We start from the raw sequence: 142,876 nt of genomic DNA on the forward strand, positions 1-142,876 counted from the left end.
AGACAGCCTGGGCAGACTCTCCCTGAATTTCCCATTTGTAAACAGTGCAGCTGGGGAGGGGTAGGGCCCAGTGCCCAGTTTCTGGTGGTGGAAGATGGCAGCAGTCCAGCAGCTAAGCAGAGGGGCGGGTGGGGATGAGCTATGGCTGTGGCTGTCAGCTGCAGACACAAGGGAAGCAGGCTGGAGCCTGTGGCTATTTCTCCTCCCTCCAGGACATGTGACCTCCTGCTGTCCTCCTTGGCCAGCTCACAGCATTACCCAGAGCTTGAGCTTGAGCACCATGCCCAGCCCAGGAGCCAGTCAGCTCTGAGAGTCAGCGGACATTTTCCAACAGCCCCACTAGCCTTTCTCCTCTCCACCTTCCAGCCCCTTACCTGCCATACACAGAGCCCAGGGGGAGTTTCAAAATCCCTTTTTTAAAAAAGCCACAGCTGTGGTGATAAAGTAAGAAGGGACCCTGCCTGAATTCAGCCAAACCTGGAGTCGAATCTTGTTTTGGTCACTTACTAGTTAAGGGACCTCAAGGTGGCCACTTCGCCTCTCTGGAACCTCAGAGTTTTTTCATCTGTAAAGTGGGGCTAATCCCAACGACCCTCATGTTGCCATAAAGGCTACATGGGCGGAGTAAGAGCATGCCATAGGGAGCCAGAAAATGTGTCATGAAAGAAAGAACACTCTGAAGTAAGCACATAACAGGCCCTCTGTAAATATTTACTGATTAAATAGCAGGTGGAATCAAAGAGAAATAAATTATCCTGTCATCTGTGTCTTTTGTCTTTCTCTCCAGAAGCCTAAGGGAATTAGCGGCATTGACTAGGGGTGAGAGAAGAACAGGGTGAGACAGGGCATAATTCTTGGGGACGGAAGGCTGAGAACATTCTTAATGATGTCAGCTCCCGTGTGCAGAATACATTACACTCTCTCAAGTGATGCTGATTCTCTCTGACATTAAGGCTCTTCTGGAAGGGAGATTCAGACACCACGCCCATGAAGACAGATTTTAGGTTCTCATCTGATCTCTGCCTCTTACTGTTCAGCAGGCTTAGACCAGATTAATGTCTCCTCTGAGCCTCTGTTTTCTTATCAATAAAGTATGCATCCTAATACCAACTCTCAGGGCTACTGTGAGGATTAAATGAGTCAGGGGACTTATGCAATGTATGCCAAGTGCTTAGTGCTGGGCCTGGTGTAAAACAGGCCTTCAGCAAATGGTAGCTGTCATTATGATTACCTATCCTATCAGTTAGCTATTGTTGTATAATAAACTACCCCCAAATTTAGGGCCCGAAACAACCACCATTTGTTTAGCTCATGATTCTGTGTGTTAGCCATTTAGGTTGGGCTCAGCTAGGTGGTTCATCTGGTCTTCTCTTGCGTCTGAAGTTGGCTGCAGGTAGGGTGGTGGTTCTGCTTCTGGGGGTAAGTTGGCCGTCATCTGGGATGATGGAGTACTGACCCGGTTGCCTCTCATGCTCCAGCAGGCTAACTTGGGCTTCTTCATGAGGCAGTGGCAGGGTTTTGAGAGAGTGAGGCAGAGAGACAGAGGAAGTGGGGACAAGTGTGCAAAACTCCTTGAGACTTAGAATTGACACACTGTGTTTTCCCCCACATTCCATTAGCCAAAGGAAGTCACACGACCAGCCATCGGAGAGGTGCTAGCTGCATAGTCATGTTGCAGAGAGCACAGATACAGGAAGGGGAGTAAGTGTGACTATTTTTGCAAACAATGACCACATGCAACTAATTAGGGAACATCTGAGACAGAACCAAGTCCCCTCAACTCCCAGTGCCATGACTTCCACCCTAGTTGCTCACTCTGCCCTGTGACACTGGCAGGAAAGCCAGTTGCTCTCCCACAAGGCTTCCCCACTACATTCTCTATTCCCCAGTCTGAGCCAGGCTGCCACCGTCATATTCCTTTTCCAAAGGAGATGGAAACCAGACTCCATATGGGACCAGGCACAGGCATCCCACACATGAAGTCATGGGGGTCTGATGACCTGTGTCCCCCATAGACTGACGCAGGATGGAGTCCCTGCCCTGCTCAGTCCTCAGAGGAAGGAAATACACACAGCCCACCTGGACAACCCCTCCGCCCAGCTGTCTGCTAAATAAACTCATTAAGCAATTCCTGACGAGGCATTTTAGATCATCACAAGCTACAGATAGTTTCCGTTGACCTCTTGGAAAAGGTTTTCCTGACCACATAGACAGGAGGCCCAGATTAGTTCCCCTTGGGGGTAGGGCGTGCCTGGTTCTCATTTGTATTCACACTGTGATTGGTTCCCATGTATCCCCTTGAACTCTGGGCCATGGGACTGGATTCATTCCTCCATGTCCTGGTGGAGTGGCAACCTCCACAATGCCCCGGGCAATGAGGACATCAAGGGATAACCATCAGCCTGGGGACCAGCTTGTCTTACCTTGTGCACTTCCTGGCAGGTAGAGACAGAGCCTTGATCACCTTTGCTGCCCTCTGTCCCTGACATGGGGCGCTTTTTCTGCTGTTTGTGTTTTTTCCCTGTGCCTCCCCTACAACTGGACTGTCAGCTCCACAAGCTTGTTTACCTTGGTGACCCCTGATTCCTTCCACAATGCCTGGCATAGAGTGGGTGCCTGATAAATTCTTATTGGATAGATTGATGGAAGAAAAGTTGGGTTTAACGGACTTGCACCTCCTTAGAAAAGGCCCACTCCTCTTCTCTTTTTATGAACCAGGGGTCTTCATTCCCACTGGCCTTGAGAACTATTGGAAAGGATACAGAGTCACAGGCCCCAGGGGCCAACCCCAGTTTCTTCAGTCACTGTGACTCTGGATCTGAAGGTAGATTTGTGAATCCAATGTGAATGACTCCTGGATTGTGTAGTGGGTCAGGGCTATGGCAAACAGCTTAGCTTTTCCAAGTTATGGTTTCCACACTCTAAAAGCATGGGGGGAGCAAGTGTGGCTACACTGTTGGGGTGACAGGGTTAAAGCTTAACACTAAATCCATGGTGGCTGCTGTGACGATGATGATGATTTGGAAGGAGATAGGGTCCCATGGCTGCTGGAGTCCACCATGCCCTCTGCAGTGGCTGCCTGCACTCTCCTCTTGCTGCCCTGCTGCCTCTGCCTGCTGCAAGTCCCACCTCACCCCAGAGGGTCAGCCCTGCTCATTTTCCTAGCTCCCCCAGCTGGGGTCCTGCTTATAGCATTGTTCTCACTCCCAATCTCTGTTCCTCCCCTTTGTGGGCTCCCTTGGGTTTAGAGCCTGCCCCTCTGGGGAAGGCCTTGTTATGGTTTGGCTCTGTGTCCCCACCCAAATCTCATTTTGAATTGTACTCCCATAACTCCCACGTGTTGTGGGAGGGACCCAGTGGGAGACAAGTGAATCATAGGGCGGTTTCTCCCACACTGTTCTCGTGGTAGTGAATAAGTCTCAGGAGATCTGACAGTTTTATGAGGGGTAACCCCTTTTGCTTGGCTCTCCTTCTGTCTTCTCTCGTCTACCACCATGTGAGATGTGCCTTCCGCCTTCCTCCATGATTATGAGGCCTCTCCAGCTACGTGGAACTCCATTAAAACTCTTTCTTTTATAAATTGCCCAGTCTTGGGTATGTCTTTATCAGCAGCATGAAAATGGACTAATACAGGCCTCTCTCCTTCCATTTAAGCACACCCCCACCTCACCTACCCACTAAGTGGGTTCCTCGACAGCTTTCCCATGGAAAGAACTCAGACACCACCCCAAGCACCTGAGTCCTCTATGAACCAGGACCAAGAGGATTGGGTGCTGGGATCACAGGGCCCCTGTCACCTTGGAAGCCCCAAGCTGGGCTCACCCAGGTGTGTCATGCAAGGCAGGGCAGAGGATGGACCCCTCCACTCCTATCAGCTGCCATCAGCATCCCCTCCCACCCACACAGTCCTCCAAGAGGCTGCTGGGGACTCTCCAGCTCTCTCCTGCCACTCCCCAACTCCGCACAGCCCCTCTGTACTCCCAGCTGTTCCTGCTGGCCACCTCTCCGCCCCCAGCATCCTGCAGGAAGCCCACTCCTGTCCCAGGGGCTACTGCTTAAGGCATCTGAGGTCACTTGGGGAGAGGCACTTGGCTCTGGGCCTGACATTCCCCTTGCTCAGAAGGCAGGTGCTGGGGAAATGATGTCAGAGGGGGCAGCTGGGGGCCGGGGTGCTCACAGCTCAAATGTCCCCTAATGGCCCTCCTACCTGCTCACCTTCCCACTAGGCAAGAGGCTGAGTACAGGTTCTTACCTGCCCCAGCCCCAGTCCCTTGGGCCAATCAACCATCCCTGCCCTGGAGGCACCAAGTCCCAAAGTCCTCCTGTGGGCCTCATTCCTGCTTAGGGAAGATATCCCCAGGGGATGGGAAACCTCCCCTTGAAGGTGGCGCCAGTCCTGGAATGGGCGGCTTGGGGAACAAGCTCACTGTGTACGTGATAGCATTTGGCTCCCACAATAGCACTGGGAATGAGGAATGAGAGTCCCCATTTTCCAGATGAGACTAAGAGAAGTGAAGTCGCACAGCCCATCACGTCCAGTGACAGCTGCTCTGATTCTATTTGATTTCAGTTAGGAAGGGGATTGCCAGGGCAATGGCTGATTCCTGTACTGTGGCTGGAGGGGACGGGGCTGAGCGGTGAGCACTTCCTCCCACTTTCCTGTTTGTTCGGTGCACTGTTCACTCTACTTCCTTCCACAGGATGGGGCCTTGGATGGGCCCCAGGGACACCACAGCAACACTTGGCTTAGACTGTGCTGTCAGCAGTCAGCAGTGTGTGCTGGTATGTACCTGTGTACGTGTGGGAGGGTGTACTGTGTGCATGCATGTGCTGTGTGTGCACGTGTGTCCTGGTGCATCAGTTGTATGCAAGAGTCTCTACACTCATCAGAATGCAGGTGCCATGTGGGCAGGGGTTTGTGTGTATTCACTGCTGTGTTCCTAAGATCCTAGAACTGTGCTTCACAAATAGTGTGTGCCATTAAGTATTCATGGGATGAATGAATGAATACATGGATAAACCTTAGCCTACAGCCCTAAAGACCCCAGAGAACAGCCAGACATTTGCCCCGAGGCAGCGTGGCAACTTGGGTCTCTGTCCCTCTGCAGAGGAGAAGGGCAATGGGAGCGCTGGCCCAGGAGATGCCTGGTGGCTAGATGCTCCAGTGTCACCAGTGTGCCCCTACATACGGTTCCTCTTAGCCTGTGGGACCTGCTCACCTGGAAGACCCGGGGCAGAGGCTGGAGGCAGCTCTGCTAGGAGACAGGATGGTGGTCAGTGGCAGAGGGGGCTCTGCAATGTAGGCCCGGGAAGGCCAGGCAGGAAGACACTTGGCTCTCCCTGTTCACTACGGGCCACCCACGTCTTAGTCTCAGGGGAGAAGAGCTGGGGACCGAGCCCTCGGGGGTCTTCAGGGCCTTGAGTGTGTGCGTGTGAGAGACAGAGCGAATGCATGTATGTGCACATGTACCAGGCTGCCATTCAGCAGTACTTACCCAGTCAGCCATGCCAGTTATTATGAATAAAATGGTGAAATATTTCCATGCCAGTTGAAAATCCCCCCGCCAGTCCAACCTCTCAAAGCTCCAGCACCTCCTGCCAATCCACACATAAAGATCCTATTCCAGCTCAGGCCTGGCTTCCATTCCCATTGGTCAGTGGCCATGCCAATCAGTGCTCCCCAAAGTCCAGCTTCCTGGACACATCCTAGGCACTGTCTCTAACACCCTTTGCCCCAGCCATTCTTCCTGCCTGCCCCAGGGAGCTGTGGGTGGGCACTGCCAAGGAGCACCCTTGTACCGTCCTCCACACAGTACCCATGTACCAGTCCTCTGGGCCTGGCAGGGCCCTTGGCAGGACAGACGGCAGCCCACAGAGGGCCCAGGGAGGGCAGCTGGAAGGTGTGGAAGCCCCAGATGGGCGTGGGATGGATTAGCGGCTGCAGGGACTATTCCAGGTGTTAGACATGGGTCTACGTTCCCTCTCTCCCAAAACCTCGCAGGTCAGAGGTAAGTGGGGTGCTAAAACTGGGTGCTCCCCAGGAGGTTGAAAGGAGGAACCCAGCAGGCTCAGAGCTCACAGTGACCAGATTTCACAAAAGCGAGGGTCAGGGCCTCACAACACCATATGTCCTGAGGCTGTTCTGGGACATGAGAGGGCAGGAGCCAGTGGAGCCAGGAGGATGGTCTTTGAAGTCAGATACATGGGGTTCAAATCCTGGCTCCGGCCCCTTCCAGCTGTGAGCTCTGGGCAGGATGGACACGTCAGAGGAAGCTTCGCTAACCTCTGACATTTTCTCAGTCCTCTATTTTGCAAACAGCTTTGAGCCCACCCTCAGCCTGCCAGGCCCTGCGTCGCACAGGAAGATGGAGATGGAGCTGGACTCAAATTCAGGTCCCCTTGCTCCCAGTGAGAAAGCATTTATGAAAAGACACCCAGTAGCTCTCTGCTACCCTTCCTGAGGGTGGAAGCTGTAGGGGGCCAGGGAAGTCAGGCCAGGTGGAACCATCAACATTTCCCTCTCCTCTCCCATCCCAGAGGGAGGCGGCCAAGGCCACAGGTGACCCCACTGCTGACACCTCAGCTGCCACATGCGCTGGGAGGTCAGCACATGGCTTGGGACAGACATTACTCCAGGTCTGAGAATCTTCCGGAATCACCGTGAAGGGGTGCAAATAGGCAGATTCCTTGTCACCATCCCAGATCTGCAGTGCCAGAATCCTTGAGCCTTGGAATCTGCATTTTCACAAGTGCTTCCACTGGAGTGGGATGCCGGCAGGCCCGGGTTTGGTGAGACTGGCAGTAACCACGGAACCTTTGGGCTTTGCCGGGCTCCTAGGCTGAGACTGCAGCGCCGCCTGGTGGTCCCCGCTGAGACACCACTCTAGCCGCTGCCCCGCCCGGCCCCACTGCAGGGAGACAAGAGTTCTGCTGCCCGCCGGCTCCTCCAGAAATGAGAGGAGAAGGCGGGGCAAGTGCCCTCTGGGCTTCATGATGCTGGGCAAAGGGCATGCTGGGGCTCAGTCGTCAGAGCCGTGCACAAGTAAGAATTAGCTTCTTTTTTCTTTCTTCTTTTCTCTCTCTGTCTGTTGTTTCTTTTTCTTCCTTCCTTTCTTTCTTTGACAGATTCTCGCTCTGTTGCCCAGGCTGAAGTGCAGTGGCACAATCTTGGCTCACTGCAACCTCCATCTCCCGCGTTCAAGCAGTTCTCCTTCCTGAGCCTTCTGAGTAGCTGGGATTACAGGCGTGCACCACCATACTCGGTTAATTTCTGTACTTTTTGGAGAGATGCTGTTTCACCATGTTGGCCAGGATTGGACTCGAACTCCTGACCTTAAGTGATCCACCTGCCTCAACCTCCCAAAGTCTCACATTTCATCTTAAAAAGTCCCCTGAATTCTGCACATCTTACTCCAACACATTTCTTTAGTATGAAAATGCTTCCTTCCACAAATCTTTGCAAAAATGATGCTCTAGAAAGTGAGACCAAGTTTATCCTGTGGCCCCTGTCCCCCATCACCAGCCCACTTTTTGTGTACCTTCTGGGGGCATCCATACCCTAGTTTCAGAAGCGGGAATCGACAGATACAATCTATACCTCTCTTAGCACCAAATCAAACTCCAGGCACCCCAGCGTGCAGGCAGGCCCATCAGAGCTAAGATTCCGGCTGCAGAGGCAGATGCCTGCGGGGAGGGTAGAGCCGTGAGGGGCCCAGCAGTCTCCAGCAGACCCAGCCACTCTGCTCACACCCTCTGCCCTGGGTCCTCCCCTGCCCCAGGAAGCAGCATCCCTACCATTCCAGACTAGACTGTTATAAATCTTCTTTAATAATCTTAGAATCTTGAGTGTGTTTTACAGAATGGTGCACACAGAGCCCCCTCCCCTCTCCCCGCTACAAGGCACAGCCTCACCCACCCCACTCCCCAGGGGCCAGAGGACAGCTTGCCAAGAAAGGCCAGCCCACCTTCTCCCAGGAGAAGCCATCCTCCTCCTCCCTGCCCCTGGACAGCTCAGGACCCTGGAAAATACAGGGCCAGCTCTGTGCCATGCCCCCAAGGACTCACCTGTGCCTAAGCAGCTCAGGGCCAAGCCAGATCTCGTTACCCAGGCAGACCCCCTCCGACCCAGCTCCCCTAAGCCCTGTCCCCAGGGCATGGCCCAGGCTAATCTGAGCTGTCTAGATGGACCTGCATCAGGCCTGGGGAAGGGGTGCTACCCCTTAATATCAGGTAAAACCGACCCTCTCCCACTGCCTTCAATATAATTGTGAAAAAACAAAGATATAAATGTCATAGTGGAAATAAGCTGACCCGCCCAGTAGGCAGTCTCCTGACAGCCCAGGGTGCCTTATCTAACGCCCCCCTTCCCAATTTTTAATACAGCTGCCCCCTATACAATATACACATACCCTTGAGGGCAGGTAGAAGTCCAGCCCACCTGCACCAGGGACGCTGCGGGGAGCGTTTTTCTCTGAGTTGCTAAGAGAACCCTGATGGGCGATGAGCAGAGGAACCACAGAACAGCCAGGGCTCAAGGCTGACAGCGGATAGGCCAGGAGAGATCGCCAGGCCCCAGAAAGCCCCCTACTTTCAGTCAGGGCGGGCAAGGGGGTCTTTGCAGTGAGGTGGGAGACGGGCCTGGAGGAGGGAGCCAGGGAGACCCCTGGGAGCCCTGAGGTCAGGGGCTGGGCAGGGAGTGTGGACAGCAGCTGCCTCAGTACTTGGGGACCTTGCTGTAGTCTTCGGAATGGACGTGCCGGCACAAGCAGATGGACAGGACCATCCCCAGGAGCTGTGGGGAGAGGCGGAGAGTCAGAGGGAGGCTGGGCTGTCCTGGCCTCAGATGCCCCAGCCCCGCCATCCAGGTTTAGATGGGGATTAAGTGGATCCTCAACTTGAGCCTCACAACCACCCTGTGATGCAGGCAGTAGAGGGAGGCCCCGAGAGGTGCAGTGCCTTGTCTGAGGTCACACAGCCAGACCAGTGCTCAGGCCAGAGGGCCTCTGGAAGCTGATGGGGTGCTGGCCCCCTTGGCCACCACCTCCCCAAGGAGAAAAGCAGAGCAGAGACAACCCAAGAGGAGCAGGGATGGAGAAGGGCTGGGGGAGGGGCTCAGACCTCAATGACGGCCACGCCCACGCCCACGCCGAGGATGATGCCCAGGTTCTCCTGCAGCCACGCCTGCACCTTCTCCATGCAGCCCTGCAAGGGGAGAACACGGTCACACCCCCACCCTGCACCATCCCGCCCCACCATGCAGAACCACCGAGAGCCCCCCAGTCCCAGCCTGGAAGGGTTCTGCCTGTTCCCTTGAATGAATACATTAACAAAGAAGTAGATGAAGGTACAAATGACAGGTGAATCAAGGGAAGGAACTAAATGGAGGAAGGAAGAGCTGAGCAGTAGCCCAGACGGCCCCCAACACCCTCAGATCCCAGCCCCCAATCCGCAGCCCCCCGCCCACCGCACACCTCCTGGTACACAGGCCAGTCCTCAGGGTTGTTGCCCCTCTGGGTCCTGTTGCCGGCAGTCTCGCAGAAGCCCTTCCTCATGGAAAGGCTGTTGTCCTCTTCCCCTTTTTTTTCGCAGGAACAGGGGTAGGTGACCTCAGGGCGATTCATGAGCTCAGCGTTGTCCGTCCAGTTGTAGAAGCTGGCCCAGCCGCAGCAATTCACCTGGGCGAGGCAGGGGACACACTGCTTATGCTCACTGCCCACCACAGGCAGGCTGCCCTCCTGGCAGAGGCGGGGCCTCCCCAGGACAGAGACTCAGATATGCCACTTCTAGGCCCCTGGTCCCAGCCGAACCATCATAAACTACAAGTACAGCAGAAAAATCAAAACCAGGATCAGCAAAAATACAAAGCAGAGTAGGAAGGAAGTTCAAGTTGAAGGAGCGCAGCTGTGCAGGGCACAAGGAGAATGGATGGCAGACCGTTCACAGCGCAGGGTTTAAAGTCAGGCCACTGGGTTATAATCCCCGCCCTGCCACCTACCAGCTGAGCAACCTCCGTCAAGGAAATAGCCTCAGTTTCCTCATCTGTAAATGGGGATAATTAAAATTCCCAACTCGCAGGGCTATCACAAGGACTAAATGGGATGAGTCAGGCAAAGTGTCCAGCAGAGGTGTGGGGAGCACAATAAGCTTAGGAAAGGCTGTTTGACTTTAGAGCAGGAGTTGAGATTTGCCTCTGAGCTTCCTGGTGAAAAGGAGAAAAAGTGAAAAGTGAAAAAGGATACAGCATCAATTCTGCTTTTTTTTTTTTTCTTTTTTCTGAGGCAGAGTCTTGCTCTGTCACCCAGGCTGGAGTACAGCGGCATGATCTTGGCTCACTGCAACCTCCACCTCCCGGGTTCAAATGGTTCTCCTGCTTCAGCCTCCTGAGTAGCTGGGATTACAGGCACTAGCCATCCCGCCCGGCTGATGTTTGTATTTTTAGTAGAGACGGGGTTTCACCATGTTGTCCAGGCTGGTCTTGAACTCCTGACCTCAAGTGATCCGCCCGCCTTGGCCTCCCAAAGTGCTGGGATTACAGGTGTGAGCCACCTCGCCCGACTGGTCAATTCTGCCACTTTAAAGGAGAAAATGCTCTAGTTCTAGAGAGAAGAAAGCCTTTCTGGGCTCTGTGTGCTAAAGGAGGTCTCTGTGTGCAAATCCCCGCAATGCTGGGGGTTCCTGGGAGGATTCATTGGGATAGCCATGGTCACAGCAGGGGTCAGTTCCTGGACCGCTTCCTTCCTATCTCCAGATGTTGCCCGACCAATAGCCAGTGGACAGCAGGGGGCGTACCAGGCACACCCAGAAATGCTCAGCTCCAGGCCATTTCTAATCCAGCTTTTACAGGCGCTTGTTCCAGCAGGCTGGCTGCCTCCTCTCTCGAACAAAAGGCTGGCACCTCTGAGGTGTGCACAGGTCTGCAAGCTGGGGCCACCCACAGGTCATCCTGCACCAGAGCAAAATAAGGCAGGTCTCCTTGGCCCGTCTATGGCAGAGCCTCCTTCCAAGCAACGCTTTGCCCTGACCCCGGCTGTACCTGTTCCCCAGCAGCACATGCCGTCCCCGCCTGTGTCTCCACGGATGTGCATGGTGACTAAAACAGCACCACCAACTTAGCACATAATAAATGCTGCCTAAGTGCTGGAGGCTTTAACAATGTATCTCACACGGCATGGGTCAGTAGCCCCATTGTATAAATGACGAGGCAGGCTCAGCAAAAGTCTAGCGGCTGTGGCAGTGTTAGCACTCCAGGCCTTGGGAGTCTCACTTACCACCAGCCCAAGCAGCATCTGACAGCATCGGAATCTTCTAGAACCAGCCAATGACTTTCCAGGGTAGGATGCTCACCACCTCCCAAGGGACCCACTTCTCCTCCCAGGTCCCTTGTCAGGTGGCGCTGGTTTATGTCATTGGTGACATCAAGACTTTGCTAAAATTAGCAAAGTCTCAGCAATTGTGGGTCAAACTACATAGGCGACCAAAACCTTTCCCTGTGTGAACCAAGCCTTCCAGCTGCCACGACCCCCACACCTGATCTCCTATGTCAGGGCCAGAGAACATCGCTCTCCCCTTCCTCCGCTCAGAAAATGGCCAAGTCCTCGTCGCCTACATGGAGTGTCCTATCTGCAAACTCTCCTGGTGCCCCAGAGTCAGGTTTTCTCCTGCTGTCCATGCCCCTTATACCCCACAGCCCTCCCCTGAGGCCCTACGTGATCACTGTGTCCTGCGCCCTCACAGGATTGCAGATCAGAGACGGCAGGTTCCAGCCAAGGGCACACACAGCATCCGGGACCACAAGAAAGGAGAGCCAGGTGGTCACTGGATCACTATGGAGACAGGCTGGGAACCTGGTCAGTCTATCTGTTGGTCAGTCGGGCAGTCCATCCATCCGTCCACCCACCCATCCACCCATCTATCCATCTCTCTCACTTTAACGGAGGTATAATACACGTGAACTAATGGGCACACATTCAGCTTGGTGCATTTTTACGTACGTGCACATACTGGTGAAACCAGTATCACGATTTGGCTAGAATACTCCTTTCACCCTAGAAGGTTCCCTCAACACCTCCCCAGCTAGTGCCCCTCCCGGAGGCAGCCTCCACTGGGACTTCTCACTGCTACTTGGCACCTAGTTTCCTAAAACCCAGGGTGGAGCTCCCAACGCTCCCCAGTGTGGCTTGAGATAAGGGGGCCGACAACTGCCCCCGTGCTCTCTGGCCACAAATGGGAGCACAGAGTTATGAAGCTGCCTCTGAGTCTCTGGGCCCCGGAGCAGGGAGCTGTGGTGCTAACTGGGGTGCCCTGTCCCCATAGAAGCACACTCTCCTACAAACTGTCAGGCACACACGAGCACTGTAGATGCCAGTCCCAGACACACGGGTGCACAGAGCCCCAAATTCAGGGCCACCCAGGCCAGAGAGCCTCCCACAGCCGCGCCCCACCTCACCTGAGCCTGCACGTAGTCCCAGGCATCCTGCAGGCTGTCCTCGCGACTGCTGTTGTAGTCTCGAATGAGCTCCATCACGATGCCGCCCATCTCCTGCTTCAGCTGCAGGACAAAGGTCAGGGTCAGATTTCCTGAAACCCGTGCCCACCTGTGGTCACCGCTACTTAAACTGCCTCCCCCCTGTTCCCTTCAGCAACCCTGTGACATGCTCATGGCTCCAACCACTTTCCTGGTGCTCCCAGGGTGCCCGATGCAGGCAGTGCCAACCATTCCTGCCCCACTGTCTCTTCTGCGCTTGGCAGCAGCCTGGCCCTCTAAATATCAATATTCTCATGTCACTGCTGAAAACCCTGTAGGGGCCTCCCACCACCAAGGCAGTTCCCATCATCAGTGTCCTCGTAACAGCCTAGGAGGCCCTACGCCACTTGTCTGTCCTCCCTGGACCTTGTGTCCTCTGTTCTTGCTCCCTCTGCTTCAACTGTGTGGATTTCCACGCTGTCTTTGTGCCAGGCACACTCCTGCCTCAGGGCCTTTGCACCTGCTGTTCCTACCACCTGGAATGCTCTTCCCCCAGACATTAGCATGGCTCACCCTCTGCTTCCTTCAGGGCTCTGCTCCAATGTCACCTCCTCAGAAAGGCCTTACTAGACCATTCTACAAAATATCAGCCCTTCCCCATTCCCTCTCCCCCCACTAATCAGCCCCCCCTCCCCTGGCCTCCCTTATCCCACAAGGGAAAGCATGCTGTATTTTTCTTTAGAGCACTGACGTTACATGCTTGTTAGTTTTCAGGGCGTATCATCTCTCTCCACTAGCACATCAGCTCCATGGGGGCAGGGACCACATCTGGCACACTCACTACAGGGTCCCCCATGGCCAGCGCCAAGCCTGGCACAGAATAGGTGTGCAGGGTACATGAATGCTGAATGCACACCTAACCACCGCGGTCTGCCAGGCACAAAAGCCAGACCCATGCAACTTCTTGGTGAATCCTTATGCCTCCCACAGGGCAGCTGCAGCGGGAGGGACAGGGAGGAGAGCCCAGCTCAGCTTCCTTCTTCCAAGGACCAGAGTGCAGCCTCTCCAAACAGGGTCCCCAAGGGTAGATGCCTGGAGGGGGCCCCAAGACTGGGGGACCTGGAACTTCGGCATCAACTATGTGATCAAAAGATCCTCCCTCTATGCAGGCATGGTGGCGGGTGCCTGTGATCCCAGCTACTCAGGAGGCTGAGGCAGGAGAATTGCTTGAACCCAGGAGGTGGAGGTTGCAGAGTCTAGATCGCACCACCACACTCCAGCCTGGGTGACAGAGTAAGAGTCCATCTCAAAACAAAACAAAACAGAAAAGATCCTTCCTCACCCCTTCCCAAGCCCTAAGCCAGCAGCGCCAGCCAGCCGGAGTGTGAGGTCAGTTGCTTTTCTGGGACGTGGCTGCTTGCCCCAGAGCTCCAAAAAAATCTCTGTTTTTTTTTTGTTTTTTTTTAAAGACAGGGTCTCCCTGTCACCCAGGCTGGAGGGCAGTGGCAGGATCTCAGCTCACTGCAACTTCTACGTCCTGGAGTTAAGCAATCGTCTCACTTCAGCCTCCCAGGTAGCTGGAGCTACAGGCGCGTGTCACCACGCCTGGCTAATTTTTGTATTTTTAGTGGAGACAGGGTCTTCCCACGTTGCCCTGGCTGGCCTCGAACTCCTGACCTCAAGTGATCCACCCACCTCAGCCTCCCAATGTGTTGGGATTACAGGCCTGAGACCCCGCGCCTGGCCCAAATCTACATCTTGCCTATGCTGATCCTCACCCTGCTCAGGAATTGAGGGTCACTCTCCTTGTGGTGGAGAGCAGCACCTGCTCTCGGCTAACCCCACAGAGAAAACCCTGATTTACAAAGCAGGCAGAAGGGGGGTTTTGAAATAAGTCAGTTGTGCAAAGGGAGGCAAACCCAGAGCCAGCTGAGGGCAGGGCCTCCCTCCGCAATAAGCAGACCTGGGTGGGAGGGGGGCCTCCAAGAGCCAGCCCCTGCCTGGCTCCACCTCGCCTCTCAAACGGACCTTGCCCAGAGGCCTTCCAGGGCACATGCATGGATGGGCTGGTCATGGCAGTGGGAAGCCCTAGGGTGAGGGACTCTAGAAGGCAGGGATGCCAAGGAGAAGGCCACACACCTTCCCACCTTGGTTCCTGAGAAGGAAGAATTGGGAGAAACGGGATAGGTACTTCTAAATGGGGTTTTAGAGCCTGACTCCCAGGGAACCCTGTGGGTGGGGCTTACTGCAGCTCCCCACAGGCAGCCCTCGAATGAACATTGTGCTCCGAAAACTCATATCCTGCAGATGGACCTGCAGCCCTGGCTCCTCACTCTTGGTTAAATTAATGCTGGGGCCGGGCATGGTGGCTCATGTCTGTAATCCCAGCACTTTGGGAGGCCGAGGTGGGCGGATCAGGAGGTCAGAAGATCGAGACCATCCTGGCTAACATGGTGAAACCCCATCTCTACTACAAAAAATTACAAAAAATTAGCTGGGCTTGATGGCAAGTGCCTGTAGTCCCAGCTACTTGGGAGGCTGAGACAGAAGAATGGCTTGAACCCGGGAGGTGGAGCTTGCACTGAGCTGAGATTGTACCACTGTACTCCAGCCTGGGTGACAGTGAAACTCCATCTCACAAAAAAAAAAAAAAAAAAAGAATGCTGGGAAACCAGCCTCTGATGATGCTCCCTGCCCTTCTCTCAATAAAGCTCTCAGCATGATACTTAAAAAAATATACAAAAAAAAAAAAAAACCTTATACAGAGTTCTGCAATTTACAAAGCTTTCCTGTCAGTAATTAATCATAACACTAATAGTGGTTAACTTTTATCAAATGTTTGTTATGTACCTGGTGCTGTGGTAAGCACTTTAAATGTATTATCTCAACTGAATCTTCACAGCAGACCTATGGCCTAGGTATTTACCCCATTCCCTCATTATAGAGCTATAGAAAACAAACCCAGAGAGGTTAATTAACTTGCCCAAGGTCACACAGCCAACATGTGGAAGAAGTGACGTTTGTACCCAGGCTTGGTTGATTTCAGAACCCAGGTTTTTATCTATTAAGCTTTATTGGCATTTAAACCACATGGCCATACCCAGTTTTAACCAGGGCCCAGAAAAGCTAAGTGGTTTGCCTGAGTCACATAGCCTGGGCTGTCTGCCAGCCGATCTGACATCTCAGGTCCACCTCTCAACCCCAATGGGTGGGTGATCCCCATGGTGTGGAAAGGATGGGTTCTCCAGAAGCATCTGTGCAGAAAGCTGCCTTGCCCACATCCTCCCCACCCACCCAGCTTCCTCACGACATGTTGCACTGAGGCTCTGTTTAAACACCGGCGTGGCTATCACAGCAGCCTGGACTTCCCTGTTTCTCTCCCAGGCCCCCTGAAATGAGAAGGTGACGGAAGCTGGGTGGTTTCCACCTAGACAGGTGGTTTCCATGGAAACACCACAACATCTTTCAGTCCAGAATGTGGTTGAGGGACACACCTGGGCCACGAGGACCATGGCCACAGGGGCTGGTTCAGCTTGGAGTTGATGCCCTGGGACCCCAACGCTCAGGAGGCCTGTGCTGGGAGTACAGGGAGGTCACCCTGGCAACCAGGTAGCTACTGAGACCAAAAGGACAGGGAGGTAGCAGGAGCAGACATTCATGATCTCCCTCCATCCCCCCAGGGACCGCTCCACTGTTTCTGCCTGCCCTGCAGAAACCCAGTCCTTGGGTGTAACCACCCTTCTATTTCTCCATGGAGCTGGGGAGGCCCCACTCCCTCAATGCCAGAGGCAGGCAAAAGACCTGGGCTGCCACTCAGTGCCATCCACATCGCAGGCACGGTGAGTGGTTCAGAGATGGGCTTGAGATTCACGCTCACACACCCAGCCCTCTTTCCATCCATGTGGTAAGATGAGGACCTGGGCTACCCTCAGGCTCCACGGGGGACAGTCTGCCCGAGAAGGGAGCCAACAGAGGAGGGCAGGGCTGAAGGGTGGAGAGGGACAGCAGCAACCTTTGGGAACCTGGATACAGCTGAGCCTTCTGCTGGCTCTAGCCAGTTTCAGTTGAGTCACTGTCACGTGCCATAAAGAGTCCTGCCCAGGGTCAGCTGCATAATTTACACCTAGTGCAAAGCGAAAATGGAGAGCCCCTTGTTTAAAAATTATTAAGAATTTCAGCCGGCCGTGGTGGCTCACACCTGTAATCCCAACACTTTGGTACGTTGAGATGAGCAGATCACTTGAGGTCAGGAGTTTGAGACCAGCCTGGCCAACATGGTGAAACTGCATCTCTACTAAAAACACAAAAATTAGCTAGGCATGGTGGTACGTGCCTGTAGTCCCAGCTACTCGGGAGGCTGAAGCATGAGGATCACCTGAGCCCAGAAAGTGAAGGTTGCAGTGGGCTGAGAACTCCAGCCTGGGCAACAGAGTGAGACTCTATCTCAAAAAGAAAAAAAAAAAAAAAAGAATTTCAATACAGCAACAGCAGAGCATCCTGTGCGAGGAAGCCAGCCCTGTCTTCCCTGTCTCCCTCCTCCCATTTCTCAGAAGAGAAAAGTGAGGCTCAGAGTTGGAGCAACTTCCCAAGACCACACAGATAGAGAGCAGCAGAGACATGACCAGACCTTGATCTGTGCAGCTCCAGGGCCCCAGGATCTTAGCCTCGGCCAGCTGCCCGCTGCCTCCCCATGATCCTGCTGTCCTCTGCATGGCTCTACTCACGTCCCACCCAAATGCTGCGCTTTGGCTTCCCCTTTTAGTGTGAATTTTCACAGTCAGAATTAGGAGAGACCTTTGAGTCCAGAAAATCATCCAAATGTAAGTCATGCTTTTCTAGGCTCTGCTTAAATGCTCCCTGTGATGGGGAACTCAGTAACTCACACGAGAGCATGTTGCGGAGTTGGGAGGCTCTTGATACAATTTAAGTTCTGCTCAAATGACTTCTACCCACCTGTATTAGTTCACATCCTCCTCCTCTCCCAGCTACCTAAGTCCCAGCTGGGACCACAGGAATAAATCAGATCCCTCTCTTGAAGGACACATCTCATCCAGATACTTGAGACCAGACTACGTCTCCAGGGTAACTTCAGGCTTCTGTGCCCGCCCCTTGGGGTGCTGTGCAGACCTCTCGCCATGCTCTTTAAGGTGTGAAATCACCCCTTATAATGAGGTACCAACGCATGAATTGGACCCACATCTTCCTGTCCTCTCCAGGTTTCCCACAGGAGATGCTGGCAAATGCTTTGCTAGAATACAGATACACCAGCTCAGAGGCTGCATCCCAGGACCCTGATAGGAAATGAGGGCCCTTGGCCGTAAAGGGGGTGGTGGGAGCATTTAGTCTTTGTGACCCTGTATCTTTCCTGCAAGTGCAGCTGCAAGCCCCATGACTAGCTACCCCGGCATTCGGAGCCAGTGACCAGCGTGCGCTCCAGAGATTCTAGCCCAGGTGTCTTTCCATAATCCCTTTCCAGAGAAGCAGCCTGGACTCCTCCATTCCCTTCTCAACAGGGAAGAGAAAGGTCACCTCTCCCTGTCCCCAGCTCCAGCTGCCCTTCCTCCCTCTGCCCCATCACAAGAGAACCCCAAGCCAGAGAATCAGGAAATTCTAATTCAGCAAGCAGACAGCTCACAGAGAACCACACGGTCCCCTAGGAACCTGTCTCGCCACCTGCGTCTCACACATGAGAGTATATGCGCACCAGCAATTTGGGGCTTTCAGGGTGAGAGTGAGGAGGACGAGAAGGAAATCACAGTTCCCCTGACCAACATCTCTGGGGAGCTGTCTGACCAGCCACTGCCACTGTCACAGCCCCCACCTCTGGCTCCCAGCCAGGCCAAGTGAGCCCCTTCCCCTCCAATGTCTTCTGCTTAAGCCTGATAGCTCTCAGAGCCTCAGGGGCCTCCCTGGCACAGGTATGGCCAGCCAAGTGCATCCAGCTCAGCTCCCGCACACCACAGGAAAGGGCAAACTGCATCTGCTTCCTTCTCATCCCTCCCACCCCCACTGTCTAGACAGTACAAGTCAGAATCCCTGACTGCCTGCACTGGGCATGGCCCAAGAACTCGCCTGTGGATCAGAGGGGCTGGGTAACTTTTCCGAAGCCACACAGCAATCAGCGGCAGAGCCCACACTAAAACACAGGGCCCCTGAATCCCAGAGCTGGGCTCTGCTCACCAGAGGCTGGATAAACAAGCAGATGAGGATCTTAGTGCCACGCCCAAATCCTGGTTCCCACAGCCCTTGCTCTGCTGACAACGAGGGCAGCAGGAACAGCTGCCACCTATTGAGCCCTTACCAGGCCCTCATGAAGTGAATAATGGCAGCAATAATAATAAACACTGGCAATGATGCCAGCAACATCGGCCTCCGGCTGGGCGCCAAACGACACCCTTCCCGTATGTTAGGGCTCTTCATCTCTCAAGTGCTGCGAGGCAGCCCCTGGGGGCTCCGGCTCCAGACAGGATCAGGTTTTAGAAAGGGCCTGGGGGGACAGATCACACCCGCCAGTGGGGGCTGGGGTAGCAGCCTGCAATGACTCCCATTTCTATTTCCCCAAGGATGCCCTAATGGGGCAGGCAAAGCCCATACACACCCTTGCTTCTGTTCAGGTTCAATTTTGCCATCAAATGAGTTGCAAATGCTACTTTGGGTTTTCAAAGTGCTTTTCTGGATTTTAGAATTGCAGAGAAGGGACAGTGAGCGGGCCTATATTGTTACTAGTTTGCCAAATGAGGAAACTGAGGCACAGGGAGGCTGAGTAGCATGCCCAGAATGTCAGAGCAGTGGTTCCATAGTCGAGACCCTTGGACACCACTCTGCATGTTCATAGAAGTATCACAGTCTGCGTTCACTCCAGCCTGGGTGCTAGGGCAGGGAGAGGCAGGTTTATTCTCAATTTATAGAAGCAGAACCCAAGGCTCCAGAGGTGACATGCCATGCCGAGGTCCCCCACCTCCCCATCGCTGCCCTGAGAATAGTGGCTGCGGGTGGCAGGGGCAGGAAGGACAGAGGGCAGCCCTGGAGACCACAGCAGGGTCGCTCCCACCCACCTGGACGGGAGCCCTATCTCCTTTCAAAAGGCCTTTCTTCCTTAGGTTCAGACAAGTCCCACCCCCATGCCGAGCCTTGTCTGCCAGAATAAACACCATCAAGAGTATGTTTAGTCTTCCACTGAGATTTACGATGCGTTGAGAAAGAAGAAAGAAATCGTTCATTCCAACTTGGGCAATACAGTGGCATCAGAACTTCTTCAGCAAGGCCAGAAAATGTCCCCCTGCCTTCCAGAAAAGGTGGTGGTGGATGAAGGTGAGGCAGGCTGTGACTAGGGGGTGTGGACTCTGGAGGGGAAGATGAGGGCGGTCGTGCAATGCACAGAGCCTGGCTGGGGTTGGGAAACCCAAATCTCCAAACAAGTCCTGTTCTGGGACTGACAGGACACCTGTGAGTCTAAGCTCATCATCATCAGCCAAGCAGAGTTAACAGCCCACGGGAGGGCAGCACGGTGTACAGGGAGGCATGGGCCTCGGACTCCGAGGGAGCAGGATGGAAATCCCCACTCTGATGCACCAAAGCTGTGTGTGTCAGTGGCCGAAAGTCACTTTGCTTTCCTGAGTCTCAGTTTCTTCAAATGGAAAATGTTTGTAAATTTGAAACGTGTATGTCAGCTCACTTTTCTAGCTCAGCTCCTGGCATGTGGTTGGTGCCAACCCAGTGGGTGCCATCTTAATTACTGAGAGATGGTGAATCACACAGACTGCCCAAGATCCCTGTAGAGGCGACCAGCTTCTGAGTCACAGAAGCTGGCTCACTGGGGCCTGATTCTAATCCACCCTGATTATATCACTAACTGGGTACTAAAGAAGCTCCAGTGCCATAGGGCAAAAATGAAGACCTGACCCCACAACCATTTTTCTGGGAAAGAAATTTCCCTCCCTTAACTTCTGGCTTCTGTCTCATAGCCAAACAAGCTGCTTTTCATCTACAAAATCCACTATTTTCCACTTTTGCCTTGACTGCCAGGAAGCTCAGTGCCCAAGTTAGCCCTTAGTTACCAAGAGTATCTTGTCTTCTTGAAGTTCTATTAAGTTCTAAGTTCTATTAAGTGTTCGTTGCTGATGTTGATGTTGGTATAGTGTTTTCTCAGTTACCTTCCAAGAGGGATCTCAGGCAACTTGACCTTCAAGTGGTGACGTGCAGGAGCCCAACTGGCTGCCGGCTCTGCCACCCTCACTGGTGGACAAGAACTGGTGGCACTGGAAGCAGGGACCCCAAGGGTCTGCTAGGCCACAGGCCACGTGCAGCAGGGTCTGGGGACAAGTGAACTCAGGAATCGGAGTCAGGGAGCCTAGGCTGACCTTACTCCTTCATCTGCAGGATGGAGATTCTCCCATGACCTTGAGAGGGTCTAGTGAGGATCAACGAGAAGAGTGTCACGTGGTCAACACTGTACTTGGTATATACTGTGCATGAACTCAACTGGAGGGATGGTGGGGGTTAGAGCCACTGTTATCAATGTTGTTATTGCTCTTCATCTCAGAGCATCTGCTTCTCCATCTGTCAACATAAAATCCTGCAGAGCCATTGTGAGGACAAGATGATGTATGGAAAGCTTCTAGAAGATGCCACGTACACACAGTAGGTACTTCTTACACAATAACTGCGACTCATAATTAACTGGCTAACCCAACAGCCATTCTTGGCTCCTTTCTCTCTTGTGCCTCTGTCTTTAGAGTCTGAAAGTTTGATACTCACATTCTCAGCCTCCTTTGCAACCAAGGGTGACTTTGTAACCCAGTCTAGGGAAGTCTGTTGGAGGGTTTTGTTTTTGAGACAGGGTCTCACTTTGTTGCCCCAGGCTCTGTTTCATGGCTCACTGTAGCCTCAACCTCCTGGCCTCAAGGATCCTCCTGCCTCAGCCTCCTGAGTAGCTGGGACCGCATGTGCATACCACGATGCCTAGCATTTTAAAAGATTTGTAGAGATGGGGTCTCACCATGTTGCCCAGACTGGTCTCAAAGCAATCCTCCCACCTCTGCCTCCCTAAGTGCTGGGATTACAGTCATGAGCCATTGCGCCCAACCAGGGCTTGCTTTTCTGATAAAAGGGATGGCAATGTCTGGCACTGCCCACTTCCCCATCTTCCAGCCACAGCAGCACAGATGTCGTGCCTGGTGCTGTGGCAGCCATCTTGGAACGACGAGGTAAGTGTCATAATGTAGGAAAGCCATCCCAGCGAGGATGCTGAACAGCCAGAACCACGGCCTCTGAGCTTCGAAACCAGACTTCCAGGCAAGTCAACCACAGATGTCCTTCAAGTTTAAGCCGCCGTAAGTCTGATATTCTGTTTCTGAAAGCTGAACATCTCCCCTCAGACACAAGACTGATGTTTTTATTAACGGTCTCCTTCTAAACCTCATTTGTGGGTGAGTGGCATGGATTGAATAGTTGCTAAAGTATCTTCATAATAACAAGAATGACATTTATTGAGTACTTATGGTGCCATGTGTTATGTGTTTCACTCAGATAATCTCGAATAATCTTTGCAACCACTCAAAGAGTTCAGTTTTCTTACTGTTTCCATTTTACAGATGGTGGAACAGGCACATAAAGGCAAGCAGCTTGCCCAAGGCCACACAGCTAGAAAGCAGTGTGGTCAGGCTGAGATCCAGGCCCAGCAGGGACTGCCCACACCTGCTGCCTTCTCCTCTAACACACCCCCATTTGATCACAAGGAGTAGTGTCCAGAAGGCCGTCCCTGACACCCACTGGGTCTGTCTGTGACAACTAGGGGGCTCCATGTCCATCCCCCACACTCAAGGTCAACCCCCCACATGGCTGGTCCAGCCCAGTGAGGGGGAAGGGAGCGAGGGGCTTACCTTGCCCATGTTGAAGTAGAAGAGGGCCCCGGCCGTCACCTGGGCAATGAGGATCAGGAGCAGGAAGGCAAAGTACTGGGGACACAGAGCAGGCACAAAGTCAGCTGTGGGTCCCCGACCAGGTGCACCCAGCCCGCGTGCCTCGGGAGACACTCTCCACCCGATGTTACCGCCAGCGACGTGCTCAGGCTGCACTCGGCTGGATGAGAGGAAATGGGCATCAGCTGCGGAGGGATCCGTACTCACCAGCCCCAGCAGACAGCGGACCTCATTGACGGCGCCAATGCAGCCCAGGAAGCCCATGAGCATGGTGACTGCCCCCACGCCGATGAAGACGTAGGCCCCCATCCTGAGCGAGCTGGAGGAGGTTTCTAGGGCGAAGAAGAAGCACACTCACTAAGTACAAAATCAGTGGGCCCAGCAGGTATGAACACCTGGCCTAACCACCCAGGTCTGCTGCCCGATCCCCTCTTTGGAGCCAGAGTGTTGGGGTCAGCTGCATTCCCCTGCTGGCTTCTCACTGCCCAACAGGGAACCAGCTCACCCCCATTCCCACCTGTGTCCCTCCCCAGTAAACTTGCAATCCGCACCCTCATCCGGCCTAAGCCCCTTCCTGGCTTTATTTTTTTCTTCGTAACGCTTCTCAGGATTGAACAGACTACATTTCACTGATTCTTCTTGCTCATTGTCTGCTCTCCCCCTCCACCAAGGACCTGAGGTGCATGAGGGCAGAAGCTTCGCTGTATTCCCGGGAAACCCTCAGCTCGAACAGCGCCTCTGGCAGTGAGGTGCTGCGCACAGTGAGGATCTGCGGAATTGACAGACAAGGGGCTGGCTGCTTCTCCAGGGGCCACGGATGTTAAGATTGCAAGCTGATTTTTAACCCGCCTTCCTTCTTGTCCATATAATAACAAACACTAGCCTTTCTTGCCCACTCACTGTGCCTTAGGGGTTTTCTACACGCTGTCTCCAATTCTGACATCACCCTGCCTGGCAGGCACTAGCATGGCCCTTTCACAGATGAGAAAACTGAGGCTCAGAAAGGCGCACAGGCAAGGGCCTGAGCTGGAATTTGAAAATATGCAAATCTCCAAAGCCACACCCTTTCCGCTCATGCACGGGGCACATGTATTGCTACAGGTGTGATGCATGTTCATTCAGCCAACAAATATTTACTGGGTGCCCACTTCATGCCAGGCACCGTGCCAGTGGCTGGGGATGCAGAAGAGTGACTAACAAGGTCTGACATTTGGGGGTGGGGAGTGGAGACAAAAAGTACACAATACAGGTTTTCTGGTTGTGTTGGTCACCATGAAGACACCAAAGCTGACTCACTGCAGAGAACTGCCCGTCAGGGAGAGGGTCAGAATGGGTCGAGGAAGGCCAGCCTGAGCCAGTGACATTTGAGCCAAGACGTGAATGAAGAAGTCAGCCAAGCAAAGATCTGTGGGAAAAGCATTCCAGGAAGGGGGCACAGCAGGTGCAAAGGCCTGAGGAAGGAGGAGCTGGGTGTATTTGAAGATTGGAAAGAAGGCGAGAGAATGGACCAGTGAGAGCAAGAAAGGAGCCCGGGAGGAAATGACGCTTAGGAGGTGCAGGGATGGGCCTGATGGCTAAGACCTTCTTTAGAGTCACCTGTGGACAGGCCCATTCCGGGAGGCAGAGGTCAGGAATCCAGCAGGGGCACTTGGCCAACATTTCCTAAGACACCCATCACAGAGGGTAAATCTCATGTCATCTCTAGCTCACCAGCATGGGTACGCTGTACCCCCAGCAGAGGACACACCTGGAGGGTGAAGATGCTGCAATCTCCAGAAGGCTGGAGAGCAGTGTGGATCAGAGGAGCCTCTTAGGGATGCAGATGCTTGCGTCCGTTACAACCCGACCAAGATGCTCCCAGCAGAAGGCCAAGGACCTGCGTTTTTAACCTGCGCCCCTAAGCACTGAGGCACAGCCGGGACCAACCCCTTGACCATCAGCAGGGAGAATACAGGCCTGGGGCTGGCCATGACTCCCTGGGGACCCTGGAGAGGCCGAGGTCCCCACCTTGGTCCCCAACGGGTGTTACTGCCCTTAAGGAATAACGATCAAGCTGGAGGATGGGAGGGAGTCTGTGGGATTCAGCTCCACTTCCTGATTACAGACAGAATGTTCTGGAGCTCAGGAAGAGCTCTGGCCAACCCACCCTACTCTCAGGCTTCCTCCACCCAGTTCCTCACAGGAGCCCCCCACCTTCCTCAGGGTGAGTGTGGCGACCTCCTGGCACTGAGCCCCAGCCATCAGCGTGGGCAGGGAGAGGCTGTCAATTCCACTTTTCCTAAACTTCCTGGGTTTGGCTTCCAACAATTTCTCCCAGTGACTACTCCCAGAAAAAAGAAACTGGCATTGCCCAGACAGCTGCTTTGTGCCAGCCCCAAACAAGGCCCTTTATCCAAAGCATCCTGCCTAATTTCAGCAACTGCCCTCTGCGACTGTACTCACATGCCGATTTGTCTGCAAGGACCCCGAGGCTCAGAGAGGCCAGCAGGCTGTAAGCTGCCTGGAAGGCAAGGCCCAGGGCCGAGACCCCAACTCAGATCCTTTCCCCGGGAGACCAGACGAACTTCGAGGTCTCCGTATCTCAGAACATTTCATTGATGCCTTTCCCTGTCCCCCCAGGATCCCAGGCCTACCCCACCTCTGAGCAAGCTGACTTAGGAAGTAGGTGACGGTATGTTCCGGGGTAGGCCATCCACAGGGCATGGCAAAAAACAAAACAAAACAAAACACCTGTTAGTCTTCCTGGGCCTAGAAGGGACGAGTAAGGTAGAAAGGAGGTGGCCCAAACAGAAAGGGACGAGGGATCAAGAAAAGTAGATTCTAATCCCAGCTCTGCTGCCAACATGCTCTGACCCTGGGCAAGCCATTTTCTATTTCTTTCTCTGTAAAATGGGTCTAAAGCCTGCTCCTTGAAGATGGCAAAAGGATTAAATTGTATTATAAAATTTAGCTAACCATCACGTATGTCGGGTTTTTCACTGGTGCCTGTCCTAAACTCTTTTCAGATAAAAACGAGAGGCTCATTTAATTTCTCACAATAACCACAGAAAGTGCACTCTACTACGATCCTCATTTTATAGGTGAGGAGGCACAGAGAGGTGAAGCAATGTGCTGAGGGTCACACAGTTAGTGGACAGCACAGCCGCGAATCAAACCCCGCAGTCAGGCTCGAGTCTGCTCTTCACTGCAGAGTGCTTCCTCTTACTAAGGTACTAACCAGTGGCATGTGGCTGCAGAACCATGTGGTCCGGGGGTTCAAGGCACAGGCCCGGAAGCTAGGCTACCTCATCTGCAGCCAGCTCCCCTACCTGCTTGCTGTGTGCAAGTTACGATGCCTCTCTGTGCTTCAGTTTCCTCCTCTGTAAAATGAGGATAGGAACGCCCAGCCCCATGAACTCAGAGCAGGGATTCAACTCAGCAGGGAAAGAGCTAACCCCAGTTCTGCCCCTCAGCTGCTCTGTGACTCTTAGCAAGTCATTCTCCTCACCTCCGGCCTCAGTTTACACAAGTGCCTAGTGACTGGGCTAGAGGATCAGTGTTTCTGAACCCTGGCTGCCTGGAGAATCCACCTGGGGAACTTTTTAGAGAACACCAGCGCTCAGGCTCCCACGCACACCAACCGTCAGGTCCCTCGGGGCGGGTGGGGCTCGGGCTGAAGCATTTGTAAAATGCACCCTCTACTGCAGACAGTAGACCTTTAAGATCTGGCCAGCTTGAGATTGTCAGACCCGAACAGGGAGGAGGCCAGAGCTGCAGCAGGAAGCTCTCCCCACCCAGCGGGCTCACCCCACTGCACCAGCCATGGGGCAGGGCGCAGAGGGCAGAAATGTGGGTGGGCAGGCTGGGCCTCTAGACTTTGCCCTGGGGTGCAGAGCCTGCTGGGTTGGGCCATGACTCAGGAAGTAGAGAGCTGGCCTCATGGGGCCAAGGAGGGTGTGTCACAGGCCGGGAGAGTGTGGGGGGCATGGGTCGCCCACCCACCCTAACCCCAGAATGGAGGGTGAAAGGGGGTGAGACTGATGGTCCTGGGGTGCATCAGATGTGGCTAGAGTGTGGATCATCCTTGCTTTCCATCTCCTGGAGAGGAGGCCTAGCCCCTGGGGCCGGGGGGACAGATGTGGCCTCTCCATCATCACATCCTAGCCAGGTTCCGCTTTATGTAAATCAAGCAGCTGTCACAGGCCACATTCCAAACCAGCTGCCTTGGGCAGCTGCTGGGAGAAGTGAGCCAAGGCCGCACTCAGCGAGAGGAGTGGCACGGCTGTCCCCTGGGGGCTTCTGCTGTGCCTCCCTCCCACCACAGGGAGCCCCTGAGTCGTCAGCGTCAGCGCAGCAGGCCCTGACGGCTTCCTGGAGGAGGCTGAGCAGGCACGGAAGGGCTCTTATCCCTGTAGAAATGCCTTGGGCCTCTTTTCTTCTGCCTCTAAAGAGTGAGAGAAGGGGTTTCCACACTGTGGCTCACCCTGCCCTGTGCTGCATTTAGGACCAAAGCTCTTGGAGTTCGAGTCCCACACCCACCATTTAGAAGCTGTGTGAACTTCAGCAAGGGACTTAACCTCTCTGAGCCTCTGTTTCTTCATTGGTAAGGCGGGAATAGAAAAGTGTCTACCTCACAGGGCTGTGGTGGGATTAAGACAGTTTATCGGTACAAACTGCTTGGCACATGAGGAGCATGATAATTGGTGACTGTGCCTGGAACCTTCCTCATCCGTGCACACACCTGACCCACCGAGCTGCTGCCGGGCTCACAGCGAAGCACCACTCACAGCAGGTGCTTCATCAGCCCCCGACTATCTTTCTTACATCTCTGTGAAATGGGAGGGACTGTTGTCTACATTCTGCTGGATGGGCAAGTGAAGGGACAGAGAATGTAAGAGGCTTTCCTAAGGTCAGGGCCAAGGAAAGGGGCCAGGAAGAGAAAACAAGCCTCCCTCATCTCCAGTGTTCCCCCAGACAACAGCAGCTTTGTTTGGGGAAGAAGAGAAAATTCCTTTTGGAAACCCTTGCAGAGAAGAGCCATGGGCAGTGGTCGGCAGCAGGACCTGGCTACATCCCTGAGGTCAGCGGGAAAAGCGACAGGCATTGAAGCCGAAGCACTTATGGGAACAGCTGTGCCTGCGCCCTGGCCCTCCCCTCTCCAGTGGGCCTGGGTCTGGGGAAGCTGAGGGGTTCTTACGCAGGACAGAGATGAAACTGCTCTTGTCGGCCAGGATCCACACCCCGAAGCCCAGAATCACTGCGCCCAGGATCTGGAAGGAGAATGGAGCCGTTAATGGGGAGCCAAGCCAAGATGGGGTGAGAGCCCTCTCCCGCCAGCTGTCCCTGCAACCCAAGTCAGAGTGGGCAGGGCAGGGGGCCACAAAGGGTACCACCTCCACCCTTCTCCAGCCCAGGGATGTCCAGATGGCCTCAGGTCCCACACCGCAGCAAGCCAGACACCAGGACCCTGGGCAGGGAATCCCTCCTACCTCCCATCTTGGCCCCCTCCACCATGTGTGATTCAGCCGAGCCTCCTGGTGCAGCCTCCTGCCAGGGGCACCCTTCCCACCGCATCTCTTGGCCCTTTTCTCAGCTCATCCCCCCCACTCCACCCAGTTCAGGGCCTAGGAGCTTCCTAAAAAAGAAAAGCTCTGAGGAAGACCCTCCGTGGACTTAAACATCAAAGCCCAACTCATCCCCAGGTCTGAACAACGAGGCCACCTGCCACAGGAGCCTTCTCTGATCCCCTCAGGCAAACTCAGGTGCCCCCATTGTGCAGCAACCAAGGTCCGGCCCTTCTTAGTCGTTCCCACTGGGTCTAACTGCTGTGTTAGTTTATCTGGCCAGACTGTGAGCTCCCTGAGGGCAGGGCTGGTTGGAGACAGCTCTGTATCCTCAGCAGCTCTATAGCACTGGGTGCTAAGCAGCTGGGGGAATGAACGAGCTCATGAACCAAACTGCAAATGCAGGACTAGAAAGGAAAATGAAGGTCAGGCGTGGTGGCTCACGCCTGTAATCCCAACACTTTGTGAGGCCCAGGCAGGAGGATCACTTGAGCCCAGGAGTTTGAGACCAGCCTGGGTAACACAATGAGACCTCGACTCTACAAAAAATTTTAAAAATTAGCCAATGTGGTGCTGCACGCCTGCAGTCCCAGCTACTGGGGAAGCTGAGGAGAGAGGATCACTTGACCCTAGGGAAGTCAAGGCTGCAGTGAACTGTGTTCATGACATGGCACTCCAGCCTGGGTGACAGGGCAAGACCCCCTCCTTCTGCCCCCCCATAAAAGAAAAAATGAATGAGGGGTTACTAAAAAGGATCCCAAGCCCAGGGATTCCCTGCCTCTCTCCCATCTACCAGGGCTGAGCTCTTGTCCCCAGGTGGAGTCCCAGCCAAGATCCACCATCCCACAAAACTGGCGAAGGCTGGGCAAGTGCCTGCCATCTGGGCAAAGGTGCAGGCTCCCTTTGGAGGTGGGGGTGGCCCTGTGTCAGTCCACAAGGCTGGCCATTAGTGGGGGCCTGGACGGGACCCACCTGGTGGATGACCCATCTTGAAACTCCCACCTGTATCACCAGCCCTGGGTTCCCACCTCAGCCATCCTCCCATAATCTCAGGTCTGAGGCCAGCAGCTGCCTTAGAGCCCTGAGCCTGGGACTGGCCTGGGTGCAGGGTCTCTATCAGTCTCATTCTATCATTATGAAAGACCAGAGCCAGGACCGGCCCAAGGCACAAGGCACCTGCCTCAGGTATAACACATGAGGGAGCATCAAAAACTCAGGAATCAAGAGAAATAATATTTTGCAGCAATACTTTATTTATTTATTTATTTATTAAGATGAGTTTCACTCTTTTTGCCCAGGCTGGAGTGCAATGGCGCGATCTCAGCTCACTGCAACCTCCGCCTCCCGGGTTCAAGCGATTCTCCTGCCTCAGCCTCTTGAGTAGCTGGGATTACAGGCATGCGCCACATGCCTGGTTAATTTTTGTATTTTTAGTAGAGACGGGGTTTCTCCATGTTGGTCAGGCTGGTCTTGAACTCCCGACGTCAGGTGATCCACCCGCCTCGGCCTCCCAAAGTGCTGGGATTACAGGCGTAAGCCACCACGCCCGGCCATGCAGCAATACTTTAAAAAGAAAATTAAGGGCCAGGTGCGGTGACTCAACCGTAATCCCAGCACGTTGGGAGGCCGAGGCAGGTGGATCACCTGAGGTCAGGAGTTCAAGACCAACCTGGCCAACATGGTGAAACCCCGTCTCTACTAAAAATAAAACAAATTAGCAGGGTGTGGTGGTGGGCGCCTGTAATCCCAGCTACTCAGGAGGCTGAGGCAGGAGAATCACTTGAACTCAGGAAGCGGAGGTTGCAGTGAGCCGAGGTCACCCCATTGCACTCCAGCCTGGGCAACAAGAGTGAGACTCCATCTCACCAAAAAAAAAAAAAAAAAAAAGGCCAAAAATCCATGATTAATGAACTATTAAACTTTGAAATAAAATGTTGACAGTATGAGTACTATTGATGTTTCCTTTTGCCCCAGGGCCCAGGTGACTCGGTAGGGGTTTGCCTCTCTCCTGTTACCCTTGTACTTGTGGCCTTAAAGACCACTGTGGCTGATGACTACAACCACAAAGGGACAGTGATGACCCCATGTCTGCCCCCCGCTGTCTCCCACCAGAATCATCACTGAGGTATTATATGTCCTCTCCTCTCTCCCAGTGAGACGGGCCTTGTAATTGTCCTCATTTTATACACAGGGAATTTTATATGAGGCCTTGATTTTATCCATCAGGTACTGGAAACCAGATGGTGACAGGTGAGCTGTAGGGATATTTTGGATCCATCCTCGGCCTTCACCCAGAAAGCCGTCTCGGGACCAAAAAGCCCCTGAGACACTGGGGAGGAGAAGGGTCTGCTGGAAGGTGAGTCCACCTTAATTTGCATAGCTGGGGGAAATGGGGGCTTTCCAGGACCTAGGAGTTTGGTTCCCCAAGACTCCTGCAACCCTACTCAGCCCACCACCACCCCACAGCACAGCGAGGCAGGGGCCAGTCCTCAGGCCCACGTCTGCTCCCTCTGCACCTCAGACCCATGTGGGCAGAGCCCCTGCCCTGTTCCCTCCCGCATTCACAGGGTGGGACAGGAGGGAGGACAGCCCCCACTGAAAGGGAATGGGAGGCAGGACAGAAAATCCCCTCTGGGCACACATAATCCCAGGTAGATCAAAACCCCACACTACTCAGCTGCCTCCTCAGCTTGCCAAGAGGAACCCAGAGAGCAAAGTCCCCAGGGCTACCTGTTCAGTCCCTCTGCAGGTCTGATGACCCCAGCCTGATGGGCAGGTGTGGCTGGATCAGCCATGGGGCTGTGGCAGAGCCAGAAAGGACTAGAATGGGCAAGGCACCATGGCACCCGCTTTTTCTCTGTGAACCACGACTGGGGCTGTGGGGCAGGCCCCATGTTAATCACTCCCCAGACCTTCTCCAATCCCCAGATGGGACCTAGCCAGGAGGCAGGACCCTCAGAGCAGAGAGCTTCCTTCCCCAGCATGGCCGCAGCACCAGCGCCTCTGCATTCCTTTGGACCTGAGAAAAGTGGCAATGTGCTGGGGAGTCTGGAGTCCAGAGGAGTATAGGCAAAGACACACAGGTGCACATGCGCGCAGGCACAAGCACACATAGCAGCCATGGGGATTTTTCCAAACCACAAATCCAACCACGTAACCCCTCCCAATGTGCATAAAACAAAGAGGCAGGCTGACCCAGTCTGTGCCTGGGGAGGCGCACTCTGCCTTCACTGGCTGCCCCCGCTGCCAGGATCCACCTCTCCAAAGCCACACCTAGAACCCCAGAAAGCCTTTGCTGACCTCCATGACCAGGCCAAGAGCCTCATCTGCTTTCCAAAGAGCCTATCTGTTCCCAGTACCCCCAACAACTGCAATTTTTCATGCATTTGAGTAGTTATTTGATGGAAGCCCACTGCTCCCTAGAACACAGGCTCCGGAAGTATAGCAATCAGGGCTCTTCCTCCCTGAACATCTGAAGATACTGAGGTGTCAGATACACATTTGTTGAGGAGTAAACAAGCCCGTTGTGCCTCCTCCAGCCTTCCTTTTTCACTCTCACCCTCCTGTTATACAAGCTCCTCCTCTCCCCCTCCAGCCTCCTGATGGATCACCCTGGGCCCCAGTACACAGACAGTTAACACCTGACTCCTGCCAGCCCCCTGGAAGAGCCAAAAGGAGGCCACGCCCTGGCCAGAGAGCAGCTTTTCCAGTCCCTGGTTCCATAGGGCAGCCTGAGAGCAGGACAGAAAGGGACGCCCTGGCTGAAACCACCAACCTCACTCCCTTTCTCTACTAGGGTCTCCCCAACCCCCACTGCATGAAGGAAAGTTTCTCTATCCCTGAAACCCAAGCTCCGTGACCTAGTACTAGGCCAGAGCCCAGACCCATCTCTCTAGTCGCTAAAGTCCCCAGGAACAGAGCGACAGCGCTCCCCCTCTCCCCGACCCTCCAGTCCTGGCCTATTGGCCTTTATGCTGGGTCTCAGCCCAGACACCAAGTGCTGGCCAGGAAAAGCTTGGCTTTGCCTGCATGGGCAGCTGCTTCCCAAAGTCCTAGGGCAGCCAGGAGGGACCTGACCGCCAAGCTGGGGAAGCCCAAGCCTGGCCTGGGGTGGGTTCCAGGCCCGGCTGCCATGAGCAGAGGGCCAGAGCCACAGTGGGGCCTCACAGGGTCCTCCAGGAGGGAGCTGGGGCCAGGGCCAGGGTGGACAAACAGCAAGGCAGGCAGTACCAGGGCTTCCTGTGTGTGTGCATGCATGTGTGCACACTTGTGTGCAGGTGCCAGGAACACACGTGTACATGTCTGTGCATTGGGTTAAGGTCATGCAGAAGAATTTTTAAATTTTTTTTTTTTTTTTTTTTTTTTTTTGTAGAAAAACAGGGTCTTGCTATGTTGCCCAAGCTGATCTAGAACTCCTGGCCTCAAACAATCCTCCTGCCTCGGTCTCCCAAAGCACTGAGATTACAGGCAAGACCTACCATGTCTGGCCTGAAGGGGAATTTAGAATGATTCTTGTTTATTTCCCAAACTTCCCATAAACCATGTAACTTGTAATGTGCCCCTCCCCCTAACAAGCAATTCATATCTACCGTAGAAAACTGGGAAAATACAGAGATGCATAAAGAATAAAATAAAAATTCCCAAGAATTCCAACATTAACATTCAGAGGTATTTTCTTCTCCTCTCAAAAATACTCACTTTTTTATGAATATGTACATTTAAAACTTTAGATCATAAGAAACATCCTATTGTACAACCTGATTTTTTTTTTTTTTAACACTATCAGGTAGACCATCAACACGGAGAAGCCAGCGCCCCCAACGCTACTCCGAGGCTATGAAGTCCTCTCCAGGGCACTGCCCCCTCACGGCACTCTCACACTCACACACACCCCACCATCCCGGCAACTCCAAGGCGAGAAGCAGTCCGTGCCAGGCCAGAGAGGAAAACCGAGGCCCAGGGCAAATCAGTGGTCAGTGTCCACAGAGCTGACCTCTGGATGTCCCACCTGCTGGGGTGGGTCTGGGGAAGGAGGTATGTGCCCTTCGCTAGCCCAAAGCCTGGCGCCCTGTTGGTCACTCTATGAGAGCTCAGGGACATACTTTCCCACGACAGGGATTGGGGTGTGATGGGGCAACTGGGGCCTCCAACTGTAACAGGTCAGTTCTTCACATGGGCAGGGTGGGGTCCAGGGCAGGACTAAAGAGATGCTAAGAGGCTTCTTCTAGCAGCTCCTGCTGTTGAGTTAGGGGAATGCCCAGGGGCTCTCCTCTCCCTCCCCATACCCACCTCCAGCCCTGGCCAGCCCAGGCTTTGGGTGCTCTAGGAGAGGGGAAGGCCAGGTCAGGAATCTAGTGCTTTGTCAAAGGACCAGCTGGGAATGCCGGGGAATCTCCTTGCTACCCACAGCAGGTTCCATTGGAGATAGTTCATCCTCAGTCCCCACCCACCAAATCCCCCCAGTCCGCAGCCCAGTCGGCTCTGGAAGGAGTCAGGCTGGGACGCCCCTGGGAGGAGAATCTTTTCGGAGGTGGTCAGGGCGGCACGGGACATACTTACAAAGAAGATCAAGTTGAAGAGGAAGAGAAAGTATTTGGTGACTTTGATACAGGCTGAGCCCATCCTGCCAGTCCTGGAGCTTCCTGGGGGAAGAGAGAAGGCAGGCAGGCCAGTGAGGGGATCAGCTCGGTCTGCCCTTGCAGCAACCCCAGGAGGTGGGTACTAACTCTGTCCCTGTCTTACAGGATGCAGAGGCCCAGAGAGGTTGGACAACTAGCCCAAAGCCACACAGCTAGGAAATAGGGTCCCATGAGTAGTCTCGTGTGCCAGGCACCTGATGCTTGGCAGTTAGGCTCTGGGTCAGCCACTGCACTGGGGTTGGAGCTGGTGGGAGCAAAATGACAGAAGGAGACCCTCACCCCTCACCTCCATGACCCAGGCTCTGAAACTTGCACAGATGGACTCTGTTGGAAGTCAGGGGGCCAGGAAGTTAGTGATCCATTGACAGATACCCAGAGGTGAGACCTGTGCTTGTTCCACAGACTCTCTCTGGGACTAGGGGCTGGGAGTTGTGGGGTCTGCCAAGGTGAGAAGGGGAATTCTGGCTTCTCAGAAAATGGGTGAGTGTCCCGGCTTCTTATTACAAAGGGAATAAACATGCATTGTAGAACACCCAACAAATACAGAAAAAACAGAAATCAAGCAAAATGTATCTCACCCCAGAGATTAAAAATTGGCATCATTTTAGTAGCTATAATTCGTGTGTGTGTGTGTGTGTGTGTGTGTGTGTGTGTGTATAACAAATGGTTCTAAACAAACTTGGGCTCATTCTGTATAGTGTTTTGTAGCCTGTTTTTTTCATTCTATGATCTTCACTCTCTGTATGTTGATAAAATGCTCTTCATAGTTTCATATGTTGCATAGGCTTCCATCCTATTAGTACTTATTAACATTTGGGGCTTCACAGAGTCCCCCCAAAAATTCATGTGTAGTTAGCATTTTGTGATGCTAATAATTTCGGGGAGTTCATGGACCTCAGGAAACCCATTCAGGAACCCCAGTGGCCCCAGGTTAAAGTCCCAGATGTGGTCATCCCATAAAGCGTTTAACTGATACTCTAAGATCGGACACACAGGTTGTTTCCAAGTTTTCACAGTCTCCCCGATGACACAAGCTGTGCTTCTGAAATGACACAAACCATGTGTTGGCAAGCTGTGCTCCCTCCACTCCAAAAGACCCCAGGCGAGGGGAGGGCCCCGGGAGGAAGAGGGAAGCTGGAAGCTGACTATCCTCACCCTAACTCAGAGGCCAGAAAATCCAGGAGTGCCAACCGCCAGCCTTCAGACCCTGTGGGGCAAAGGGAGCCAACATTGCCGGGCAGCTGGGGCCTGGACAGCTGGCCTGGGACAGCTGCATGGGCAAAGCTGGGTTGGGGGGTGGAGGGAAAGGCACCAGGCCCACTTGTGTTTCCCTGCCTTATGGAGGGGGAAGGGCAGGCCACAGAGCAAAGGGAAAGGAAAGCCAGCGCCTGGGCTTCACTGCTGCTTCTTCCGGCACCGCTTGAAAGTCTTCAATTTCCCCAGCTACACACAGGTTCCCTACTTTTTTCTGGACATGCTAACAATCAACAATCCTCCATCCTCCTTGTCAAGTGGGAGCTCAGCTTCCACTTCACACATCTCCGGTGATGGGGAAGGTGGCTAATGAGGAGGGCTCATGACCTCCCAAAGGGTCCAGTCCAGTTTTCTTTCCTCTAACACCTCTGTTAGAGGAAGGTTTCTTTAAGTGCCTTTCTAAAGGGCAGATTTGGGAGGTATCACGTGAAGCAAAGCTGCCCAAGTTAGGAAAAAGCTGCCTAGGTGGTAGTGAGCTTCCCATCACAAGCGGCATGGAAACAAAGTCTAAAAAATACTCATGGGGGATTTAAGTGCTACGTAGGGAGATTAGACTAAATGGCTCTTCCAGTCTAGGGGGCTCCAAGGCCTGGATCTGAGAATTGCAGAGATGGCAGTGACTCAGGAGCCAGGGCAGCACAGCCTGGGCAACTCCCCAGACCTAGAGAAGAGAAAACATGACTCCCCTGTGCCCAGAAAGCCAGAGATCTTCGATGCCCAAACCCTGTCCTGGTCTAGGAAGGCCTCCTGGGGCTCTGCACTACATCAAGGATAGCTATTGTTTTTCCTCTCTCTCACCTCCCAGCATAGAGCCTGACATACCGCAGGCACTTCACAAACTTCAGGAACAAAACAGCAAGAGAAGACAGATTCTTTCCCAAAGCCAGGCAGCATCTGTTTTTCTTTCCTACCACGGATCTGCTGTGTTTCAGCCTGACCAGGTCTCCTTCTAGTAAACAACATGGGGCATGCCCCAAGAGACCAACCCAGGTTCAGTGCCCAAACAGCAGTAGCTAAGCCACCCCTTCACCACAAGAACATCCACTAACTGCAGTCCAGCAACTAACTATGCGTCTCGGCAACGGGGCCATTGGCATCCTTGTGAAATTGGAGAAGTGTGGAAACTGTTCTTTGGCAACCCTGAGTCAGATCCATGGTGTTGCAGTTTCAGAAAGTCCGGGAAAGGGGTTTCTACACTTTCCAGCTCACACGTCCTCTGCTCAGCCCCGCGGGGGGGCATTCAGCAAAGGGCAGCTTTTAGAAAAAGAGTAAGCATAGGCTGGGCACAGTGGCTCACGCCTGTAATCCCAGCACTTTGGGAGGCCAAGGCTGGCAGAATACCTGAGGTCAGGAGTTCGAGACCAGCCTGACCAACATGGTGAAACCCCATCTCTACTAAAAACACAAAATTAGTCGGGCATTGTGGCGAGTGCCTGTAATCCCAGCTACTTAGGAGGCTGAGGCACAACAATTGCTTGAACCCAGGAGGCGGAGGTTGCAGTGAGCCGAGATTGCGCCACCGTACTCTAGCCTAGGCAACAGAGCGAGACTGTCTCAAAAACAAAAACAAAAACAAACAAAAATAAGAGTAAGTATGACGTCTGTAAGGAGAAGGAGTGGCCGCCAGGGATTAGCAACCACTACAAGTGGCCATTTTCAGACATCATCTCCCATCATCCTCACAACCAGCCCAGGAAGTGAGTATTTCTATCCCTGGCAGACCAGAGGCTCAGACAGGTTCAGTAACTTGTGCAAGTCACACAGCTCGTAAGTGGCAGTGGTTTTCAGAGCCCAAGATCTTTCTTCTGTGAAGTGGTCCCTTCTGGGCAGTAGCTGGGATTATAAAGGGATCTCTAGGGATGGCTGGGTTTCCTTTGTCCAGTTAGGTGTAAGGATGAAAGGGCTGCTCAGAGGAGCTCTGCTCGGAGGGCAAGGAGGAAGCTGGGAAACCTCGTCACCAAGGCTGACATGGCTGGGCCGGTATTCCCATGATATTCCAGACCCTGGGCAAGCTTGGCTGGTCCCTTGGTCACGCACACAAATTGTATCAGGCACTGGGCTAAGCTCTTCAGAACCTCTATGTGCAAACGGAGGCACAGAGGAGAGAAGGAGCCACCCAAGGTCACAAGTAGGAGGACCGGCAAGGACAGGGCCCAGGCCGCCTGGCCCCTTACACCACCCATGGGCTCCATCCCACACAGGAGGCAGCTGGGTGGGTCTGAACGCTGAAATGAGAGCCAGGCAGCCCAGTCAAGTGGGACAGACCCAGAGGTACCTGGACATCACCCGAGGGAAGAGAAGGTGCTGATAACTGGAACCTGGGATGGGCGGCTCCCAGGCACACTGGCCAAGATCCAGAAGACAAAGTCTTCCTGCCCTGCAAGTGCAGATGCTTCTGCCTTCAAAGTGACAGGGAGCAGAGGGTGAAGAACAGTCTCCACACCTAGCAGGAGATGGGCAATCCCACACAGACAAGGGAGTCAGCTCAGCCCGAGGCGGGGACACACCCAGCTCACCCATGATGGGCTGTGGCATCAACTTCAAGGAATCCACAACCACCCCCAAGGTTCAAGGAGCTCCTAAGGTTGAATTCAGAAGGCCAGGGGTTATGCCTGGATCTGCCCTCCCATACTGAGAGCGGAGTCTCAGTCTGCCATCCATGAGACAGAAATAAGGATTGGTGTGGAGCCAGGGTTGGTAAACTACAGCCTGCAGACCAAATCCAGCCCCACTTCCTGTTTTTTTATACAGCTTCTGAGCTAAGAACAGATTTCTCTCTTTTTTTTTTTTTTTTGAGACAGAGTCTCACTCTGTTGCCCAGGCTGGAGTGCAGTGGCACGATCTTGGCTCACTGCAAGCTCTGCCTCCTGGGTTTACGCCATTCTTCTGCCTCAGCCTTCCGAGTAGCTGGGACTACAGGCACCCACCACCACACTCAGCTAATTTTGTTTAGTAGAGATGGGATTTCACTGTGTTAGCCAGGATGGTCTCGATCTCCTGACCTTGTGATCCGCCTGCCTTGGCCTCCCAAAGTGCTGGCATTACAGGAGTGAGCCACTGTGCCTGGCCCAGATTTCACATTTTTGAACAGTTAAAAGAAAAATAAAAAGATTCTTTAATGCATGAAAATTACATAGAATCTAAATTTCTGCACACAGCCATGCCTGCTGGTCTGTCTGGCCCTTTACAGAAAAGGCCTGCCAGCCCCTGGTGCAGGGGATCAAATGGTGCACCCGCAAGTCTCTGTAAGAGGCAGCAAGGATCGCCGGGTGCAGTGGCTCACTCCTGTAATCCCAGCACTTTGGGAGGCTGAGGTGGGTGGATCACAAGGTCAGGAGATCAAGACCATCTTGGCTAACACGGTGAAACCCCGTCTCTACAAAAATACAAAAAAATTAGCCAGGCGTGGTGACGGGCGCCTGTAGTCCTAGCTACTCAGGCGGCTGAGGCAGGAGAATGGTGTAAACCCAGGAGGTGGAGCTTGCAGTGAGCCGAGATTGCACTACTACACTTCAGCCTGGGCGACAGAGTAAAACTCTGTCTCAAAAAAAAAAAAAAAAAAAAAAAAAAAAAAAAAAGAGGCAGCAAGGGTCAGGACCACCCTTGGTATGGGAACTTTGGAGAAAGAAAACAGTTAGCGGGGTGGCAGGAATTGATTGTGACTTAGAGAGAAGACACAGGATCCTTGAACAAGGGTTCAAATCCTGACTCTGCCAATGTGTGGCCACAGAGGAGGGACTTCCTGGGCCTCATTCATCTCCTAGGGGAGTGGAACTCCCAACTGGACTCCCGTCCTGAAGAGGGAGTGAGGTCAGTGCCTGGTACAGTCAGGACTCGGTGACCCAGAGCTGGGGCCGACGTCTGTATCATCATCAGTTGGCTCAGTACTTGCAGGAGAAGCGAAGGATGAGGATTTAATTTACAGATGATCTTAAACCAAAAGAATGTCCTCCAATGTTATGCTTTCTTGTGTATACTTTTGGTAAACACTGGAGAGTCTGCTCAAGCTTTCCTGTGTTAAAAACACCGACAATTCAAAGGAATGAGATGCAAGCACATCTTATGGGAAACTTCCAGAACAGTCACAGAGAACCGTGAGCAGCAGGATGGAGGTACTGATCTTTGTTATGGTGGTGGTGGTTGTTTTGAGGCACTCTCGCTCTTGCTCTGTCACCCAGGCTGGAGTGCAGTGGCACGATCTTGGCTCATGGCAATCTCCGTCTCCTAGGGTCAAGTGATTCTCTTGCTTCAGCCTCCAGAGTAGCTGGGATTACAGGTGTGCGCCATCATACCCGGCTAACTTTTGTGTATTTAGCAGAGACACGGTTTTGCCGTGTTGGCCAGGCTGGTCTTGAACTCTTGACCTCAGGTGATACACCTGCCTAGGCCTCCCAAAGTGCTGGGATTATAGGTGTGAGCCACTGTGCCCGGTGAGGTGCTGATCTTATGTTATACTTGACACCAGGTAAATTGACCATTTCTGAGCAACTACAATTTTAATTGACCAACTATATCATTTTATGCCAAATCAGTTTGTATAATAAAATTATTATATTAATATTTTGCCAATTTCTACTCATCATTTAACACTCCTCTCCGAAATCACCACCTCCAGGAAACTTCCTACTCCAGCCAGCTTTGTCATCACTACCACTGCCAACCCCTGACCCCCAAGACACATGCTGGTTAGACGCACTCCCTCTCTCCTTCCTTCCAGTGGCACTGGAGACCAGAGCAGCTCCATGAACAGGCTCTGGCATCAGGCTGCCTTGAATTTGAATGCAGTTCTAATGCCTCCTAGCTGTGTGACCATGGACAAGTGACTTAACCTCTCTGAGCCTCACTTTACTCATCTGTGAAGTGACAAAGATAAAACCTATTTTGCAGCCTGGGTGTGGTGGCTGAAGTCTGTCACCCCAGCACTTTGGGAGGTCGAGGCAGGCGGATCACAAGGTCAGGAGTTCGAGACCAGCCTGGCCAACATGGTGAAACCCCTGTTTACTAAAAATACGAAAATTAGCTGGGCATGGTGGCGGGTGCCTGCAGTCCCAGCTACTCGGGAGGCTGAGGCAGAGGAATTGCTTGAACCCAGGAGGCGGAGGTTGCAGTGAGCCGAGATCGTACCACTGCACTCCAGCCTGGATGACAGAGCAAGACTCCATCTCAAACAACAACAACAACAACAAAAAACCCAAACCCTACTTTAAGATTTGTCTAGACGTTAGATTAGATCATATGGGCAAAATGCCTGCCACATGGTCGGCTGTGGATAAACGGCAGTTCCCCATAATGAAGTGCTGCACAGTCACTTTCTACTTGCCTGTCCATTTCCCCTGAGGACTGTGACACCTTGAAGGGGAGACTATGTTATTTATGAGAACAAGGCAAACTCCCAACAAATGTTGCCGAATGAAAGACTGGGTGGATGCAGGGATGGATGGGTAGGTAAGTGGACGAATGGATGGACAGACAGATGGAGGGACTGACACAAAGAACACCAGGGCCTTCAAGTTCTCTGCCACCTGAAGGTAGTCTAAGATCCACTGCCCCTGAGTCTGCAGGGACTGTTCTCAGGCCTCTTCTGTCCTTGCCCACAGGGCAGGTTGCGGGTGTGTGAGGTGCTCAACCCCGGGCCAGCTCTGAACGTCAGGACCTGCTGCCGAGCCTCCCCAGGGACCAGCACTCCAGGACTCTAAATGCTGTAGGAGTCAGAGAGGGGGAAGAAATGGTCCCTCCGTCCACCAGGTGGCTCAGACTGAACACCTGAGGGCCACGCTTGGTCTTCACCTTCCTCGCCCCACAGCCCAAGCGTGTCCCCTCCAACCCACCACTCCTCTCGGCCCAGGACTTACCTTCCACAAAACCAGTGCAGCTGGTCACAGGGCCCACGTCTGTCCGTGCCCACGTGTCGTCCACGCAGCAGCAGGGAGGACTCTGAAAAACACGGCCCAGATCTCGTCACTCCTGTCTGTGACTCTCCAAAGGTAATGTGGCTGAAGACATATTCACTATAAATCCAGGCTCCCTGTGTGGCCGGCGGGGCCCCGCCAGAGTTGCCACTCCTCTGTCCTCTTCCCCCTACAGGTTCACGTGGCCTCTTTCCTGTTGTCCTGGTATATCGGGCCCTTATACCCACCTAAGGGCCTTTACAAAAGGGTTTCTCTGCCAGAATTACTCTTTTCCCATATTTCCCCGCAGGCCTTGGCTCAGAAGGCTGACATCCCTCCTCCCAAAGGCCCCCCCTAAACACCCAATCTATTCAGAAGGCCTCAACTCCAGCTGCTCATTACAATCAACACAGGCCATGCCCAGGCCCCCTGCCCCAACCAAGTCATCAGGATCTCTAGGGGTAGGGCTGGGCTCCCCAGAAGATTCAAAGGAGCAGCCCGGGTTGACATCTGGGTTGTTACACGGCACCCTCACTGCAGTAGCCTATTTGTTCACTAGTGTGTCTGCATCCGCCACTAGAATATGGGCTCAAGGGGAGGGGCTGCCCCTGTCCCACTCACCCTGTGTCCCAGAGCCCAGAACAGTGCCTTGTGTATAAGAAGCTCTCAGTGTGTGTTTTTAGGAAGCAGGAGAAAAAAGGGAGGTCTAGAGAGATCAGGAAAGATTTCTTAGACCAGAATTGATCCTGCAGCTGGAGGTTTCTGATCCTTAGAATGATATCGCTGGATTGGGGGAGGTTTCTGATCCTTAGAATGATATCGCTGGATTGGGGTAGAGATGGGTTGCTTCCCCCTAAGATAGGATTTTTTTTTTTTTTTTTGAGACGGAGTCTCGTTCTGTTGCCCAGGCTGGAGTGCAGTGGCGCAATCTCGGCTTACTGCAAGCTCCGCCTCCCGGGTTCACGCCATTCTCCTGCCTCAGCCTCCCAAGTAGCTGGGACTACAGGCGCCTGCCACCACGCCCGGTTAATTTTTTGTATTTTTAGTAGACGGGGTTTCACTGTGTTAGCCAGGATGGTCTCAATCTCTTGACCTCGTGATCCACCTGCCTCGGCCTCCCAAAATGCTGGGATTACAAGCATGAGCCACTGCACCCAGCCAGGATTTTAAAATATATATGTATTTGTTGAGACAGGACCTCACTCTGCTCTGTCGCCAAGGCTGGAATGCAATGGTATAAACACAGCTCACTGCAGCCTAAACCTCCTGGGCTTAAGTGATCCTCCTGCCTCAGCCTCCCATAAAGTTGGGACCACAGGTACACTCCACCATGCCTGGCTGATTATTCTGTAGAAATGGGGTCTCACTTTATTGCCCAGACTTGTCTCAAATGCCTGGGGTCAAGCAAGTATTTTAATCTCCTTTGGGTCAGAAAAGCTGACGGAAGCTGTGAACTCTCCCTAGAAAGATGCACACAGACGGGCAGGCACACACTTCCTTCCAATTTCAGGAGGTCACAGAACCTGGAAAGCCCACCTGGGGCCAAGGTTTTCTCTGCCCCCATCTCCTAAATGCCCTAGAGTGGTGGTCCCCAGCCTTGGCTGCACACAGGAATTACCCCAGGAGTTCTGAAAGTTATTGATGCCTGCCCCCCACTGCCAGAGACCCTGATGAGTTGTTCTGGGCTGCAGCCTGGGCATCAGGGTTTCTTCAGTTCTCCAGGAGGTTCCAGTATATTGGGACCCACTGCCGTGGCTCCATTCCTTACACAGGCCAGCCCCTCTGCTCCTCAGTGGGGTGCAGGCAGGCCTGGGGTTTCTGGTGCAGCAGCGCCTGGCCAGAGAGAATCTGCCTGGCACTCTGGCATCTGAAAAACAGTGTCACATGAAGCTCCCTGCACCATCTTCCAACCTGGGCTGCCTCAAGGCTCCTTCCGCTCCAGTCTGTTACCCCAGAGCAATATTACTGTGCATGAGAAGACCTTTGAGATCATTGCACTTTTCAGAGGAGCCAGAGAGAGCAAGAGATGGCAGGTGGCACAGCAAGCTTGAGCTAAGCATGAAGTAGAGAACTTAAGATTCCCAGTCCAGAGCTCCTTTCTCTACCTGCGGCCCTGTCCCTGCACACTGGGGCTCCCACATGGGAGGGATAAGAAACAATGGACTCAGAATCACAGAGACAGCCCTCAGCTCCACCCCTGGCTCTGCCGGGTGTCTGCCACATGACCTTGGGAAACACTGTAGAGCTGCTCCCTTATCCACAGATGGGGATGCCAACCCAGCCCACCCACCGCAGGCGTGAAGGTGAATCACCATCAGGCTAGTGCATAGTAGGGCGCAATCTATGCTGGTGCCTGGCCCTCTCCTCCCACTCTCCCTGCCTGAAGATGCCACATCTGCCACACCTTGCCAGCTGTGTAGCCTTGGGTGATCACCTTACCACTGTGCCTCAGCTTTCCCACCTGTAAAATGAACTTAATAATGGGTTGTGGTCAGGCTTAAAGAGTTTGTATCTATAAAGTGCCTGGCACCCAGTAAGTATCAGATAAATGTTACCAACTATGGTGATGATGATGATCTGGAAAAGTTGTTGTTTTCCTGACCAACAGTCTGAAGCCCTCTGAGGCCTGATCTAGTCTCTAGCCATGTGCCCACCCTGGAGAGGCTCCGTGCCAGACGATGACCACTGCTGCTCCTGGGTGAGGGGCTGGCGGACAAGCAGGACCAGGCTGGCCCACCTAAGGAAGGAGGAGCCTCTGCCCGTAGCCTCCAGGCTGTGCCACTGGGAACTGCCTGAGACCCAGAGGTCCAGCCAGTTTGGTGAGTTGGGCATCCGATCCCGTGGGAGCTTAGTCTGCCCAGTCGGGCAGAAAGGGGAGTGAGAAAGCCTGGCTGGGCTATTGTGCCCTGGACGCCAGCCCATCCACAGGCACTCCACCTGCAAGCTGGTTCTTGGCCACCAGCTCTCTGGTCCTCTGGACTTTGTCCTGATCGCTCATGGGAAGAGACGGCACAGACGGCTGTGTTTGTTTTCATGTTGGACAGGTGATGTGTTTCCTGAAACCCCCGCTGACACCAGTGCCTGGCTTTTTGACCTCTCACTATCTTATTTTTCAATCTCTGGTCTTACTCTTATTGTTGATATTAACCCCCACCCACCAGAAAAAAAAAAAAATAGCTGCTACTCTGGGCAACAGAAGAGTGAGCATAAGCAGGATGAGGGCCTCAGGTTTCCTTTCAGACCTAGGGTTCAGCCCAGCCACAGTGGCTCATACCTGTAATCCCAGCATTTTGGGAGGCTGAGGTGGGCAGATCACCTAAAGTCAGGAGTTCGAGACCAGCCTGGCCAACATGGTGAAACTCCATCTCTACTAAAAATACAAAAAATTAGCTGGGCATGGTGGCGGGTGCCTGTAATCTCAGCTACTCAGGAGGCTGAGGCAGGAGAACTGTTTGAACCCGGGAGGCAGAGGTTGCAGTGAGCTGAGATCATGCCACTGCACTGCAGCCTAGGCAGCGAGAGCAAAACTCTGTCTCAAAACAGAACAAAACAAAAAAACAAACGAACAAACAAACAAAAAAAAATCCTAGGCTTCAATCCCAGCTCTGCTTCCTCCTAGGTGTGTGAGCTTGAGCAAGCGAGTTATTAAACCCCTCTGAGTCCCAACATTCCCACCTCTAACTCCAAGATGCTAGTGGGATCCCCATCTCATGGGATTGTTGGAGGAGTAGGAAACGACAAGGAAGGAGTTTGCGGTCACTGTCAGCTCCTCACCACACAGTGAGGAGATCCCGCCACTACTACCCCCACCAAGGTTGGAAGAAACACATCCAAATCAGACCTTCCCAGGAACCACAGGATTTCAGAGCCCAAAGAGCCTCCCTGTTTGTCTTAGAAATTAAGGAAGGGACCTTGTCACAGGATCCCATGAACCAGTGAGGCAGGCTCCCTCTCTCCTGAGAGAGCTGGGATTGACAGCTGACATTTGGGGAAAGGAGGCCGGGGTACAAGAGCAACACAGGCCAGTAGGCATCCCTGTATATTATGCCATTACCCACCGCATCCATGTAATCTCCATAACACCCTCACCTGCTGCCCAAATGAACAAGGTAAATGGCGCAGCCCACCGTCCCACCCTTCCATACCTCTGCTGCCTGCTGCCTGATCCCCCAACCCTACCCCAGATCCCTGAGGCCTGACTCTCAGCTTCCTTTCAGGAAGGAAAAGAGCAGCTCCACCAATCCTGACCAGGACATTCCTTCAGTTTGGCTGATGAGGTTGACAGATGTGGCCCTTCTCGGGAGGTTTTGCTTTGAAACCCTAGCAATGAGATTGGAGGGCCTTTAGGTAAACAAGGGGGCCACTCTGACAGGAGAGTGCAGAGTGGGAACCAGCAGATACCCTGAGCCCACCAGCATTCCTGCCTGGACCCCACGCAGCCAAAGAATCAAGCTGAGGCTGAGCCATAGCCTCTGACCTCTTGCTTTCCACAGCCCCCTTGCTTGACTGATGCCCAGAGAAGAAAACGAACCCCTACCCCCAACCCTTCTGGGGAATGCGCATGCTCAGTGTGTATGTTGGGGGATAGGGAGGGGACTGTGTAGGGCAGTCAGTGTGTCCCAGCCTGTTTGGCATCATGATACACGTTGAGAAGTATACCTATTTGTTCAGCTCACTGGGACGGACAGATAGAACTACATCTGGCTTGAGGTTACTAGCCTAGGGCTCTGTTCTCAAGGGCTCCAGAGATAACCATCTCGACAGCTCATTGATCGGAAAGCTCTAACCTAAAGGGATATTTAGGAGCTAAAGAGAGCCTGCAAGAAGCCTCAGATTCCAGAGGACCTGACAACAGGATTCCCAGGTGGGCTCTCAGGGGCCAGCCACCTTTTGAGGCCCTCTCCCCAGTGCCACAACTGGGGGCAGTTAAATAATGGGCCCTGAGAGAGACCTAAATTCCAAATCTCATTTCTCAGTATCCACGTGACCTCTGGCAAGCTGCCTGCCTGCATTGAGCCTCAGCATTCTCATCTGTAAAATAGGCTATCTAGAACCCTCCAAGAGGAAACCAGAATCAGCGTGCCAAACCCAAGGTTGTCAGCATGACAGAGACAGAGGATTCTGGGAAGAGGTCCTGTTAGGTCCCGCAGCAAGGAAGTTGCATAAAGATTGTCCCTTGAGGCATGGGATGGACACAGGGTTCCTGCAGACTGCCCCAGGGAGGTCACCACCACCCAAGAACTTGAAATGAGGTTGGGCAGAGGGAAGACCTAGGGGCAAAAGGAACATTCATGAAAACATCCACAATGGGAGTGTTGCTTCACTGATCTTATCTCATTCAGCCCCCAAACCCCAGGCAGGATCACTGGGATTCAGGAGGGTGGCAGCACTGGCCCTGGTCACACAGGGGACAGTGGCGCAGCTGAGCTCTGCCCTCCAGACTCTCTGACTCTGGAGTTCAATACCCTACTGACTTTGTGACATTGCTTCCCACCACCAAGGCAATCGCAAGGCAGGGAGCGGGGGTCACTGCAGCCAGGTGTTAAAGGGGCAAAGACTTGGTCCCAGGACTGTAAAATCAGAGCATCTGGGGATGAGGCCAGGCACCTGCAGGTTTAGCAAACACACAGCATTTCAGAATTCTCTCCCTCCACCAGCCAGCCATGAAGGAGGTGGACACAGAGGGCCGAGATGAAACAGTAGGACATGAAACCAGGCCTAGCCCTCAGAGGGGATCTCATAGGGCACACTGTCCTCTCAGAATACACAGCTCATGATCCAGAGGGCCTGAGGGGCTGCCCTCCCAGGGGCCTCCCAAGTGGCCCTTCTGTGCTCAGTTTCTCTCCTGAGCCACCATCCACTGCAGTTCACCGAATCCCCACTCCAGGTTGGCCTGGAGCTGGAGTGAAACGGGAAACAGATGACTCCAACTCATCCCTGCCCTCAGGGAGCACCCAGTCCAGACAGGCACAGACATGAACGTGAGCAATTATACAAAGCAGCCTGCTGACTCCATCTCCCTCCGAAGGACAAAAGGGGCTCTCTAGAACACAGACTCAAGTGTTTAACAATGACAAATGCGAACATGTTTGCATGATTACTAGCTAGACATTGTGCCAAGCCCTTCACGTGCTCAGTTTATCCCTGCAATGATCCTATGAGATAAGTACTGTTCATCACCCCTCTATACAGTTGCAGAAACTGAGACTCAGGGTGGTCAAGGGCCTTGCCCAAGGTCACCTTGCTGGTAGGGCAGAGAGTTGAACCCCAACAGTTTGACCCTCCCAGAGCCCCTGAGCTTTGTTGTCACACCATGCTGCCTGCAGAAACAAAGTTGTAAATGACAGGTAATGAAAATTACCCCACCAAGGCCCAGCCTAGATTAATTGAGCTTTATGGCCCAGCTTCCAAACCCAACCAACTGAAGACACTCTGGGGCGACACTAGGCACCAGTGACCAGCTTGCACACTGATCCCAGAGCCTAGCCAGCTAGAGTAGGTGGCTAACAAAAGGGTGTGGGCCCTGAGTAGGGTGATTAGAGAGAGGGATGGGGACTCTAATCAGGGACCCCACATGGCAGCAGGCAAGCCTTTTGTCACATCATACCCTCCCCAGGCACTGAGCTCAGGAAGGTAGAAACAGGGCTGCTGAAATGCTACCTCCTCGAGGCAGCCTTTCCAAAACATTCTCCAGCACAGACTTTCAGGCATCACCATATGGCAGCCCTAATTATCTCAGCATGAGAATTTAGGATAGACGTCAGACAGGCACAGGTTCTGTTTATTTACCCTTTTTATTGAGACAGAGTCTCACTCTATCGTCGAGGCTGGAGTGCAGTGGCATGATCTCGGCTCACTGCAACCTCTGCCTCCTGGGTTCAAGAGATTCTCCTGCCTCAGCCTCCCATGTAGGCAGGATTACAGGCACACACCAACACATCTGGCTAATTTTTGTATTTTTAGTAGAGACGGGTTTCACCACGTAGACCAGGCTGGTCTTGAACTGCTGATCTCAAGCGATCCACCCATCTCAGTCTCCCAAAGTGCTGGGTGGGATTACGGCACGAGCCACTGCGCCTGCCCTGTCTACCCTTTCCCAACGGTCATTTAACTTTTCCGAGCCTCAGTTCCTTCATCTGTCCAATGGGCTGATCCTTCCTGCCTCCCAAGGCTTAGTTCTCAGTACTCTGCAGGCCTTTAGGAGTATTTGATGGGCAGAGAGAAGAGTAAGTGAGACACAGTGAAGGCAAAGTGATGCACATAGGTACGGGGACTCTGTCTCCACAGATGCTTGGGTGAAAGCACAGAGACATGGGCCACGGGTGGAGGGTAGGGGTAGGGGTAACTCCAAGAACTTGGGGGTAGGGGGTCTTCTTGGCTGAGAGCTAGCTGAAGGCAGTACAGCCCAGGTGAGGAGAGGGCAGGGCAGGGCTCTGTGGGGCCTCAGCCTTCTCTGAAGTTCTTCTCCCTCACCTGTCTCTTCCCTTCTGTGGGGGTCCCTATCTCTGTCTGTGGCTCCCTGGAGCCATCCCCTCTTCCTTGTCACTCCCTGTTTCTGCCATCATCTAAGTCTCTCCCTTTAACATCCCGAGAGCCTTGGAATATCCAGAGTGTCCAGGGCAACCTCACCCAGCCCACAGGCCCCAATCTCTAGCCTACTGAGCCCTCCCCATGACAGGAGCCCAGCTCCTGCAAGGGGTGGCCCTGAGAGACCCACTTCCATGGTCTACTGCAGAGATCTGGGCCCGCGGAGGCGGGAATAAAGGGGATGTGCTTCCCACAGAGGGCCCCTGGTTCCCAGGCAGGGAAGCAGCCATTTAAGCAGCCCAGACACTTGGCAGCTCCAGCAGGAACGCTGGTAACAAAAGGAAACCGGCATGGGCCTGTCAGGCCTCCCTCCCCAGGGCCCCCTGGGCCTCTCCTCTGGGTTTGCTGAGGGGCTTGGGCAGAGCAAGGTACAGAGGGGAGAGTGAGAGAGGCAAGGACAGAGAGACTAAAAAGAAAGACACAGACAGACTCGAGGGTGAAGGGAGCCTCTGGTCCCCCGGAGCACCAACCTGCAGACCCTGAGGCCCTGTCAGGTCTCACCAGGAAGTCTAGGGGAGCCTGCGGTGAGGCCGGCCTGGGAGTGCAGGCCCTGCTGACCCAGGAGGACCCCACACCCACCCCTGGAGCCAGGCCAGCTCCCCAGCTCCTGCTCTGGGGCCACCCCAGAGACTGCCCTGCATGTTCCGTCTCCCCCTGTTTTGTAGCCAAGAGTCCTGTTTCCTCTGTGGCCTCCCAAGGAATGGGCCCACCCTTTAGCTTCCCCCACCCTGCCCTCTCCCTACCTCCCATTCACAAAGACCCTTCCCCAGCACGTCTTTCTCAGCCTCGGCCTCCCCGAGATTCTAGGAGCGGCAGCACTGTGCCCTGGGAAAAAACCCAATCCCCCACCAAATGTGATTCCTGAGCAGGCTGCTGGCCAGGCCTTTATGACGAGAAACGGCACTGCAGTGCTCTGAGCCAGCCACTCTGAGCCCCCGAAGGAAGCTGAGGCAGACAGAAGGGACCTGACCTCAGCCCACAGCGGCTAACACAAAATGAACATCCAGGTCCCAAACAGCCCCATCCAATCCCTTCCACTAGAGCAACTCAGGGCCATGGGGAGGAAGAGAGAAGGGGAACGAGCCCAGCCAGCTTTAGGCTGTAATCAATCACTCCCCTTCCCCAAACCTCAGCTTACCTATCTGTGCAGTGGGGATAGTCCCTATGCCAGCTCCTAATGCAGGGTGGAAATCTGGGACCCCATCCCCCCGGCCCAGTCCTGAACCTAGCCCTCTGCCAGCCTCTCCTCTTCCCAGGGCCAACCAACTTTCCATTGCTGATGGACTTAGCCAAGAATTTGGCATCCACTGAGAGCTGGGGCAGGCAGAGAGGGTAGTGAGTCCGGCTGCGGGCCTTGGGCGAGCTCCCCTCTCTGGGTAGTAATGGTTCATTCCTGTCCTAGAGGGAGGCGTGTGGTTTGAGGAGCAAAATGCTCTAGCACAATAAAGGGAAGTGTGGTGATCATTATCACCATGAGAAGGTCCTGGGCCACACGGAGCTAGAAAGGGGGTGTATAGATGTACAGACAGGTGAGAAGGAAAGGTGCTAGGTGCTATAGGAAGTGGTCTGTCCCCAGGGGCCAGGCATGGGACATGTGGCAACACCATCGTGGTCTCAGATAGAACCAGGCAGGGCCTCACACCTGGGCTGGCTCCCTGGCTCTCTTCCCACAGGAAGATAGGGGCTCAGAGAGAGGCTGCCTCCTTCCCTGGGCGACCCAGCAAACCAGGCACTACACCAAGAGCATATGGGCCTGGAGAGCCTCCAGGTGTCCAGAGGAAAAGGGGACTATTTGTTCCCCAGTAGGAAAATTGATATGTAAATAAGCAGCCACTGGCCTGACCCAAGCCTCCTGGGAGGCCACCCTCAGGTCGCCTGGGCCCCATCCCTTGCTCTCCTGTTTGCCGATCATGTGTGATCCTGAGAACACAGGAGACAGAGTATCTCTTTCTACAGATCTGGAAATTGAGGCTCAGGGGGGTTAGTAACGTGCCCAGGGAGGGTCACAACTTGGAACTGGCAGAGTCTGATTAAATCAGCCTGATTCTGTCCCTGTGCCCAGTCCTTGGCCCATTATCCACCGAGGACACCCCCTACCTAGAGCAGATATAGTTCAGGCCTTAGGCCAAGCCCAACCAGGCCTCCCACTAAAGGGGGTCGGGGTGGGTGGCGGCAGAACGTAGCCTGAGCCCACTGCAGGGAAGATGAGGGACTGGCATTTCCTGAGTGCCATGAATCCCCAGGCGCCAGTGCTAGATGTTTTGCACTTTATCTCCCGCAAGTATCAGAAGTTATCAACAAGGAAAGTAGCTTTCTTACTTTCCGACGAAGGAAACCAGGGTTCAGAGAAGGTAAGTGACTTGCTGAGAGTCACAAGTCTGAGAGTTCCAGGTCTGAGGCTAACCTTTCCCTAGCATGCACAGACTCAGCTGCACGCCCTGCCAGACCCTGCAGGGGCTTGGACCTACACCAGCCACAGGCCCTGCTCTCATGCCTCACTGGGGAGTTAACCAACCCGGTCAGCCAGTTCGCCCACTGCACAGAACCCGAGAGAGTTGAGTTGGCTTGGCCAGAGGAGCAAGGCTTCCCCGAGGGAAGAAAGTGGCTGGAGCCAGGTGTGGAAGAATGAGGAAGACTTAGGAGGAAGTGATGGCATTCAGGTGAAACTGCACGGCCCAGGCACCCATGTGTGAGAGACTGGAAAATTCTGCATGACATATTTTAGAAGAAAAGCACAGTTCCCAGGAGAAGCAAGCAGCTGCGCTGGGAGGAAAACCTGGGCTGAACCCCTCCTTCCCCTCAGCACCAAGGACCTCGTGTGCAAGGCCTGGGCAGGAGTCAGAAACAGAGACAGCCTGGACCACTCTGTCTTGCCTCCCCATGGGTTCTTGGCCAACAGCAAAGATTCCAGGCCAGCCCTTTCTGGGATCCTGGGCCCCTTGCACCCAGGACCCACCAGCCCAACTAAGAGCCCTGGGATCCTTCATCCTAAGGCTGAGAAGAGAAAGAGTTCTCCCATCTTCGGGGCTGGGCCCAAGATGGGCCACAAAGACAACCCAGGTTCCAGTCTTAGCTCTTGCACCATCCCTCAACCGCCCGCGGGATTCTGGGCAACTCACTGCTCTGTCATCCTCATCCTCTGTGAACATGGGCTTAGTAATAATGCCCGCCCTATTTCACAGGGTGCTGGAAGGCTTGAGGGACCGGGAATAAGTACATGAGAAAATGTCCACTGCCAAGAGCTATAAAGCATAAGGGATCATTATGAGAAAGGAGGACTCAGATGTCCCAAGCTGGGAAGTAACTTGCCCCCAGGCCACATAGCTAGGCAGTAGCAGAGCAGGATTTGAAAGGGGTCTCCCGTTGACCAGCCAGTGCCCTCTCACTGCACAACCCTGAATCCCAAGAGAGCTTTGACCCTCGGGCTGACCCTCTCTGCGTGGATGGCGGGTGGGGCAGAGGCTGCTTACTCCACATTCTGGCTCCCTCCAGAACAGGACCTGTTGCCGTCCCAGACCAGACCCCAGCCTTGAGTTCGAAATCAAAAGCCCAGCTCTGCCCCTTTCAGTTCTATGACCTTGAGTAAGTTGTTTCACCTCCTGAACCCTCGGTTTTCTCATCTATACAATGGGACCTGGTGTTAACCCCTACCTGGGGTGGCTGACCTGACATCATGGCTGCAAAGTGCCCAGGATAGGGCCTGGCATACATTAGATGCTCAACAACTGAGGCTTCTCTCTTCTCCCTCTGTTGTGCCTGCCGGGTGAAGCCCAGGTTTGACAGGAGAAAGTTCCTGGCTTCCTGGAAAAGCTGCCCAGAACACTAACTGGGAACATAAACTGCTGGAGAACACTAGACCTTGGAAGAAGATCACGTTACTGAAGAGTTAGTCGGGGAATAAGAAGTGGAGCAACATCCCAGTGCAGAGATGGTGTGGAGGAACCTGCCTCCCCAGGCCCCTCACTTGGGGCCAGCACAGCAGTCAGGGAAGGCATCTGTGCTTCCACACCAGACCTGCACTGGAGAAGTTGAGGTGGGGAGCGTGAGAGGGCCAGGGTTCCAGTACTAGCCCTCCTACTTTCAACATCCTCAGACACAGCAGGTCACCTGTCAGAGACTCAATTTTCCTTTCTGTAAAATGGAGATGCGGATAATCCTCTTGTCCTCCTGCACAGAAAGTTCCCAAAGGACACATGGGAGAAGGGGTGGTGAGGTGGGGGCAGGAGGGGAAGGTGAGTTTAGGCCTCACAAGATGAGCCTTTATTAAACAGGACAAGGTTCCTACTGTCAGCAGCACCAGGAGCTGAAACTCACCACAGAACCCCACCCCGCCGCATCCCACTACTTTACTAGTACCCAAAGTATGGTCCAGGGCCCGCAGCTGCAGTGTTCCCTGGGAACGTGTTAGCAATGCACATTCTCAGGTGGTACCCCAGACCCACAGAATCAGAAACCTGGGGGTGGGGCCAAGCAATCTGTGCTTTCACAAGCTGTCCAAGGGACTGATGCATGTCAGAGTTTGAGAACTACCGCAACACCCACCACCTACTCTGGAGAAACTTTCCCCCACTGACTCATCTTCCCACCTCCTCCTTTCCAGGAGACTGTTGGGGAGGAAGGAGTCACTGCGGGGAGAGGTCATTAAATAGTAAAGAGAGTCCATGATTAGTTAATGACACCACAGGCTCCCAGAGAGGAGAGGGTCAAAAGTCAGACTGTAATTGAAGAGAAAACACTCCCCTATATCTATCTGCCTTTCTCCATCTCCTTCTCTTTCACAGATACACATACCCTAAAAGCCTGCTCCTCCTCCTCCTGTGGGTGGGCCAACTAGAACCAGGGACAGAGAGAACGCTCCCCCACCAGTAGGGCTGAAGCGAAATTGGGAGACTGGTTAGGGTGGGAGATTCTGGTCCTCTGGCCTTGAGTTTCAAAACCATCTGACTTGGAAAGCCACTTCTAGGAATTCATTCCGTGGAGCTCATTAGAGTTGAGTACAAAATATACATAGGGACAAGGCGATCATTATAGCGAGGGGAATACTAATGAAAAATTCAAAGGACCTAAATGTGCAACGGCTGGGGAATGCTTAACCAGGTCACAGCAGATTCCTATGGTGCAATACTACAGAGCTGGGAAACTTGCTGGAGAATGCTCAATCACATGGGAAAACCCTCCCTATACAGCGTTCAGTCAAAAGTGGCAGTGCAGGAAGTGGTTTGTGTGGTACAATCCCAATCTTGTATGTGTGCGCTTTTTTTTTTAAGGCCAAAACACCAAACTGTTCACAGCAGTTATCTCTGAGCAATTATTTCCTCCTGCAGGTCTGTTCTTTACCGCCTGAATTTTTCCACAAAAAAAAAAAAAAAAACCCTCTTTCTTCAATAATCAGAAAGTTTGGGGGGTTTCAGAAAGTTTGGGGGGTTTCTTGGGGTAGCCATTTGGTTTAGATAAAGTTTTTAAAAGAAAATATCTCCTTCCTGTGTCAGAATCGCTGGCCTGGCGTCTTCTGGTACAAGATTTGGTTCCACCAGGGAGTTTCCACATTGTGTGTAATTCCAACAAGCAAGATCAGGATCAACATGGGGAAGCCAAGGGTGGGTGGGTTTGCTCAGATTCCATCCCCTATTTTCTAAGAGTCAGCTCTTTCCAGAAATAAAAAATCATGAGCTCTCCAAGACTTGAGGTGTGTGAGCAAACGCTGGATGTGGTCCATGGGATCAGACTGGGCAGGTAGGTTAGGTTGACTGCATGGAGCACAGAGCTGCTCACACCACCAAGATCCTGTGACTCTAGACATAAGCCCTCAATTTTGCCCTCAACTCTATGCCAAGAGCACCCAGGTCAAGGCTGGGCTCAGATAGTCTGGGTACCAAGACTGCAGAGACCTAAGGCCTCCACACACAGACCAGAGCTCCACACAACCCTGGAAAGCTCCTTCACTCCAGACTGGGGACCTCAGCCTTCAGAGAGGAAGACTCCCTGTCATTTCCCCCGAAGTAATGACAGGAACAGCCTTTGTTCATCATCACCACCCTTATCCTCTGGTTTCATTGAGGGTGCACTCTTCCATGGGTCTGCTACGAAGCATTTTACCAGCATTATCTCATTTAATCCTCATAGAAACCAAGGCTCTGAGAGGCCAAGAAACTTGCCCAGAGGTGAGCAGATACTGTGCCCATAGCTAGGTCTGGCTGACACCAATGCCTGAGAAGCTAGAAGAACCCCAAGCTGTAGGCACAGTCCCAGTGGTTCCCTGACTGCAACTTGCAGGGATCGTTAGGGATTCCTATATGCACAAATTTTGAGAACCATAATGCCATGCTATACCATCTCCTGGCAAACAAGGAGACTTGCTCAACCCTGCCAGGAGACGGTGTGGGGCAGAGAAAGCGGATAAGAGGGGCTTTCAGATGGAAAACAAGTGACTAGTTCAGAGTAGAGGACACATCCTCCCTGCCTCAGTTACCCCACTGCTGTGTGTTCAGAAAGGCCGGGGTCAGGGAGGTGGGCTACCTACATGTCCAAAGGTGACTCAAGGCCTAGACACTCACTTGCTCCACGACCTCAGATAAATCAAACCTCCCCTGCTGGTTTCTATTTCCTCTATATACGATGATGTCTCATAGGTCCCATTGCAAAAGCATTCTAATATTCCACTTTTTAAGACAGTGAGTGGGAGATGGTTTTCCAACTGTACTAGTAGAATTTACCAATTGTTATTATTACCAGCAACAACAAACATTTATTGAGTGCTTACTTCATACCAGGTATCATTCAAAACGGTTTATGTGTACACGTGGGAACACAGACTCCCCTCTCCATTTGTTTCCCAATGGAGGGACCTCTGTCAGGGAAACACCTCAGGCCTTGCTCCGCTGCCAGCCCCCCGCCGCCCCCCCGCCGCCCCCCCCACCGCCCTCTGGCTTCAGGCCACGCCCCAGGCGGCTTATGATTGGTTCGTCTTAGAGACACATAGGACAGGCTCAGTAGGGCCCTGCCCCTCGAAGAGCCAAGTTGCCCGCAGGGAGAGTTCTGTCTGGGCTGTTGTCTGCTCCTGCTGCCTGGTCCTGCAGGAGGCTGGTTCCTGTCCAGCACTTCCTGTGGCGGGACGGGTAACTCTGCCAGGTCCAGGACAGGCCAGTCAGCAAGCCCTCTGGGCCCCAGATCTAAAGCCACATTCTTCCGTCAGCTTCCATTTGGAGCTCTGTCTTCAATGTGTGTTTAGCTCATTTAACCCTCACAGTAGCCCATCCCTATTTCACAGATGAGGAAACTGAGACTCAGAATGGTCATTAAGGCACTTGATCTCAACTACTGTTCAAAAGCTTTCTAAACACCACCCAACACTCAGGGTGTGTCCACCGCAGGGGAAGGCAGATTACACTTCTATTCTATTACACTCCTCTAACTCTTGTCTCCCAGCCTGGGTGGTCGAGGGCCACAGACACTACCATAGGCACTCCCTCCAAGTCTTCTGAGGCTTGACAAATTGATATTCACTTCAAACCAACATCCCATCCCTCCTTCGAAAAAATATGATTTATTTACAAAAAGAACTTCAATGTAATCCCAAATTCGTAATATACATTTTTTGTTCAAATATGTATGGTATGTTTTTTATAGCTTCATTGTAGGAATGGGTTCTTTTTTTCTTGAGCATAAAAAAATATGGGCTCACTGTAGATTTGGAAAATAGGGGAAAGTAAAAAGATAATAAAGGTCTATAATCTAATCTACATAATTGTATTTCATAACGGGTACATTACATGTCGTTGTCTACATTTTGGCCTGATTGAGTAGAGTCGTAAGGGAGCAGCTCTGCCATTCAGTCTCTGCAATGGTTTAGGGCAACAGCTGGGACCTGCCCACCTACAGCCTTCCTTCCTTCCTAGGCTGCAGGAGAATAAGCCAGGCCCCCAGGAGTCCTTCCCCTGAATAAAACCCTGCAGCCGTCCACTGTGGCATCACATTGTGCCTCACTTACAAAATCCAAGTGCAGCAAACGCAAGATAATATAGTTTTGTAGCCGAAGAAGGGCTATAACTTACCCAAGGTAACAGAGCAAGTAAAAGATGAGCTGGGAACAGAGCCCAGGTCCCCTGATCTCCAGACTCAAGCTCTTCAAAGACTTACAACCTGCTTCCTATTAATAGCACTACCAAAAACACTGAGCACAGTAGCTCATGCCTGTAATTCCTTTGGGAGGCCGAGGCTGGAGGATCACTTGAGGCTGGGAGTTTGAGACCAGCCTGACTAACATGGTGAAATCCTATCTCTACTAAAAATACAAAAATTAGCCTGGTGTGGTGGTGCATGCCTGTAATTCCAGCTACTCAGGAGGCTGAGACATGAGAATCACTTGAACCCAGGAGGTGGAGGTTGCAGTAAGCCAAGATTGCACCACTGCACTCCAGCCTCAGCAATACAGTGAGACTCTGTCTCAAAAATAAATAAATAAAAATAAACACTACCAAAACCAGCAGGAACGTACATAGCGCTAACTATGTGCCAGGCACTGTTTTAAATGCTTTATGTGCATTAGCTCGTATATCATTCTCAAACAACCCTATGAGATGAGTACTATTATTGTCTCCATTTTATAGATGCTAAAACTGATGCACAGAGGGGTAAGACACAAAGTCACGCCCAGCTGGTAAGTAGCAGAGGCAGGAATCGTCCTTAGGCAGTTTGATTCCAGAGTCTGTGATCTTGCCTAGGCTTTCTTCTCCACTCCCCTGGGCCCAAGCCCAGCTGGGACTCAGGAAGGCTTCTGGAGCACTTGCTGCCTAAAAGGAAGAAAACCAGCCTAGAAGTCACCTGTTTGGCCAAGGTCATGCTGTAGTTCCATGGCAGAGCCAGGATTAGAACCCGGGCTTCCTAATGCCCAGCCCTCAGGGCATTGTTCACTTCTATACATTGACCCTGAGAGCCAAGGCCCAGAACTCTGAACAGCTCCCACACCAGATCACCCGTCCACAAGGCAGGGAAAGTCAAGGGGGAGGCGGAGAAGGGGCAAAAGCCTCCCCTGCGGGGTAGGAGGCCAGAGGGGAGAGTAGGGCTGCCCAGAGCTGCCCATCTAGGGGTCTGCATGGATGATGTCCAGGATGGGCTTCCTGGAGGCCACTGTCCCATTTCTCCAGGCCCCAGCTTGAGTCTCCATAGGATAGCAGCACCTTCCACAAACAACTGTTGACTCCAAGATGCTCTGGATGTTGACTCTGGCTGAGTCAGAGTTCACTAAAGGCCAGAGCGGCCCCTCACTGGGTTGGGGCTGAAGGAAGTCATGCTGTTCCCCTCTCAGGAGGGTAAAGGCCAGGCATCAGAAGAGAAGCAGAAGCTCTGCCAAAAGCAATCCCAGGACAGACAGTGTGTTCCCATCTCCCTGGATCCAGGTTGCAGAAGTGGGGCCCGCAGACCTGAAGCGCCGGGCAGTGGCATCCAGGTCCTGCTTCCTGGCTCTGCCTTTGCCAAGGAGTCACCTGGTATCTGGCACCAAGCTGGGTCCTGCTGATACCCCCGGGCCCACCCAAGAGAACCACTTACCTATCCATTCAGTCATCGATCCCCAAGTGCCTGCCGTATGCCAGGAATCAGAGACACAGACAGGACAGGGCAGTGCCTGTCCAAGAGAGCTCATGGAAACACATCATACATCACAAAGTGACAGTGTAGACAAGCACAGAGGAGAAGGTGAAGGGCGAGGAGAAAGTGAAGGGCAAGGAGGGGCTTGGGAAAGGCGGCCAGCGATGTTCAGACCTACTGCCCCTCAGGAAGCTGAGCGTCACAGTGAGGAGACCCAGCCGCCCCCAAGAAGAGCCAGAGAACCCCACATAGCCAGACATGACCGCCGTCATGGGGCGCACACGTATTGGAGAGGCACAGAGGCCCTGTGCAGAAGGAAGGTGTTCTGGGAATGTCCCTGGGGGCCTGAGAAGGAGCCTGGCACCAGCCTTGAAAGACCAACTAGACACAGCAAACAATGACAGCTCTCCTTTATTGAGCATTTACTATGTGCTGGGGATAACAATTCTAAGCGTTTCATGTGTACTTTTTTTGTCCTCTGCTCATGCCCTATGAAGCCATGACCATCATTATCCCCATTTGCAGGTTCAAAAACTGAGGCTCAGAAAGGGTCGCATAGCTAGAAATTGGCAGGGCCGAGATCTCAACTCTAAAGTCCAGTGCTTTACTGCCATGCCGTACCATCATCTCTCTAATCTGTGAACAGGCAGAAGGTAGATAAAGGTGCTTCAGGTGGGGGAAACAAGGTAAGAACAGGGAGGCAGGATCAAGTGCTCTGTCTGAGGGGAGCTGCCCAGCTCCACTGTGTAGGGGTTGTTTGTGTGTGTGTGTGTGTGTGTGTGCACTTCTGAGTATGGGTGGGTGTTCACAGATACGCCCTATTTTGCAAAGGATAGATGCCTGGTCCTAGAACTCCCTGGGAGCCAAGGAAAGAACGGGGCATCAGCAAGTCAGGGAAGGAATCCCAGAGAGGAGACGGAACTTATCTAAAGTCACACAACACACAAACAGCAGAGCAGGAGCCAACTCCAAGGACCAGAACGTAGGTCTCTTTCCTCTATCAGCTGCCTCTCCTTGTCAGCACAGTGAATCAGCTGCTGACAGGAAAACCACAGTGGAGGGGAAGCCCGGGGGTGAGTCAGGAGCCAGCCAGCCTCCGAGAGACAGCAGCTGGGCCTGTTGCAGAGGCCCCAGGTCTGTGGTTGTCTGCCTCTTCTCAGGGCAGCGTCACGGGCGAGGGGAGCAACACGTCCCACATCACTCGCTCCATGTTTACCTCTGGACTTCCCCTCCCAGCTCCTCAGACCCCAGCTTAGTGGAGGGGAAGTGGGTGGGTAGGGCAGTTCCTGCTAAGATTAAACGGGTCCTGTCCCACGGAGAGGCCCAGGCCAAACAGTCCAGGCTCTTCCCTCCCTTCCCACCTCTCACAGAGCCAGCTTCTGGCCGTTTGATCTTCTTGATTAAGTCATAACCGCCCCCCCGTGAGCTTCCCGTGGGGCGGAGGAAGTGGGTATAACGGTTTGGAGCAGAAGGCCAAGGCCAAACCAGAGGCAGGGGTGCCAGCTGGCCCCAGATGCTCTAAATCCAAAGGAACACTCAGGACTTGGGGCTGCTCAGCTATGGGTTGAGTGGGAACTGTCTGGTCCTTGGGGGAACCCCAGGGTAGAAGGGGATAGGTGATGGGAGATTCCAGGCTGTGACTCTAAAGTGTGAGGCCTCAAGACAGAGGGGGCCACCCCCACATAGCAGAAACTTCAGAGGAGCCCAGGGAAGCCAAAATCCTGCCCCAGTCCCCCTACTGTGGGAAACTTGTACCTTGACTGCTCACCCACTGCCAGAGATAGCACATGGTGACCTCTCACCCCTACCCTCCCTGGGCTGGGATGGGAAGGAGGGACCAGCAGGCACTTCTTCCAACCACCCCGCCCCCCACTCCCAAACTTACTGCTGGCTGGCACAGGCTCCCACTTTTTGGCCCAGATGCCTCCCCTTCATGGGCAAACCCCTCCTTGTAGCATTCATCACCCTCCCAGCGCCCCCGCCACTCACCCAATCCAGCCACCTTCCTGAGCCCCTGGTATGTACCAGACAGGATGGGGAGGAGAAAGAAGTGCAAAGGTGCTGGAACAGTCCCCTTCCACCCCTCCAGTGACGCCTTCGCTATCCCCATGGCTGGTGTCTCTTCCTTCACTCCCAATTGCAGACATTCCCAAAGCCACCCAGACCCCTTCTTCCCTGTCACTGCAGCCATTGGTTCATTATTCCTTGACTGCTGGATCCTCCACCCCAGCACATCTGGCACAGACTGACTTTCCTAAAGTGCTGCTCTGTTGTGTCACTCCTCTCCTCAGAAACCTTCAGAGGCTCCCACTTTCTGCAAATCAGATCCAAAGTTCTTACCCTGGCATTCAAGGCCCTCTGTAAGCTGATTCCACCTACTGGTCCCACTGTGTATCCCCGCACAGTCCCCAACTTCAGCCAGAATGAGCAACCCAGCAGTTTCTTGAGACTTCTCAGGACAGGTTGACCTCCCTGCCTCTGTCTAGGCATTTTCCTCTCCCCAAGACACCATCTTCATTCTGGGTGCCGAAATCTTCCCAGTCTGTAAGGCTCTGAAGAGCCCTCTAATCCTTTTTTCATTTATCTTGCATCAGAGTCACTGGTATTCTTGTGTAAGCCCCTTCCTGGATGGTAAGCAACCTGAGGGTGCAGGCCTTATGTGGTCACTTGTCATTCATCGAGTGGGAAGGGGAGGTGGTGATGGTGAGGGCTTTCTTTTAAGGCTCACTAGGTAGGCTCTGTTGAAATGAACGTCTCCTCCTCCCCACCTCAGGCACCACCTACCAGACCCTCTCCCTCCCCACCATACCAAACTCCAGTTTATGCCACTTCAGTGCTTGGAGAGACTGTGGTCCCATGTTGATCCAAGCCAAACCAGGACCAGGAGCCCAGGCAGAAAGTCCTATTCAAGTCTCACCCCCTCCAGGAAGCCTCCTTACCCCCACCCCCTGCCCTGGCTTCTCAAGTGTCTCACTCTTCTGAACACCTCCCCCTGCCCTACATACACACATGGTCTCCTGCACACAGCGCAGCCGCCAATCCGTCTCTGTCCCACAGCACTTTCCAGTTTGTTCCATACTGTACAGCTTATCTCCCAGAAGATGCAGGGAGCCAACATAATGCAGCACCTTCAGTGTCCTTCGGTGCCCAACCCTGCTTACATATCAGGTGCCCACATTGCCCCTCGCCTCCATCCCAAGCCAAGTGTGCAATGGTATAGCTGGATTCCAGCCACTAGGGCAGCACAGACCCATGAAATCTCATCTGGTCATAAGCCCTGGGTGTGACTGATCCTCTCTACAGGGACATGGTAGGGATGGGGGAGCCCTCATTGTCAGCAAGTCAGGTCTGGCTAGTTCACCTCTGTATCCTCCAGCTCTCTCTAGCATATAGTAGGTGCTCAGTAAACATTTTTAGACGTATTTAACTCAACACTCACCAACCTCAAGCAACATTACAGAAAACTCAGCCACTTTGTTCCAGATGACACAGTCCTTATCCCTTAAATAGAGTGATGTTGGTGGCAGGTGGCAATTTCTGGCTCTCACAAGGTCAGGAGGGGCTATAGCCAACCCCATCTCTCCAAAAAAAAAAAGGCTCATTCCCTATAGGAAGCAAGCCCATCACCTGCCCATCCGCATCAAAGCAGCTGTCAGGGACGGAGGTCTCACTGGTTTCCTGGCGCCTTGCTAAGTAGTGTATACACAGTATTCTATTTAGTGCTTGCTCCTGCCATTGGATATTGCCATTATCCCTGTTTTACAGGTGAGGAAACTGAAGTTTGGAGGGGGAATGGAATCCAAATCAGTTTGATCCCAAAGCCCAGGCCCTTGACCACAGAACTAGGCTGTCCCGCTACTGGGGCCCAGCACAGAGCACACACGGCCACCAGGAACAGAACCTGTCAGCCAAGAAATTAACCCTGGGTATGCTGCAAGAGCCACTGGGGCCCTGGGCTTGACCCTGGGCCCAAGAATTGGTGGCGTTTTCTCTTCTCTTCCCCAGTCACCAGTATAAGAACTGTTCCCGTTTCCAACCCCCTGCTCAGGCCAGCTCACCTGGAAAAGCCCCACTGCGTTTCCAACTTGAAGTCTTAGGGGGTCCGACTCAGCTGAACTGTCAGAATTTGTGGGAAGCAGGTGAGGCTCGGGAAATGGAACCTCCTTGCTTTGGCCTCCTGTTCCCCAGGGTTCATGGGTTACGAGCCCCAACCGAGGAACCAGTGCACTCTTTAAAGCAATTCGCTTCTCTTAGTCCCATTTTGCAGGGAGAGAAACTGCAGAGGGCAATGCGATGGGAACACCTGTGGCGACCTGCAGGCCTGCGCTCACCTGCCAGCTCTCACCTTCCGGCGTTTTAAGTGAGAAAGGGCAACGGCAGCGTAGAATTAATCTGGTTCACTTCCTCCTGCTGGAACCTGGGAGGTCCAGAGCCGGGTGGAGGGACGGACCCAGGATCACGCAGCTGGTGCAAGCCCGAGTGTGAGAACTGGGGGTTCAGGACTGGGGGCTAAAGCTCCTTTTCACCCACCAGCTGCCCCGACCTGTCACTAGTTCCGAGGAAAGCTGTCCGAGACGGACCGCAGAAGCGGGGGTCAAAACTAACTTTGCCTCTGGTTGTCCGGCAGGCTCCCCCGGCCTGCTGCCCCCTTGCTCACCTGCTGGTTCTGCTTTCTGCTCCGCGCTGCAGGCCCAGCGTCGCCCGCTTGTGCCCCAGTCAGTGTCGGACTGCGCAGCCCTGGGCTCAGTCACTCCTCGGCCCCCTCCTGGCTGCAGCCGGGGAACGCCGCGGACTCGGCAGGCCCCGCCCCCCCAGGGGACACGCCCCCTCGGCGCCCCTCCGCCAACCCCGCCCCCGAACCCTTTGAGAAGGCGGTGCGCCCCCGCCGGCCAGGCCCCGCCCCCTATGGCCCTACCCCGACCAACCCCGCCGCCGGGCCCTGCTGGAGTTGAGGCCCCGCCCCTCTCCCCGCCCCGCTACGGCTTCTCTCCTCTATCCCGGCAGCCCCGCCCCCAGGTTACACAGGGGATGAAGCCAGCGCCGCTCCAGCCCTGCCCACTCACGGCGCTGCCTAACGGTCCCGCCCAGCTCCCGCCTACCTCGTCCTTCCCGGTCTCCCGGGCCCTCCCAGCGCCCCTGCCTCCTTCACTTTCTCCTTCGTGCCCACCCCATCCCTCGGCCTTAGTAGGGTGAGGCCACGCCCCTACCCGCCCCAGCCCCGGCTCAGCGCCTTCCTAATCCTGGCCTGCCCTTCCCCTCTCAGCTCCGGGCTGGTAGCCCTGGGGCCCCCACGCTGGCATTCCAGGGCGGGTGTATCCGGGTGCAGCCGGGGAACGGCGTGGGAGCGGTTTGTGTTCCAAGTCGGGGCCTCTATCAGGAGGCGGCCTGGGCCCAGGCACTTTTTGAAAATACTGACTACCATTGATTGAATCCTTGCCAGGGGCCAGGCTCTATGCCAAGCGCTGTATAAAGTTCTAGTCCTTGAATTCCCATAACTCATGGGTACTCTCGTTGCGCCTATTTTACTAATGTGCAGTTTAAGGCTCACAGAAGGGAAGTCACGGCCTCTGAATATCAGGGAGGCGGGCGTGAGCGGGATTCAGCCTCAGGTCCTGAGTCACAGGCTTGAGCTGCCCCAGCTTGCCTGGACTGGCCCCTGGGGAAGTAGCCCAGGCCAGCCAGTGCTGGGGCAGTGCCCAGCAGCTGCCTGAGGTGAGGGAGGAGGTGTGGGTTGAGAAGAGTGGCAGGAAGGACTGCGGGCCTAAGCCCTCAAAGCTGGCTTTCTCCCTGAAGAAAAAGTGACCCAGAATTGAGGTGGGCTGCAAGAATTCTCTAGCACCCTGCGTCCCAGGCTTCTGCGCCCCCCCAGCCTCCGGGGGACTAGCCTCAGGCAGATTAACTGGTTAATGACCAGGGGCATTCATCTGGGCAGCTGACGAAGCTCTTTCACTTCCATTATCACATTGGCATCTCACAACACACCATTGTGGGAGGGTATGATTATGAGCACTTTGTCTGGGTGGAGTAGGGGCGGGAGCTGGATCCCAGCCCAGCAGTGTAGTTCTCACAGCGTGGTCCTTAAACCAGGAGCAACATCATCTGGGAACTTGTTAGGAATGTGGATTTTGAAGCCCCATCCCACCCTACTGAATGGAAAACTGTGGGACAATTGGTTTGAATACGGCCTCCAGGTGATTCTGAATCACATTCAAGCATGAACCACTGTTGAGAAATTGTAAAGAAGTTAAAGTGGTCTGAGAATCACACAGACCTAGGTAGCTTCCTGGTTGCTTTTTAACCCCAGGACAAGGCAAGATACTTAACCTCTCTGGGATGAGCCCTTAAACAGGGAATAATAATAAAAAGAGCCATAACAATCATGCCGATCTTGACGGTGGCTGTTGAAGATTCCATGTGACAGCATTCATGAAGTATTTGGCCCACCGTCTGAATGCCGTACATGCACAGAAAATGTTCTCTTTTTCAGCAAAAAGTCTCCTTCATAGAATTCCCACACCAAGTCAGAGGAGTGAGGCTGGGGAATCCTTTAAACCCAGCAGCGTGTCCTACCCGCAGAGAGACACCCTCTGTCCTGCTAGTGGTTCAGATCCTAACAAGCTCCTAGGTGATGTGGATGCTGGTCCGGGGACCACACTCTGAGAACCACTGTGCCATTCTGTCTTGGGCTGGGTTTCAGATTCCCTACCCTACCCAGCCCATGCAAAATGGGCATAAAATATCCTCCTATTCCACCCTACTCCACACCCCGTCCCTCCGAGGTGGGGGTGTTTGTGCTGGCGTATGACAGATGCTCCTGACAGCGATAACTTGACTTAAGCATACCCTGAGAATGGTCCTGTATGGCAGATGCACCCAAATGTGTGTTTGGAGTTTTGAGCTAAGGAACCCGGGAGTGACCAACCTGGAGATTCATTCCTTATCTGTGAGGAACATTTGAACCCTGGCTCATCCTGTGGAATGCAGGCTGTACAGGGGTTCAAGGTTCTTTGGGGCCAAATGAAAGTTATCAGGTGGAGGTTGTTAGGGGGAGGGTGCTAAGTGAGAATGATGTATAAACTGTATCCTTTTTGTAAACGGTTGTGGCTCTCTTGCCCAGCCTGCCATGGGACTGTACAGTTCTCCTTTCCAGCGCACTTCCACCTGCCATTCCTGTGTGTAAGCTTCTCAATAAACCCCCATGTCCCAGTTGCTGGCTCTGGTCTCTCCTTTAGCCTCTTGAACCTAGTGCCATCCCTGCTGAAGTTAATAGGGCTCCAGCATGACAGATGGGGACTGGCCATTGGCAAAACAGCTGGATCCCCTCACTGTCCCCTTCTCCCACGAAGACATTCCCTCATATTAGTCCCATCTGCTATCCCTTGCTGCCCTGCCAATCCTGGTTAGAGATAGAGGCAGCTGTGGTGACATTGAGAGCAGTCTTCAGGCAGCTTCTGGAATCTCTGCCATACTCCCTGTCATTGTCTGAGCCCCACAGAAGAGTGTCTCCCTGTAGGAGTGCAGGGCCTGGGGCACTGGTCCTGTTATGCTGACCTACCCAAACACAGAGAGCCCAAGAGTGCAAATCAAGGACCAGATACCTTGTATCCAAACATTTAACAGACTGTGAAATAAAATGTGTATTTTCCTGCCTTTACAAATGTTCTTTCTAATGACCAGGAAGACCATGTTCAAATTTAGAATTATTGGACTCTTTAGAATTGTATGCAAGAACATGGCAGTGTGGGGGGATAGCCTGGCCCTAGCCCTCAGCCCACCCACTCCACTTCTTTTCCTACCCCATCTCTGTCCTATGTCACAAGTGGCCTAGGACTCAGGCATGTGGACACTCCAGCCCACATACCCAAACTCTGCCCACACGCCTTGCCTACAGCCACCTCTTGGTTACCTCTCTATGGGTGCACGCTCCAGGGACAGGATGTATCCTCAGGAGGATGGACCTGGGCAGGCAGCTTTGTAAACCTTAAACTGACTTGGGGACTGGGCACAGTGGCTCACACCTGAAATCCCAGCCCTTTGGGAGGCTGAGGCAGGAGGATTGAAGAGCTCAGGGGCCAAGACCAGCCTGGGCAACAGGATGAAACCTTGTCTCTACAAAAACTACAAAAATTAGCTAGGCGTGGTGGCGGACGCCTGTGGTCCCAGTTACTCAGGAGGCTGGGGTGGGAGGATCGCTTGGGCCAGGGAGGTGAAGGTTGCAGTAAGCTGAGATTGCACCACTACACTCCAGCTGGGCAACAGAGCAAGACCTTGTCTCAACAAAACAAAACAAAAAAACCAGCTTGGGCCAATTAGGCGGTCTAGGTTTTTAAACACCCAAAGCATGATCAAGGTCAGGTGTGGGCTCTGGGTGACCACAGGTGCCCTCTTGTCCAGGTCTATGGTGACACTGCCATTTGTCCTTGTCTCCCCAGCTTCTAGCACATGCCTGGAAGCTTAAGGGACAGTTGTTGAGTAGATGTGCATCTGAGTCCTAACTTAGTCCATTTTCTGTTGCTATAACACAATACCACAGGCTGGGTAATTGATAAAAAGATTTTATTTTGTGTGGTTCTGGAGCCTGGGAAGTCCAAGGTCGAGAGGCTACATCTGGTGAAAGCCTTCTTACTGCCCCATCGCATGGTGAGAGGGCAAGGGCATGCCACCGCAGGTCTCTCTTCCTCCTATGATAAAGCCACCAGTCTTCATCATGAGGGCCCCATCCTGATGACCTTATCTAATCCTCCCAAAGGCCCTACCCCCAAATACCATCAACATATGAATATGGGGATTCCGTTTCCAGTACATTCAAACCATAGCAGAGTCATTCACTGAAATATCACATGGGGTTGGCTCCCTCAGCATTGTCCATATCTCCTCTCTTCCAGCAGAAGGTAGGCTTTGTCATGACTCACCTTGGGCATTTTGCCAGGCAGAGAGTGCAGACACTTCTAGTGAGAGACTCCACCTCTGGAAATTCTTTAGTCCATTCTAGAGGTGGAGCCAGGAGTTCTGGAGGTGGGAAAAGGGGTGAGAAGAACCACCGTAGAAAGCCTTGAGAGAAGATATCTATGGCCAACTTGGAGGTGGGGAAGATGGTGGCATGGCAAGACCTCAGAGAGGTATGGCTATAGGATTCCCAGACTCTCAGAAGATTCCCCCACCCCAAAGGTGGAAGAGGAACAGCTGAGCAGGAGACTTCAAAGAAGTTGTAGGCAAGAACATGGGGACCAGTTCCCTGTTGGTGTCTGGGCCTAGGTTAAGGCCCCAAGACTTTTGCACCTCTGGTGGAGGAAGGTAAAGAGAATAAGTGGGAGTATCTGTTTCCTACTGTTATGTAACAAACCGTCCCACTCATTTATTTTGCCCCTAAATCTGCAGTTTGGGGTGGGCTCAGCAGCAAAGGCTTATCTCTGCTCTATGCAATGTCAGCTGGTTCAATTGGAGGTTAGAGATCCATTTTCAAGATGGTGCACTCACACACCCAGCAAGTTGGCACTAGCTGCCAGCTGGGAGGTCAGCCAGAGCTGTGGACTTGAGCTTCCTCATAATTAGGCTGCTGGTTTTCTAGGACAAACAAAGACCCACTTAGAAGTGCATGGCATTTTGTGACCTAGCCTTAGAAGTCACCTAGGATCACTTCCTTTGCATCCTATTAGTAGAAGCAGTCACCAAGGCTTACCTGATTCAAGAGCAGGGAACATAGTCTCTTTCTTAACCAGGGGGTAACGAAATTCTAGAATAATTTTCAATAAAGGAGATATTGTTGCAGCCATCTGTGAAAAATACTATCTGCCCCAAGCGAGTCCTCAGAATGACTGGAGGAGAGTTTCCCTGATGGGAGCTTGGGAGCTGAGAGTTCAAACTCAACTGATTGTTTTAAAAAATGGTATGCAATATGTATCACACAAGCATTTGTGCACAAATGAATAAGAAGTTCAGCAGTGGACAATTAGTCTTGAGTACTTGGATTTTTTTTTTTTTTCTTTTTTTTTGAGATGGAGTCTCACTCTGTTGCTCAGGCTGGAGTGCAGTGGCGTGGTCTCGACTCACTGCAACCTCCACCTCCCAGGTTCAAGTGTTTCTCCTGCCTCAGCCTCCTGAGCAGCTGGGACTACAGGTGCATGCCACCACACCTGGCTAATTTTTTTGTGAGATGGGGTTTCACCATGTTAGCCAGGATGATCTCGATCTCCTGACCTCGTGATCCGCTTGCCTCGGCCTCCCAAAGTGCTGGGATTACAGGCGTGAGCCATCGCACCTGGCCTAGTAATTGGATGTCTTACAATCTTTCTTCACGAGTCCTCAGAATAGAGTTAGCACCTCCCTCCCTCAACCTGCACAGTTTCCTTAAAGTTATAGACTTAAAAATTGCACTCATTTAATCCTGATAGCAACAACCCAATGAGGCACACATACTATTATGAGGCCCATTCTCAAGATGTGGAAATGGAGCACTCAGATGCTAAAGTCATACAACTAACCAGTGATGGCGGAAAGTGAAGTTGCGGCTTATATATAGCTAACCCAATTTTCAGTTCCTGAAATTGAGCCCTAGGGGAAAGGCCCAAGTTGGGACCCAGTGAGCGCCCAACACTGAATCGCAAACCTCGCACTGGGTCAAGGAGGTTCCCCAGGGGCCTTGAAGGGACCTTGCTTCCTGCTTACAGAAAGAAGGCTGGCCCCAGAAAGCTGGGCTCCAATGCTTGCCTGGCATAACTCCGTCCCATCCTCTGTCCTCTTGCTGAGTCTCAGGTCAGGAAGTGGTTAATAGCACTTTCTAAATGCAGTCATTCCTGCATTTGAATGGGCTCAGCAGGACCACCGGCCTTTATTTTTTCTCCAAACCACTTAAACGGGATCGGAACTCTAAGCCCATTATAACTGGGTTGTAGCTGGGGACAGGGGCTGAGTTCCCACAGAAGAGACTGAGCCATTGATGTGTTCCTGTCTCAATCATTTCAGAAAGATCAGTGAGGCCCCTGCTCAAATCCTGCCCTGCCACCTACTACATCTGAAGGTCCAGGGGTTACTCCCAGCCAGCCCTGGCCTCAGGGGGCTTTTGGCTCCTGTACATTGCCATGTTGCCATAGCAACTGTGACACTAATAATGGCAGCCATCTTTTTAAAAGTAAGCTGTAAAATGACTAATTTAAATATATTTAACTAATTTGATAACTAGGATTTGTGTAGCACTTTACATATTCTAAAGCTTATTTATATTTATCTTACAACTGTGGCACTTGGGTAAGTCTTTGAAACTATTAAACTTCCTCCCCATCCACAATTCCCTGTTCCACCTGTTTATTTTTCTTTTTAGGCATCAGCTTAATCCCATGGTAGGGGTTGGGTACCCCAAATATATGTTGGGCCTACATCCCAATATATGTCATTTATTTATAGTAGATATGTATGTACTATTTTATTAGCCATTTTACATATTATGAACAATGCGCAAAGACAAATATTTTATTTTCTTTACTATTATTATTATCATTTGAGACAGAGTCTCACTCTGTCGCCCAGGCTGGAGTGCAGTGGTGCAGTCTTGGCTCACTGCAACCTCTGCTTCCTGGATTGGAGCAATTCTCCTGCCTCAGCCTCCCAAGTAACTGGAATTACAGGTGTGTGCCACCACACCCAGCTAATTTTTTTGTATTTTTAGTAGAGACGGGGTTTCACCATGTTGGCCAGGCTGGTCTTGAATTCCTGACCTCAGGTAATCCACCCACCTCGGCCTCCCATAATGCTGGGATTACAGGCGTGAGCCACCGCGCCCAGCCAAAAAACAAAAATTTTAAAAGATAATTATTTAAAATATATATATATCTAAAAAATAAACAGAAAGCAGTCCTATTATTTTCTCCTTGAACCCCAGCAGATCACATTGGAGACCATCAGCCATGCCCTTAGGGAGGGATTGTTGGAATAGTAAAGCAGAAGAAAGGGGACTTCTCTGGGCAGTGCTTTTTCAGAGTGCCCAGATAGAAGCACACCTTGGAGCTGTTGCAGGTTCCTTTCCAGACCACCACGCTAAAGTGAATTATTGCAATAAAGTGAGACACAATTTGCATTGGTTTCCCAATGCATGTAAAAGTTATGTTTACACTCCACCATAGTCTATTAAGTATTCAATAGCATGTCTAAAAAATGTGCATACCTTATTTTTAAAATGTTGATCCTGGCCAGGCACGGTGGCTCATGCCTGTGATCCCAGCACTTTGGGAGGCTGAGGTGGATGGATCACCTGAGGTGTGGAATACGAGACTACCCTGGCCAACATGATGAAACCCTGTCTCTACTAAAAATACAAAAATTAGCTGGGCGTGGTGGCGGGCGCCTGTAATCCCAGTTACTCAGGAGGCTGAGGCACGAGAATTGGTTGAACCCAGGAGGTAGAGGTTGTAGTGAACCAAGAGTACGCCACTGCACTCTGGGAAACAGGGCGAGAGATTCAGTCTCAAAAAAAAAAAAAAAAAAAAAAAAGGTTGATCCAAAATTCTGACACAAAGTGAGTGCATACTGTTGGAAAAATGGCACTGATAAACTTGCTCAGTTCAGTTGCCACAAACCTTCAATTTGTAAAAAAACACAGTATCCGCAAAGTGTAATAAAAAGCAATGTACGCCTGCGCTCATAAGCCCGTGAGACGGATGAGGAGGTGCTGCGGAAAGGCGAACTCTCATACCTGTTCTTCGGTGGAGTTGCACAAAATCAGTCGGGAGATCTTTCCCTGAATCTAGGCCTGAGATCTAAAAGAACACACCTGTGGCCCGAGAAGCTGATGGTGTAGACATTCTCTCCCTTATACAGTTGAGAAGGCCAAGGCTTAGTGAGTTGAGTTGAAAAAGTTTTGAATTTGTGGCCAGCATTTAAAAATTGGGGAATTTTATGTTGATTTTTAGATGTACAGGGATAGGGACATCTGAGCCTCCTGCTGTGCCTTCTGATGGGGCCACAGCAGATGGACCTGAGTTGTGGCTGTCCTCTTCAGTTGTGACATACACCCTCCAGCTGGCTACCGTCCCCACTGTGCCTGTGGCTCATCTAGCCTGCTTCCCTCATTTCTGTGACCTGCCTGGTCCCCATGGGGAACTGAGTTTGCAATCCGGGGAGCAATACTGGCTGAATTCACGTTCATACTGACAGCATTCTGAGTAGCTGGCAGGGCCACACAGACCTTAGCAGGAAGACAGGGACACCACACTGTTTTCTTCCTTTCTTTCCAGGATGATCCCTGTGAAAGCTGCCATGTTTGCACTGTCCTCCTCTGTGAGACATGGTTTAGCTCAAGTCCTTGCTCTGATAACTTTCAAGCCTGTGACTTTGGGCACATGTGACTTTCACCTGTCTGGGTTTGTTTCCTCACTGCTTAGGCTGCAGGCAATGCACATACAATATTTGCTACTTTAGGGCTATAAGATGAACTAGTTAGTTGTGTCCAAGTCATTCCTTTTACCAACAGAAATGAAGAGAAAGAGGAGAAAAAAATAAAATAAAACCAAAAAAAAAAAAAAAAAACAAAAACAAAACCTCATCTTCTCCCAAAATGAGCGTTTATCGCCCTCTGGTGTCCACCACAGGGCTCAGTGCGGCCAATTAAGAGTGGCTTGAAGGCCGGGCGCGATGGCTCACACCTGTAATCCCAGCACTTTGGGAGGCTGAGGCAGGCGGATCACCTGAGGTCCGGAGTTCAAGAACAGTCTGGCCAACATGGTGAAACCCTGTCTCTACTAAAAATACAAAAATTAGCCGGCTGTGGTGGCATGAGCCTGTAATCCCAGCTACTTGGGAGACTGAGGCAGGAGAATCGCTTGAACCCAGGAGACGGAGGCTGCAGTGAGCCGAGATCACCCCTACTGCGCTCCAGCCCAAGAGACAGAGTGAAACTCTGTCTTGGGAAAAAAAAAATCAGCTGGCATGGTGCCTCATGCCTGTAATCATAATCCCAGCACTTCGAGAGTTCGAGGAGGGCAGATCTTCTGAGGTCAGGAGTTCGAGACCAATCTGGCTAACATGGCAAAACCTCATCTCCACTAAAAATGCAAAAATTAAGCCAAGTGCGGTGGCTCACGCCTGTAAGCCCAGCACTTTGGGAGGTCGAGGCGGGTGGATCGTAAGGTCAGGAGATCAAGACCATCCTGGCTAACATAGTGAAACCCGGTCTCTACTAAAAATACAAAAAATTAGCCGGGCGCGGTGGCAGGTGCCTGTAGTCCCAGCTACTAGGGAGGCTGAGGCAGGAGAATGGCGTGAACCCGGGAGGCGGAGCTTGCAGTGAGCCGAGATCGCGCCACTGCACTCCAGCCTGGGTAGCAGAGTGAGTGAGACTCTATCTCAAAAAAAAAAAAAAAAAAAAAAAGAAGTACAGCAGTGGGCTCACGCTCATGGAATTCACTGGTTTTACCCTGTTCCCTGTCATCTTGAAGTAGCTGGATTGACAGAATGGTGGAGTGGACTTTTGAAGTCACAATTACAGCACCAACTAGGTGACAGTACTTTGCAGGGCTGGGGCAAAGTTCTCCAGAAGGCCATGTATGCTCTGAATTAGCATCCAATATATGGTACTGTTTCTCCCATAGCCAGGATTAATGGGTCCAGGAATCAAGGGGTGGAACTGGAAATGGCACCATTTACCATCACCCCTAGTGATCCCACTAGCAAAACTTTTGCTTCCTGTTTCCACAACATTACATTCTGCTGGCCTAGAGGTCTTAGTTCCAGAGGGAGGAATGCTGTCACCAAGAGACACAACAATGATTTCATTACACTGGAAGTTAAGATTGCCACCTGGACACTTTGGGCTCCTCCTACCTTTAAGTCAACAGGCTAAGAAGGAAGTTACAGTGTTGGCTGGGGTGATTGATCCAGAAAATCAAGATGAAATCAGTCTACTACTCCACACCGGAGGTAAGGAAGAGTGTGCATAGAACACAGGAGATCCATTAGGGCCTCTCTTAGTATTACCACGCACTATGATTAAGGTCAATGGGAAACTACAACAGCCCAATCCAGATAGGACTACAAATGACCCAGGCCCTTCAGGAATGAAGGTTTGGGTCACTCCACCAGGAAAAAAATAATAATAATAACCTGCTGAGGTGCTTGCTGAAGGCAAAGGGAGTACAGAATGGGTAGTAGAAGGAGGTAGTCATCAATACCAGCTACGACCACATGACCAACTGCAGAAATGAGGACTGTAATTGTCATGAGTATTTCCTCCTTCTTTCGTTAAAAACATGTTTGTGCATGTATACACTTGTACTAAGAAAATATCTTCATTTTATTTCCTTTTCCTTCATCATGTGACATAAGATTTATTGACTTATTCATATCAGCATTGAAGTATTGTTAACTTTATGTAATCGTATTTGGGTTGGGGATTGGTGCGTTTCCTGTTGTATGAAGGATAGTTGTATTATGTTAGGCATAATTATGACCTCGCTATTATCTTTATTTGAAGATTATGTATGATGTGTGATGTTTTGTGTATGATCTCAGGAGATGTGTATGGGTTCAGGTTGACAAGGGGTGGACTTGTGACGGTTAATACTGAGAGTCAACTTGATTGGATTGAAGGATACGATACTGATCCTGGGTTTGTCTGTGAGGATGTTGCCAAAGGAGATTAACATTCAAGTCAGTGGACTGTTGAAGGCAGACCCACACTTAATCAGGTGGGCACCATCTAATCAGCCTCCATAGAATAAAAAGCAGGTGGAAAAACGTGAAGCAACGACACTGGCCTAGCCTCCCAGCCTGAATCTTTCTCCCATGCTGGATGATTCCTGCCCTTTAAAATTGGACTCCAGGTTCTTCAGTTTTGGGACTTGGACTGGCTCTACTCACTCCTCAGCTTGCAGGTGGCCTATTGTGTGACCTTGTGATCATTTAAGTTAATACCTAATAAACCTCCCTTTATATATATATTATATATACAGATATATACATATCTGTATATATATCCTATCAGTTCTGTCCCTCTAAGAGAACCCTGACTAATATATAACCTATACATATTCCCCCATATACTTCAAATAATCTCTAGATTACTTATAATACCTAATACAATGCCTACACAGCACTTCATTCACATGGGTTGAAGGTAATACTCAGCGCTTGGAAAATGCAAGTTTTGCTTTTTGGGATTTTGTGGAATTTTTTTTTTTTTTTGTGACAGGGTCTCGCTCTGTCATCCAGGCTGGAGTTCAGTGGTGCGATATTGGCTCACTGCAACCTCCACCTCCCAGGTTCAAGCAATTCTCCCACTTCAGCCTTCCGAGTAGCTGGGACTACAGGCACATGCCACTATGCCCAGCTAATTTTTGTAGTTTTTGGTAGAGACAGGGTTTCTCCATGTTTTCCAGGTTGGTCTCGAACTCCTGACCTAGAGCGATCTGCCCACCTTGGCCTCTCAAAGTGCTGGGCCACTGTGCCCAGCCAATTTTGTGGAATTTATGCCTCCAAATATTTTTATTGTGTGGTTGGTTGAATCCATGAATGCAGAACCCACAGATATGGATGGAGGGCTGACTGCCAGCAACAATAACAGTAGTAGTAGCAGCAACAGTAATAATAGCAGTGGTGGTGGTTAGAACTGTAGCAGGAGCAGCAGCAACAATATTTCTTAGTGGGCATCATTTCTTTTTGGGATGCTGACCTGACAGTCCGTGGACTGAGAGTCATTCCACGGGTGGAAATAGTGATGGCAAAGCTGCTGTTGATGGTAATGAAGATGCTGATAATGATTGTGATGACGATGATGAAGATGGCAGTGATGATGTCATTCATGATGACTTTGGTTGGTGCAGCGATGACGGGGATGATGATGACGAACATGATAGAGATGGTCGTGGTGATTGTGAAGGTGCTGATAGTGGATTGTAATGGTAATGGTGAGAATGTTGATGGTGTTGGTGGTGACGCTGATGACATTGATGGTGACATTGATGATGGTGACAATGGTGGTAGTGGTGGTGGTTATAGTGATGATGCTGCCAAAGTTAACTTCTGTCTTATGTTAATATTTAGTATGGTGGACAGCTGAGAATGCAGTTGAAATCTTGTCTCCTATCTTTGTTGCTCGGTCTCCTCAATATTTGGCGCTACCTTGAGGTCTAATATGGCTGCTTCAACTCTAGCCATCGCATCTCCATTCTAGCCAATGGGAATTCAGGGAAGACAGGGAGGGGGAAGCAAAAGGCAGCCTCTTGTCCTTTTTTTTTTTTCATTCTAGCTGTATTTTCATGGGTTTTGTGTGAGTTTTTAAAAAATGTTTTATTTCCATAGGTTTTGGGGGGAGCAAGTGGTATTTGATTACAGTAAGTTATTTAGTGGTGACTTATGAGAGTTTGATGAACCCATCGCCTGAACCTCTCGTCCTTTTAAGGGCATAACCTGGAAATTTTTGAAATCGAACTCAGATAAAACATTATTTTAAACACTGCTGTCATGGATAAAGTTTATCATATGACCCAGTGACCTGATACCTAAAGACCCCAGCAAGCAAATTCCTCTTAGATCCAGGATAAAGGTGATCTCTCCTGGTGAACTAGAAGGTTTTCTTTTTTCTAGCTCTTTCTTCATTTCTTCTTTCTTCACTTCCAGCAAAGTGCTTGGGCTCCAGAGGCAGCCTGCAGGCTTCCTGGCTGGGCTGGTGATAAAAGGGCCACACTGGAATCTGGGACTGACACCATAGACTTGGGGCTCTAATAAGGCTTCTAGCAGAATGGAAGGCAGAGATCTTGGCAGATAACATATGTTGCTTCTGCTTCTTAAAACATGTTCCTAGTAGGCCAATATTAACATGTGATGTCACTGTTTGAAATATTAGTGCTATGGTTTGGATGTGCAGCCCCTGTAAGATTCATATTGAAACTTAATCCCCACCTTGGTGGTAGTAAGAGGTAGTGATCACTTCTTTTTGAAAGGTGACTAAATCATGAGGGCTCCAACCTCATGAATGAATTAGTACCTTATAAAAGGACTGGAGGGAACCAACTTAGCCCTTCTTGCCCTTCCATCCCTTCTGCCATGTGAGGGCATCTAAATGGTGCCATGTATGAGGAGCAGGCCTTGCCAGACACTGCATCCACCAGGGCTTGGTTTTGGACTTCCCAGCCTCTAGAACCATGAGAAATCAATTTATATTACTTAGAAATTATGCAGTCCCAGGTATTTTGCTATAGCAGTACAAGTGGACTAAGTCACCTCATTAAGACAGTGGAACAAGGAATCACAAAGACATTTTCTAACTTTGGCTCCAGCATAAACTGTTTTACAACCTTAGGTAATCCTCTGATTCTGACTTTTCTCTTTTTTCCTCACATGGTGGAGAGAGAGAAAGAGCTCCACTGTCTTTTCTTATGAACACACTAATCCTATCAGATCAGGTCCCCATTTTTACCCCTGAGAGGCCCCATCTCCAAAAACAGCCACACTAAAGGTTAGAGCTTTAATATGTGAATATCAGAGAGGACATAATCATTTAGGACATAATACTAACCTATCCAAAAATCCCAATCGATTTATTCAATATCATACAAACATGCACAGTATTACAATCCTCTGAGGACTTCTGCATAATAGAGAGCATCTGAAACACCAATCGCCTAATTACCCAACCCTAAATGGAGTCATTAGTGGGTTTGTGTGTCTGCTGACTTAGGGACTCTTTGGTAGATGATGGTTTTTGGTCTACCACTTAATCTGTTTTTCTAGGTTTTTAGAAAACACCTGTTGCGCTCAGGAAATGTGGTGGTGTATTCCAGAACCAACAACACTTTTATAATCATTCTTTACTTTCTTATTCACGAAAAAAATATGCACAGTATGCAGAGTCACACACGGCCAAATGGAGGCTCACTGGTGCATTTCTCTCATTGTCAAATATTTCTATGAGTGCTTAAATTTCCCAGGTCTCCTGGCTCATCTGCTTCCTCCACAGGCTCTTGCTCTTTCTTAGGCAACAGTTACACCTAATAATGAGAATGAGCCTATAGTAGGCCAGGCACAGTGACTCAAGCTTGTAATCCCAGCATTTTGGAAGGCCAAGGCAAGTGAATTACTTGAGGTCAGGAGTTCGAGACCAGCCTGGCCAACATGTTGAAACCCCGTATCTACTAAAAATACAAAAATTAGCCGGGTATGGTGGCCGGCACCTGTAATCCCAGCTACTCAGGAGGCTGAGGCAGGAAAATAGCTTGAACCCAGGTGGTGGAGGTTGCAGTGAGCCGAGATTGTGCCATTGCACTCTAGCCTGGGTGACAAAGTGAGACTCTGTCTCAAAAACAAAAGAGAGAGAGAGAGAAAAGAGAATGAGCCTATAGTGGTGGTTACACATTACACTGTGAACATTGGATGTAGACCTCCTGGAAGAACTACTGAGATACAACTCACACTCACGTGTCTTCTTGTAGTAGCCACCCACAACTCAAATGGTCTAGCCTCCATTTTTGTGTGAAATCATTACAGTAGGCTTTTTGTTCATGAGTCAGTGCTATGGTCTGAATGTTTGTGTCCCCTGAAATTCATATGTTGAAACCTACTCCCCGATGCAATGGTATTAAGAGATAGGGCCTCTGGCAGGTAATTTGGTCATGAAGGTTTCACCTTCATGCATGTGAGCAGCACCCTTTTAAAAGAGGTCCAAGGGAGCTTGTTAGCCCTTTCAGTCATGTGAAGATGTAGCTAGAAGGTGCCATCTGGGAAACAAAGAGTGGGCCCTCACCAGATGCCAATCTGCTGGTACCTCAGTCTTGGACTTCCCACCCTCCAGAACCACGAGAAATAAATTTCTACTGTGAATAAATTACCCAGCCTAAAGTATTTTGTTATAGCTACTTGAACAGACTAAGAGTAAATTTGGGGTAAATATTTTTTCAAATCATGATGGCAAATATGTACATATTTTTATTTACATATAAATTATATGTAATATGTATCCAGTTATATATTCAAGAGGGCAAAGGCATTGACTACTATATCCTCAGTGCTAGAATGTCACCCAGGATACAGGAGGCACTCAATAAATAATTTGTGAAATGCAGAAATGAAATATAGTCAAATGAGAGCTACTATGAAGCATGATTTGTGGCATTCAGTGGCTTTGTAACTGATGTACATGGTAGCTGTGCTCCCCAGAATCCAGCTCTCAGTGCTAGAGGGACTGGTACGGGTTTTCCTTTTCTCCAACAAGTCCCTTCCCATTCCTATAAGATTAGACAGCCCCATCCATTGTCATGGGACTGGTGACAACTCCCTCTGGGAGGACACTTCTCTGTCGATGATATGGAGCTCAGCCTCGTGACTTGCCTTAACCAATGGCATGTGGGCAGAATGACAGATACCACATCCAAGCAGGAGCTTTGAGAGCCACCATGTGGCTTGACCACTGCTTTTTCTTTCCTCTCCCATGAGAAGACCCTCAATAGGGATGCATTTTTCATCTTGGATCTGGGAATAACAAAGACACATGAAACAGAGTCTCGCGTGACCCCCAGCAATCTTTAGCAGTCATGTAACATAAGTGGGGAATAGGGCCTTTGTTGATATAAATCAATGGGAGTTCTTTGTTACTGCAGTATAACCTCACAGAAGCTGTGACTCTCCAGCCAACCCCAACCCCATGCTCAACAATTCGGGAAGCTTTGCAAGAGCCTTTAAATAAAATTTTTCTGCACAAACAACTAGATTTCACTTGCCATGCTTATAACTAATACCTACTGTGGTTAATGTTATTTCGTCATGATTATTAAATGCTGTGACTTTAGGCCAGTTATCATTGGCTTGTAAATGCCATGCCTCAAGTGTCCTTATCTGAGCCGGGAGGGTGTCTGCAGTTGAAACTTGGTGTAGAGACCTAATTCCATGTCCCCCCTCGCCTGACCCTGCAGCCAGGGGGATTAAACTGAGACCATGAGGAATGGGGCAGGCCCTATTCCCCTGGCCCCAAGTCTTTCATCTCCAAGCCCCCCCCCCCTTTTTTTTTTTTTGAGACAGAGTCTTACTCTGTCGCCCAGGCTGGAGTGCAGTGGTGTGACCTAGGCTCACTGTAACATCTGTCTCCAAAGTTCAAGCGATTCTCCTGCCTCAGCCTCCCAAGTAACTGGGATTATAGGCACCTACCACCACACCAAGCTGATTTTTGTATTTTCACTGAGGATGGGGTTTCACCATGTTGGCCAGGCTGGTCTGAAACTCCTGACCTCAGGTGATCTGCCCACCTCGGCCTCCCAAAGTGCTAGGATTACAGGCGTGAGCCACCGCACTTGGCTTAATTTTTGCATTTTTAGTAGAGATGAGGTTTTGCCATGTTAGCAAAAGCCTGCTGTACTTCTTTAGCCATAAAGTGAGTGCCTTGGTCAGAGGCAATGCTGTATGGAATACCATGATGGTGAATAAGGCATTCTGTGAGTCCATGGATGGTAGTCTTGGCAGAAGCACTGCGTGCATGATAGGCAAACCCATATCCAGAGTAAGTGTCTATTCCAGTGAGGATAAACCTTTGCCCTTTCCATGATGGAAGAGGTCCAATATAATCAACCTGCCACCAGGTAGCTGGCTGATCACCCCAAGGAATGGTGCCATATCGAGGACTCAGTGTTGGTTTCTGCTGCTGGCAAATTGGACATTCAGCAGTGGCCATAGCCAGGCAGGTCAGCTTTGGTAAGTGGAAGTCCGTGTTGGTGAGCCCATGCATAACCTCTATCCCTGCCACCATGGCCATTTTGTTCATGGACCCTTTGGGCGATGACAGGGGTGGCTGGGGAAAGAGGTTGAGTGGTGGCCACAGAATGGGTCATTCTATCCACTTGATTACTAAAATCCTCTTCCACTGAGGTCACTCGTTGGTGAACATGTACATGGGATACAAATATCTTCACAGTTTTTGACCACTCAGAGAGGTCCATCTGCATACCTCTTCCTCAAATTTCTTTGTCATCAATTTTCCAATCATGCTTCTTCCAAGTCCCTGACCATCCAGCCAAACCATTGGCTACAGCCTACGAATTATATAATCACACATCTGGCCATTTCTCCTTCCATGCAAAGTGTACAACCAGGTGTGCTGCTCAAAGTTCTGCCCACTGGGAAGATTTCCCTTCACTGCTGTCCTTCAGGGATGTCCTAGAAAATGGCTGTAGTGCTACAGCTGTCCACTTTCTGGTGATGTCTGCATATCGTGCAGAACCATCTGTGAATCAGGCTCTAGTCTCCACTCCTCTGTCAACTGACCCTAGGGAACTCCCCACGAGGCCATCAGTTCAGCCGTGAAGAGAGAAGGCAGGGTGACAGGAGTGGAGACCATGGGCATTTAAGTGACTTCCTCATGTAACTTACTTGTGTCTTCAGGACCTACTCAAGCCAGATCACGTATATACAACCTCCATTTGATGATGGAATGCTGCTTTATGGCCTGATGGGTCAGAAAGCACCCAATTCATGATAGGCAGCTCAGGTCACCTGGTGCTTTGATGACCCATAGTCAAACGTTCAGTTTCCATCAAAGCCCAGTAACGAGTCAAGAGTTGTCTCTCAAAAGGAGAGTAGTTATCTGTAGAAGATGGCAGGGCCTTGCTCTAAAATCCTAGAGGCATCCACTGCGATTCACCTATGTGATGGCATCCCTATCTGCCACTGACACCTCAAGTACCATTGGATCTGCTGGGTCATATGGCCCAAGTGTCAGAGCAGCTTGCACCACATCCTGGACCTGTTGCAGAGCCTTCTCCTGGTCTGGACTCCACTCAAAATTGGTAGCCTTTCGGCTCACTTGACAAAGGGCCAGAGTAACACACCCAAATGAGGAATGTGTTGCCACCAAAATCGAAATAGGCCCACTAGGCATTGTGCCTCTTTCTTGGTTGTAGGAGGGGCCAAATGCAGCAACTTATCCTTTACCTTAGAAGGAATATCTCGACAGGCCTCACACCACTGGAACCATAGAAATTTTACTGAGGTAGAAGGTCCCTGAATTTTAGTCGGATTTACTTCCCATCTTCTGGCACGCAAATGTCTCACCAATAAGTCCAGTGTGTTTGCTACTTCTCGCTCACTGGATCCAATCAGCCTAATGTCATTAATGTAATGGACCAGTGTGATATCTTGCAGAAGTGAAAAGTGATCAAGGTCTCTGCGAATAAGATTATGACACAAAGCCAAAGAGCTGATATACCCCTGAGATAGGACAGTAAAGATATATTACTGGCCTTGCCAGTTGAAGGCAAACTGCTTCTGGTGAGCCTATGGACAGCAATGGGGAAAAAGGCATTTGCCAAGTCAATGGCTGTATCCCAGGTACCAGGAGATTGTTAATTTGCTCAAGCAATGAAACCACATCTGGTATGGCAGCTGCAATTGGAGTCATCACTTGGTTAAGTTTACAACAATCCACTGTCGTTCTCCAAGATCCGTCTGTCTTCTGCACAGGCCAAATGGGAGAGTTGAATGGGGATGTGGTGGGAATCACCACCCCTGCATCTTTCAAGTCCTTGATGGTGGCACTAATCTCCATAATCCCTCCAGGGATGTGATATTGTTTTTTATTTACTATTTTTCTAGGTAGAGGCAGCTCTAATGGCTTCTATTTGGCTTTTCCCACCATAATAGCCCTTACCCAACCAGTCAGGAAGCCAATATGGGGGTACTGTCCGCTGCTAAGTGTGTCTACGCTAATTACGCATTCTGGCACTGGGGAAATGACCACAGGATGAGTCCGGGGACCCACTGGACCCACCGTAAGTCAGACGTGAGCCAAAACTCCATGAATTACCTGACCTCCATAAGCCCCCACTTTAACTGGAGGACCATAATGACATTTTCAGTCGCACAGAATCAAAGTCAGCTCAGAGCCAGTGTCCAGTAGTCCCCAAAATGTCTGATCATTTCCCTTTCCCCAGTATACAGTTACCCTGGTAAAAGGCCGGAGGTCTCCTTGGGGAATGATGGGAGAAAGATTCACTGAATAAATTGTGGGTAATGTAGTGGGGTCCTTCCTCAAGGGGACCTGGCCTCCCCTTCATTCAAGGGGTTCTGGGTCAATAAACCGGTTGGGTCTGTAAATCAAGTTGGGAAATTGATTGAAGGACCATGATTCTCTGTTTTTATAATTCAAATTAGCCTTTCGTGCGTTCGACCTAGAAGTTTTCTTCTTGCATAATTTAAGTGGAAATGCAGTAGGCTTCCTATCAATTTTACTTCTAGGAACACCATGATTAATTAGCCTATGCCAGAGCTCTACATGAGACTATTCTGATTGCCGTTTTGCCTCTGCTGTCCATTATGGTAGGTACACCCACCTTGCCTTTGAAAGTTGAGTGCTGCCACTTGGCCCCTGCCACCTCAGGATCCAGTTATTCCCATTGTATTTAAATTTTGTAGTTGAGTGACTGCAGTTCCCACTGTTAGATCTGACATACAGAGAAGAGCAATTACAGGGTTCTCCAAAGATGCAGGTGCTGCCCTTACAAATCTATTTCACAAGGCATTGGTCAAGGGTATATCTTCTGGACCCTCCCAGCTGGGATGAGTAGGTCTGAAGTGACTAATCCACTCCACCATCCCCATATCCCCAAGCCTTTGGATCCCTTCCTCTACTTTAAGCCAAGGGAGATAGGCATCTCCAGCTAACTCACAGTGGGCCATCTTTTAATCCATAGTTCAGCTAACCAAGCAAACAGAACCTCTTTGAGCTTCTCAAGCTACAATATTAAATTCAGAGTCCCTACTTAGTGGGCTCAAGTCAATAAATTCAGCCTGATCCAACTCTATGTTCCTTCTACCATTATCCCATACCCTTAATATCCACTCCCATGGATGTTCTCCAGATTCCTGTTTATATAAACTGGAGAACACAAACAGTTCTTTTTGAGTGTAGTGCACCTCCTCATGGGTCACACTCTCAACCTCACCTCTAGCAGCCCACCAGAACTTCAGTCTAGTTACACGTCTAGAAGCAAACAGAGGTGTTGACGATGGCTTCTGAGGAGAAACAACGTTATCTTGCCTGGCAACTGCCTCAGGTGAGGCCATCACTGTTGCCTCAGACAGTGCAGGGTTAATCTCCTCAGACAAAGGTGTAAAGGCTGATGGCAGCACGGGTCAGGGAGGGGATGTTGCCACTACAGGGGATGGGGAAGCTGTTCCTTCTGGCAAAAAAGGTTCATTAGAGTTTACAAACTCAGTGTCCCCAGCTTCATCAGTTTTCTCCCACCTGTCCCCATTCCAAGTTGCAGGGTCCCATTCTTTTCCAATCAAGAGTCACATCCTTAAAGGAGATAAAGGAGATGCAGAGATGGAGAGAGACCTTCTCTTCCCTTTACTCCATTTCCATTGCTTGGAAAGCAGACCCAACAGACAAACTGGTCATCTTTCTTTAACTGCATGAAACTGCATGTTGGGGATGATGGAGAAACATGATAGAATGTCTGGGTCCTTGCCAACATTAAGCAGCCATGCCAGAGAGAGAGATTTCCATTTTGCTGAAGCCACTGAACTTGGGGTCTTTTGTTAACGGCAGACTAATCTATATCCTTGCAGTTTCTCTTGGTTTCATTTGCTTTACATGGATTCAGAGAGTGACCTTTTTCCTAAACTCATCTTCAAAGTTTAGGGATCCTTGATTCTAATCCTCATTGCCCAAACCAAAACCTCCATGTTTTACTCCATGAACAATGTACCTCCTCCTCTTTGAGGCCTCCTTCGACCTGTAAAGTAGGAAAAGTGAACTCAGCAACACTGAAGAACAGTGCAGATGAGTGAGGTCACAGATCAAGGGCTTTCAGCTTTAGAGAAAGAATGACATTTAATAACAGATGATGAGGAGGATGACAGTGATAGAAATGATAATGCAAGGGTAGCTGTAATCGAGATACAGGTCTGCGGTTTCTGATGGTGATGGAGTTGGTGATGGAGGAAGTGGTGATAAATGGTTGTAAGAGTTGTGATGAGAATGAAAATTGTGGCGTTACTAGTGACACTGATGGTGGGAGAGGTGGTGATAATATTGATGGCAATGATAACAATGCTGATGATGGTATCTGATTAGAATGATGTGGTTGCTATGGTGATAAGGATGGTAATGGTGGTTGCTATGGTGATGATGATGGAGATGGTTGCTATGGTGATGACAATGGAGATGGTGGTTGCTATGGTGATGGTGATGCAGACGCTGGTTGCTACAGTGATGATGGGAGTGATGACTGTAGTGATAAGAAGAATGGTGAAGTGTGATGGTGAGGTAATGAGAGGTCATTATGGTGATGATAACAATTATGGTGCTGGTGATAGTGATGATTGTACTGCAGATGATGGTGGTGATCCTGATGACAACAATGGTAATACAAGAATGACATTGACATTGGTAGTGTTAATAGCGATATCAATGGGATATCTTTTTATTTATTTTTTATTGCTGGATATAGAATTGTGAATAACTTCTCTCTGGTCATGGATCACCTTTTCTTCATGAGATGACAGCCAGATTTATAATTCCAGATCTGATCTGTTCAACAGTTCCTGGACTCATATATGCATTTTTACATCTCATCTCTTCTCATGCAATCACATGTGGAACACTTGTTCCCCTTAGCATCTGCCCCACACCTGTTCTTCCTGTCATCCTCATCTAAGTAAGTCACAGCACCATACATCCACAGTGCAAATTCTAGGACATATCCTTGGTTCCTTCCTTTGACATATCTTCCCCATCCACCTGGATTTCCAGCCCTTCAGTAAGCCCAGCCACCTCTACCTTCCATTGCTTTTGATCTGCATCCTCCCACCGTCTTGTTCCAAGTCACCATCATCTCCCTCCTGGCTTAATGCAATCATCTCCTAACTGGACAACTCAGCCCCCTGGTTTCAGTCTTTTTTATTTTTATTTTTTATTTTTGGAGATAAGGTCTCACTCTGTTGTCTGGGCAGGAGTACAGTGGTGTGATCACAGCTTACCGCAGACAGCCTCCAACTCCTGGGCTCAAGTGATCTTCCCACCTCAGCCTCCTGAGTAGCTGGAACTACAAATGCGCCACCACACTCAGCTAATTTTTAATTTTTTTTTTTTTTTTTTTAGAGACAGGGTCTTGCTATGTTGCCCAGGATGGTCTCAAACTCCTGGCCTCTAGTGATCCTCTCACCTGGGTCTACCAAAATGTTGGGATTATGAGCGTGAGCCACCACACTTGGCCTGGCTTTCACTCTTGCCACCCTACAATCCTTCTCCTCTCAGCAGTCAGAGTTATACGTTACAAACGCAAATCAGACCCCTCCACCACCAAACAGCTGACCCAGGACCTCCACTACCAAACAGCTACTCAGCTCCTTAAGCTAACCCACAAATACGGACCAGAGACAAAGCAAGAGAAAAAGCAGAGGCTGTTGGCCCAGGCTGAGAAGAAAGCTGACAGCAAAGGGGACATCCTCACTAAGAGACCACCTGTCCTTCAAGCAGGAGTCAACACCATCACCACCTTGGTGGAGAACAAGAAGGCTCAGCCGGTGATGACTTCATGTGAACAGACGTTCGGTTGCCAGCCTGCTGCCTCCCGCAGAGAAGAGTGTGCATGCTAGGCCAATCACCTCTTAGTGGGTAGCTTGGAGACAACGGGCCTAACCATTTTGAGTAGCATTTGACTACTCATTGAGCTTGTTGTCTTCCTGCCTGCCCTGCATAGTAAAATGGGGGTCTCTGATTGCATTATCAAGGGGAAGGCACGACTGGGACGTCCAGTCCACAGGAAGATCTGCACTACTGTTGTCTTCACACAAGTTAATTCAAAAGACAAAGGAGCTTTGACTAAGCTGGTGGAAGCTATTAGGACTAATTACAATGACAGAAATGATGAGATCCGTCATCACCGGGGAAGAAATGTACTGGTTCCCAAATCTGCGGCTTGCATTACCAAGTTGGAAAAGGCAAAGGTTAAAGAACTTGCCACTTAACTGGGTTAAATGTACACTTTTGTTTTCTGTACATAAAATTTATTAAAATGATACAAATTCTCCTTCAAAAAGAATTTTCCCTCTTCCCTGCTTAAGAGCTATCAATGTCGTATATGCATGGATTTTCATGCTGGGGTCAGCAGCTTTTGATGGTTCCTTAGGAATCCAGAGGAGGTAGGGGATGGGCAGAGCAAGTGTGGTTCCTAACTTCACATCCCCCCAACCCCTACTGCCAGAGAAGCCTCACTTGTACCAGGTGTACAAAGAGGCAGTATAACCTTGAGATGAAGGTCAAGGCTTCAAAGTCAGTCGGCCTGCATTCAAAACCTGACTCTACATCTCTCAAGCTGTGTGACCCTGGCCAGGTTACTCGTCTTCTCTGATCATTAGTCTCCTTATCTGTAAAGTGAAGCTAATGTTGTACTTGCTTCCTAAGGGTTGTTGGGAGGAATAAATGAGTTCATTTGGATAAGGCACTTAGGACCACGCCTAGCACACAGTAAGTACTCACTAAGTGGTGGCTATTATTGTCAATTACTTTTTTTGATTTTGCTTTTGGTTTTCTTGGTGACAAGGTCTTACTCTGTCACCCAGGCTGGAGTGCAGTGGTACAATCTCAGCTCACTGCAGCTTTGACCTCCAAGACTCAAGCAATCCTCCCACCTCAGCCTCTGGAGTAGCTGGGACTATAAGAGCATGCCACCACACCCCGCTAATTTTTGCATTTTTGGTAGAGACGCAGTTTTGCCATTTTGCCCAGGCTGGTCTCGAACTCCTGAGCTTCGGCAATCCTCCTGCCTCGGCCTCCCAAAGTGTTGGGATTACAGGTGTGAGCCACTGCACCTAGCCTGTTAACTACATTTTCACACAGGAATTTATTTCCACTGATTAAAAGGGGGGAAAAAAGTGAAAACCATTAGTTTTCATACTTTACATTGCAATTATTGCTACGCACCTTCTATATTTGGCTGGAAATTTCTTGTGGGGGAAAGACCAGGTTTCATTCAGTGTCTCTGACACCTCAGAGACGCTGCATCTAGCAGGCCTTCAATAAATACGCACCAAGGGAGGAAGGAAGCCAGGCAGTGCATGTGCCCCCGGCCTTCCCCAGGTGACAGGCCACAGCATGTCATGCTCATGTGTCTCCAGCAGGTGTTGTCCTTGTCTCTGAAACGGCCGTCTGGGCCCTGCTCACTGCAGTCCAGGCCCAGGGAGGGTCAGATGAGACCTGAAGCATATGCTGTGGGCCCAGCAGATCTGGATTGTTCTGTGTCGGGCAGGAAAGAGGCCCTGGGAGAGGTGCGAAAAACCTCACCAGAGTAGGTCACAGGCTGCTTGGAGCTTCCAGGCTTGGGTTCTAGTCCCAGCGGGGGACACCAGGAGCACCCGTTTCCTCTCTGAGCCTTGGTTTCCTCCCCTCCAAAGAAGGGGCAATCCTGCGACGGGACATCAGGATGCTGTCAGGCCCCACCTGACAGACGAGAGGCGTTGGATTTGCGGTTTTGTTTCTTTTTTCCTTTTTTCTTTTCTGTTTTTAAGTTGCACCTCCCAGGGAAGTCCAGAGGCAGCTCCAGACCTCCCCAGCACATGGATTCTGCCTCTCTGAGGGACAGCGAAATGAAAAACTCAGCAGCCTGGAATTCTGAGGAGGGAGAAACCAGGGGTGAAGAACATATGGAGCTGCGTAGGTTCCTACGGAAGATGCCAGGAAAGCCAGTGGTCCAGGCGGACTACACCTTGGACACACTCTTCTGCGCTGGCGTGAGCACATCCGGGTAGGCCGCGGGTCTCTTTTCCTCAGAGGCAGACGCGCTGGAGTTACATGGATAGGGAGGTGGAGGTGGCGCTCCTCTGTTGCCGCGGTCCCCTCAGCCTCCTTGGCTGTGGCTCAAGCAACCCCTTCCCCTCTCTGGGCCTTTCTCTCTGTGAAATGAGGCTGGCCTGGGTCAGGCATTTTCAGGCTTAGCAGTAGAGGCCTGACTGTGCAACACCCAGTGTGGAAGACAGACATGGAGGTAGACAAAGAAAGCTGTTGGAGCCTAGGATGACGGGACAAGGACCCCACTCCCCTGGCCACCCCTTCACTGCAGTGATCCTAAGTGACTCAAATCACGGGCTAGCTCTCCAAGGCTCTTTCTTTTTTTCCTTTTTTTTTTTTTTTTTTTTTTTTGAGGAGTCTCACTCGGTCGCTCAGGCTGGAGTGCAGTAGCATGATCTTGGCTCACTGCAACCTCCACCTCCTGGGTTCAAGCGATTCTCCTGCCTCAGCCTCCCAAGTAGCTGGGACTACAGGCATGCGCCACCATGCTCAGCTAATTTTTGTATTTTTAGTAGAGACGGGGTTTCATCATGTTGATCAGGCTGGTCTTGAACTCCTGACCTGGTGATCTGCCTGCCTTGGCCTCCCAAAGTGCTGGGATTACAGGCATGAGCCACCCAGCCCTAAAAGGCTCTTTCTAAGTGCAAGTCTTCATGACACTGCAGTCCTCCCCCTGGCTCACCTCAGCTGTCCTCCCACAGCTCCTCCCACAGGTCCCCGGCCTCCAGGGATGTCCCATCTCCCTGACCCCTCCCCACACTCGCAGGCCCAGGGAATGTGAGGTTTGGAAGGGGGCCCCTGGAGGGGGCTGCCGGATTCATCTATCACTGGGATAGATGGGGAAACTGGTCCAAGGTCCCATAACTCCCAGGGCAGAGCTAGGTTCTCCCCGCCAATCTGCACCCCACCTCTGACCCTCAGACCGAGCCTCTCTCCAGGCCTGCATGAGAGCGGGCCAGATGTTCGTGGGTGCTGGGCTTGGTGTCAGGGCCAGCGGGATGTCGGCCCGCCCCCGCAAGGTCGCTGCCCTTGCACTTCCCCTCCTAGCAGCTAATTAGCTCCAGGCCAGGTCCACCAGAGTTCCCAGGATGCTCCTGAGCTGGGACCTCACCCAACCTGCTGAGGTCACGGCCCCTCCTGCCCGCCCTTGCTTTTCCTCCAGGCCCGTCTCTCACCCCTCAGACACCCTTCTCCTTAGCTCCCCTTTCATTCCACAGAAGAGGGGTAAGAAGCTCCGAGTGGAGATCACACAGCAAAGCAGAGGCAGAGTCCAGAGGAGACCTGCCCCGATTCTCAGCCCAGCACACCCACTCTTCCCACCTGCGGAGGGCAACCCGGAGGGTGGGTGAAGGTTCTACTCCTGTCTCCACCACCTCCCAGCTGCGTGACCTTGAGAAAATTACTTCCCTTCCATGACCCTCAGTCTCTTCATCCCTAACAGGGATAATAACAGTTGTTGATGATAGGAATAAATCATCAACAATATTAAATGTCCTGAACATGTGAATATTAAATGAGATAAAATGCATAAGCACCCAGCACCTTATATATTGCTAGATCGTTTCTCTCTCTCTCTCTTTTTTTTTTGTTTTTTTTTTTTTTGTTTTTGAGATGGAGTCTTGCTCTTGTTGCCCAGGCTAGAGTGCAGTGGCATGACCTCAGCTCACTGCAACTTCTGCCTCCCAGGCTCAAGCAATTCTCCTGCCTCAGCCTCCTGAGTAGCTGGGACTGCAGGCACCCGCCACCGTGCCTGGCTAATTTTTTGCATTTTTAGTAGAGACAGAGTTTCACCATGTTGACCAGGCTGGTTTCGAACTCCTGACCTCAAGTAATCCACCCAGCTTGGTCTCCCAAAGTGCTGGGATTACAGGTCATCCTGGAACTTTCCTGAGTCCCTGTGCACTGCCCCTCCTCCCCCTTCTGCATCACAACATTCTCTGGCTGAGCTTTTCCTGCAGGCCTCATTACTTGCTCCCTGTGTCCAGCTCAGGGCCAGGTACAGGTGGTGTCCATCTCCTGCTCCCATCTCTGCCCGTCCTCACCACGTCATGTCCCTCCTGAACCAAACTCCTTCTCCAACTCACTGGCCAAGGAAAATAATAATAATGACCACAACAGCATTCATCATGAAAGCTAACATGTATTGAGGACTGACAATGTAGGCCCTGTTCTAAGTACTTTTTTGTATTAGCTCATTTAATCTGTCCCCATTTTATAGATGGGAAAACCGAGGCACAAAGAGTTTTTTGTTTTGTTTTGTTTTGTTTTTTTAAAGCAGTTGGCTGAAGGTCATATAGTGGTGACATAGTAAAGCTAGCCTTCAACCCCAGCCCAGGCCAGTTCCAGTGCCTGGCCTTTTAGGAAGCCCTTTTGCTACAGGCAGAGGTCCACGTTAGACACAGCTTAGCTCCCCCTCCCTGGCCAGCACCACCAGGCAACCCAAAACTCAGGACCTCAGGCAAGGCTGAGCATTGCACAACCCCAGCAGGTACCATTTCATAGAAGGCAACACAAGGAGTGCCCCCAGGAGTTGTACCACTCATTGGCCTAGCCCGGGGTGAGCATTGAGGGTCCTCCTGCCCTGCCCAGACTTCTGCCGGCTTCTCCTGTCCTCACTGGAATTCTTCCATCTCACAGCCGCCTCGGGAATTAGCTGTGCCCAATCGGCTTGCAGGCTATTTAGTTACCATCTTACATACCCACCAGGCTGGCCTCTGAACGGGACAACAAGGTTTCAGTATGACTAAAATCCAGCCCCGCCCTCGAGGCGCCCAGACCCTCCAGTCATCCATCCACAGGAGCAGAAGCAGGTCCATTCCAAACTTCTATCAACCCTCCCTCCAACTGGATGCCTGATCAGACTCTCCCTCTGTCCCATCTGCACCAGACTCCAGCCCCCACCAGGGACCATCTCACCTGGCTGGGGCAGGAAGCAAGGGAAGACAAAGTGCAGATGTATGGGATGAAGAGGGGGAGGTAAGGGAAAGGGGTCCCTCTAGGGTATTTACAGACCACTTAGATCACTTCTTGAGCTGCTTTGGATGCCTGTGTGTTCAGCTTGGAAACAGAGCAGGAAAGAAACCTAGAGAGCCCTGAAGCGTGCTCCAGGGAAGGTCAATATTCACATTCTGGAGTTCCCCAGGCTGATTTCAGAGAGCTGTAAAGACCCGGCACTACTTAGCACAGAGTCACCCAGCCAGAGAGTTGTCACTTTACTCTTTCCCTTTCTTCTGATTAAACCAATGAGGAAGTTTCTATTTGCTGCCCCTCCGACCTGAATCCTTCTCAAGGCTCTAAACCTTCCCTGCTAACAGCAGTCTCCCTGGCAATGGGGGGCACCAGACAACTGAAGTTTCCTTTTAAATAGAAACAGAGCAGAGGGATGGTCATTTTAATGAACACCTACCATGCATCAGGCACACAGCAACTGTAACCTACAGGCTCAGAGAAGTTAAGTTACTTGCCCAAGGTCACATGGCTAACGAAAGAGGTCCAGGTTCCTAAATGGGCTTATCAGACTCCCAGTTCATCTTTGTCTTGTTAATCTTCCTCCCTCACCTCAGTTTCTGTTAGCTCTTTGATCTCAGATCCTGTTCATTCCTCAGATGTGCTGGCACTCCTGCCTCAGGGCCTTTGCACTTGCTGTTTTCTCCACCTGGAATGCTGTTTTCAGATGCCCACATGTCTCACTCCCTTGCATCCTTTCTCAATTTACTCAAACTCACATCCAGACCATCCCTGACCATCCTGGGTAAGGTACTGACCCTCCCTTGCTCGCTTTTCTTGGTCAGTGCCTCTACTACATATTATTTTACTTATTTTCTCTCTGCCTCCACTAGTGTGTGAGCTCCACAAAGGCAGTGACTTTGTCTCTTTCTTGTTAACTGCATTATCTCCAGCACCAGCACAGCACCTGGCTCATGGGAGGAGCTCAGTGAAGGCTTGTTAGGTGAATGAATTGGAAGAGAGAGCAGGGCATGGGATCCTGGGCTCTGGCACAGTGCAGTTTCCACTAAAGCCAATAACATTGTTTTGTTTTCATCATACTTCTTTTTCTGGTTACTTTTTCTTTTGAGACGGAATCTCGCTCTGTCGCCCAGGCTAGAGTGCAGGGGCGTGATCTTGGCTCAATGCAAGCTCGCCTCCTGGGTTCACACCATTTTCCTGCCTCAGCCTCCGGAGTAGCTGGGACTACAGGCACCCGCCACTACACCCGGCTAATTTTTTGTATTTTTAGTAGAGACGGGGTTTCACCGTGTTAGCCAGGATAGTCTTGATCTCCTGACCTCATGATCTGCCCACCTCGGCCTCCCAAAGTGCTGGGATTACAGGCGTGCGCTACCATGCCCAGCCACCTTTAATTTCTTATGGCAAATGATACCGATTATTTTTTTCATTTGTAGGAGTGATATAATTTTTTTTCTTTTGAGATAGGGTCTCACTTTGTCCCCCAGGCTGGAGTGCAGGGGTTCAATCACTGCTCAGTACAGCCTCAACCTTCCTGGGATCAGGTGATCCTCCCACCTCAGCCTCCCAAGTAGCTGGGACTGCAGGTGAGCACCACTATGCCCAGCTAATTTGTGTGTGTGTGTGTGTGTGTGTTTTGTTTTGTTTTGTTTTTTTGGTTTTTTTTAGAGGCAGGATCTCACCATGTTGCCCAAGCTGGTCTTGAACTCCTGGGCTTAAGCAATCTGCCCACCTCAGCATCTCAAGGTGCTGGGATTACAGGCATGAGCCACGGTGCCCAGCAATATAAATTTACCTTTTAAAATAAATGTATTTAATTGGAAAAGGTACATTTATTTAAAGAACAATCTTTAATAAAGAGAGTTACAGGTGGGCATGGCAACGCTTGGGAAGCTGGGACAGGAATAACCATGGCTGCATGATTGCTGGAGCCAAGGTCTTCTGTTTGTCAGATGGGGAAACTGAGGCCAGAGGGCGCATGATTTGTTCAAGGTCACACAGCACGCTAATGGCAAGTGAGCATTTGCATGCTGGTCTTGTGGTTCCAGATGTGGCTTTTCTATTTTCCTTCTCAATTCTCTGTTCCATCCATCCGTGGACACTTGGGGGAAGAGACTGCCTAGGGGACAGCCTGTGCTGAAGACAGTAGGACTGAGGATATAGCTTTTTTTTTTTTTTTTTTTTTTGAATGGCTTTGTCTCCATCACCAGAGCAATGCCTGGCACAAGATAGGAGATCCAGAAACCCTTTATTAGGTGCAGGAAGAGAAGAGAGAACAGAAGACTTGGAACCCCAAATCCCACCTTGAGGAGCCCCCAGTGAGCTGAGGAGTCAAGACCAGGCCTGTGGCAACAAAGTCAGGCTATGGAGGTCATATCTCCAATCTCCCTCTCCTATCCAATCCAGGGAGGGGGTGCCCCAGTGCAGAGGAGCAGGGGACATGGTGGGTGCTGGAAATAGGGAGGTGCACACACCTTTTAGGACCTGGGGAGAGGCATGGGCCTCATGCGGCTGACTGGGTTACAGAAAACAGCCAAGAGGAGATGGTGGAGGGTTCATTCTTCCTGGGGACTCCCATGGCCTTGGATGGCACACAGCAGTAGTGAAGACTCAGGCCTCCAAATCTGACAGCTCTGATTTTGAGCCCAGCTTCTGCCACTCACCAACATCATCTTCTTTATCTCCTCATCATCTTCCTCTCTCTCCGAAGGGCTGATGTCAGGACTAAATGAGAAAGTCTCCATGGACCACTTACTGCACCATCTGGTTGGAAGACAGAGCTAGGAAAATGCTAATGGCTGGTATTTTAGGTTAGGGGTCAGGTTCAAGGATGGGCTAAGGGCACTGGGATGTCTGCTTTGCACATTTCTTGACAACCACTCTCTAAGGGTGTCCATTTCCATTTTCAAGAAGAGTCAGTGACATTCAAAAGCCCTATATACTCCTTTGGAGTTGGGGCTGGGGAGGTGGGAGGCTGGGAGGCTGAACTGGGGCCTAGAGAGAGCCCAGGAGTAAAGGGGTGGTGGAAACAGAGGCTTCAAGGGGTCAACCCTGCAGCCATGACTACACAACTGATTAGGGGCAGGGCTGGGACTGGAGGCCAAGCATGTGGGTCCCCTGCCCCACGCTCTGTCCATAGCTCCTAGCTGCTTCCAGCCTCGAGAATTAGAAATTCACGTGAATTGGTCGGGCCTTTGAGACATGACGGCTCCCCCTGGCATTGTGGCTGAGTCGGCCCTGAATGACTCTGAACTTGAACCTGAGCCTTGGTATGCCCTTCTACAGAATGGGGAGAAAGGTACTGCTCAGCTCGTCTCACTCAGTGTCCTGAAAGTCAAATGATGAAATCATTCTCATTTCCTTTTTCTTCTTCTTCGAATTATCCTGACTATTCTGATTGCTTAGTTCAGCCTCTGAAGGTCCAGGGGACACCTGAAGACAGAGCTGACATCCTGCCCACCTGGAGACTTGGAAAATGGGGTCTTAGACGCCGGGCCTTGGGGCTCTGCAGAAGCATGAGAAGAGCTTTCCCGGGGCCCCGCCTGAGAAGGATTTATGGTTTGGCTTGCAACGTGGTGAACTGCTAAATATGCAGATTATGGCTACAAATCCAGGGGTGGCAGGAAAGGCAGCCAGGCAGGGTGGGGGGCGTGCTGGAGGTCTGGCTGCCCGACCATGTGTGTGGGTGGGGCCCGCTGTTCCAGATGGAGTAGCAGATGTGTCTGCTGCGAGGTTTGGGCGGGGCTGTAGCACGTGGCCTCTCCTCCACCTCCTCAGCCTCCTCCAGGCCTCCAGGCCAGGCTGGCTCTCCTCATGAGGGAGCAGCCACTGCAACCCACAATTCTGGTTCCTTTCAGTGTCTGGAGAGGTGGGTGGTGGAGATGAGGGACACCATCATTGTTCAGATGGGGAAATTGAGACACAAAGACACGAAGCTATGTATCCCTGGCCAATGGCAACTTAGAGGGCAGGCTTGAAACCAAAGGCTGATCTCTTGACCCTCTGCACTGGGTATGGCTGGGCAGGAGGTGGCTCAGGTTCTATCCAAACAGCCCAGGGAACAAGGAGCGGCCATTGTCATCAGAGACGCTAAGACGCCCCTGCCCCAGGTGGCTGACTCCAATGTGGTGGGGTTGTCAGAGGTGTCTGAACCAGAGCTACTCCATCTTGAATAGGGGCTAGGTGAAATGAGGCTGAGACCTGCTGGGCTGCATTCCCAGGAGGTTGGACATTCTAAGTCACAGGATGAGACAGGATGTCAGCACAAGATACAGGTCACAAAGACTCTGCTATTACAATAAGACACAGTAAAGAAGCCAGCCAAAATCCACCAAAACCAAGATGGTAATGAAAGTGACCTCTGGGCATCCTCACTGCTCATTATATGCTAATTATAACACATTAGCATGCTAAAAGTCACTCCCCCCCAGCACCATGACAGTTTACAGATGCCATGACAACGGTCAGGTACCCTATATAGTCTAAATATAGTCTAAAAAGGGCAAGAGTCCTCAGTTCCGGGAAATCTCTGCCCTTTTCCCAGAAAACTCACGAGTAATCCACGCTTTGTTTCGCATATAGTCAAGAACTGTAAGTATACTCATTCAAGTAGCCCGTACTGCCGCTCTGCCTTTGGAGGAGCCATTCTTTCATTCCTCTACTTTATTAATAAACTTGCTCTCACTTTACCCTATGGACTCGCCTCAAATTCTTGTGAGAGATCAAGAACCCTCTCTTGGGGTCTGGATCGAGACCCCTTTCCGGTAACAGACTTGTGACTTGACCCCACATCTGAGCTTCTCCACTTGAACCCTGTTACCTTTTCAACAGCACTGGGAAGGGACGCCTTAGGGAAGAAGAGACCTCCGCAATGAACACATGAACACATGGGTGGGGATGCATTTTTTAGATTAGCTGGAAGTTTTACAGAAAACAAAGCCTGGTTGCCTGCGAGGAGAGGAATCAGGATGTTGTCATATTTTAGACAAAGGATGAGGACGATGGAGTGAGAGGGGAGGCTGAGGTTCCAAAAGGGCCTAACGAGACAGAGCCTTCCTCTTTTTCAGGTAGAAGAAACAGGGCACAGAGAGGGGTAGCAATTCACACAGGGAGCTCAGCAGGCGAGAGCAAACAAACTCAGGATCTTGGTTCCTTCGTGGACTGACTGGGGTGAAGGAAGTGGTGCTGGCACTGAGACCTGAAGTCATCTGATCCCTTTTTTTTGTTTTTTTCCTGAAATGGAGTCTCACTCTGTCGCTCAGATGGGAGTGCAGTGGTGCAATCTCGGCTCACTGCAAGCTCCACCTCCCATGTTCAGTGATTCTCCTGCCTCAGCCTCCTGAGTAGCTGGGACTATAGGCACACACCACCATGCTCAGCTAATTTTTTTGTATTTTTAGTAGAGACAGAGTTTCACCATGTTGGCCAGCCTGGTCTTGAACTCCTGACCTCAGGTGATCCACCCACCTTGGCCTCCCAAAGTGCTGGGATTATAAGCGTGAGCCCGTGCACCTGACCTGAAGCCATCTTATCCTTAGCTAAAGTGCAGCTTTGGGTATGGTGTCTCCTTCCTGCCCCAGCCCAGGGCTCTTTCAACTAACCCCTCAATTGGTCCTGAGAATTACAAAAATCGGCAGTCACCCAAGCTCTCAGAGGGCCCATCCTTCCTCCTGATCCTGCTAGTCCCCATGCCCCCACCTACAACACAGAGAAAAATCCGCCAGTGAACGCAGCTCTCCCCAGGTTCCTGTTTCTGGGTCCTGGACCCCTCTTGCTGTTGGCCTAAGGGGGACCAAGATGGCCTCTGAGAAGCGGGACTCAAAGTGGCACACAGTCAAGGTGTAAGGACAAATCCACCAAAAGAAACTAAAAAATAGAACCAGAAACACTGGGCCCTGGGAAACAAATTCCACTCAGGCATCTGTGTGTGAAAAAGATGTTTTCTCCTTAGAGGAAAATGGCCCTGCCCAGAGCATGACTGCTCCAGGTGAAGGCAGAGTCCCCCACTGTGTTCAGTCAAGGTCACCAGCAGAAGGAGGGCAAGAGTGGTAGGGCCTCAGCCCTGACCCTTCCCTCCTTCACAGCAGGGGTGGCTTATGGATTTCAGCAGTAGGGGCTTCCTGTGCCCCACCCACCCATGAGGACCCACATTCCACCCTTCGAGATTCATTCCTTTGCCAAGGGTGAAGAAAACTAAGCATGAACTGGGAGTCTGGTAAGCCCAGGTAGGAACTTGGACCTCTTTCATTAGCTGTGTGACCTTGGGCAAGTAACTTAACCTCTCTGAGTCTGTAGAATAGGGTTGCTGTGTGCCTGATGCACAACAGGTGTTCATTAAAATGACCATCCCTGTCCTTTGTTTCTACTTGAAAAGAAGCTTTTGCTGCCTGGTGCCATCCATTGCCAAAATCTGTGGGCTGCTTCTTTCCCCAGCAATGACAGACTTGAGGAAAGTGAACAAGTAGTATCAGTAGCCACCAGGCACTGTGCTGGGTGTTTCCATCACTGCAGAGGAAACTGAGGCACAGAGACAGATGAAGTCACTTGCTCAACATCACACAACTAAGAGACCAAGGAGACTCAAGTCTAGATCTGTGCAATTCTAAGACCTTGGTCTCTGCAGTCCACTCTGCCATCTGCCTCTTCTTATGATTCACAGACTTCAGACTCTAAGATCAGAGGCATTCCGACAGGACAGTAAGAAAGTGGCAGTGGCGGGGAAGAGGCTTGGGTGCCTCAGGAATGAGGGTTCAGGCTGGTGAGGCCTGGTGGAGCAGAGGAGGGGAACTCACGGTGGAGGGGGCACCAAGGTCAAAGTATGTCTCCTCACGGCTTTGCAGAGGGAGGGTCTGCACCACGCTCCCGGGTGACTCACAAGAAGCGAGTTACTGGGGGAGGATCAGGCTGGGGCTGGTAAGGAGCTGAGCTGTCCCAGAGGAGCCAGGAATGGACCCACACCTCAGACATTCACCTGCCTGGCCCTTTGCTCCCTGGAGGGCAGGGATTTCTCCTTTGCCTTCGGGGGAAACTGGGCACCAATTGTCAAGCTGTGTCTTCTCCCAGCCTCAGAAAGCTTGGTTCCCCACCCGCTCCAGGCTGATCACAAAAGGAGGGCTTCTATCCTGGGAAAGGACCCCTTCCCCCATCCCACTTGACTGAATTCAGCAGAGCCTTTTATTTCTAATGCAGGAAGTGTCCTGACAATAAAGACATCATCGATATATTAACTCACCTCTTCAAAATTTCAAGCACATTCTGGGGAGAGATTTTCCAAATGAAAAACAAAACTGCAATAAAATGAACAATGTGGTCCCGGCTGTCATTGCATTTATGGTTGGGATTTGAGCGGAGGGCACCAGGGGAGATGAAAAAAAAATTCGCAAAACAACCCGGAAGGGTGAACTCCCACTGTCAAGACGTTCATTCCAAAATCGGCCTCCACGCCTGGGCATTGCTTCATTTCCATCTGCCTTTGCAAAGAAATTGCCAAGAAGCAATGGCTATTTGCTATTTGTTCACAGTGGCTGTGCTTTTAACCCTATTGACAACCTCGTGGAAAAGCATTCCACTGCATTCTGGTATCTGTGAGGTTGCCGGTATCTGTGAGGCCTTCTTTGTTGCACACAGGGGCTGTGCTAGGATTTATCTGTGGGACCTGGTTCAATTCAGGGCTCACGGTACACTGTGGAGGAGACAGGTCTCTCCCCACGACATAAGTGAGGAAAGCTAAGGTTTGAAGAGGGACTGGCTTGTCCAATGTCCACAGCTAGAAGGCAGCAGGGTCAGGATGAAGTCCCAAGGGCTCTGACCCGAACCGCCTTGCTGAGAGGAAGCCTGAGGGAGGCCATAACAGAGGAGCGAGGCCCCCGAGGCTTTGGTTTTAGTGGAACTATCAGGGCCCCTCCAGTCCCACACCTTCCTTCACCTTCTGAGTCAAAGTAGAACCAATTTCTCCTTAGTGGGAATTCACGAATTCATACATTCACTCAACAGATATTTACAGAGAATCTTCTAGAAGCCAAGGCTTATGCTAGTGCAGGGATGGCATCATAAATAAAACAGCAAGTGTGGAAAGGTAGCAGGCAGGCCCCCAGCCTCACTGATTTTCAGGGCTCAGGCCCCTCCCACCTGTCGCCCCCAGGGCCCTCTTAGAGGATCTGCCTCAGGTTCTTCTCCAGGCAGGAGGAGAAGCCCCCAGACAGGGGTGGGCCGAGGCTGCTGGGGAGCCTTTGCTGGCTTCCCTCATTGCTCCCTACATCCCACCAGACCTCTGCCCCAGATCCTCATGGTTTTATCTCTGCCTGGGACAGGCCAGGGGCAAGGGAGCCCCCAGGGAGCCTGGGTCAGCTCGGATGAGGGGGCGGGGAGGAAAGCGGGGGCGAGCAGAGGTGTGTTTTGAAATCTGCTTCCTTTTGGCCACGCTTGAACTTCCAAGCGGCAGGGTTTGACTGACAGGCGGGGAGAGGGAGCGCCTGCTCCCCACGGAGCCGGGGCAGAGATGGAGGGGCTCTGCAGGGGCTCAGGCCCCGGGGGCTGCGTCCTCTGCCCTTCCTCCCCTACTCTCAGCAGGGCCTGGAGACGGGAGTGGGTCTGGGCTCCCTGAGCCCAAAAAGGCCAGGGTTGGGGTGAGGATCTTGGGGTCAGAGACAGAAAAATCTCAGAATCACAGCAGGTCTGAGCCCCTTGGAACGCGTCTGACCACAAAAACAAAAGCACCATCAACAAGGATGGGTATCATTTACTGAACTCCTGCTGCTCATTCGTCAAAAGCTCAGAACATTGCCCTGCGTGCCTCCTAAATGCTGTACGCATTTGTGAACCAGTAAATAAGGGGAGCCCTGGGGCTGCCATTTGTCCTTCCCTCTCAGACAGCGAACGGATGGATCATCTGCTTTCCCCTGGCCCTCCCCTGTGACTCGGGGCTGACTCCTGCCAACTCTACTGATGTATTTCCCAGGCTCCTTTGCCCGCTGGCTTCCTGTTAGTCTTGGCCAATGGGAAGAACTGGATGGAGATCAGCCGGCAGGGCGGAAGGGAGGAGCCAGTGTCTTCCTCCTTTTTTCTCTCTGCTTTAGGGGCAACTTGGGAAGTTGTCGGGTCACCGCCAGGGTTCCAGCTCCCATGGGCAGCCCCCTGCCTGACTGTGGTTCCGGTGTCCCACACCTAGTCCAGTTCCCAGGCTTTAGGTATGGACACTTCCTCCCACATCTCTGGAGTCCCAGGTTGTCACAGCTGCCTGCCGCTGCTTGTCCGTGGGCGGCTCACCATCCCGTTCAGGCCTTTCAGCTCCTCCAACCCCTTCCGAACTAGCTCCCTATATCACATGCCCTCTGTTGAAATACCTGACTTGAGTTCTGGTTTCCTGGCTGGATCTTGACTAAGAGAAGCTCCTGCTATGTGCAAGGCTCAGATCCCTGCCTTCAAGGAGCTTACAATCTAGTGGGGGAAAGGGACGTTTATCAAATCATCCCATGAATATGCATAAAAGCTCAGACAGCACCCAGTGCTGTGAAGGCCACTGTTAGTGAGGGAAGACCCTAGAGAGGAGGCTTGATCTCACTTGGGGCCTGGCAGGCGCCTTGAGGCAGGGATGTATCTAAGAAGCAGCATGTCTGATGCTCTGTGTACACCATTTCTCAACCTTGGGGCGATCCTCCAAAGTCAGGGTCACTGTCCCCGTTTTGTAGATGATGACATGGAGGCCCAGCGAGGAGCACCCTCTGTTGCAGCCTCAGGATCCCGGGGAGACTGGCTGTGACTGGGACTCGGGTCTACCCACTCTTTGCTGCCTACTCTCTGGAACTGACATTTTCAGAAGAGGGAATCAGCCTGGAGAAGCACAGTGACTCCTCCAGGGCCACCAAACCAGGGGAAGCCAGGTCACCTCATCACCTCGCGGAGATCCTGGGGGCTGCCTCTGCCCTGTGAGATTTCCCATGTCACTGCTCATTTGCACACTCAGCACTTCCTCCTCCTCCTCCTTCTCCCCAGCTTCCCTCCAATTGGCGGCTGAGGCAGCATCAGAAACCACAGTGCTGGGCCCACTGCCAGAGCCTCGCCCTCAGTGACCCCCTTCCCACGTCCTGAGTTTCTGAGACTAGCACTGTCCAGGGGGAAGCTTTTGCAGCTCTCCCGAGCCCACATGCACTCGAGAGTATGTGTGAAAATGTGCACTTACCTGGAGCATGTCTTCCCTGTGGTGTGCAGCGAGGGGCAAATAGGGCCCTCTCTAAGATTAGCCCCCAACGCCCCCTCCCCACTAATTTCCACAAGTACGGGCAGGACTTTCTGCTGAAGTCATCACAGATGGGTGGAGTTCGGGGGTGCTTGGTGTCCTGGGGGCTTTTCAGGGCAGCGTAGCCCCTGCATCAGGCACTGCGTGCCTGGGGAGAGGCCAACAGCTTGCTGGCTAGGTGCAGGCCAGGCAGGGACAGAGAGCAGGCCCAGAGGGACCCGGGGAGCCAAGACTCCAGGACATCTGGGCTGGGGGAAGGTGGAAAGTGCAAAATATCCGTGCAGGAGGTGAAGGCCTGGACGTGCAAGGCCCTGAGGTCTCTGACGGGAAGGGAAAGCCTCAGGGAACAGGAAGCTTGGCTGGGAACAGGCTGTGAGAGGGAACCTCGGCCACACGGAGAAGCTGGCAGAGGCTTCCTTGAGCAGATGGGGACACGGAGGCTGAGAGAGGCAACTGCTTTGCTCAAGGGACTGGGAGTCTTTTTTGTTTTCCACCCCACCGTTCCTAGATTGAAGCCAGCTGAGAATATTGCTTCTATGACAGTCTGATCACCTGGGCCTAAATTTTCCAGCAGGTGAGGGGAGGCAGAACTGTGCTAACATAGCCAGCCTTTTTTTTTTTTTTTTTTCCTTTTTTTAGAGACAGGATCTTACTCTGTCACCCAGGCTGGTGTGCAGTGGCACAATCAATGGCTCACTGCAGCCTTGAACTCCTGGTTTCAAGCAAATCTCCTACTTCAGCCTCCCGAGTAGTTGGGACCACAGGCACGTGCCACCACACCTGGCTGATTTTCAAATTTTTTGTACAGACAGGATCTCATGTTATTTAGGCTTGTCTGGAACTCCTGGCCTCAAGCAATCCTCCTGCCTCGGTCTCCCGAAGTGCTGGGATTACAGGCATGAGCCACTGCAGCCAGCCACCAGCATTTGTTAAAGTCTCACCACGGATCAGGCTCTCATCTAAAAAACTTGAAGCTGTCATTCTATGCATCCTTATAGTAACCCCTCAAGGTAGGCGCCACTCTCATCTCCATTTTACAAATGAGAAAAATGAGGCTAACGGAAGTTAAAGAGCTTGCCCAAGATCACATAGCCAGAATTTTAATCCAAGGATCTGGAGCCTCTTTTGCAGTGCCATCAAAGGCTTGCTGGCTCCCCCTGGTGTGCCCTCGAGGCAGCTGCCTGTGACTGTCCTATAGGGGAATTTGCAGATAGGGGACTTTTGCAGGTCGTCGATATCCTGGACTCTGCCCATGCTGTGGTTCCTTTGCCTGAAATGCTCTTCCTGCCTCTTTTTTTTCTCCTTCTCCTTCTTCTCCTTCTCCTTCTCCTTCTTCTTCTTCTATATGTAGTCTTCTTCTATTACCCAGGCTAGAGTGCAGTGGCTCAATCTCGGCTCACTGCAACCTCCGCCTCCTAGGTTCAAGTGATTCTCCCACCTCAGCTTCCTGAGTAGCTAGGACTATAGGTGCGTGCCACCACGCCCGGCTAGTTTTTTTTTTTTTTTTTTAAATATATTTTTAGTAGAGATGGGGTTTCACCATATTGGCCAGGCTGGTCTCGAACTCCTGACCTTGTGATCCACCTGCCTCGGACTCCCAGAGTGCTGGGATTACAGGCGTGAGCCACCGTGCCTGGACTTCCTGCCTCTTTTCTAGTGTCCTGGCCTGCTTTGGAGCTCAGTCTGAAGTTAGCTTCTGCTTTGAGGGTTACCTCCCCTGAACTCTAGGCTGGGCTGGGTTTCCCCGTTTTTCCTCCCAGAGCCCCTGTATTTCTTCTTTGTAACATTCATTCATTCATTCATGTTTCATTCAATAAGTATCTACTCAGTACACACGGTAGGTCAGGTGCTGCAGACAGAGCACAAAGGGGTCACAACTCCCACCCTCGTGGTGTGCATTGTCTAGTGGGGAAGACAGGAAAACAAAGAAATGCACAACCTTGTACCAAATACACTCCTACTTTTTGAAAAATCAGGAAAGGGGATGGAGATTGACAAGGTGGCATTTTAGACAGGGGGGTCCGGAAAGGTCACCCAGAAGAGGTGACATTTGAGCAGAGATGTGAGCAAAGTGATTTGTCACAGCATGCCTGAATTATTCTCTGAACTTCTGTCTCATGCCTGTCTTTTCTACTGGGCTATAGCTGAAGACAAAATATTTGCCAGTCTTGTCATGAAGGTATTCCAATGCCTAGAACATTGCTCTTGCACACAGTAGGTGCTCAAGAAACAGGGCCTTGCACACAGTAGGTGAATGAGTAAATGAGTGCGTGAATAAATGGATGAATGAATGAATGATGGAGGCAGAAAAATCTTTGCAGGCTCAAGTGCTGACTCTAGTCCTGTTCCCCACAACAACTGCAGACACGTCAATCTCCTCCTCAAAGCCTCCCTTTCCTCCTCAATAGGGAATAAATGGGGAGCTTGACTGATCCTTTGGGACAGGTGTTAAGAATCTCAACTGGTTAAACATCTGGACCCAAAACAGATGATTAAGAGACCCAGAAGGCAGCGGGGTTGTGAGGATGTGGAGGGCAAACAGTCATCCAGTTTGCATTGCTCCAATTCCTCCCCAGACAGCCTTGATGGACTGTCTGTCGTCCACACTTTTTTTTTTTTTTTTTTTTTGAGACAGAGTCTCACTCTGTCACCCAGGCTGGAGTGCAGTGGCTCAATCTTGGCTCACTGCGACCTCCACCTCCTGGGTTCAAGCGATTCTTCTGCCTCAGCCTCCCGAGTAGCTGGCACTACAGGAATGTGCCTCCACACCCGGCTAATTTTTGTATTTTTAATAGAGACGGGGTTTCACCATATTGGCCAGGCTGGTCTCAAACTCCTGACCTCATGATCCACCCACCTCAGCCTCCCAAAGAGCTGGAATTACAGGCATGAGTCACCACACCCAGCTGTTGTCCACACTCTTATTTGAGGCAGAGTGCCCGTCAGGGAGGCTGAGGTGGTGGGCGAAGGCTGCTTCCTAACAGCTGTGCCAACTCCAGAGCTGCAGGTTCAGGCAGGCAGGCACCTCAACCCCAGCACAGAGGGATGTAGAGGGGTAGGAGGCCAGGGTGACTTGGGAGCCAGGGGCTTTATCCTACCAAAGGGAAGGATCTCTCCTGGGGCGGGGTCAGTGGAGTGGGTGTTAATGAGGTCCTGGGCTTTAGGGAGGCTCATGGATGACCCAGGAGTTTCATGCCTGAAGGCCCCTGTGCTCCCCCAGTGAGAAGGATCAAAAGTCCACCTGCAGGGTCTCAGCATTCCCCAGGTCCACCCTCCAGAGCTGAGACCTAGCTGAGAGAGAGGAGGCGTGAGAAGAGCCGAGGGACCTTGGAAAGAGCGTGGGACATCCTGGAACCCTGGCTCAGACACCTGCTGGCTGTGACCCTGGCAGGGCATGTCCCTTCTTCGGACCTCAGTTTTTCCACTCTGTAAAATGGGTTTATCATCATAAGGCTGACCTCGCCAAATTGCTATAAGGATCAAATGGGAGGACATATGTGAAGTCTCATGACTGTGCATATGTGAAGTCATATCACTGAATCTGTTGGGTGCTAGACTCAGAAAAACAGTAGCAAGGGAAAAAAGAGAAAACTTGTTCCATGTTTGCTGATTTTCCCCGAGGCTGGCGCGTCACAGACTTGTCAAGCGCTTTTGTGTTTTGGAATCAGACAGACCTTGGTTTGAATTCCAGCAAGTGATTCTCCAAGGCTCAGTTTTCCTGTCTATGAAATGAACGCATGAACACAGTCAGTAATAAAATACTGAAATGCTGAGCACAGCCTCTGGCTCATAGTAAGAGCTCAATAAATGGTTTAGTTAATACCACAGGTTAAAGATGAAGAATAAGGGGCTCCCTGCCTCGATGGACAAGGAGAAAGGCAGGGCCCTGATGAGGGAGCCCCACACTGACAGGATGGAGCAGGAATGTCAAATGAAGCCTTCCAACAGCGGTGGCACAGGCGCCAAGGCAGCAAGGAAGGGTGGGCTCTCTGCAAGGCTCCGGGCACTCCAGGCAGGACCTGCATGGGGAAAAGCAAGGCAGCTGGAAAAAGCAAGCAGAGCTGCGAAGGCGCCAAGGTATAAACATAGACCAAGAGCCAAGGGTGGGGCCCGTACAGGGGGTCACTGGGAGATGCCAGCACCCTCCACCCAGACGTCCTCCGGGCCCAGCCGACCTAAGGAAGGAGGCCAGGCCTCACGCCCCTCTGTGCCTGACCCCTAGCCACCACTGCCCCGTGGGGCCCGGCCTGGTTTCCCCTCCACTGCTCAGGGCGGAAATCCAGCAGGGGCAGCCAGGCCGACATCCAACCCTCCCACCGCAAGCCTGGCCTCAGCCCCTCTCCGGTCCGGGCCTTTAACGAAGCCATAAATCCCCCGCAGGGCCGTGGGAGGGGCGGCGGCCCTGCACATGTCCCGGCGGCCGGACAGAGGCCGGCATCTCTGGCTGGCGGTGACTGAGCGCCCCGACACCCCATCACTCATCCCCCGCGCCCAGCTGCCCCCGCCTCGGCAGCAGCCAATCCATCTCAGCCGGCGGCTTTCAAGTCCGGCCCCAGGCCCCTCTGCTTAGTGTTAAGATGAGCCCGGCTCACGCGGACTGTTCTTACTTATCTGGAGGTTCGTCCCACTGCGGCCATCACTCTGCGGGGCGGCCCCAGTTCCCGGGACAGGCCCCCAGAATGCGATCCGCCTCCGTTTCCTTTCCCACCCCCACCTGGTAACGCACAGAGAAGGCCTGCAGCCCGAGGGCGGATTTGTCTCAGTCGCAGGTCGCTGGGCGTTTTGACCTCTGCTGTTTCTTGGAAGGCTTTCAGCAGCCCTTTGAGGCATCAGTGTCTGTGCTCTGTAGCAGTGGAAACTGAGGCACAGAGAGGGAAGCTCAGAGTTCTCTTGGCTGTCTGACTCTGAAGCAGGATCAGTGGCCAATCTTTGGCCAAATCCTGCGAGGCCTCCTGGGGCCTTTGCATGGCTGCCTTGCAAGTTTGATCACATCAATTTACATCCACATTCTCTGCTACACTGCAAAGTCCTCCAGGGCAAGGATCCACTCACGGGGACTTTGCTGGACTTAGTCATGGGAAGCGGGAGATTAGTGTTGGGAAATTGGGCATGTTATGCATTGAATGTTTGTGTTTCCCCCAAATTTACATGTTGAAGCCCTAACCTCCAATGTGAAGGTTTTGGAGGTGGGGCCTTTGAGAGATAATTAGGTTGAGATGTCCTCATGAGGGTGGAACCCCTATCTTGGGATTCACGTCGTTATAATAAAAGGCAGAAACGCCAGAGTTACACCTCTCTGTCTCTCTCCCTGCCACTTGAGAACACAATGAGAAGGTAGCCGTCTGCAAACCAGGAGGAGAGCCCTCACCAGGAACAGAATCTGCTGGCACCTTGATCTTGGACTTCCAGCTTCCAGAGCTAGGAGTAATAAGTGTCTGTTGTTTAAGCCACCCACCCTGTGGTGTATTGTTAAGACAGGCCAAGCTGACTATAGCAGAAGGGTCGTTCTGGAATTAGATAGAACTCAAGCCCTGACTCTGCCACCTCCCAGCTTGGGGGAAATCATTGACATCTTAGTCTCAGTTCCTCTTTATGCAAAATAAGCACAAGTGCCAGTGGCCTCCAGGTCACACGTGCAAAATTCTGGGAGCCATGTGGGGCTGTCAGGGAGCTCCATGAAGGCTCACAGCTTCATTTATGATCACCATCACCCTCTCAGGGGTGCTTGGCCTGGGGTCCTCAGAGGGCAGATGGCCTTCTGGGTTTAATCCTGTCATCCCAACAGTTCCGGGGCCCTCAAAGACCAGACATATTTTGCCTGTGGTCAAAGAATCTAGGCTGGGCAGAGTCTTCCATCTTGGAGGCGACTGAAATTCTGACAGCCAAGCATGGAAGCTACAGTCATCTCTCAGAGGATGACCACTTGCGTCTTTGAGGAATAAGAAGGGGGAACTAAATTAATTATTACTTTAAAACAAAGTTTGTTCAAGAGATAGAAATCTTTCAAAACCCAGGATGACAAAAGCCACCTCCCTTGGGGAAAAATACAGGAAGCTCTAACTTGGTCCTGCCCCAAGCCCCACACCCCCGCTGAGAGCCCTCTGAGGGGCAGTCTCCATTCTACAGGGGAAGATATTGAGTGTCAGAGTGGTGACCTGACTTGCCCTAGGTCACACCTTTAGAGGCCAGGCCAGGCCTCCACTCTGCAGAAGTCAGGCCCTCTTGCAGGAAGAACTGACCTGGCACAGGCTTCAGGCAGACCTGCATCCCCGCCTGGCTCTGCCCCCTGCTGCTGAGAGACTTTGAGCAAATCACATCTCCTCATCAACCAAGGCGGTGTGAAGCCACTTGAATGAGTTAAAGCACTGTTCTCTAGGTGACGAGGCTCTAGTGCACATTTTCAGAGATGGGGTCTGGTTCCTCCTGACACCCCAGGTTCTGGTGACCATGGTCCCCAGTTCCCACAGCCTCCTTCTGCAGCCCCTGATGCCTGTTCTAGGGGCCGAGGGCTAGAGGTCTGGCTGCCAGGGTGAGGTGGTGCTTCCTAGAATAGGGTCCCTTGTCTTCTGCTGCTTCCCGGATATGGAGATCTCCTCGATCATGGAAAATGGGCTAAAGATACTTGTGTCTTTGAAGTTTTGGTTATAGTCCTTTTGGATCTTGGGGCATGGAAGACAAAAGAAGAACTGGGTTATTCATGGGGAGGCAGCACAGACATCCAGGCTGCTATTTTTGCACTTGGAAAATGGATGAGAGGGAGGTTGGTTAAAGGACATGTTAGGAGCCTGCTTTCTGAGGGTTGGCTGCAGACCTCCCTGGTGCATCTCCTGCAGGAGGCAGGCTTCTCTGGGTCCCTCTCCACCCAGAGGGTGGCAGACCTCACAAAGCCCAAACCAAGAAAGATTCAAGTGACCAGCCCCTTAGACAAATCAGGATCAGAGAAGGAAAGTGGTTTACCCAAGACCACACAGGATATGCATGGAGAAGCCCAGGGAGCAACCCAGGTGTCCCAACCCTAGCCCAGGGCTCACCTGCTGCACCATGCCATGTGCGTTAAACAACCTGATTGTTGAATAAATGAACAAATGAAAGTTCATTTAGAAGCTCTAATCACCTCTCTCTCTCCTTCTCGCCCTCATTCCCTCCCTTCTTTTTTTCTTTATTCTTTCTTTTCTCCTTCCTCCTCTGCCTCCTCCATTCTCTTTACACACACACACACACGCATGCATGCACACACACCCCAAATGTCTGCTCTGGGCCAGGTCTCGTCCTAGCTACTGGAACACTAACTAGCTGACCACACGCCCGTCCTCTGGTGACTCTCAGACAAGTGGGCAAGACCCTCTCAGAAGCCCCCAGACCCTGCCAGGTGCCCGGGAGTCCCTGATCTCCCTGGAGCCCCTGATCTCCCTGGAGCCCAGCCTGGGCTGCCTTCTCTCTCTCCTGCAGGTCACGCCCAGGATGTGAAGGGGTTAAAAAGCACAGGGCAGGGCAGGCCCACGCTCACTCGTTTGGCCCAGCCAGCTATCCAGGCCGCTTCTGGGGGCTTGCAGTGTTTCTTTTTCTCTTCCTCCTGTCCTTTTTTTTTCTAAAGAAACATATGTCACTCGCCATAATTCATGTGCTTATTATAATTATGACCATATGCTTAATGGGATGTAATAAAACCACTGCTAACCTGGTCCCTGCTCACAAATCTCCCCCATCACTCCCACTCCGCTGGCCGATCTGCCGGTCCCTGGGCTACTTCAAAATGTTTTCATGGCAAGACTGACCCGAGGAAAAGGGAGAAAAAAGGGGGAGTGAGCTCAGTCATTCATTCTTTTGTTCACGTGTTCATTCGTTTGCTATTTATTGAATACCTACTATGTGCCAAGCTCTGAGGGGGCACCAGTGAATGGTACAGATCGAGCTGGTGGGAAAGGTAGATGTCTTATAAACAGGTAATTGAACACTTCATTAATTTCAGCTAGCCACAGAGGAAACTGTATTACAGGAAGGCCCACCAAGCCTGAATTGTTGCCTTCCAGAGCAGAACCACATCTGATGCATTAATATATACTGTCCCTAGTATATATTAGGACTTTTATATTAGTCCCTAGTAGGACTTTTATAAATATTTGTTCAATGAATAAATGAATGAATGAATGAATGAATGAGTAGTCGATCAGAAAAGGCTTTCCTGAAGAACAGAGATTGAGTTATAAAATAATGCCTCCTAAGAGGGGTGCCTAAGACAATCCATGGGGTACATGAAGAAAATAGTAAAACTTGCATTTATTGTTATTTGTCAGTCTTAAAAACAAGATACCAAAATTTTCTCTGATGTTTTATGTACAGATTGATGGAAAAGTATGTGGTATATGTATGTAAAATTTATAAATAATTATACATACAGCTGGTGGAGGGTGTGCTCAATGTTTTTTGTTTTGTTTTGAGACGGAGTCTGATCCTGTTGCCAGGCTGGAGTGTAGTGGTGCAGTCATGGCTCACTGCAGACTAGGCCTGCTGGGTTTAAGTGATCCTCCTTCCTGAGCTTCTGAAGTAGCTGGGGCCACAGGCACACACTATCACACCTGGCTAATTTTTTTATTTTTTATTAGATAAAGGGTCTCCCTATGTTGCTCAGGTTGGTCTGAAACTCCTAGGCTCAAGTGATCCTCATGCCTTGGTCTCCCAAAGTGTTGGGATTACAAGTATGAACTACCATGCCCATCAGTGTTTTTACAGTTGGAGAGGGATACATGATCAAAAGAGTTGGAAAACCTCTTGTCTTTGTCTGCTTGGGCAGCCACACTAAATATCTTAAGTATCTTAAAGAATACCTTAAACAATAGACATTTATTTCTCATAGTTCTGGAGGCTGGGAAGTTCAAGACCAAAGTGGTGGCTGATTTGGTTCCTGGTGAGGGCTCTCTTCCTGGCTTGCAGGCAGCCACATTCTTACTCTGTCCTCACATGACCTTTCCAGAGAGAAAGAGAGAAAGATCTTCCTCTTCTTATAACATCACCCATCCCATTGGATTAGGAATTCACCCTTATGACCTCATTTAACCTTAATTACTTCCTAAAAGCCCTGTCTCCAATTCATTCCCACTGAGGGTTAGGGCTTCAACATGCAAAGTTTAGGGCAACACATCTCTAAAGGAGGGAATAGTGAGGCTCTGGGTGAAGGTGCTGGGGGGAAGGAGAGTCCACATTCTAGAAGCAGTAACTGCATCAAAGGCCCAATATGAGAATAACTTTGGGATCAGAAAGAATGAAATTCTTTCATTTGCATCCTCTATTCTTGGAAAAGTATTGCATCAAGTCAGACTTCATGCTGGTGTGAACTTAATACCCTTTCAGATGTCCAAAACAGTGTAGGAAGTAGAGACAGAGTAGGATATGTGGTTCCTGGACAGAGGGACAGCTGGAGGGAGGTAATGATAATATAAGAATGTAGCATAGATGGAATGTTACTGTGTGCGCCTCAGGCAAGCACCCAAGGCATAAAGCTCAGTTCTCCATTCTCCAGATGCCAAGAATCCCCACGCACTCCTCCCTCTCCAGTCTCTCCTTGCCTCAGCTGGGGACATTTCCTGAATTGTTCCCAGCATCCACTCAAGCTCTCCATGGTCTAAACCCTCAGAGCTTCCTGCCACACTCAGAATACACGCAGAACCCTTCCCAACTCAACTGCGTGAGTTGGCTTCTGGCCTCCTCTTCCATCTTCATTCTTACCCCACCCTTGGCTTGCCACATGGGCCTCCTTGCACGTGCTTGAACACATCCTGCTCACTCCCACTCCAGGGCCTCTGCACTCACTGTTATCTCTCCCTGGAGCACTCATGCCCCTCCACCTTTTATCCTCACGGCTCATTCCCTCACTTCACTCTGGTCTCTGCCTAAATGATACCTTCTAAGAGAGGCCTCCTCAGGGTACCCCATCTGAATTTTTTTTCTTTTTTTTGAGAAAGGGTTTCACTCTGTTGCCCAGGCTAAAATGCAGTGGCATGATCTCTGCTCACTGCAACCTCCACCCCCCCAGCTCAAGCGATCTTCCCATCTCAGCCTCCTGAGTAGCTGGGACTACAGGTGTGCGCTACCACACCCCGCTAATTTTTGTATTTTTTTTATAGAGATGGGATTTTGCCATGTTGCCCAGGCTGGTCTTGAACTCCTAGGCTCAAGTTCTCTGCTTACCTTGGACTCCCAAAGTGCTGGGATTACAGATGTGAGCCACTGTGCCTGGCCTGTAAAATTTTTTCAGAGATGGGGGCTCACCATGTCAACCAGGCTGGCCTCAGACCCCTGGGCTCCAGTGATCCTCCTGCCTCAGCTTCCTGGGTGGTTTGTATTACAGTCATGCCACACTGGGCCTGGCCTCTGGTTTCTTTTTCAATAGCACTTGTCACATTTGACATATTATACATGTATTTGTTCATTTAGGATATCGTCTCACTGTCACCAAAATGTAAACTTCTTAAGGCACGAATGTATGTCTGTTTGTTCCCTACTAACTTTATATGTACTGCCCCTAGTAGGCCTTTTATGAATACTTGTTCAATGAATAAACGAATGAATCAATGAGTGAGTTGTGGATCAGAAAAGGCTTTCCTGAAGAACAGAGATGTGGTTCTGCTCTGGAAGGCAACAATTCAGTCTTGGTGGGCCTTCCTGTAATACAGCCTCCTGTGTGGCTAGCTGAAATTAATGAAGTGTTCAATTACCTGTTTATAAGACATGTACCTTTCCCATCAGCTCGGTCTGTACCATTCACTGGTGCCCCCTCAGAGCTTTTATAGGCCCCACTTGAGGGCCTACAAAAGTACCTGGCACCTAGTAGGTGCTCATTAAACTTGTGTTGAAAAAATGAAAAATGTTTTTGCAACTTATTGAGCAAAGGGAGAGAGTTGTGCAAGATGAAATGGGAGAGGAAGGCATGGGCCAGGCCCCCAGGTAGGGAGTTTGGATTTTGTTCCCATTGTGATGGAGAGCTATGGAAGAGTTTAACATGATTAGGTATTTTATTTTATTTTATTTTGAGATGGATTCTCGCTCTGTTGCCCAGGCTGGAGTGCAGTGGTGCGATCTCGGTTCACGCAAGCTCCGCCTCCCGGGTTGACGCCATTTTCCTGCCTCAGCCTCCCCAGCAGCTGGAACTACAGGCGCCTGCCACCATGCCTGGCTAATTTTTTTGTATTTTTAGTAGAGATAGGGTTTCACTGTGTTAGCCAGGATGGTCTCTATCTGACCTCATGATCCGCCCACCTCGGCCTCCCAAAGTGCTGGGATTACAGGCGTGAGTCACCATGCCCGGTTGATTGGGTTTAGTTTTTAAAAAATAACTCCCCTTAGGTGTGCCAGGGAAGAATAATAGGATTTTTAAAACTATAGAATTGAGGAAAATTGGGGACAATCTCATAGGATTATGGGAAAACTAATAACTTCAACCTCAGTTTCCCCATCCATCCTCCCTCCTCACTCTCCCCCAGTGCCTGGGATCTCTCTCAGATCTCTTTTTGGTTTAAAAAAAAAAAAAAAAAAATGAATAAGTATGGGATGGGGGGGTGGTGGTGATAAAACATGGTCTTCTGTGTTTAGCCCTCTGTGAGTTTTAGATCTGTTCCCTGCATGTCTCTTCTGTTCCCCAGTGTGCAAGAAGAAAGCCCGGTCCTGATTTATGCTGCTGACAGAACATCTAATGAATTGAAGACATAAAAGCATAACAAGGTTCCCCCCAGGATAAATCCTTTCTGGATTCGGGCTTTTGTGAGGGGCACATGGCCGTGCTGACAGCCCAGTGTCCGTGATGGATGTGGCCCTGGACGCTGAGCGAGGGGGCATCGGAGGAGCTCGTTGGGGGTGGTCACGGGAGGAGTTTATGTAGACTTAGGAGGCTCTAAACATCTCCAACCTTGTAGCAAAAGGAGCTTAAGGCAAATCCAAAACGGAGATTCCAGCATGTGTGGCCTGCAGGGCCACTTCCATTGCATGGAGAGTGATGCATGGGGACGGTGTGACAGATGGTGGACCAGAGTGAGGACCTGGGGACCTCGGTCCCAGCCCCAACTTTCCCCCTAAATGCAAACTTGGACAAGCCCCTAGCGGGCATCTATGGCCACTTGTAAAATAAGATTTCAAACCGTTCAGGGACTGAAAATTTTAGTGCTTATAAGAGCCCAAGACAGATTTTGCCAAAAAGAGAAAGGTGAACGGGGTAGGAGCTGCAGAAAAATGGAGAACTCTTATCCTGTTTATAAGAAGCATCCACCACTCTGCTCCCACCAACGCGATTATTGTCAGAGCAGAATGTGGGCTGGGAAGGAAAGCAGGAGCAGCTCTTTTGCTTGTAGAAGAGAAGTCAGAAAGTTGAATCCATTCCTGTGTAGAATCTCTCCTTTAGAAAATGCTGACAACTAGTTAAAATAACATCTTTAAATGATGCTGGCTGAATTCAGCCTTTGGGAAACCTGTTTGAGACTTCTGAAATAGATGACCACTCAAGATCCCATTTCATTTTAATTCAGTTAATTCAACAACTTAACTGAACTCAATTCATTTAAGTTCTTCTTATTGAGAACTCAATATGTGCCAGGTACCGGGGATAAAGACAGGGCAAGCACAGGGCTCGACATTCAACAACTATTTACCAGATACAACCATGTGAATCAAGGCTCAGAGGCCTTAGTGTCAATGGCACATTTGGAGAACTGTCCAGAGGCGGCCAAGAGAGGACATGATTGGAGGTAGGCAGACAATGGCAGATCTGAAGAGCCAGAAAGGCATGGTGGAGGATGGAGCCCTTGTCCCCCTGGTCACTGGGACCTGAAGACACTTAGAAGCTGGGGATGAGGGGTCAGATTTCTATGTTAGAGAGGGTCCCCTCACAGCTGTGTGAACAATTATTAAAGGAGCAACTGTGGACATAGGGAGGGCCATGTAGTGGCCATTTTAATAATCCAGGGAGAGTTGCTGTGACCTTGAACTCAGGCAGAGACAGAGGGGGAAGGAAAAGATGGCACCTTTGAGGCCCTGGTGATTCCCCTCATCTTTTGCTGGGATATTTTCCTGCTGGTTCACATCAACTACACAGAGCTCCTTGTAGCAGGTGACAGACACCAATGTGGCTAATTTAAGGAGACAGGGGTTGGAGAAGCAGGCTTGGAGGCTATGCAGTGAGGAAGAATGCCTTAATCCCTGGACAGAATGGATCCATTGGAGATGCTACCACCATCACTGAACAAACCTCAAAGGTGCACAGCCAGCTGTGCTGCACCTGGACACCTAGGCTGGCTTTGGGTGTTGAATTATCAAGAAAACGGGGAAAATGGGATAACAACTCTCACTTCACTGGACTTGTTTTGAAGATCAATGGCAATCACATTTTCAAGACATTAAGCACAGTACCCAGTGCCTGGCACATAATAACTACTCAGGAAACAGCAGCTATCACCATTGTCTTTGGCATCTCCATTATCATTACGATTACCTGCTTATTATTAGTTTCAGCAAGCCAGTTAGACTTGCCCTAAGGCCCATACCCTTATACCATTCTCCTTGTGCAACCAACAAAACTTTATACATTCTAGGGGCTCTACACCCCAAAGTCTCATCCAATGTCTGGCATAAAATGCCCGTTGAATAACAGAATGGATGGGTGGAGGGCTGTGTGGTTGGAGAATTATAGACGTAGCAAGTTCAAGGTTTCAAATGTTTTGTCTTTGGTTGAAAGGTCAACCTCTTTTCCATTTACCTTGACCATATTCAAGACAAAGGGGGAACAGATGTCCCCTTAGTCATACCAAGGATGCCCCATGGTTGGCAAGACACCATCTGTGGCTAGTTCCATATCTCCCACTAGGAAGGAGGGATTTCAAATGTCTGTGAGGTGCTGGATGTTCCACTGAGGAGTGGTGGGTGTGCAGGAGAGATGGTGGTCTCTGTACATCAGCTGGAATGTGAGTGTGAGCAAAGTTGAGTGTCCAGGGTGTGGCCCTATTTTGGGGCACACACGTAGAAGGTGCTCGATGCTGGTGAGTTACACCCATGCATGTAGAGGTTTCTCCAACCCAACATCATATCATGGAGGGTGAAAGAGGCAGTTGGAACTCACCACATATTCCCAGGGCTTCTTTCACCTGCCAGACTCCCTTGCAGCTGGGTGGAGCCACGTGACTCCTTTGACCAGCAGAATGTGAATGGAAACTATACTTCCGGGCAGAGGCGGTCAGAGCCAAAGTGCCTTCCTCGTCATTCTCTCTCCTGCCTCAGGACCTGGAGGATGCATGTTCCAGATGATGCAGCAGATTTTATGTGAGGGAGAAATATGTTGTTATTGTGCTAAGCCACCGAGATGTCAGGTTCGTCAGTTATACACTGCACAGCCTAGCACAGACTGACTAATAGTAACATTCACATCTAAATAGGTCTCCCACATTTTCCAGAGAGCATTTCATCAGTATGAGAGCTAATTGCAAGGATTCTCAAGATCTGCTAGTTCAACCATCCCTTTTTTACAGAGAGGGAAACTGAGGCAGGCCAAGATAGTGGAAGCAACATGTTCAGTGTCACTCAGTGCAATAGGGACCCAGGTGAGCCCACAGCTGTGGTGCCCTGATCATGTCCACACTGATCAAATATAAGTTCCATTGAATCCTAGGCCGGGCGTGGTGGCTCACGCTTATAATCCCAGCACTTTGGGAGGCCAAGGCAGGTGGATCATTCGAGGTCAGGAGTTCGAGACCAGCCTGACCACCATGGTGAAACCCCATCTTTGCTAAAAACACACAAAAAAATTAGCCGGGCGTGGTGGTGCATGCCTGTAATCTCAGCTACTTGGGAGGCTGAGGCAGGAGAATTGCTCGAACCTGGGAGATGGTGGTTGCAGTGAGCCGAGATCATGCCACTGTATTCCAGCCTGGGTGACAGAGCAAGACTCTGTCTAAATATATACATATATAAAATATATAGTATATATATATATAATATCTATAATACATATATATGTAGTAAAAGTTTGAGATTTCCTCCACAAATGAGGCCTAAAAAGACGGTTTTGTTTGTGGGTGGGGCTCCTGAGCTCCTGAGGCCGCCTGCCTCTGTGCAGCTCTCTGTAACCACCCTGGCTTCCTTTAAATCCTGCTGAAAGCTTTCCTTCCCTCCTCCCCACCAGCCCCTGATCATCCCTCTCTCTCTTGCCTTCTGGAATTCCGCCTGCTGGAGGTCTCAAGTGAGATTTAATCCTGTTACTAAAACCCAGAGATGCACTCTGCCACGTGTAGCTGAGAACCCAGCACTTCACGAAACTATGAGGGCCTCTTTCAGAAGCGTAAGACTTATTTTGCCATGAGTAGCCCATACAGATGCAGCCCCACCATTCACATGAGGTTTCTCACCTCCCAGATGTTCAAAAGTCTCATTCTTCAGGATCAAGAGGCCTCAGCTGGTGTAGGGCTGGGTGTGCAGCGATGCACAGAGAAGTTAAATGTATTCATTGAACCCACACTGATTGGACACCCATTCCTGAACACAATACATTCGCTACCCCAGGAAGCTGATGTTCTGACAGGAGAAGCCATTAAACAAGTAGTTAATTGCAATGGTGACAAATGCTGCATGTGAGATGTACAGGGTGGTGTGGGAGCAAATGGCTGAGTCTAGGGTGGAAGTGGTAGGTCAGGGGAGGCTCTCTGAAATAGGACTTACTGGGGAGAAAGGAGGCAGGCGGAGCTTTCCTGGCAGAGAGAAGTGCATGTGCAAAGGCCCTGTGATAGGAGGGACCATGGAGTGTTTGATGACTTGAAAGAAGGCCAGTGTGGCCGGGTGCAGTGGATCACGCTTGTAATCCCAGCACTTTGGGAGGCTGAGGCAGATGAATCGCTTGAGATCAGGAGTTCGAGACCAGCCTGGTCAACATGGCAAAATGCTGTCTCTATTAAAAATACAAAAACTAGCCAGGCCTGATGACGCACATCTGTAATCCCAGCTACCTGGGAGGCTGAAGCACAAGAGTCGCTTGAACCCAGGAGGCGGAGGTTGCAGTAAGCCGAGATCGCGCTGCTGCACTCCAGCCTGGGCGACAGAGGGAGACTCTGTCTAAAAAAAAAAAAAAAAAAAAAAAAAAAAAAAGAGAGAAAGAAAGAAAGGAAGAGGACCGATGGAGAACTGGAGACATTGCATGAGAGACAAAGCAGGGCTTGGTCATTGCAGGACCATATCATAGATTTAGGACTTCATTATTGTTATTCTGAAAGGCACTGAACAACTTGTGATGGACCCAGTGGCCTTCAGACTGGTGGCTGCTCTGTGCAGAGTTGATGTGAGGAAGCAGGAAGACCAATCTGTAGGCTATGGCAGAGGATCAGGGAACAGATGGGCTTTCCATGAAGGCAGTGGCAGGAGAGATAAAGAGAACAGACTTGCGATATATTTGGGCGGTTGAATGGGCAGACCTTGGTAATAGATTGGATGTGGTTCTTGCAGGGAACGTAGAGAGTCATCAAATTCCTGTCTTGGGCAACTGACCAGACACTGTCACCAATTCCTGAGATAGGGAAGATTTGGTTTTGGGGGGTAAATGATGAGTCTATTGTTGGATGTGGATGTGAGTGGTGGATGAGGCAGGGGAGGCTCTGCATGAGAACTCTCTGCCTTGTAGGGAGCTGGCAGAGTAGCCAGTTGTCTACCCCATACCTATTCTTTTCCTCCTGAGTAATATATCCCTTGATTCTTAGCTGGGCATGTAATCAACTGGAATAAAGAATATGCTTTCCAGCATTCCTGGTAACATGATGTAAGCAGAAATGGTGTGTTCAAATACTGGGCAGTGCCCTTAAAGGGAGAAAATCTGGCTTCCTTTTCTCCTTCTTCGTTCTGGATAATTGGAAAGTGGACTTGATGTCTGGAGCTCAAGCAGCCATCTTGGGTCATGAGGAATGAACCTCATGCTGTGGCTGTGGAATAGCAACATGGAAGGAGCTGGGGATATGACGGTGTGGAATGTCACACCAGCCCCAAACTACTTACCTCTGTACTTTTTGGACATGCACCTGACCTGGTCCTAATTAATACAAAGAAATCTGACCCTGCCTATCAGACCACCCTCCCCTCCTACTCCTCTCTCTCTCTCACTTACTCCATGCAGGCTACAAGGAGTTTTCTTTCTCCAAATCTCCAAACTTATTCCCACCTGGGGACTTTGCACTCACTGTTCCTTCTGCCAGGAATGCTCTTCCTCTACATCATCCCATTTGTTTCAGCTCAGAGATCCCCTTCAGAGAAGGTGCCCCTGACTGCCTTCCTAAGGAAGGCTCTTCCTCTAAGGGTCCCTCCATCATACCATCCTCTTTCCTTTATTGCACAGCATTGCTCACGGTCTGTAGTCATTTTGCCCTTTTCTGTGTTTTCTTTTGATTTGTCTGCCTCTCCCTCCTGGAATGAACGCTTTACAAGACCCTGCTCCTCACTCACCCACCATCTCCCAAGGCAACAACAGAAACCAGCATGTACTACTGGTTTTCTAGATAATTATTGACTAATTAACAAAAGAAGCTAGAGCAAGTTCCTTGTTTTGCCAAGATTATTGAGCCTAGGAAAACAAACTGACTTGTCCAAGATTATCATTTGAGTCAAGGACAGTGCTGGAGTGAAGGTCCAGGTGTCCCAGCATTAGCCCGGGGTGTGGCCCCTCCCTGTCTTTCAGTCAGATCTTTGGCACAGCCACCAGCAGCCCTAGGAAAACAAACTGACTTGTCCAAGATTATCATTTGAGTCAAGGACAGTGCTGGAGTGAAGGTCCAGGTGTCCCAGCATTAGCCCGGGGTGTGGCCCCTCCCTGTCTTTCAGTCAGATCTTTGGCACAGCCACCAGCAGCTCCTCCTCCCTCTCTGTGTCACAGGTCAGAAATCTCTGCATCCGGCCGGGCGCGGTGGCTCAAGCCTGTAATCCCAGCACTTTGGGAGGCCGAGACGGGCGGATCACGAGGTCAGGAGTTCGAGACCATCCTGGCTAACACGGTGAAACCCCGTCTCTACTAAAAAATACAAAAAACTAGCCGGGCGAGGTGGCGGGCGCCTGTGGTCCCGGCTACTCGGGAGGCTGAGGCAGGAGAATGGCATAAAAACCCGGGAGGCGGAGCTTGCAGTGAGCTGAGATCCGGCCACTGCACTCCAGCCTGGGCGATACAGCGAGACTCCGTCTCAAAAAAAAAAAAAAAAAAAAAAAAAAAGAAATCTCTGCATCCATGACCGTCCTCTAAACTGGCTGGGCTTGCCTGGCTCCTGTGACCCAGGACCCAGTCCTCAAAGGCTGATTTAGGCTTACTCGGGTGTCCCATTCCTTCAGCTGGCCCAGCATTGCCTTGAGTGGCCCATGTAGAAAGAAGGCAGGGAGAAAGGAGGCCCTGCTGGGGAGCAGTTGGGGCGACATCTGGAATTAAGAGCCAAAAATACAGCTTGGTGTTGATAAGGCTTTATTGAAAGGACATGAAAGTTCCGATGGCAGTAACTCTCCACACTCCAGTTCATGCTGCTTTATGAGGTGTGACTCACTCTGGCACCTTCGAGACAGTCTCTCTCCTACTCCATCCACCCTGCCTCTTTCCCGCTTTCCTGCTCCTAGCCCACCTTGGGCCTGCACATCCACCCTTGGCTTGGGGGGGGGGTGGGGTGGAAGCAACTGCCCCCACCCCAGAAAAGACCATGGAGGCCCGGGGTCCAGGCCCCTGTCCCAGGCTGCTTGCTCCCACTTTGCCCCATGGAAATTGAAACCTGAGAGCTGCCTGGCCCAAAACTGGTTAAAAAAGATTCAGTGTCCCCTGCTCTGGACTGGAGTTAGAAGTCCAAGGAAGAAAAAGTGATTGGGAAGTGTATTAGTCAATTCTCACACTGCTATAAAAAAATAACTGAAACTGGGCCATTTATAAAGAACAGAGGTTTAGTTCGCTCATGCTTCTGCAGGCTATAAAGAAAGCATGATGCTGGCATCTGCTCACCTTCTGAGGAGGTCTTAGGACACTTACAATCATGGCTGAAGGCAAAGGGAGAGCGGGCACTTCACGGGGCCACAGCAGGAGGAAGTGTGGGGGGAGGTGCTACACACTTTCAAACAGCCAGATCTCACCATCGCAACAACAGCAGTAAGGAAGGAGGGTATTAAACCATGAGAAACCACTCTTGTGATCCAATCACCTCCCACCACGCCACACTTCCAGCATCGGGGATTACATTTCAACATGAGATTTGGGTAGGGACACAGATCCAAACCATAGTAGGGAAACAGGAGAGCAAGAGCAATGTGATAAAAATGGGTGGGGCGGGGGACAGCAGAAGAGAGGCCAGGAGGCAAAGGGAAAGTGCTGTGCTGAGGAAACAGACAGCATTGGACTCATTGCTGCTGTAACAGACTTGATCACCAAAAACAATACAAATGTATCGTCTTATGGTTTTGGAGGGCAGAAGTCCAAAATGGGTTTGGCTGGGCTAAAATTAAAGTGTCTGCAGGGCTACATTCCTCCTGAAGGCTCCAGGGCAGAATCTACTCCTTCGTCTCTTGTAGCTTCTAGAAGACACGCACGTTCTGTGGCTCCTGGCTCCTTCCTCCATCTCCAGTGCCATGGCATCTTCAAAACTCTCTCCAGCTCTGACTCTCACTGTCCTCTTTCACTTGTAAGAACCACTAAGATAATCCAGGATAGTCTACCCAACTCAAGGCCAGCTGATTAACAGCCCCAGTTCCTTCTATAATCTTGCTACGGATTGAATGTTTGTGTCCCTCCAAATTCATAGGTTGGAGCCTGAAGTTCCAATGCAACTAGGAACTGGGGCCTTCAGGAGGTGATTAGGTCATGAGGGTGGGGCCCCCATGATGGGATTAGTGTCATTGTAAGAGGAAAAGGGCTAAGTAAGCCCTCTCTCTGACCTCAGCCATGTGATGACTTGGTGAAGAGGCCTGTCTACAAGCCAGGAAGCAGGCCCTAACCAGACCCCTATCCTCCTGGCCCCTCGACTGTGGACTTCCCAGCTTCCAGAACCTTGAGAAATAAATGCCTGTTGTTTAAGCCACCCAGTCTATGGCATTTTATTACAGCAGCTGAAGCAGACCAGGACAAACCTTACTTAATTCTCCCTTGTCATGGAACATAGCATATCACAGATGCTGGGTACTAAAGCTTGGGCATATATGGAGGGGGTGTTATTCTGCCTTTCACACAGGGTCAGAGAGAGACCCTCTTGGGCCTCAGAGTCTCCATGTGGAGGGTGTGTGTGCTGTATGTGTAGGGTGTGTGTACGGAGGGTGTGTGTGTGTGTAGAATGTGTGTGTGTGAAGAGTGTATGGAGGGTGTGTGTTTGTGTAGAGTGTATGGTGTGTGGAGGGGAGTGTATGGAGGGTGTGTGTGGTATATGCGTAGGGTGTGTGTACAGAGGGTGTGTGTATGTGTGTGTGTGGAGGGTGTGGAGAGTGTGTGTATGTAGAATGTATGTGTGCATGGAAGGTGTGTGTGTGGAGAATGTGTGTGGGTGAAGAGTGTATGGAGGGTGTGTGGTATGTGTGTGGAGACAGTGTGTGTGTTGGAGAGTGTATGGAGAGTGTGTCGTGTGTGTGTGTGTGTAGAGTGTATGGAGAGGGTGGTGTGGTGTGTGTGTAGTATATGGAGGGTGTGTGTGTTTGTGTGTGTAGAATTTATGGAGAGTGTGTGGTGTGCATGGAGGTTGTGTGACTGTGTGTGGAAGGGGTATGTGTGTGTGGAAAGTATATGGAGGGTGTGTGGTGAGTGTGTGGAGTGTGTGTGTAGAGTATATGGAAGCTGCGTGTGTAAAGGGTGTGTGTTTGTGTGTGTGTAGAATTTATGGAGGGTGTATGGTGTGCATGGAGGTTGTGTGTCTGTGTGTGAAAGGGGTATGTAGAAAGTGTATGGAGGGTGTGCGGTGAGTATGTGAAGACAGGGTGTGTGTATGGAGAGCGTAAGAAGGGTGTGGGGTGATGTGTGTGTGGGGGTGGAGAGTGTATGGAGGGTATGTGTGCGTGTGTGGTGTGGGTGGGGAAGAAAGGTTGGGGTGCACAGAACTGCACATCCTAGCAGCAAGCACTAGTGTGAGGCAGAATCCTAAGGCAGGCAACCCTTTGCAGGTGATAAACTTGGGTGTGTAAATCAATGTGACCTCTTTCTTTTTCTGGGATGAGCTGATTTCTCCCTGGACCCTCTCTGTGCTGATGCTGTACTGCGCGGCCACACCTTGCCATGAGTTTCCCAGGATTTTACTGGGCCCAAGTGGGAGGCAGGGCTTCCTCAGGTCTGGGCAGCTGACACCTTTTCATCCTCCAATGATGGTGACGATGGTGATGGCTGTTCTCAGCCGCCAGCCCCTCAGGTTAGGATGTGGGAGCAGCTAGGCCTCCTCTGGGCTCCTCACAGCTTGGGATTCTCCTCATCTCCTGGCCAGGTCCTGCTTTGGGCCATCATCTTCCCCTCCTTAGCAGTGGTGCAGTTTCCCTGGGCTCTGGGGGTTCTCCCGCCACACCCTGGGGAGACTGTGGGGACCCTGCACTCTACACCTTTGCTCCAGGCCCTGCGCATTTGAGGACGTGGGTACAGCCCAATCTCACCCACCCCACCCCCATGCAGCCAGTGTGCACAAACACACTCAGGCTTGCTGGGCTTTCCCTGGGGAGGGACAGAAATGTCCCCCCACCTTCCAGTGTAAGGGGCTGTGATTCCCATCTTCTACCTCCAGATTCGGCCCAGGTGCCAGGCAGAGTCCCCATTCTGAGACAGTCTCCGGCTACCCCTTCCAACTTTGCCTTTCCAAGCTCATTGAAGAAATCCTCTTCCCAAAAGGTTCAGCTTTTCCCCTAAGTGGAAGAGTATTAGAGTTGGCTTGTGGACTCTGTTCTTTCCCCACTGCTTGTGATATACATTGTCCCTGGGGACAATGGTGAAAGGCTCCTTGAAGCTAAAGACACATTATTTGCAGGTGAGAGGTGGGGAGTGTCAAAGGCTTAAGAAGTTGCAGAAAAACATGTTAATAAAGAGGTCACATCTTGGCCTGCCACACTCGCAGTGTGGCTGATGGCACGGGCTCTGCGATCCACAGATCTGGCTGAAATCTCCAGCTCAGCCACTGACTGGCCAAGGACTCCCTATCACCGAAGCTCAGTTTCTCTTCCTACAGAAGGGGTAAGGGAACCGCTCCCCATATGAACCCTCAGAGGGTTGTTTCAGCATTAAATGAGAGTAGATGGATAAAAATCTTAGCCCTGAGCCAGGCCCCCTAAAGAGGCTGGACATTGGTCAGCAGTTGTTGTTTGGAGGTGACTGTAGTTGGGGACTTCCCATTAATAATATGCAACCTACACTAGGACTGTTTCAAAGCAGTTTTTTGTTCCAAACGTATTGATCTTATGATTTTGTTTATTAACCTCCCCCCTTTTTTTTTTAACCTCAGAGCTGGTATAAATTGAAAAAAACTATGGAACTTATATTCCATAGGATCATTTCCATGTTGGCAAAATTCCAGAGGCTCTGCCAGCTGTTTCTCCCTGTCCCCAAGAGTAGCGGTCATTGCCTTTGGGGAGAGACTGGAGATTTCTGGTGGGTGGCTTTGGAATTTCTGTCCTGTTGAAGCCAAAGAACAGAGGACACGCAACGTATTCAATGTCATCTTGTGCGGGTGTGGTGCTTTCCACCTCACAGTGTATCCAGATGCACTTTGTCTTCTGGATCATCTCCATGGAATTACATTGTACAGATGCGCCCAAAGTCCCATCATCTGCCCATTTTACAGTTGTGGACAGTCAGTGGCCCAGGTTCTCAGAACCACTGTAGTAGCACAGTGACCACAGATGGGATTCTGGAGTCAGAGAGATTCAGTTTCATATCCCAGCTCTGCCATGTCTCATACTGGATAATCTTGGGCAAGTTGCTTCATCTACCCCAGCCTCAGTTTTCCCCTCTAACAAATGAAAACACCAACAGCATCTATTGAGACATCACCTACCTCACACTGATGTTGGGAGAATGAAATGAGGTCACATATTGATCCATTTTACAGATGGACAAGCCAAGGCCTACATCACCATAGCAGAGACTTATCTGAGGTTACACAAGTCCCTAGAGAGGAGCTGGGGTGAGAGTCTGGTTCTGCACCTCAAAACTTCAAATCCCTGGTGAGCAGTCCTCTCCCCTCAGAGGCTGTGAGCTGGGCACAGGCTGGTCAGTGTCCATCAGGGTCCTTTCCCACCCTCCCTTCTCTATCCTTTTCCTTCTCCTCAGTGTTTCCCTGGCTTTTTTTTTTTTTTTTTTTTTTTTGACAGTGTCTCACTGTGTCGCCCAGGCTGGATTGCAGTGGCACTCTATTGGCTCACTGCAACCTTCACCTCCTGGGTTCAAGCAATTCTCCCACGTAGTCGGGATTACAGGTGACCACCACCATGCCCAGCTAATTTTTTAAAATATTTTTAGTAGAGACAGGATTTCACCATGTTGGCCAGGCTGGTCTTGAACTCCTGACCTCAGGTGATCCACCAGCCTCAGCCTCCCAAAGTGCCCAAGATTATCCAGTATGAGACATGGCAGAGCTGGGATTTGAAACTGAATGGGTCAATATGTGACCTCATTTCATTACAGGCATGAGCCACCACGCTCGGCCCCTTCCCTGGCTCTTTAGACAAGGTGATTATGCAAAGACTTGGAAGAGAGTGAGGGCACAGTCTTTGCAAAGTCCCTTAACTGGAAGGGCGGGGCATGCTCAAGACGGACAAGCAGGCTGGGGTAGGCAGAGGGCAGAGGGCTAGGGAGAAAGAGGAAGAAAGGAAGGAGCGAGGTCTCCCAGAGCCTGGTTTACCTCCCAAGGCCATGGTAAGCTTGCATACAATTCTAGGCAGGGGAATGACTTGGTCTAAATTGGAATTGTTGAAGTATCAGTCTTCTGTGGAGTGCCATGTGAGTGGGGGCAAATGGGGAGGGAGGCGAGAGAAGGTGGAGAATCCAGCTGGGTGCTGCTGCAACTGCCTAGGGCTGCTGTGACAAAGCATGTCCAACTGGGAGGCTTAAACAATAGAATTTTATCATCCCACCGTTAAAAAATCTGACATCAAGGTGTCAGCAGGGGTGGTTCCTTCTGAGTCCTGGGAGGGAAAATTCATTTCCTATCTCTTACCTAGCTTCTGGTAGTTTGTTGACAATCTTTGGCATTCTTTGGCATCACCATCATCTCCACCTTCATCTTTACAAGGCATTCTCCTGTGTCTACGTCTGTGTCTACATTTCCCCCTTACATAGGAATATTCGGGGCCTGTACTACCCCAGTACGACCTCATGTTAAGTAATCAGACCAGCAGTGACCCTGTTTCCAAATAAGGTGTTGAGGGGGCCTGGATTTCAACATATAAATTTAATTGGTGGGCACAATTTGACCCATAACCAGAAGCTCCTGCCCTTAACCAGGCCAGACTGAGTGTAACTTAGGTGCTATCAATGGAGATGAGAAGCCTAGTTAGGCTGAAGATTATTTTGAAAACAGAGCTGATGGGATTTGCTGATGGCTTGAATGTGGGGAAGTAGTGATGATGGGGAGGGGAGACCTGTTCAGACTTCAGATTCTGGCCTGAAGAACCAGGGGGGATGTTGGGTGGGGGGCTCGGAAGAGGGTTTGGGGGCAAGAAGTCAAGAGCAAGATTTTGCAGCCAGATGGGGTGACACATATGGTGTTTGCCCCCGCTTACCTCATGGGCCCACCTTGTCCTGGGCTGGAGGAAGCAGACCCTAATGAGAGGCAGCTGTGGCCAGGCGGCCGGCTCACATTTGCTCTGCTTTCAGCATCAAAGGCCCGCGAAGTGGTTGTCCAGCCCTGAAGGCCGTGGCCATCCATCTTGGAGGCTGCACTGCCAAGAAGCCAGGTTCCAGTGGCCAGTGCCTGTTCACTCCATGAGGAGCAACCCCCGCTGCCCCGCCCCACTTCCCAGCACAATTTCCCCGCTGCAACGTTGGAAGCCGCCCCTCCACCCAAAGCCCTCACCCCACCCCATGCCTGGTTTAATCCTGCCGGAGGAGATCAGACACCTGAGAGAAGCAGATGAAAGCAGAAAGGGAGAGGTTCATGGGGGCATGGCTGATCACCCCCAAAGTGACCCCAAACATGTCAAATTCTATTTCATAACACAGACGGGGAGCTATTTAGTAGGACGGTTCAAAACTTAAGCTTGATCATTATCCTACCTGGGTTAGAGCTCATACCTGCCTCTTATGAACTCGTCTGTAAAATAGAGGGGAAAATGATACCTGGTTTATAAGGTGATTGAGAGGCCTAAATAAGATGGGACATATGTAAAAATTTTAGCACAATGCTTGTCATATGGTAAATTCTTGATAAGTTATTAATATTACTGTTGTTATTTCAGAGTCCTCATCTTATATTAAAATTGTGTATTTAAAATGTTTACACTAACAAACCCACAAAGGCCCAAACGTTCTGGATGGATCTGCTGCCTAATTTAGAAATTTAGGCAGTTATGGTATGATGCAGCCTCAAAATGAGTAATAAAAATATTAATAACCAAGTCATGTGCTGGTATAGAAAAATCACCTACGGGAGTCAGCGAGCATGTAATTCTAATGTCAGCTCTGCTGTTTACTAGCTGTGTGACCTTTGTAAAGTTACTTTACCTCTCTGAGGCTCTGAATCTGGTTCTCAAGGGCCAGATCCTTTACATACATCATCTTCAATACTCATGGGTATCACCCTGTCTCTGGCTCTCAGTAAATACCAGCAAATGGTAGGTATTGTGGCAGATCAACGGCGGAGAACATTGTCCTTGTTCTCTGCCCCTCTTTGTGTTCCTGCTCTCTGTTATGTAACTTTTTAGTGTCCTTCCTCTGCAACTCAGACATGTGGCCTGCTTTGACCAGTGGGATGCTAGCAGATGTGACACGAGCCCATGCTTTAAAAAGCTTCTGTGCTTTTCCCACTTCTCTCTTGAGCCTTTGTACCTGCCATGGGGATATTCCCGGGCTATCCTGTTGGAGGATGAGACTTGTGCAGCAAAGTTGAGTCCGCCAGTCATCTCAGACGAGGGCATCCTAGATCAGCAAAGAGCTGGCAGACTCCAGACATGGGCATAAGCCCAGCCAAGATCAGCAGAGCTTCCCAGACGGCCCACAGCTGACAGCAGATGCATGAGCCAGTCCAGCAAGGTCAGTTGAGCCCAGCCCACACCAGTGAAACTCCGTAGACTCTTGAGCCATATCTGTGTTTACTGTTGTGTGCCTCTGAGTTCTTGAGGTTGTTACTCAGCATTATTGTGGCAAGAAATAATGGAGGCAGATATTAATATGCAACCTTCTGGCTGCTTGCTTAAGAAATATAGACTCTTCCAAATGGGTCCTAGGGGATCTGGGACCCAAAGGCATTGACAGTTGTAGTGAGAGTTCACCCTTGTCTTTATAGCTATAAGATTATTTAACTGCGAACCCATAAATGTCAAAATCTAAAATATAATAACTAAACTTTGTTGTTTTGTTTCATTGGAGGTAAACAGCCAAGAATAAAAATGCCAGAAACATTAGTGATGTTGGCCAGATGAAGAAATTGGGAAGGAAAAGGCAGGCAGGTCACCTCTCTTTATATGTCTTCAAACCCAAAGCTTGCAGACTTCTTAGCCCCAGAATTATAAATTAGGCCCTTCTTCTGAGGACCTCCTCTGCTTATTACGCAAATCTGATTCTAGAGCCTCTGAATGTGATGGCTTTAGCCAAATCCTGGGTAATTTGCCATTGCTGAAAATAAAATCTCCTTATGAGCTTGCAATCCTCGTAGCTCCCAGCAGCCTATAATGGAGGGAATCTCTGCAAAGGTTGAGCGCGCAGCTTGGCATCAAGCACCCTGGACTTGCATCTCAGCTCCCCTGCTCTGCAGCTGTGCAACCTTAACCAAACTTGGAATCTCTCTCACCTATCTCTCTTTTTATAGTAGCTCCTCCTGGTAAATAGAATAATCTTGGTACCTGTTTCTTAAGGCTCAGCGACATAAAGCAAAGAAGGCATCAACACACAGGAAGTGCTTAATGATTTGTAGTTGTTGTTATTAATGGTCCTTTGATCCCAGTTGCAACATTTAGTCCGTACACCTCACACTGTCCCAACAAGGGTCAGCCCTGAGACCTCAGGGTTATAGTCAATGCGATGCCCCGTTCTTCCATTTTCAGATTTCCCAAGCCTCTTCTCTGAGCCTCAAGCCAATTTTATTTCTTGGGCCGGGCTCTCAAATGATCAGATAGCTAAGAATTATTGACAATTCTATCAGTTAAGGTAAAGCTAGTTGGTGTTATGAATAGAGGAAATCCCAAGATCTTAGTGGTTGAACACAATAGAATTTTATTTCTCATTCACATGAAGTCTGAATGGCAGTGGAATACCGCGGAGATGTACTCACGTCCTAGGCTGACGGAGGCTCTGCTGTCTTTACCTTCTCACTTCAATAGTCCACCTGGGCATCAGCATTTAGCTGGCAGCTAGGAGAAGAGAGAGGATGTGGAGGACCACAGCAGGCATCTAATGAGCCTAGCCTGGAAGTGGCTTATTACTCTGGTCACATTCTACTGGATGCAGAACCAGTCACATGACCACACACAGAGGCAAGGGGGACCAGGAAATATAGTCCCTGGCTGGGCTGCTGTTTTCCAGCAATGACTCAGCTGGGGAGCATACACCTTTTGTGCACAGATGGCCACCTCTGCCTCAATGGCCAGCACTCCCTGAGCACCTACCATACACCTGGCACCATCTGATGCCCTTTTCACCCATCGTTCATGGATGCTCATGGTAACACTATGAGGGAGGCATCCTTCTTATCACTTGCATTTTCCAGCCGAGGAGTGAGGCCCTGAGAGATGACCTCTAGCTGCAGAGCTGGCTCTCAGAAGCAGTGGTTTCTTCTGTGCGCTGCTAAGTGTTCTGGTAAGGTGGGTGGGGTCCATTTCTGAACTTGTCCTGGAAGGCTACCTGTTGGTGCTGTCTGACCAACACCACAGCTGTCTTGCCAGCCTCTGTATTGCCCATGCTCCATCACCCCCTAGGCAGAGACCCTGGGCTGGTCTCCCTGCCCATCATCACCACCATCACCACCCCTCAGCTCTTGCCAATTCATTAGCCCGTCTACAGCTCTACATCAGACATGCCTTTGCTCTGCCTTCTGCCCTCGCCAAGATCAGGCTGACCAGCTCACTAGATTTCCAATGTTAAGGTGTGAAAGAGCCACAGGGAGGGCTTTGTGCCCAGTTGCCATGATTGCTGTGGCTGTGGGGGGTTAACACCCGTGGTAGACAGAAACGTGCCCCCTCCCCCAGAGATGGTCACATCTTAATGCCCTGGACCCTGGGAATATGTTGCCTTACATGGCAAAAGGAAATGTGAAGATGTGATTAAGTTAAGGATTTTGAGATAGGAGATTATCTGGGATTATCTGGATAGGCCCAATGGAATCACAAGGATCCTTATAAGAGAAGCCAGGAAGGTCCAGTCAGAGAGGAAATGTGACAGTGGAAGAAATGGTTGGAGTGATGCACTTTGTGGTTTTGTTTTTTAATTTTGTCAAAAAATATTTATTGTGTGTCTGAGCAGAGTGCTGAATTCAGTGCCACGATGGCAGGGAATGAATACAAAGTTAAGAAAACAATAATAAAAATTATAAAATTAATGATACAATTTAAGTATTCTTTTTTTTTTTCCTTTTCTCTTTTTTTTTCAGACGGAGTCTCACTCTGTCACCCAGGCTGAAGTGTAGTGGCGTGATCTCGGCTCACTGCAACTTCTGCCTCCCGGGTTCAAGGGATTCTCCTGCCTCAGCTTCCCCAGTAGCTGGGATTACAGGTGAATACCACTACACCCAGCTGATTTTTATACTTTTAGTAGAGACGGAGTTTCGCCATGTTGGCCACACCGGTCTCAAATTCCTGACCTCAAGTGATCTGCCCGCCTCAGCCTCCCAAAGTGCTGGTATTAGAGGCATGAGCCACTGCGCCCAGCCCAATTTAATTTTTCTAACGAGACTTTCCTTCGGGCATTATAATCCCCATTTTATAAATGTGCAGGATGAGACAAAGAAAAGTTAAATTACCTGCTTAACATCATATAACTACATGAGTATTCATGATTTGAACTCAGGTTTATTTGCAAGAAAACTATTCTGAATTTATGTCAAATTTGAGAGTAACTGACTCACTGTCAAAAGGCTTATTATCTAGTGATAGATACCAAAAAGTATATGATTAGCAAAAGGACTAGGCAGATTTTGTTGAATACACATGGATTTAAACAAAATTCTAGCCAAAACACAAAATACATAGAGAATAACAGAAAAGGAGAGGACGGTAGCTAGAGGTGAGATTTTATGAAGTTATGTGAAGAAATCTTATGCAGTTCCTGAAGTGCCATACAAAGGTATTTTATTTTGTGTGTTTTCTTCAAAATATTTTATGTGTGATTATTTTCTTTTTGAGTTGGAGTGATTCACTTTGAAGATGAAGGAAGGGAGTTGCACCTCCTTTCTCTAAAGTGAGTCCCTTGGTCCTATGCAATGTTATGCAGGCTCCTGTGTGGATGGATGAACACACCGTAAACCTTGGGTAATGATATTGGCTGAAGCCCCGTGGGCAGAAAGGGTAAACTCACACCTCGAATATGTGTCAATTCCAGTCAAGATAAAAGTCTACTCATTCCAGGGTGGAAGGAAGCCAATGCCATCACTTGCCACTGAGTGACTTTTTTGGTCTCTTTGAGGGAAGAGGCCATATCAAGGGCTTAGCATGGATCACATTGCTGGCAGGTTGGATATTTAGCAATAGCTAGATCAGCCCTGATGATGGGATCTCTCCCATGTATGGCATGGCTCCATCCCTGCCACTGTGGCCACTCCATTCAGGTGCTAATTATGCAGCCCTCGGGTGACTGATAACAGGTTGGCTGATATCACCTGGCTGAGTTATTCTGTCTGCATCACTGTTTAGTGCCTCTTCTGAGGGAGATGCTCTCTGATGGTCACTGGGTCAACAGGAGATTTTCAGACTTTATGCCCATTCTTTTAAATCCATCCACGTGCTTCCCCCCCCAAGAACTTCTTGTTCTTAATCTTCCAAATGTTCTCCTTCCAGGTTCCTAGACAACCGGTCAAGCCAATTGCCACTGCCCATGAGTCCATATACATTCTAACTTTGGGCCACTTCTCTTTCTGCACTAGAGGGATGAGCAGGTCAGTGCTCATAGCTCTGGCCCCGGGAGAATCTCCTTCATTACTGTTTTTCAGGACTAGCCCTGAGTGGGGTCATATGCAGTAATGGGCCATTTGTAGCTTGCACTCACAAGTCAAGCTAACCCATGGGTGAATTTTTTTGCTCCTCTGTCAGTTGGTTACAAGGGACCCTCCATATGGACATAGATGAGAGCCAAAGGAGGATGCCAGTGTAACAGTGGCCAGTGATGTGGGAAGCTGTGTGATTTGCTTGTGCAGTTTTATTTGTGCTTTCTGGCCATACTGGGCCCACCCAATCTGATGGTTCTGCAATAGTGACTGATCTCAGCTAATGTTGAGCAATTCTGGCTGCATAATGTCCCATAGTCAGGTGCTCCATCTCTATCAGGGCACAGTACCATTCCAGGAGTTATTTTTGAAACATGTGTTATTTTCCACTGCAGATGGTATGAGCTTGCTCCAGAACTTCCGAGGTCTACATTGAGATTCTCCTTTTGAAGTTCACCGTAACATCTACACAGCATTTTTTCCCACCATGGAGAGCTCCAATGCCATAGGGTCTATTGGGTTGTATGGCCCAAGCAGCAGAGCTTCTTGCATTACGGCCTGGATCTGCTGTACACTGCTTTCCTGCTGGTCCCCCTTAAAACTGGCAGCTTTTCATTTCACCTGACATATAAGTTGGAATGTACATGAAATACTCTGCTTCTAGCACCTGAAGAGGCCTACCAGTCATTGTACTTCAGTCTTAGTGGTGAGAAGTTGAGAGGCAATAATCTGTCCTTTACATTAAAAGAAATGTCCTGGAATGCCCTAGACCAGGACCAGACTGGACTCTTAAAACATCACTAGTGTGACACCTGAATTTTCTCTGATGAGAAGTTTCTCTTCTAGTGTACTAAGTAAACTCTTGTATTAATGTGGACTTTCTACTGTATTCTATTGACCTATCTATTTTTGATCCCATGTTAAATAATCTATATTATTATATCCTTAAAATACATTTCAGTATCTGCTAGTACAACTTCTTCTTTTCTTATTTTTCCCAGATATTTACTCTCTCCTATTTATTATTCTAGATAAAATTTAGAACCACACTGTCGAGTTCTAAAAGTAAGTACATTGGAATTTTGGTTGGAATTGGGTTAAATTTTTCAATAAGTTTTATAAGAATTGATATTTGTATAATTTTGAGTCCTCCTAGACAACAAGATGTATCTGTATCTGCTCAAGTTCTCCTCTCTGTACTTCCCAGGAATAATATAATTTTTTACTTTTTTGAGATGGTCTTGCTCTGTTGCCCAGGCTGGAGTTCAGCGGTGTGGTCTGAGCTCACTGCAACCTCCACCTCGCGGGCTCAAAGAATCCTTCCATCTCAGCCTCCCAAACAGCTGGGAATACAAGCATGCACCACCCTGCCCAGCTAATTTTTTGGTATATTTTTGTAGACATGGGTTTCACCATGTTACCCAGGCTGGTCTTAAACTCCTGAGCTCAAGCATTCCTCCCACTTCAGCCTCCCAAAGTGCTGGGATTACAGTTATGAGACACCATGCTCAGCCTAATTTTTTATATGAATGTGCACATTTCTTATCAAACTTATTCCAAGATATTTTATTTTGCTGTTGTTGTTGCTGCCTTTGTGATCAGACTCTTTATTTTCATCATAGTACTTCTTGTTGCACCTTAAAAATGCCACTGATTTTCGTATATTTATTTTGTAACTAGAAGTATACCAAACTGTTTTATTGCTTACAGTAGTTTTTAATTATCTTAGTCTTTCCAGCCTTTGAGATCCATGTTTCAGAAAGATTATTCTCCAGCAAAGACTGGAATGGGAGAGGTTAAAGGCCCAGAGCGAGGCCTGAGCTCTGGCTGGCCTGTCCTGCTACATATGTTTTCTTTCTTATAAACTATGTTAGAACTCAAAACTTTCAGCTTAATCCACAAAAATCTAGAAGTATTGCCTTTTCAATTGGCAATAAAGTAAAATCAATCTTCAATTCCTTGAGATGTAATATTATCATGATTTACTCTCTGATGCAGTATTATGGAAAATCAATCAGTGTGGATGAAGGATAGTAATAAAGGCAAACATTGAATCGGGCGCTGTCCTAATTACTTTATAGACATTGTCTCGCTCAATACTCAAGACAGTTTTCAAGGTAGTTACCACCATTATCCCCATTTTACAGGTGAAGAAACTAAGGCACAGAACAGTAGAACGACTTGCCCAAGGTCAAGTTGCTTTTAGTTGGTAGAAACAAGATTTGAACCCGATGGCTCCAGAGTCCATTGCTCAGAGCCACTATAATAAAATGGGTTAACTCAGTAGAAACCTGCTCTTTATTCAAAGCTCCAGAATAGCTTCTGAATCTCAAGCCCAGATTAACCGCAGGATTTCTCTCCTCTTTCTTCATCTCCTTTGATTCATCCACCCCTGGAGGCCAGGGACTCCCAGCTTTCCAGGCAGCCCCAGAATACTGAACCCCCAGGGCAGAGCTCCAAGTACAGAGTGAGGAGATGAGTTACAGGGCAGCGACCACATGCTGGGTTGGTATGCCCAGGCCTTGGAGGACCTCTGGGTTTAACATGCAACTTTTTGCTGGGTGGATCTCTCATTTCATTACATTGCGGTCAACGGTTGAATTTTCTCCCTCTTTTGAAAATGTTTTTTAGGTTTTGGCCCTGACCTCTTGCTCGCTGGCCTGTCAGCCACACGGTAGGGGGTAGAGGCTCCTCTCCTGTGCCAGACTGTTCCTGAGCAGAGTTTCCAGGCCACTGAGGCAACAGGGCCCAACCATTCTCTCAGAAAAACCCTACAGCTCCCGCTCAGAGGCTCTGGACGCACTTACCAGAAATCAGTTTAACGGGCCAGTAGACCTAGGCATGAAATGCTCTGGGAAATCAAACATGGCTGCACAGGTGACATTTGGAGCGTTTCCAAATAAATTTTGCATTAATAGTAGTAATATTAATTCATTCATTTAACAAAACTTTATCTGGTCCTTGTTATATGCTGGAAATACAATGATAAATAAGACAGGTTCTTGCCTTCCTGGAATTTGCACGCTAGGCAACTAACAAACAGATAAATAGACGAGAATTTCAAATTGTCAGAAATGCTATCCACAAAGATAAAATAAAATAAAGGGATAGATAGTGGGGGATAAGGAGGTGTGACTTAAGACAAGTGGCCAGGGGAATCTTCCCTAATGAGCTGAAATTAAGAGTGATACCCAGATGTTAGGAAGGAGTCGTGCTGGGAGGAGCTGAGGGCTGGATATTCTGGACAAAGCGTGCCCACTTTTGCTCACCATGGTACCCCAGATCTTTGCTCAGAGCTGGCACTGAGTAGGAACTTACTAATTGACAAGTGAATGAATCATGGCTCTTGGCAACTTTGAGCGGCTTTGCCTATTGTCTGTGAGTTCTCAGGGGGAGATGCCTGGCTGAGAGCCCCTCTGTCCAGTTCCACCTGGCCCTCCTCTCTGGGAGAGACCTGCTGGCCTCATCCTGCCAGATCCTTCCTCCCAGGTCGTCGGCTTTCCAGGCCCGAGGGCTGCAACGAGGGCCAAGATGGCTGCCAGAGCCAGGAGGGAGGGAGGGAGTGAAGGAGGGAGGGAGGAGGGGAGGACCTGGGTGGGGAGAAGGGAGTCGGAGGCCCTCTTGTGTGGTGCCATTGGGGCTGGTGCTGGGTCTCAGTGTGGCTGCAGTCAGTAGGCCGCAGCCAGCTCAGCCCTCCTATCCAGAAACATGACCCACTTCCAGGCTCCAGACCCCTCTCCACCATGCTGGGCTGGTGGTGCAGTCTCCATTAGGGAAAATGCTGAATTAGACAGAGGCTTCCCCCTTGCCCGGCCTCCAGACTTGTCTCTGGGTCCCTTACAGAAAGGCTTCATTTTCAGGCACAAGCTGAGGCTGAGTGGGGAAAGAAGCTCCACAGGCCAAATATTTGTAAGCAGAGCTGTTTTCCCAAGCAAAGCAGAACCAGATGCCACTGCCCTCCAGTGGAGGCTGGGCCCTGGCACTGAGAGGCCAGTCTGGGAGGTGGTCAGGGGGAGGCTGGCCAGGGATTGCCATGTGGGGTCCTACAGAGCCGGCTGCTTCTTAAGATGTTCTTATGCAGTGGTGATCGGAATGTCACAGCATCCAGTGGGCCACTTTTCCAGGCAGTTATCACCTGCCAAAACCTTGAGGCTAGAGGTTTTACCTGGTAGGAAAAACTGACCTAAGGCCTAGGTCTCAAAGGATTCTGTATTTATTGATAATAGAAAGTGTGCCCAGCACCAACCACTTCATCAAGGATGAAAAATAGAAAAGCAGGACTCCTTAGGAGGGTATTTTTTTTGAGCTTGAACTAGAAGTCTATTCTCAGGGAGCAGATCTTTAGGGCCCTAGACCCCGGAGGAAACCCCGAGTGTGGATGGAGATGGGGACTGGCCTCAGATCCGAATCCGCTTACTCTGTGAAACCACAGCAGATTCAGCAGAAGGCAGGAAGACTATTTATTTATTTATTTATTTATTTATTTATTTATTTATTTTTGAGACAGCGTCTTGCTTTGTCACCCAGTGGTACAGTCACAGTTCACTGCAGTCTCAGTCTCCCGGGTTCAAATGATCCTCCCACCTCAGCCTCCTGAGTCGCTGGGGCTACAGGCATCAGCCACAATACCTGGCTAACTTTAAAAAATTTATTCTTGTAGAGATGGGGGTCTCCCTATATTGCCCAGACTGATCTTTAACCACGAAGCTCAAGGGATCCTCTTGTCTCGGCCTCTCAAAGTGGTAGGATTATAGGCGAGAGCTTCCGCGCCTGGCCCAAAAACTCAGTGAAGATTTGGAGGGGTGGGAATCTCTTTCCAGGAAATCTCCAGAGGAATATTTTTCTATGTTACATACATATTGTGTAATAAAGGATCTGCCTGCCCTTTGCCTCCAGCTCCTGGGAGGTGATTTCTAAATCCTTGGAATTTCCCAAGTGATAGGAGGGCCTTTGTTACTCATGGTGGGCCCCTCAGACCACATCTGACAGCTTCAGCTAACAAGTGACTCACGGTGGTCACCTGCAGAGTTTATAGTAAAAGGACAGTTCAGGACAGGGGCTGGCCAAGCCGGAAAGACCAAGCAGGTAATGAGAGGGTTGGGGAGCTTTGACCCACGTGATATTAGCCCCAGCCTCTGGGGTGTAAGGTTCTTGTATCAGTTGAAACCCCGAGGGCGCGCCAACAGACAACAGGAGGCGGTGTGGAGCAACATGCTGTTTTAAAGAGCGCCTAAAATGGCGTCAGCCCCAAGTCAGGACGGGGCAAAGGTTTTATAGTCTCCTGTAACAGGAAGTGTCCTAGTCTGACGTAATTGCTACATAGTACCCGGATGGCCTCTTTTTAGATCTTCAGGGGTACATGTCTTCGGGCCAGGGTAGGTGTCTTCCCGCCGGCTCTCTTCCTGCTTCTGCTATTTTGCTGGTGGCATGCTGCTGGCGGAAGTAGCCTTGCGCCTTGGGACTGGGCCTGAGAAGGGAGGAGTTATTCATCTCCTTTAGTTTTCAGGCCCCCCATGGGGAAGGGGGAGGGACTGGGGATGGAGTTCAAGTGCACCTCCAGTGATTCAACCCAGCATGCCTCTGGGATGAAGCTTCAAGAAAAACTCTGGACACAACTCTGCTGTGGTCCCCTGTTTGGCGATATTCTTTGAATATTGCCATATACGTGTGCCAGGAGGGCGATGTGTCCCCAAGAGTAATGGAAGCTTCTTCTTGGAACTTTCCCAGACTTCATCCTTGGTATCTCTTCCCATCTGTATCCTTTTGCTATAATAAAACTATCATCGTAATGATAGCACTTTACTGAGTTCTGTGAATCTTTCTAGCAAATTATCAAACCTGGGGGAGCCCATGGGAATCTCTGAGTGTGTAGCTAATTGGTCTGAGCAAAGGTAGCCCTAGGACCCCCAAACTTGTCTGAAGTGAGGGCAGTTTGTGGCAGACTGTGCCCTTAACTTGCAATGTTTAGCCCAACTGGGTCCATATGGATATAGATGTAGATCCACATGCACATACTCGTTGACACACATGCATTTACTATATATAATCCAAATATTAGATTTCACTATAAATCCTATTTTCTACGATGCTCTATTCACTTTACTCTTGTTGCTGGTGTCTTGCCAAGGATCTGGCCTATTTCCAGGTGACGCCAGCAGCCAGTGTTCTAGGACTTGGCTTGCTTTCCCATGTTTGGGACAGGTGGGCGGGCCCAGTCTTAGCTTCTCATCATTACTTGGTTCCCAGTCCCATAGCTGGCCCTTGTCTCTGCTGGTCACTTTGAAGCGCCTCTGAAGAAAGACCTGGTTGGTTTAGGAAGGCCAGGGGTGGAAGGGAGACCCGGGCCTGTAGCAAGCCCTTTGGAGTCTGAGATGTGGCCCAGGGCAGGGATTGGAACAGACCAGGACATCAACATGAGCCAAAGCAGTGGCCTTACCCAGGCTCCAGGCTACATGGATTTCTGGATTTGGGGCTAGGCCCAACCAGCCCTAGAGCCAAAGATCCAACCTGAGGTCTCGGAATGGAGTTCAACCGACTGAGGCTCCAGCCCTTCACTAGCTGATGGTCTACTGTAGCTGCGGGGGCAGCCCTAGCTCCCTGTATGCCAGGCCCTCCTTTGCTGCTTCTTTTTGGCCTTGGGAGCTTGAGTGGAGGGAGGGGAAGGAAGGCAGACAGAGAGACAGGCAGTGCCCACCAACCTTACTATCATATGCAGAGCCTGAAACCGACCTTAGATATCACTATGCCAGTGATTCCCCAACTCTAGTGCCTGTCAGAATCACCTGGGGAATCTATTCATAAAGCAGATTTCCAGGCACCAGCCTCCAGAGAGGCTCAGCCATTGGGGCTGGAGTGGGGCCCGGGAACCTGCAATGATCACATGAACTTGCAGGTGTATCTGATACAGTTGAGCCCAAGTCACTTTCTCGTCTACCTCCTTTGATTCTTGAGGCTCAGAGTGGGTAGGTGACTTTCCAATGTCACAGAGCTAATGGACGTCAGAATTCGGGTAGAAACCTAATCCAAGGTAGGTTGGCAATGTGAGGGCTGGCTAGATGCAGGGCAGAGGACAATTTGAAGAGCCCCAAGAAGAACCCCACAGAGAAAGGTGCCACCATGTTTGAAATTCCATTAGATGCACACTTCTCTGGGCCTTGAAGACTTTTGATTTCCCAGAGTCCCCTCTTAATATGTTAATTTTTCTGGAGTGAAAGCTTCCTATGTTATTGCAATGGGCCCATTAACAACTGGTTTCATGTGCCTTCCTGCAGGGATGGGGCATGGTTCACATGCCAGGCATTAGGGGCTCTGGATGGGCCCAGGCTCTCTGGAAAGGGCTGCAGGTACACCCTAGAAGCAGTCCTGATCTGCTTAACCATCTTAGAAGAAAACGTCTTGGCAGAGAGAGTGTGGTGTTTTAGAGTCAGCCTGTTTGAGTCTAGTCCTGTGGCCTTGAACGATCTAGTCACTCCATTGCTCTGTTTCCTCATTTATTTCCTGGCAAAATAGATATAACACTAACACCTGTCTCATTGGGATGGCACAAAACTCTAGAACAAGCTAAATCCTCAGATCTGTGCCCTGACTGCCATGATCTGTCTGAACTTGGGGAGGCAATGAAGAGACCCACAGTTACCTGAAGTCACCCTGCCCTCCCTCTTAGGGCCACAATGAGTGGCGGCTCTGAGCAGCCAGCTTTGTCTGCCAAGGTCCCCTGGCCCCCAGGCATCTGTCAGGCTTGGATACCAGAAGACACAGAGACCTTGTCATCCTGCAGGGGTGCATATTCTTCCCCACGGTTGGCATCTGGAAACTCATCCCTGCTCTTTCTTCTCCTCAGGAAACAATGACAAAGCCAGACTCCCCTCCTGGGGGACAGTGTTGCCTCCACCCCACAGGAATGGCAGTGGGGATAATTTTTCCATCCCCTCCCCACATACTAACCACAACCGGGCTGCCCCTCCATTCCCTCCCTCCTCCTCAGGCTGGCGGAGCCTGGCGGGGTGGAGGTCCCTGGGAAAACTCCCCAGACTGAGCTGAAAAGCCGGCAGATATTGCCCTGGGGCCTTGGCAGGGGGCTGGGCTCAGGACACCTCCTCGTGGGCTCAGACTCTGGTTAGGATGTGCTGACACTACGTCTGGCGGTTTGGTGCTGGCTTGGTGGGGGTGCACTTTGCAGGTGACACACCACTTTGTGGCCCTGTGTTTCCAGAGGCAAGGCTGGCTTGGCCAAGGGAAGGATGGCCAGAGAGTTCAGCACCCAGGGATGAGGATGAAGTGGTGGGGTGGCAGGGATGGGGCTGAGGGATGGTGCTCCAGACGTAGAGAAGCACTAAAGCCTCTAGGCCTGCCTGTGCCTGCAGAAAGCCACTGATGGATGTTTAGCCCTACAAGGGTCTCATCTGGGAATTGGAAGGCACCTTGGCCACCTGCTCCTGGCTTCTCACCCTGCAACAGAACAGCCTGTACAACCTCTAATAAATGCTCATCAACCGCACCTCAGACATCTGCAGCTCTCTTTTACCCAAGGGAGGGTACTGTTACTCACATTTCTTACTTTAAAAAAATGTGTCTCCTAATGGTTACTTAGGGGCTGGGAAGGGTAGTGAGGTCGCAGCAGGAGGTGGGGGTGGTTAATAGGTTAAAAAACAGAAAGAATAAGTGAAAGACCTGGTATTTGATGGCACAACAGGATGACTATAGATAATAATAATTTAATTGTACATCTAAAGTAACTAAAAACACTGTACACAGTGGCTCATGCCTGTAATCCCAGCACTTTGGGAGGCCAAGGTGGGCAGATCACTTGAGGTCAGTTCAAGACCAGCTTAGCCAACATGGTGAAACCTGTCTTTACTAAAAATACAAAAGAAAAAAAAAATTAGCCAAGTATGGTGGTGTGTGTCTGTAATCCCAGCTACTTGGGAGGTTGAGGCAGGAGAATGGCTTGAATGTGGGAGGTGGAGGTTCCAGTGAGCCGAGATCATGCCACTGCACTCCAACTTCGGTGACAGAACAGGACTCCAAGAAAGAAAAAAAGAAAGAAAGAGAGAAAGAGAGAGAGAGAGAGAGAGAGAGAGAAAGACAGAAAGAAAGAAAGAAAGAAAGAAAGAAAGAAAGAAAGAAAGAAAGAAAGAAAGAAAGAAAGAAAGAAAGAAAGAAAGACAGAAAGAAAGAAAGAAAGAAAGAAAGAGAGAGAGAGAGAAAGAAAGAAAGAAAAAGAAAGAAAGAAAGAAAGAAAGAAGAAAAGAAAGAAAGAAAGAAAGAATGGAGGGAGGGAGGGAGGGAGGGAGGAAGGAGAAAAGTAATTCTTATAAAAGAGCATAATTGAATTGTTTGTAACAGAAAAGATAAATGTTTGAGGGAATGGATACCCCATTCTCCATGATGTACTTATTTCACATTGCATCCCTGTATCAAAACATCTCATGTATCCCATAAATATATACACCTACTATGTACCCACAAAAATAATTAAAAATTAAAAAGATATGTGTCTTCATTGTACAAAAGTTGAAATACAGATAAGAAAAAATAAAAAGAATTATCCCTAACTTAGCATTATTCCTAACTTACCATTTAGAGAAAATTACTCTTGACATTGTATTGCATTTTCTCTCAAATTTTTATGTGACATAAAACAGGGCAATTCAAACTATGGTCTGCAAACTGTACCAAACTATCAACTTGCAATAGATGGAAGGTTATAAAGTCATCCCTCAGCCTCGCTAGTTTGAGAAGCACTAATATAGATATTATTTTAATAAAATTAGAATTGTATTCCATTCACAAAACGCTACATCCTGTTTTGGGACTGCTTCCCGCTCCATCTGCACGGTGGACCCTCTCTTGCTATGACACGTTGTGTTTGTTTATTTTTGTTTTTATTTTTTATTTTTTTGAGACAGAGTCCTGCTGTGTCACCCAGGCAGGAATGCAGTGGCACGATCTCAGCTCACTGCAACCTCTGCCTCCTGGGTTCAAGGGATTCTCCTGCCTGAGCCTCCCGAGTAGCTGAGATTACAGGCATGTAACACCACACCCTGAAATGGACAGAACTTCACCTGGCTAATTTTTGTATGTTTACTAGAGATGGGGTTTCACTGTGTTGGCCAGGCTGGTCTCATACTCCTGACCTCAAGTGATCTGCCCACCTTGGCCTCCCGAAGTGCTGAGATTACAGGTGTGAGCCACTGTGGCCAGGCCCACACATTGTGTTTAATGACCACTCACTTCCATGACATGGATGTTCCACAGGTTTGTTTCCCAGTCCTTAAGGTCAGAATGAACATGGTTTACAACTTGCAGGATAATATACCTGATGAACATCCTTGTTCATTCTTTGTGTGCACTGGTGTCATTAATTCCTTCAGATAAAGTTTTAGAAATGGAATTGCTGGGGCAAAGGATGCACACCATTTTATTTTACTTTATTATTATTTTAAATACAGACAGGGCCTCATAGCGTTCCCCAGGGTGATCTTGAACTCTTGGCCTCAAGTGAGGCTCCTGTCTTGGTCTCTAAAACTGCTAGGATTGCAGGTATGAACCTGTAATCATGCCTGGCCACACACCTTAAGATTTTAGACACTTGTCAAAATTATGTAAAGAAAAGTGGACCCAATTTATACCTTCACCAATAAGTTAGGAGAGCTCAGGTGTTTGAGGCGGGCTTCATTTAAAGGCCCATTGTATAAAACAGTCACCTCTTCCAATGACAGACTTTCAGAGATTTGGAGACCGTGGTCATGCGTACCCTTTACCAAGATCCTCACTCCCAGCTTCTTCAGCCACCCCTCAACAACAGCATGACCAGAAGGGGCTTAGAGATTCCCTTACCCAAAAGTTCCCAATGTGGGCTCCATAAAACGCGGTTCTGCAGGATGTTAATTGGTACTTACTAGACAAAAGAATTTATGATGAAATCATCTTGGGGATCAGTGACTTAAACAAATCCAAGATGTTCTCTGCTACAGGGCTTCTCAGAGCATTTGTATGCTAAGGATCCTTATTTATCTTCAAGAAGGGGCTGGAGTGAGCAAAGTTTCCCAAACATATCTGAGCATGGAATCTTTCAGTGCAGTGCAGCTCAAAGAACCAACGGTCTGTGAAACCCACTCCCCTAGCACAGTGGTTTTTAAACTTTTAAAAAGCCATAAAACTCGTTCTTCAAATTATTTTCTGCAAGAAATCTCCATTTATGTGAAGCGGACACAAAACAGGGATGAAATAGACAAAAGCAGGGATGGGACAGCACAGATAATGACAGTGATAAGGACAGTGATAATTCACTGTCCTTCCCAGTGTGGACCCTAAGAAGGTATCTCAGAACTCCTAGGGGCCTATGTGGCACCATTTGAAGAACAGTTTCCTCTGCTCTTTTTTCCCCCTGCAAGAACAGGATGCCGATGAGTCCCAGGCACTCCCAGGATTTTCTGGAGGCTCACAGCTGGAAGGGGCCTCTCCCCTGTTGCAAAGTTTGCTATTGTACAATAAACAAGGGGTGAGGAAGTCTTTCCCATAATTCTATGGGTAAACAGTCTTAACTTGGGCAGCCGCCTACAGCCCATGATCGTCAACAAAAAGGGCGTGGTCATCATCATGAGCATGTGGGGTTTGAAATTGAGTTAAGTCCAAGCTTTACCACCAACACACTGAGCAAATCTGGGAAGGTGCTTAGGCAGACTGAGCCTCAGTTTCCCTCTCTGTAAAGTGGGTGAGGAGCAGAGAACGTGGCCCACTTAGGAGTACATGCATATTATGGAG

The 142,876-nt window shown here is 50.6% G+C and overlaps 1 protein-coding gene and 1 pseudogene across 2 annotated transcripts; one reads left to right on the forward strand and one right to left on the reverse strand.

The window, feature by feature from the left end:
- Positions 1-7,804: 7,804 nt before the first annotated feature.
- Positions 7,805-62,679, reverse strand: CD82 (CD82 molecule). 2 transcript variants are annotated; one of them, XM_008000872.3, is made up of 10 exons: positions 62,537-62,679; positions 40,672-40,753; positions 33,486-33,568; positions 27,560-27,632; positions 22,591-22,715; positions 22,345-22,419; positions 12,446-12,547; positions 9,471-9,674; positions 9,118-9,201; positions 7,805-8,791 (listed from the first exon to the last, which is right to left on the reverse strand). In XM_008000872.3, the coding sequence occupies exons 3-10, from the start codon at positions 33,546-33,548 to the stop codon at positions 8,714-8,716; spliced, it is 804 nt and encodes a 267-aa protein (XP_007999063.1). In that variant the 5' UTR covers positions 33,549-33,568; positions 40,672-40,753; positions 62,537-62,679; the 3' UTR covers positions 7,805-8,713. The 2 variants fall into 2 exon arrangements, with proteins under 2 accessions (XP_007999063.1, XP_037855417.1); XM_037999489.2 differs by lacking the exon at positions 62,537-62,679 and adding an exon at positions 61,938-61,956.
- Positions 62,680-84,989: 22,310 nt separating this feature from the next.
- On the forward strand, positions 84,990-85,827 carry LOC119624256 (large ribosomal subunit protein eL8-like; annotated as a pseudogene).
- Positions 85,828-142,876: the final 57,049 nt, after the last annotated feature.

Source organism: Chlorocebus sabaeus, chromosome 1 (genome assembly GCF_047675955.1).
Source record: "Chlorocebus sabaeus isolate Y175 chromosome 1, mChlSab1.0.hap1, whole genome shotgun sequence".
Taxonomy (NCBI): domain Eukaryota; kingdom Metazoa; phylum Chordata; class Mammalia; order Primates; family Cercopithecidae; genus Chlorocebus; species Chlorocebus sabaeus.

Coding starts and splice junctions, on each gene's coding strand:
- CD82 (XM_008000872.3), bottom strand. CDS start 33,548: ATGGGCTCAGCCTGTATCAAAGTCACCAAATACTTTCTCTTCCTCTTC. Junction 12,548..22,344: donor TCTACTTCAACATGGGCAAG/GTAAGCCCCTCG, acceptor TTTGTCCTGCAG/CTGAAGCAGGAGATGGGCGG. Junction 9,675..12,445: donor GGGACTACGTGCAGGCTCAG/GTGAGGTGGGGC, acceptor TGCCTCGCCCAG/GTGAATTGCTGCGGCTGGGC.